Raw genomic sequence first — 144,179 nt, 5'->3', positions numbered from 1 at the left:
AAGAGGGGGATCCCTGGGTGGCGCAGCGGTTTGGCGCCTGCCTTTGGCCCAGGGCGCGATCCTGGAGACCCAGGATCGAATCCCACGTCGGGCTCCTGGTGCATGGAGCCTGTGTCTCTGCCTCTCTCTCTCTCTCTCTCTCTCTCTGTATGACTATCATAAATAAAAAAAAAAAAAAAATTAAATGCTCCAAAGAGTGGCTGAATGGATTAAAAAAAAAAAAAGAGTCAACTACATGCTGCCTATAGAAGACTGACCTCAGCTTCCAGGACCACATAGGCTAAAGTCAAGGGAGGGAAAAAGATATTTCACACAAATGGAAACCGAAAGAGACTAAAACAGACTATCAAAACAGACTTTCTCGAAAATATCACGAGACAAAGTCATTATATAATGAGGAGGTCCTTTCATCAAGAGGATGTAACAGTTGTAAATATATATGCACCCAACATTATAGCACCTAAATAATTCAAGCAAATACTAACAGATTTGAAGGGAGAAACAGACTGTCATAACAGGGGGCTTTGTGCCTCACTTTCAACAAAACATAGGTCATCCAGACTTAAAAATCAATAAGCAGGGCAGCCCGGTAGCTCAGTGGTTTAGCGCTGCCTTCAGCCCAGGGCCTGATCCTGGAGACCCGTGATTGAGTCCCACATCGGGCTCCTTGCATGGAGCCTGCTTCTCCCTCTGCCTATGTCTCTGCCTCTCTCTCTCTCTCTCTCTCTGTCTCTCATGAATGAATAAATAAAAATCTTTTTAAAAAATCAATAAGCAAATATTTAATTTGAACTGTACTTTAGGCCAAATGGACCTAACAGACATATAGAGAACATTCCATCCAACAGCAGCAGACCATACATTTTCCTCAAGAGCACATGGAACATTCTTCAGGATGGATCATGCATTAGGTCACAAAGCAAGTCTCTCAGCAACTTTTAAAAGGTTGAAATCACATCAGGGATGTGATTTCATCCTGACCACAATGGCATGAAACTAGAAATTAATAGCAGGAGAAAAACTGGAAGATTCACAAATGTGTGGAAATTAACAACACACTCCTGAACAACCAATGGGTCAAAGTAGAAATCAAAACACATGTGAAGCCAATGCAAATGGAAACACAACACACCAAAATGTATGGGATGTAGGCAAAACAGTTCTCAGAAGGAATTTTATAGTGATAAATGCCTACATTGGGAAAAAGGAAAGACCTCAGATAAACAACCTAACTTTACACCTTGAAGAACTAGAAGAACCAGAAGAAGAAGAAGAAGAAGAAGAAGGAGGAGGAGGAGGAGGAAGAGGAGGAGGAGGAGGAGGAGGAGGTGGAAAAACTGAGGCAAAGTTAGCAGATGGAAAGAGATAACGATCAGAGCAGAAATAAATGAAATAGAGAATAGAAAAAGAATAGAAAAGGTCAATGAAACTTTGAATTGGTTTTTTGAAAATATAAACAATGGACAAAACTTCAGTGAGATTTACCAAGAAGAAAGAAGAGAGAGTAGTCCATGAATGAAGTTATTTTTGTGCCCAAGATTGTGAATCCGAGAAACCACCAAGGAGCCAACACCGATGCAAGTACATGAGGGTTTATTAACAAGCTGGAGCTTGGGTCCAAGTATACCTGACACAGCGGAGCAGGGACTTGGACCCCGAGGCTAAGAGGCGTAGCAGCTTTATAGGGGCCAGTGGCCAATGGGATTGTAACATATACAGAAAGTTGCACAGTCATGTCGGTCCACACGCAGGTGGCCAGTTGAATTACATTTTACCCTGTAGTCTCCATTTGCACTGGCCTATACTCTGATCAGAATTGGCGCACAGTTTTGTGGGCACAAGGCAGGGTTACACTGTTATGAGCCGATTTCCGGTAAGGGTGTGCCCAGCGGTTTGGCTAGGGTGGGGCAGCGCCTTAAGCAATAAGCAGGTTGGGGATCCCTGGGTGGTGCAGCGGTTTGGCGCCTGCCTTTGGCCCAGGGCGCGATCCTGGAGATCAGGGATCGAATCCCACATCGGGCTCCCGGTGCATGGAGCCTGCTTCTCCCTCTGCCTGTGTCTCTGCCTCTCTCTCTGTGACTATCATAAATAAATTTTTAAAATATTAAAAAAGAAAAAAAGCAATAAGCAGGTCATGTGGGGGTGATACAGGAGGTGGCGGGTGTAGCCCAAAATGGAGTTAGTCCTACTCTGCTTGTCCAGGGGTAGGGGATTTTTGTTAAATTTTCTGAGTCCTACAGTTATAAATGCGAAAAGAGAGATTAAACAGATACCACAGAAATACAAAGGGTCATAAGATATTCTTCTGAACAATTACATGCCAACAAATTGGACAACCTAGAAGACACAGATATATTCTTAGAAGCAGGCAACCTACCAAGACTGAGTCATGAAGAAATAGAAAATCAAAACAGACCAATAATGACTAAGGAGATTGAACTAGTAATTAAAAACCTCCAAAGGAAGAAAATCCCAAGAGCAGATGGCTTTACTGGTGAATTCTACCAAATATCTAGAAAAGAATTAATGCCAGTACTTCTCACACTTCCAGTAATTTAAAAAGGAGGGAATACTTTCACATTCATTTTATGAGGCCAGCATAACCCTGATATCACAGCCAGATAAGGTCACTACAAGAAAAATAAACTACAAGTCCATAGCTCTGATGAACAAAGATGTAAAAATTCTCAACAAAATCCCAGCAAGCCAAGTTCAGCAGTAACATTGAAAGGGTAATACACCCTGATCAAATGGGATTTATCCCCAAAATGCAAAGTTAGCTCAACACTGGATCGTGCAGCAAGAATATTGTACTGTTGGTGGGAATGTAAACTGGTGTCGCCACTATGGAAACTGGTATGGCAGTTCCTCAAAAAGTTAAAAATAGAAGTACCATATGATCCAGCAATCTAACTTCTGGATATATATCCAGAAGAAATGAAAACAGGATCTTGTAGAGATACCTGCATTCTCATGTTCAGTACAGCATTATTCACAATAGCCAAGATACGTAAACACTCTAAGTGCCCATCAACAGATGAGTGGAAAGAAAAAAAAAAAAAACAACAGATGAGTGGAGAAAGAAAATGTGGTATATATGCACGATGGAATATAATTTGGCCTTAAAAAAGGAAATCCTGCCATTTGTGACAACATAGGTGGACTGTGAGGGCATTATGCTAAGTATTTGGAAATGGCTTTTATTTATTTTTAAAAAGATTTCATTTATCTATTTATTTGAGAGAGAGTTAAAGTGAAAGAGATCACAGAAGGAGAGAGAGAAGCAGACTCACTCCTGAGCAGAAAGCTTGATGTGGGACTTGATCCTAGGACCCTGGGATCATGACCTGAACTGAAGGCAGATACTCAACTGACTGAGTCACCGAGGTTCCCGGAAATGACCTTTAGATACAACACCAAAAGCAGAATCTGTGAAAGAAAAAATAGGTAAGTTGGACTATGTTAAAAAAAAAAGACAAGTCACGAAGTGGGAGAAAAACTTTGCAAAAACACATATCTGATGAAAAACTATTATCCAAAAGATACAGAGAACTCTTAAAAGTCAACAATAAGAAAACAAAGAACCCACTTTTAAAATGGGCAAAAGATTCAAATAGATATCTCACCAAAGAAGTTATATACATGACACGCATATGAACAAATGCTCAACACCATACATCACACAGGAATTGTACATTAAAACAACAGTAAAAAAAAAAAAAAGTAAAACAACAATTAAATACCACTACAAACCTGATAGAATGGCTAAAATCTAAAACACTGACAACACCAAATCCTGGTGGGGATGAGGAGCAACAGGAACTCTCCTCATTGCCAGTGGAATACAAAAACGCACAGTCACTTCAGAAGACAGTCTGGCTATTTCTAACAAAACTAAATGTAATCTTATTATACAATCCAGCCATCACACTTCCAGGTATTTCAAAAATAAGTTGAAAACTTATGTCTACACCAAAACCTGTGCATGAATGTCTATACCAGCTTTATTCATATTCACCAAAAAGTGGAAGCAATCAAGATGATCTTCAGTAGGTGACTGAATATACGTACTGTGGTACTTCCATACACTGGCATATTATTCAGTAATGCAAAGAAATGAGCTATCAAGCCACAAAGGGGGACCTGGGTGGCTCAGTCGGTTCAGTGTCTGTCTGCCTTTGGCTCAGGTGACCATCCTAGAATCCTGCAGTCGAGCCCCACATCAGGCTCCCTGCTCAGCAGGAGATTCTGCTCCTCCTTCTCCTTCTGCCTCTCCCTGCCCCCTGGCTCGTGCATGCTCTCTCAGTCACTCTCTCTCTCAAATAAGTAAATAAAAATCTTAAAAAAAAAAAAAAAAAAAGCCAAAAAGAGCCATGGAGGAACCTTAAATGCATATTGCTACACAAAAGAAACCAATCTGAAAAGGTTGCATATTGCATGATTCCACTTCTATGAAATATGGAAAAGATAAAACTATGGAGATAAGACCAGTGGTCACCAGAGGTTTGGGGGCTGAGGGGGGGATGAATAGTTAGAGCAAAGGAGATTTTAAGGGCTGCAAAAGTATTCTCTTTGAAACTATAATGGTGGACACATGACCATATGCCTTATCAGAAACTTATAGTCTGTACAACACAAAAAGTGAATCCTAATGTAAATTATGGACTTTCAGGGGATCCCTGGGTGGCTCAGCGGTTTAGCACCTGCCTTTGGCCCAGGGCGCAATCCTGGAGTCCCGGGATCGAGTCCCACGTCAGGCTCCCGGCATGGAGCCTGCTTCTCCCTCCTCCTGTGTCTCTGCCTCTCTCTCTCTCTCTCTCTATGTCTATCATAAATAAATCTAAAAAAAAATTATGGACTTTCAGTTAACAATAATGTAATAATAGTTCATCAATTACTACATATGAACCACACTAACTCAAGATGCTAAAACAAATATTGTATAAATAATAAAGAGTGTGTGAGCATGTGCAGTTATTTAACATATAGAGGTGTAAAATTAAAAAATAATATCATAAGGAAGGGAAGGGAATGGGTCTATACTGGGGAAAAATTGATATATTTTGCCAGAATTCAGTCAATATTACTTGAAGTGGGGTTTCAATTAAAATCTGTATTATGGGGCAGCCCGGGTGGCTCAGCAGTTTGGCGTAGCCTTCAGTCCAGGGTCTGATCCTGGAGACCCGGGATCGAGTCCCGCATCAGGCTCCCTGCATGGAGCCTGCTTCTCCCTCTGCCTGTGTCTCTGCCTCTCTCTCTGTGTCTCTCATGAATGAATGAATAAATAAATCTTTAAAATATAAAATAAAAAATAAAATCCGTATTATAATATCTAGGACAATACAAAACGAAGGTAGCAGAGAAAAGAGGAAATGGCAGTGTTCTTGAAAATACTTGGTAGGGTCTCATGTTGCTGTGGTGTTGCCCATGGGAGTGTGGCCCCTCTCACTAATTACATTGACGGGAAAACCGAGAAATTGCTAAAAGCCACAAGGAGGATCGGCGGCTGAACCCAGGAGCACATAGAAAGCAGGTTTCTCCGGACTGCCACATCTTTCTGGGGGCTTACTAGGGGAAAAAAAAAATCCTCTAAGTCCTTGTGAACCTTGATTTATGATTTTTTGGGGGGTGGGGAGAAGATGAAACAAAAACAATAACCAGAATTTAAGACGTCAACCTAACTATCAGAGCTTCCCGGTCCTGTGTCTTATGTATTTTTATTAATTATTTGGCGATTTTTCCAAACCCATCCAACATGCTAGATAACAGCCAGTCCTCCAAAGTGCTCCATAACCTGCTTATGTTTGAATCAATCAGATGGACTCTTCTTGAATGTTTTTGTCAGCTTGAAGCTTTCCTGTACTTGAATGTTAAATGCTTGGTCTGAGAACATGAGCAAGACTTTTGAGCACTGATGTAACATAATATGTGAGTGACATGGGGGAGTGAAAGCTGGTGATTTTATTTTATTATTTTTATTTTATTAAAGATTTTATTTATTTATTTATTTATTTATTTATTTATTTATTTATTTATTATTCATTAGAGACACACAGAGAAAGACGCAGAGAGATAGACAGAGGGAGAAGCAGGCTCTTTGCAGGAAGCCTGATGTGGGACTTGATCCCTGGATCCCCTCCAGGATCCCTGGATCCCTGAGCTGAAGGCAGACACTCAACTGCTGAGCCACCCAGGCTTCCTGAAAGCTGGTGATTTTAAAAGTCCTTTAATATAACATGTTGCTGTTGGCCTCCCAATGTGCATTTCCTCTCTAGACAGGGCCTGAGCTGAAAACCCTGAAGGCACCTAATGCTAGGGCCACTCTGGGGATAAAACGTAATACTCTGATACTGTATCACAACCCTGGGCTGTGGAGCTGGTTTAAGTAGTTGGAGAAGCTCCCCAGGTGTTTCTCCTGGACAGCCAGGGTTGAGAGCTCCTGGAATAGTGGCTTCATTAGCCACTTATTAATTAATTAATTAATTAAACACTTATTTGTGTTTCATTCATTGACTCTCTCAATTTTCTAGACTTTCTCTTGCAATAACAGTCCAGAGGACCCTGGTAATACTCTCTCGCCCCGATAAGAGAAAATCCCACATTGGGGCCCATTGGTTAATTCACTTGAGTCAGCATATGGAAAGTTAATAAAGGGAAGAAATGAAAGTTGTTATTTTTCTGGAAGTTCAACTCTTATCTCACATGAAAAAATGGAAAGGGATGTTTGCTTTTTCAGAACTCTGCATGGCCAGCCTGACTCAGTTAGTGAGCTTGGGTTCAGCCACTGCTGGGTTTACACATTGAGGTTGTGAACAGGGTAGGGGGCAGGGGACAATCCTTGTCATCTCCTACCAACGTCCCTGTTATATTCAGTGAGTGGAGCACGAGGTGAGTCCAACAGCACCCACTCATGTTCACGCTGGCCACCCTAGGGAGTGCTCACCAGCACCTCACCCTATAGGCCTGCTGGGCCCCAGCAAAAGCTTGATCAGTACACATTCATTTACCGACATGTTCAGCACATGTTTGCAGCCTTGTTTGTTTTTTTTTTTTTTTTTTTGTAGAGAGGGAGAGGATGCAGGCAAAGGGAAGGGAGAGAGGGGGATCTTAAGCAGGTTCCATGCCCAGTGCAGAGCCTAACACAGGGCTCAATTCCATGACCTGCACCCAACTCAAGAGTTGATACTTCAACTGAGCCACCTAGGTGCCCCATGTTTGCAGCTTTTGATTACATGGGGCCAAATGGATTACATTTTCTATATTATAAACACTTCCCAAGGCTCTGCACCCCACATTCCTTGTCCTAGGTGTGTGTGTGGGGCGGTCCTCACCATCTCTTATCGGACATTGCAGGAGCTCCCTAATCAGACTTGCTACCTTTGGTCTCATCCCCTCCGAACCCAGTCCATACCCTAGCCAGGGTCATCAATCAGCCGGCCAGCTCTCATCGCTGCTCAGCAGCCCCCAGTGCCTCCTGCTACTGTGATCCACACTGCTCAGTTAAAGGTCCCAGAACTCACAGTCGCCGCTCACTCCCCAAGTGGGCCACGCCATTGCTTCAGCCTCCCACAATACTGATTCAAGGCTCTTCACACACATCCCTTCTGGGCAGTGTTTTAATTACCTCCTGTTCATCCTGCTGGTGAGGAGGGATTTCTGTCTCACGGTTGTGAGGATGGCCAAGTACACACTCATGGTACTGGACAGACAGAGACGGAGGGCAGGTCATTATAGTCGCATACACCCACAGCCCAGGGAGGAGGACTCCACCCGCCGCAGCAGGGGGGTCTGGGAAAGGAGCAAACACCTGTTGCCTCTGGAGGTTGGCTTCCCAGTATCAAGAGGATGGGGTGACCTCTGGCTCAGTGGGAGGATGTGGTTGGCTTGCTTGAACAATTCCGTGGGCTCAGAGATAAGCAGGAGCTGTACCCACGCCCCTTGACAAGGAGGGCTGTTTGGTGAGGTGACCCTATCCTGGAGAGCAGGGTGGGGAGAGAACATGCAGTTGGGACATTTGGGGCTTTCCCTGTTTCACCAGATGTCAAGGCGGCACTAATATTGGCTCAGATTTTAGACCTTATGTCACAGGCACAAGAGTTTCCTCTCTGTGTGCTATCCCAGTGCCCGACTCCCATTTGCCCACTGGGCTAACTCCTGCTCGCCCCTTACCTGTCAGCTCAGGCATCCTCTCCCGCAAGACACTCTCCTGTCCTCTCTTCTCCAGCTGGCTCACTTACCTATCCTAAGTAAACTGCATTGCGCCCTCTTGCCCAGAAGTTTAAAAATTACAGTTAATTTTCTGTCTTTTCCTCTAAAACATAAGCTCTTTGGGGGCAGAAACCCTGCACAACCTCCTTGTTTTTGAATTCTCGGTGTCTGTCCAAAAAAAAAGATGGTACATTTAAAAAATATAACTTAAAAATTTACTTTTACAAAATAACTAATTTACTTTGACTAAATTTTGTAGTGCCAGAAAAAGCAAGTCAGTTGGAATCCCTCAGAGAAAACAGGCAGCAATGAAAATGCTACAAGGAAACTGTGAGGGGAAATTGTTTAAAAACTGTTTTCCAAAACAACTTCTTCTTCTTCTTCTTCTTCTTCTTCTTCTTCTTCTTCTTCTTCTTCTTCTTCTTCTTCTTCTTCTTCTTCTTCTTCTTCTTCTTTCTTCTTCTTCTTCTTTTCTTCTTCTTCTTCTTCTTCTTCTTCTTCTTTTCTTCTTCTTCTTTTTCTTCTTCTCCTTCTCCTCCTCCCCCTCCTCCTCCTCCTCCTCCTCCTCCTCCTCCTCCTCCTCCTCCTCCTCCTTCTTCTTCTTCTTCTTCTTCTTCTTCTTCTTCTTCTTCTTCTTCTTCTTCTTCTTCTTCATAATGTTTAATTTGACCCTCCCTGAACACCTGGCCTCTGCTTGCCTTCGTGATTTTTGCATCCCTTCTCTTAAAGGCACGGGTTATGGGTCAAAGAGAACCTGTAATCCTAAAGCACCCTTCCAAATCATCGCGTTGGTAAGCAGTTCACATGGCCAGGAGCTGAGCTCACTGTTGGTATCATACAGGGCGTACTGGAAACTTTCAGGTAGGAAACAAACACAGTGACAAAGGTTTTCTAATCGCCAAGCTGTCAATAGAAGTATCTAACATCTCGTGACCAATCAGAGGCATTCAAACCCAGGGGTGCCCAGTTCCTGAAGACTGGCTACCAGATCTGGGCTGGGCAGGAAAGCAGATACAGTGAGCAGGCTATCTGGAGGATCCCATAGAGCAGAGGGGACAAGCTAGCAGCCTCAGCCCCATAGGGACAAGAGACCAATTTTGTTTGGTCTGCACTGGTCTTAAACAATTTTTTTCCAAATTTTTTTGTGATGATAAAATGCACATAACATAAAACTTACCATCTTAACCATTTTTAAGTGTTTTACAGTTCAATGGCCTTAAAGCACATTCACATTGCTGTGCAACCATCCCCACCATACATCTTGGAAAACTGAAACTCGGTCCCCGTTCAATGAATAACGCCTCCCTCTTCCCTCCCCAGCTCCTGGGAAGCCATCCTACTCTCTGTAGAATCTCTATGAATTTAACAATTCTGAGTATCCCATGCGAGTGGAATCATGCGGTATTTGTCTTGCTGTGATTGGCTTCCTTGCTTGGCACAGAGTCCTCGGGCCGGTTACGTTGTAGCAGGTGCCAGAATAGCCTGCCTTTTTAAGGCTGAGTAATATTCCATGGCGCATTTATCACATTTTGCTTACCCATTTTTCCATCGATGGACACTTACAGCATTGCTGTTTTTACTGATGTGGAACATTCTGCCATGAGTGTGGCTATCCAAATATCCCTCGAGACTCCGCTTTCAATTCTTTTGAGTCTATACCCAGAAGTAGAATTGCTGGATCATATGGTTGTTCTATTTTTAATTTTTTGGTGAATAGCTATGCTGCTTCCCACATTGGCTGTAATTTGGTCTTCCCATCAACAGTGCTCAAGAGTTCTGATTGGTCTACATTTTTGCCAACACTTGTCATTTTCTGTTTTTCTCCTCTTTTTAATAATAGCCATCCTAGTTGGTATGAAGAGGTATCTCATTGTAGCTTGATTGCGTTTCCCTAATGATTAGTAAGGTGGAGCACCTTTTCATGTGCTTATATAATGTTTGGGGGGGGGGGTGTTGTTGTTGTTGTTTTGATAGTTGCCAACATGAAAAGTCTGGAAATTTCACAACTTCAAATTCCCAGCCTCTTTCGACAAATCAAAAGATCTGGCAAAGTGGCACACTCATTCCCATGAGGCAACAGTCAGCTAAAAGGCTGAGGCTGTTTTCTGGAAGGGGCAAACATTCTCCTGTTCACCATTATTTCTTCTGCTCCCTGTGGCCTCACTTGGGGGACACAGGAATTTGCTAGGATCTCTGTGGGGATGTTCAGCATTGCCCTCAACCTGTCTGTGTGCCTAGATCTTTCAGGTGAATGACTCATCCCAAACCAGCCTGACATGCCCCCTGCCTGGCTTCTCGGGCATTTGGAAAACTTACTTGAGCAGCTTTGGGGAGTACATGTCACTGAGCCTCCACTTCTCCATATACTTCTTGTAATCAGCTCCAAACAGGGGCCAAACTATTTGCTAAGCAAATAATACAGAGGAACCTTTCCCCATAAAATTTGTCAGCCAAGAATCTAGGTGTGACTGGGCAGTGACATCCTGAGCCCAAAAGATTTGGGAAGAGGCTGCCAGAGGACTTTTTAAGATAAAAAACAGTCTGAGTGCGGTGGAGCCAAGCACGCAGCCCACGTTCCTGGCATTATGCTTTTATGGGCACCATACTTTTGAGTAAATGGCAATGGCTTGATGAGGCTTTCTTGGGCTGACAGTCTGGAATACCAAAGAAGTTGCTGGCGTGGAACCTGTCTGTTGCTACATCAACTAAACCAATGTGTGAGAGCTTTGCTGGGTGACTAATGCCCTAACTATGCCCCATGGGAAGGAGCCCAGGGGTCCTCTACTCTCCCATGGCTGGCAGCCAGTACCCAGGAGCTTAGCTGAGGACATCAAGACCCTCAGCGTCTGCTCCCAGACCGAACCCGATGAATCACCCAGCATCTCGCAGTGAGGGAGGCAGGAGGAGGGTCTGAGGCAAACCCGGAAAGGAGAGGAATTACCTGAGACCACCTCCCTGGGACCTCCCAGTCTCACCATTATGCAAAGTCTTTTCTGCACGAATAAGAATGGCTCTCCTTCCTGCCACCTAGAGGAGGTGTGCCCATTTCACAGGGAAGGAAAACGGAAGTTTGTGTCACAGTGGCATGTGACCTTGGGCATGAACTATAAACACACTATTGAAGGTCTATTTGGCCATTTTGAAATTCCGAGTTCCTAGCTACGTTCATTAGGTGCAGCCTTTACCAATTATGGTTTTAGCAAAAAACATGCTCAAGCTACTTATGGCAGAAATCTCACCATTTTGCAAATGTAGGCTAGCCCCAGGGGTATCAGAATAAACCCCAAGCTGCATTATTATTGCAGTAACAATAAATAAGTTTATTGAGTGCCTGCTTTAAACACCTCCTACAGGCCAAGTGCTCTCCTAACTCTTCCATATAGCATTAACTCATGGCAGGCCCTGGAAGTCATACTGAATTTCAGAGTCTGTGTGCTTCTATAGAAGAATTGCCATTGGCTCACCCTGCCTGCTCAGAGCATCATTCCAGAAGAAAATCTGTCCCCCACACTGCTTGGGGTTCCTCCACTGTGTTCCAAGATAGTGTAGTGAGTGCTGCTCTAGTGTCTGGAGAGGGTTAGTAGTGTGGCCACAGGTGTGTGGCAGAGGTGAGGGGTGCAGGTGTCCCTCCCCAGGGCCTGGGCCCCTGACTGTCTACCCAGAGTGGGTTGTCAGCAAGTTGCAGATGGATGAATAAGCCCATTCAGTTCTTCTAGGTAGCCAACTTTAGATCCCTCACGACTTTACCCTCTACTCCTCCATGCAGCAAAAACATCTTCATATTTTGGATTAGCATCTTTGTAAAATATATTACTGTTTTCCTGCCTTTTTTTTTTTTGCTTCTTCAAGTGCCAATTTTTATTTTAGCAGTTTTGATGGAAATTTTTCTAAAATACACATTTCCTTATGTTTTCTTCCCCCCAGAGCAGCTTAGAAGAAACTTTATCATGAGTTTTGAAGACATACAACAGTTCCAAGTTGAATGAGTCTACAGCATCCATCACCTTGCCTCAGCCTCTACCAGTGGGGGCGTCTGCCCAATATACCCCACCCCATGACCTTCTGCCCACACCAATTCTGAAGCAAATCCTAGACATGATATCATTTTACGTCTAGATATTTCTTCATGAATCTCTAAAAAGGAAAGTTCTTTTTAAACATAATTGCCCTGTTATTACACATAATAATTAATCATGATTTCTTAATATCATCATCATATATCTGGTTGTGTTCACATTTTCAATTATATCACAGATTCAGACTTTTTTAAGCAGTTTTTTTCTTTTTTCTTTTTTCTTTTTTCTTTTTTGAGGTAGAAGTGTGCCCAAGATTGCGAATCTGAGAAACCACCAAGGAGCCAACACCAATGCAAGCGCACGAGTGTTTATTAGCAAGCTCGAGCTTGGGTCCAAGTGTACCCACACAGCGGAGCAGGGACTTGGACCCCGAAGTGGGTTACAGCTGGGTTTTTTATAGGCTGGTCTAGGGGATTTTCAGAAGGGGTGGGGGAATTTCTCAAGTTCTGTTTACATTCTGATATGAGGCTTTCAAGGGCATTGAGCTCTGTTCTCATTCTTTTTTTTTTCTTTTTTTTCTCTGTTCTCATTCTAATATGGGACTTTCTACCACGGGGGTGGGCTCTGTTGTCTTTCTGATATGGGATTCTCCGAAGAGGGCAATTCTGAGCTCTGTTGTCTTTCTGATATGGGATTACCTGCCGAGGACATTGAGGACATTCTGCATTTTTTCCCATAAAGTTCAGCTCTTATTCCCAGGGGCCTCAGATGGCTGTACTTGTGCTAATGCTAAACTTGAGGTGGAATGGCCTTAATTTTTCTCAGCCTCCACATTTCCCCCTCTCAGAGGAACCTAAGGAAGGACCCAATCATGGGTCCAGGTTGGTCTCAGACTGAGCCAGTGGGAATGATTAAAATCATGATTCAAACCAACCTTGTTGCTGTTCTCGGTCCCGTTTATGTCTAGCCAAACCTTTTCTGACTTTTACCATAGATTCCTGGACTATTCCTGAATGGTCAGTAAAGAAGCAACACTCCTCATTTGGGGCAGCACATAACCCCCACCCCACCCCCCTTGCTTGCAAAAGCTTCTCTACAGTTAAGATGCTCCCATCTTTTTAACCCTTAAAAGACTTTAAAAGCAAGGCTGAATTGGGTGCACATTTTTAAATGGCTAATGGGGATTGGTTCTGGCATGAAGAAGACAGAGCATAAGCAACATTAGTGGGGTAAGTGAGAATGGCGCAGTCTTAACAAAGTCCTTGAGAACAGTGTGTGGGTCAGCTGGCTGGATGTGGGTGTAGTGGACCCAGGGAATAATCCCATCGACCTTGAGAGTGGTGGGAGTGATCAGGATCACGATGTAGGGTCCCTTCCAGTGAGGTTGAAGTGTCGGGTGTTGGTATCTCCACACATACACCCAGTCACCTGGCCGGTATCGATGGAGGCCCAGGGATGGCCCAGTCTCGTAGAGGGCCCTCAGCTTAGGCCACACCTGCTCATGGGTTCGTTGTGACATTTGGAAGGAGAAAAGGAGTTGGTGATCATCAAACTCAGCAAGCACCTCAGGTTTTAAATTGGGGATAACAGGTGGAGGAAGACCGACCATGATCTCATAGGGAGTCAGTCCCATCTTATATGGGGAATTCCTCACCCTATATAGGGTGAAGAGGAGGCGAGTCACCCAGTCCCTGCCAGTCTCCAGGGCTAATTTAGTTAAGGTCTCCTTTAATGTTCTGTTCATCCTCTCTACCTGTCCTGAGCTTTGGGGCCTATATGCACCATGTCATTTCCAATCTGCCCCAAGCACTAGTGGACTCCCTGTGTTACCTTAGAGATGAATCCTGGGACGTTGTCTGATCCAGTCTTAACAGGAAAACCATACCTCGGTAAGATGTCTTCCAGCAGTTTCTTGGTCACGGTCTGTGCTGTTTCATGTTTGGTGGGAAATGCCTCTGTCCATCCTGGCAGACGGTTTGTGGCTGTGGGATCCTTAAGATGGTTTCCTTCTGTGCATCCGTCAACCATCTTTGTCCATCCTTTATTTTTTATTATTATTATTTTTTTGTCCATCCTTTAATTTGTCACCTCTGCTCTGCAGATCTGGGCCTTTTTTTAGTTGAGGCTCGGTATCCTAGAGGCGCTATGGTTTGTAGCAAGTCCCTGGTGCTTCGCAGGCATGTGTCCTGGTCCTCTGCCACCAACAGGATATCAAATGAGGGTGCTCGGAATGGAACTCACCCAAGTCTTTGTGTAAGGCCTCATTGAAGATGGTCGATGAATTTTTGAATCCTTGTGGTGGTCGAGTCCAGGTGAGCTGGCCATTAATGCCTTTCTCAGGATCCGTCCATTCAAAGGTGAAGAGGTCTTGGCTCTTGGGTGCAAAAGGCATCTTTTAAATAGAGGAGGGTGTATGGGTTTGGGACTGTAGGGTGCATATTCTCTACTCACTGGTTGACTTCCATTAAGTCCTGGATTGGCCTGTAATCGTTAGAGTGTGGTCTCTGAACCGGCAGCAAGGGAGTGTTCCATGCCGATTGGCAGGGCCTCAATATGCCCGAGTCCAGTAGTCGCCGTATGTGGGGTGTGATTCCCCTACATGCTACGAGAGGCACGGGGTATTGGCGGACCCTGACAGGGTCTGCCCCCAGCTTTAGTTCTATGTATATGGCCGGTCGGTGCCGGGCCAGCCCAATCCCCCCAGTTTCTGCCCACGCTTGGGGAAATTCCCGCAGCCAAGGATCAATGTCAGTCATTGGGGCTGAGGACGTTTGGTGGAGACGATATTCATCTTCTAAACTCAGGACAAGCACCTGAATTGGGTGCCCCTCCTTGTTTAGGACTTTTGCCCCTTCGGGGTGGAAGCAAATTTGTGCCCCCATCTTGGTGAGCAAATCTCGACCTAACAACGGGTAGGGACACTCAGGGATGACCATGAAGGAATAGGATACCCGGCCCGTGCCGAGATCCACAGTTCTTCGGGTAGTCCATGAGTACTGTCTGGTGCCCATGGCCCCTTGCACCCATGAAGTCTTGCTTGCCAATTTCCCTTGGGGTTGTAATAAAACAGAATGTTGTGCCCCAGTGTCCACTAGGAAATCAACAGGTTGCCCCTCCACTCTGAGAGTTACCCTGGGCTCGGGGAGGGGTGCCAAACCCCGACTTCCCTAGTCATCCAGGTCCTCCATCTTTAAGATCTTGGCAGGGGCCTTAGGTCTTTTGTTAGGACAGTCTTTCACCCAGTGGCTTTTTTCTTTGCAAAAAACACATTGGTTTTTGTTCAGCTTAGGGCGCTCCCGACAGGGACCAGGGCCATCCTCCTTACCTGTCCCTGAAGCCAGCTTCTTGAGGTGACTCCGTCTTTCCTGTGGGTCATCCATGGTTATGGCCAGGATTTTGGCCAGGTTTCAGGTCTGCCGGTCAGTTAGTTTGGTTTGTTGCTCTTCCGGACTTTCTTTATTATTATTGACTCTTTCTGCTACTATAAGTCCTGCAAGCTCTTCTCTCCTAGTATTCTCTCTAAGAAGGCTGCTGGACTCTTGTCCTTACCCTGTCTTACATAACCATATCTCGGCCAGATTGGTAGACTTGCACGGGGCAGCCTGGAGACCTGCCATTAGAGTCTGGTGGTGGACCCAGAGTCTCTCCTTAACTTCAGCCAAGTTGTGCGCTATGGGGAGTAAAAATGGTTTTAGCCAAGGAGGGGAATTCTCGCTCACATCCTGCCAGACCAGGATGTAGGGCACCTGGTCAGGGTGGCCGTCTGGTTTGTCCCTGAAGATCACGGTCTTAACCTGCAAGATTGTAGGTAGGTGGAAAGTTCCTTCTTGGGGCCATCCCACTCCAAAGGTTGGCCATTCTGACATGCAGTAAGTTTGAAATTTCCCTCTCCTTATGTAAACACTTATGACAGTTAACAAAGACATAGTAATACAGACAAATGCACAAACAGTTAACAAGGACATAGTAACACAGACAAATATTCCCTTGTGGCCGCAAAGAAAAAACAGAAAGTAATCCAAAGGCCTGGCAGCCGGCCCTCCTTACAGATGAGCACCTCCGTTCCCCTTACAGATGAGGACACTGTCCTCCAGGCGGGGGCAAGGGACATCTCCTCAAGACCCCCGGTCGACGGCCGGCCAGCACATCCGCCTAAGCCAATGTCGACCCAATACAGATTGGAATTCCTACAGGTAAAAGTACAGTTTAGAGCTCTCAGAGAATATGCGCTCAAAAGGTGGAAAAAGTTGAGTGCACTCACCAAGCGTGAAACCCTCTGGATAGGGTCCTGGAGGTCTCTTGGATCCCAGAGGAGCCCCCAAGTGTTGTGCCCAAGACTGCAAGTCCGAGAAACCACCAAGGAGCCAACACCAATGCAAGCGCACGAGTGTTTATTAGCAAGCTCGAGCTTGGGTCCAAGTGTACCCACACAGGGGAGCAGGGATTTGGACCTGGAAGTGGGTTACAGCTGGGTTTTTTATAGGCTGGTCTAGGGGATTTTCAGAAGGGGTGGAGGAATTTCTCAAGTTCTGTTTACATTCTGATATGGGGCTTTCAAGGGCATTGAGCTCTATTCTCATTCTAATATGGGACTTTCTACCACGGGGGTGGGCTCTGTTGTCTTTCTGATATGGGATTACTTGCCGAGGACTTTGAGGACATCCTGCATTTTTTCCCATAAAGTTCAGCTCTTATTCCCAGGGGCCTCAGATGGCTGTACTTGTGCTAATGCTAAACTTTAGGTGGGATGGCCTTAATTTTTCTCGGCCTCCACAGAGGGGGCAAGTTTATTGAGTAAATCCAAGACTGTTGACCTTGTTAAGAATATATATATATATTTTTTAAATCAGATTCAAATAAGGAGGGGCCCCTGGGTGGCTCAGTGGTTGAGCCTCTGCCTTCAGCCCAGGGCATGATCCTGGGCCCAGGGCATGATCCTGGGGTCCTGGGATCGAGTCCTACATTGAGCTTCCTGCAAGGAGCCTGTTTCTCCTCCTGCCTATGTCTCTGCCTCTGTGTGTTTCTCACGAATAAATAAATTAAATAAATTTAAAAAAAGATTCAAATAAGGCACTCACATTACAATAGTGATATGATTTTCAAGTGTCCCAATCTAAAGATTAGCCCTCCGTTTCTTTTTTCCTTAATGACTGATGTGTTGAAGAATCCTGAATTCTCTTTACCAGAAAAAAAAAAATTATTGCTTACTTTATAAACAGAGAGCAGATAAAGTTATTTGTCTTTTTCTTCATGCCTTGGGTTTATCCCATAAGCATTAGTTACTGTTTGTTCTCTGCTGTGATGTGAGCCCTTTCAAGGCCCAAGTGCATGGAAGTGCCTGGACGCTTGTAAACCTTTTTCTATCTGTTCTGCCTCTGCTCTTAGAGCCACACACCCATGGCTGGGGCCTGCCTGCAGCCACCCTCCTCCTCCTCCAACCAGCAGCAGGCTGCACTCATTGCTCACCAGACTTGCCCTCAACCCCTTACCCCCCAACCCCCTCACCCCCCCAACCCATGCCAGGGAGAGTGAGAGACTGGGCTACCAGTACTTGAGCCTTTGTACAAGACTCTGAAACAAACTTGGCCTCTTACAGCCTGCTGTGTTTACTCTCTTGGGAGGTATTTCTGACTAACCGGGCTCTGGCTGGGAGAGGTCTGTGTGGTAATAAGGAAAAGCAACTAACAGCATTGTTTGTTTTAATACATTTTGTCCAGAATCCTATGTTCAACAGTTACTACTCTTTTGAGGATGTCAAAACAATAGCCCGTGTTTAATTGAGCATGTATGATATGCCATTCCCTGCTTTAAGCATTCCACACAGAAGATCTCATTCAATCCCACAACCACCCTCTGACGTAGGTGCTACTGTACTCCCATTTTACAAACGAGGACACAGAGGCAAGGGGTCATTTCCCTTGTCCTGGGATGCCCTGCTAGCTGATGGGGCTGCCAGCACCTGAACTCAGGAAATTGGCTTTGGAGCCAAAGATTCTCACTAGCACTCTGTTAATTATTCATAGTTTAATATAGTGGGGAGTGATTCAAAAATGTTGGTTTCCAACTTGGCCCCTTCCCTCCAAAAGGAATGCTTGTTTCCATTGTTCTCTGGGCCCTTGGATTAATAAATTAATCTTTCTCTTTTACTTCCAGTAAATAGAAAGCAAATTATATTCCCTGAGCAGCATTTTACAATCATCTGCTGAAAATGAAGACAGTTGGGATCACACAAGCCATACCAAGCCTCATTCAAATTATTCAAATACAGGAATTATTTCACTATTTAAAAAATAAAGTTTTCAGTCCTTAAAATTAACTAACTCTGTGCAGGAGTGAGTTGGTATAACCACCTGGGAAACTTGCTTGACAGTTTCCTAGGCCGATCATACCCATACCCTCTGAGCTAGCAATCCCACTTGCAAGTTTGTACACTCAAGAGAAATGCATGCATGAAGCCACCCAAGGTCATGGGCAAGAATATTCTCAGTACTTCTGTTTTACCGTCCTCTACCTGGAAACAGCTCCAATTGTCCATCAACAGAAGGATGGACACATTGTGGTTTGTTTACATGACACAACCTTTTATAACAATGAAAATACTTGAAAGAAAAATTCACACAATGAGAATGAACATACTCCTGCTAAGCTCCCCAGCATGAATGGATCTCACACACATAACATGGAACCCAAAAAGCTGGAGCTGGCAGTGTGCACGCTGTGGGATTCCATTTATGGGCAGTGTAACAACAGGCAACCACGAAGTCAGGAGTCCACTCAATGGTGGTTCCCCTGTGGCTGGGGAGTGACCGGGAAGGCTGCTTGTGTTCTGTTTCTTGATCTGGTGCTACCTATGGAGTGTGTTCAGTTTCTGAAAATGCATTGCATACAACACACACACACTTCTATGTGATTATACACATCATAAAAATGTTTTTTATTTCACTGCTAAAGATATATAACATAAGAAAAGAATGACTGGAGAAGACCTGATAGCTAATAGAAGAAGCTGACAAAATGATAATTATCACATGGCCTGCTTCCCCACAGCACAGTGGACAGTCAAGGATGTCCTTGACTGTCTCATCCTCAAATAAAACTGACCTTCTTCCTTAAAACTCATAATATGTCCCGTACAAAATTCTCTCCTTGCATTAACTTACTTAAACACTTAGATAGCACTCATTCGTATATTAATGTTACTTCATTCAATCCTCATAACCACCCTTGGAGTGGAGGGAGGTATTTGGCATGCCCATTTTACAGATGAGGGGATGGAGGCCCAGAGAGGTTAAAAAACTTGAGCAAGGTCTCCCAGCTGGTGAATAGCAGAGTGGTCAGGTAGGCAGTGAAGAAAGTCAGTGTGGCAGAGGGACCAGCGCCCAGGGCATGTCACAGGGGAGATGGCTGATAGTGGAGAGGTTAGGCTCACACCAGTTGGGAGAATGATGACACCGGATCCTTGGGTTCACCATCCCCAGGGCTCCAGAAAGGATGTCCCAGGATTCAGCAGAAATCCCACTGCGAAGCAGGCCTTAAGTCTCGATGTATCTGGGAAATAAGACTCTTCCCAAATCTCTGACCTGGTCCTGTGGTGCCATCTGCTTGCTGGACTTCCACTTGACCTCTGCAGAGTGGAAATCCTCTCCAGTTCCAGTGTTGTGCCCAAGATTGCGAATCTGAGAAACCACCAAGGAGCCGACACCGATGCAAACACACGAGGGTTTATTTACAAGCTCGAGCTTGGGTCCAAGTGTACCCGACAGCGGAGCAGGGACTTGGACCCCGAGACTAAGAGGCGTAGCAGCTTTATAGGGGACAGTGGCCAATGGGATACGCAGAAAGTTGCACAGTCATGTCGGTCCACACGCAGGTGGCTGATTGAATTACACCTTACCCTATAGTATCCATTTGAGCTGGCCTGTTACTTTGGTCAGAATTGGCAGCAGTTTTGGCGGGCACAAGGCAGGGTTACATTGTTAGGAGCCGGTGTCGGGTAAGGGTGTGCCCAGCGGCTTGACTAGGGTGGGGCAGCGCCTTAAGCAATAAGCAGGCCATGTGGGGGTCATAGGGGAGGTGGCGGGTGTAGCACAAAATGGAGTTAGTCCTGCTCTGCTTGTCCAGGGGTAGGGGATTTTTGTTAAATTTCCTGGGCCCCGCACCAGATCTCCTCCTCTGTTCCTGCTGGCTCTCCGGCCACACAGCAGCCTCCCCAAACCTCACCTTTCCAGGACTCCTTCTCTGTCCTTCCAGCACCTCACGGGGATTCAGCAGCCAAGTCCCAACACCAGCACCACCACCTGCTGCCTGGGAGACTGGGGCACCTTACTCATTCATCTGTGAACGCAGCACAAAGAGGCCAGGACGACCGGGCCAATATCGGGCATTTAGTAAATGCTCATGAAGTGCTTAGTCGCACTCAGGGTGGGCCGCTGCATTGTAGCTGGGTGCTCTCACCACGAAGGCTGGGCGGTTCTGCTAACCCATCTCTTCCCCTTGGACAACAAGTTGTTCTCTCTGTGACCTGGCAAAGTGCATCCTTGATCTTAACTCCAGATACAATCCTGTCATTCCTCTGCTTAAAACAATTTTCTGTGAAGTTTTATGCTGGTGGGAAATCAGCCATTGGGACCCAGAATAGAGAGCAGAGCCCATTGGAGCTGGCATATCTCAGCTGCAGACACAGACTTCCAGGACAGACCCAGGAGCTCCTTGCATGGCCCTGCAACAAATCCTGGAAGAAAAGTGTGATTCGCTTATATGAGAAAGTAAAATGATCAACATTTGCAGGTGATATGTTTGCATATCTGGGAACCCAGGAGAATCAACTGAAAAGCAAATAGTAAGAAAACTCAGTAATGTGGCCACTTACAAATTTAACATACAAAAAAACAATTGCTTTTTGATGGGCAAAGACCTGGTTAGAAAATAATAGAAGAGAAATTCCACTTACAATACCCACAGAAGTCAAAATACTTGGGAAATAAAGTCAATTAAAATGAATCTAAATAAACTCAAATTTAAAACTTTGGCAAAGAATCTTTTCTTTTTTAATTTTAATTGAAAACACACTTTTCAAATAGAAAAAAAATCATATTATATTTTTTCTCTCTGAATTTATCTGGAAACTTAATGCAATGTCAATGCAAATATCTACTTTTAAATGAGACAAGCTGATTCTAAAGTTCATAAGAAAAGTAAAAAATGCAAGGATAGCCAAAAAAATTCTACAAATGAAGGTTAGCAGGGGAGACTATCCATCCCAAATAATAAAAGGCATTATAAAACTATACTTAATTAAAGAAACTTAAAATAGCATATGAATGTACAGATAGATCAATGGAACAAATTAGAGGATCCAAAATAGACCCAAATACATATGGAAAGGTGGCATTTCAAAGCAGTGAAAAAAAAAAAGATGGATTATTCAATAAATGGCTTTGGGACAGCTGAGTGCCAGCTGGAGCCATACCTTACTCCTTATACCAAAGTCAATTCCAGATGGATTAAGGTACTTTTAAAAACATAAAAGTACCAGAAGAAAAGTCGAGGGTTGTTTTTGATTGTCTCCAAATAGGGATGATCTTCCTAAGTAAGACATAAAATACAGAAGCAGTAAAGGAAAAGACTGCTACATTTATGTACATGTAAAGTCTATTTAGGGGAAATTCCTTTTTTAAAAAGTCTTTGAAAATGAAAAACTTGGAAAAAAAGTTTGCTATTCATAGGACAAAACCCAGTTGCCTTAATATATAAAGAACTGTTATAAAACAAAAGAGCTGGTAAATACCAATAACCTAACCACCTGAAAGAAAAATGAGCAAAAGTCAAGAACATGCAGTTTATAAATGAAAAAGTACTCAGCCAGGGCGCCTGGTGGCTCAGTCGATTAAGTGTCTGCTTTGGCTCAGGTCATGATCCCGGGGTCCTGGGATCCAGCCTCATTTTGGGGTTCCTGTTCAGTGGGGAGTCTGCTTCTTCCTCTCACTTAGCCCCTCCCCACTGCTCATGTTGTGTCTTTCACTTTCTCTCTCTCGAAGAAATAAAATCTTTAAAAAAGATAAAAGGAAAAGTGCTTAAGCTAACTTACGATGAAAGGAATTCAACAATGGGACAGCAAAATTTAGAAAGATTAGTAATTTACACTGGGGATGCCTGGGTGGCTCAATGGTTAAGCATCTGCCTTCAGCTCAGGACGTGATCCTGGAGACCCGGATTGAGTCCCACATCCGGCTCCCTGCATGGAGCCTGCTTCTCCCTCTTGCCTGTGTCTCTGCCTCTCTCTCTCTGTCTCTGTGTCTCTCGTGAATAAATAAAATCTTAAAAAAAAAAAAAAAGTATTTACACTGGAAGCATGTAGGGAAGAGGCACAGCTGATAAGAAATAAATGGCTGTGATTTCTTTCCAGGGCCATTTTCCATTATTTGTCAAAAAAAAAAAAAAAAAAAAAGGCATTGGGGTACCTGGGTGGTTCAGATGGTTAAGTGTCTGCCTGGCTCAAGTTATGATCTCCAGGTCCTGGGATTGAGCCCCACATTGGGCATATATATTCCATGTATAATAATACATACAAAAGGACCCCCCATGTGTATTATCGTGCATTAATGGTATGCCTCTTGCATATAAGCATGTCCATGTAATTATTAATTTTACATAGGGACCTGTAAGTCAAAATTAATTCTCAGCAATATTTCAGAGCCATAATGCACTTCACTTAGTCCAGAAGAGCTTAGTTAGCAAGCCTTGAGAAACCAGCAACCTTTGTGGGAAGTATTCCTCTTCTTGCTCCAGGTCCATATAAATGTGGGGGTTTCTATACTGAAACTATACCTGGCATCTGGTTCTTACCTCATGAATATAATAATTTTTTACTCCTATCCTGCTAATCTTCTCAAATAGGACATCTGGATGGACTAATGACTAATAAGCCCATGATTACACGTAACTGTGATGTCATACATTTGGTATTTTAAAATTTTGGTTGGTGGGGTGGGGGGGACTGGTATCACTCAGTTATAACTAAAGGTCTTGACACAGTCAAATAACTTGTAGTTTCCTTACTTCCCATAATCTTAAAAGGTATACAAATACTAATTGTTGTCCTGCCAAACCCCCAAAACAGGACTAAATATATTCAACATGTATAAGGTTAAGATGTCTACAAATTTTACATAATAGACTAAATAATCCCAGTCAAATAATCAATAGTAACACAGGCCTAATACTTTACGATCTATCTATAGATAATCTTTCAGTCTACCTCCCACCTATTGAATATATTCATCATGTAAACCCAAAACAACCAATACTTAAATTTCACAAGTTACGTAAATTAACACCGTAAAATATAAAGCCAAATTTTAACAAACAGTACCTGTTAATGTAGTTTAATTAATAAAGCAAGGCACTATGCCTAGATGAGTCATAAGACTCCATAAACATAAAAGTTTGGTCCTGGCCTTCATATTAGTTCTTAATAAGATTACACATGCAAGCCTCTGCACCCCGGTGAAAATGCCTTCCAAATCATAAATGATTGAAAAGAGCAGGTATCAAGCACCCTGAATAACGTAGCTCATGATGCCATGCTCAACCACACCCCACAGGATACCACAGTGATAAAAATTAAGCCATGAGTGAAAGTTCAACAAAGCTATATTAAAAAGCGTTGGTAAATTTTGCGCCAGCCCACCGTAGTCATACAATTAACCCACATTAATAGGCCTACGGGATAAAGCATATTAAAGATGATTATATACTAAAGTTAAAATTTAACTAAGCTGTAAAAAACTACAGTTATTATAAAACTATACTATGAAAGTGACTTTAACATTTCTGACTACAGCTAAGTCCCAGACTGGGATTAGATATCACACTATGCTTAGCCCTAAACATAAGTCATTTATAATTCACCAGAGAACTACTAGCAAAAGCTTAAAACTCAGAGGACTTGGCGGTGCTTTATCTCTCTCTAGAGGAGCCTGCTCTATAATCAATAGACCCTGATAAATCTCACCACCCCTTGTTAATCCAGTCTATATACTGCCATCTTCAGCAAACCCTTAAAAGGAAAAAAAAGTAAGCATAATCATTATACATAAAGAAGTTAGATAGAGGTGTAACCCATGGGGTGGGAAGAAATGGGCTACATTTTCTATATAAGAACACCGTACAGAAGTTTTTATGAAACTAAAAACCAAGGGTGGATTTAGTAGTAAATTAAGAATTGAGAGCTTAAGTGAATTGGGCCATGAAGCACGCACATACTGCCCAACACCCTCCTCAAGTAATAAAACCTAAACATATTAAAAGCACTAAAACACAAGAGGAGATAAGTTGTAACAAGGTAAGCATACTGGAAAGTGTGCTTGGGTAAATCAAAGTGTAGCTTAAATAGAGCATCTGGCTTACACCCAGAAGATTTCTTTTTTGTTTTGTTTTGTTTTTAAAGAGAGAGAACAAACAGGGGCAACAGGAGAGGAAGAAGCAAGCTCCCCACTGAGCAGGGAGCCCGATGCAGCGCTCGGTCCCAAGACCCCGGGATTATGACCTGAGCTGAAGGAAGATGCTTAACTGCGGGAGCCACCCAGGCACCTCACACCCAGAAGGTTTCATGTAGGAATGACCACTTTGAACTAAGGCTAGCCCAGACAAATAAAATTACAAATAAAATACAATTACAAATAAAATTCTCATAAGATAACCAAACAAAACATTCAGTTACATTATAAAAGTATAGGAGATAGAAAATTTAATTGGAGCTATAGAGAAAATACCATAAGGGAATGGTGAAAGAAATCTTAAAAGTCATAAACAGCACAGATTATCCCTTTTACCTTTTGCATAATGAATTACTATTATTACTAGAATAATTTAACAGAGAACTTAAGCTAAACCCTCTGAAACCAGATGAGCTACCTATGAACAATCCACTGGGATGAACTCATCTAGGTTGCAAAACAGTGAGAAGATTTATAGATAGAGGTGAAAAGCCTAACAAGCCTGGCAATAGCTGGTTACCCAGAACAGAATTTCAGTTCAACTTTAAACTTACCTAAAAAATCCTAAAATTCTAATGTAAGTTTAAAATATAATCTAAAAGGGTACAGATTTCCAGAAAAAAGGATACAACCTTGTTTAGAGAGTAAGAATAAATAATAACATAGTAGGCTTAAAAGCAGCCATCAATTAAGAAAGCTCAACAATGAACCTAATTTAATACCAAAAATATTTAGCCAGCTCCTAACATGATACTAGGTTAATTTATTTAATAATAGAAACAATAATACTAACATGAGTAACAATTATTTCTTCTTGCATAAGCTTACATCAGAACAGATAACCACTGACAGTTAATGACAAGATAAAACTAATCCAACAATAAAACACTTATCAAACTCATTGTTAATTCAACACTGGTATTTGACTAAGGAAAGATTAAAAGAAGTAAAAGGAATTTGGCAAACATAAACCTTCCCTCTTTACCAAAACATCACCTCCAGCATTTCCAGTATCAGAGGCACTGCCTGCCCAGTGACATTTGTTAAAGGGTCGCAGTATCCTGACCATGCAAAGGTAGCATAAGTATTTGTTCTCCAAATAAGGACTCGTATAAATGGCCACATGAGGGTTTAACGGTCTCTTACTTCCAATCAGTGAAATTGTCCTTCCCGTGAAGAGGCAAGGATAAAATAATAAGATGAGAAGACCCTGTGGAGCTTTAATTAACTAACCCAAATAGATTGACTTAATTCAACTGATCAGGGATAACAATTTTCTATTATGGGCTAGCAATTTAGGTTGGGGTGACCTGAGGGAACAAAATAAACTCTGAGTAATAAAAATCTAGACTTACAAGTCAAAATATCTTATCATTTATTGATCCAAAAATTTTGATCAATGGAACAACTTACCCTAGGAATAACAGTGTAATCCTACTTGAGAGTTCATTTCGACAATGGGGTTTACGACCTCAATGTTTGAATCAGGACATCCTAATGGTGCAGCAGCTGTTAAGTGTTCATTTGCTCAACGATTAAAGTCCTACGTGATCTGAATTCAGACCAGAGTAATCCAGGTCCATTTCTATCTACTAAATAATTTCTCCCAGAACAGAAGGACAAGAGAAATAAGGCCCACTTTATTAAAGTGCCTTAAAACTAACAGATAATATTATCTTAATCTAACTTGTTTATCTTAATTTACGCTCAAGAGAAGGGCTTGTTAGGGTGGCAGAGCCCGGTAATTGCTTAAAACTTAAACCTTTATTCTCAGAGGTTCAATTGCTCTCCCTAATATGATGTTTATACTTAACATCCTTTCACTCATCATACCAATCCTTCTCACCGGGGGCTCCTTAACACTAGGAGAACAAAAAGTATTAGGATATACACAACTTTGTAAAGCAACTAATGTGGTAGGCTCCCTATGGTCTTCTACAACCCAACGCAGACCCCATAAAACTTCTCACCAAACAGCCCTTACGACACTCAACATCCTCTATGTCTATATTCATTTTAGCACGCATTCTAGCCCTAACACTAGCTCTGACTATGTGAATTCCCTTACCCATACCATACCCTCTTATTGATAGAAATTTAGAGGATTGAAAACAGTTCCAAATGGCCTTTCAGTAGGCTACTGGCCGACTGTAGAATTTTAGAATGAGAATTAACAATTTTTTTCCTAAAAGGTCAGATGGTATTTTAGGCTTTGTGGGCCTAAAGTCAGAATAGAAGTTACTATGAAGGTACTACTTTAAAACTATTCTCAGCTCAGGTGTGAAAACTGGCAGGGTTTGGTCTCTGGCCTAGAATATCCACATAATGAAAAGCTATCCAAGGTATGAAGAGGTATGTCTAAATATTGGTTGTGTGAAAAAGTCTCAATACATATATTTTAAAAAGCAAGGGATGGAGGGAAGTGACTGGCTGTTTCTATTGTTGGCTTCTCCCTACAGGAGCTATATATTGAAGAAAATGTCTGGAAGCTTCTCCTTCATAATTTTTGGCCACCATGATAATCCAGTTTTTGAAATGGAATTTTGCCAGCTAGAAAAGCAGAATCCAAAGACAATCATGGTCATCTGAACCAACTCATAGCTCATGCTCTTCTCCACCTCATAGATGAGTACACATGGCTGTCAATGTGTACTTGAAGACTGTGAACAAGTTCAATGAGTGGTTTGTTTCAGCATTTGTTACTGCAGGTCAGATGAGATTTATTATGCTTTGTGACATAAGGCAAGAAGATGAAATAATGAACTTCTATACTGATGTCTATGATTTATACATAAAGTTTGCAGTAAATCCTTTTTTTTAAAAAAGATTTATTTGTTTATTCATGAGACACAGAGAGAGAGAGAGAGGCAGAGACATAGGCAGAGGGAGAAGCAGTTTCCCTGCAGAGAACCCGATGCGGGTCTCGATCCCGGGACTCCAGGATCATGCCCTGAGCTGAAGGCAGATGCTCAACCACTGAGCTACCCAGGCGTCCTAATAAATCTATTTTATGAACCTAATTCGCCTATCTAATCAAGCTCATTTGACAGAAAAATACAGTTTCTTGGGAAGAACACCTTTTAAGTTGAATGCAGAAAATTTCAGAAATAATGTCACTATAATGGGGTATTCTCAGAATGTGTACATTTTAAGTATCTTGATTAAATAGTCTGGAAAAGTTTTATTGTAGTCTGAATTTATCTAAACCTAGTGAAATTCCTTATATTTTTCAAAACAATATATTCAGTTTCTTATGATTATCAACAGGTCAGTATTATTTGCTTGTGAATAGTGTTATTTATAAACTCTTTATAACCCTGAAAATTCTAGAAATTAAGAATGAACTTTTGACTTTACTCGTTCAGATAGCTTGATCTTGATGTCAAAATCTGGAACCAATGTCATTGTCAAGATTTTGGTAAACAGATTTAAAAGTAAAAGTTTCTGCAGTAGGGAATGAAGTTGATGCATGTACATGGGCTTCTATACATCTAGAGATGTTGTAATGAAACCATTTAGGCAGTATACATAGCACTATCCAAGAAGCCAAAGCAAAAAGCTTTTGCTGTGCCAAATGCCACATCCCAGCTTCTGTCAAAGACTGGGAATAGTAATTCTGCTATAAATCTATAATCCTGGATCCATGTTTTTTAAAATGGGAGGCTGAGACCAAAGTGACAGGTTATGTTCTTATATTACCTTTCCCTCAGACAGTAAACCAAAGGTAAGTGAACTTGTTCATAGTTATACTATATGAAGTTGTAATTCTGGAATTGTAAACAAAAGTTTATATTACATTAACATTTGCATTCCTAGCTTTTCAGGCTGTATACCAAGGGGGTGGGGAGTGGTCTCCTGTAACAAGGGGGATCCTACTGTAAACTAGTAAATTTCTATTTAAAAACAAGTACTATAACCAGATATTTTCTGTGCTAATTGTGAACACTTAAAGAATTCTGTTCCATTCTGAATAGCTTGAGCAAGTAATTCTAAGTTTGGTCTCATACCCTTGTGTGAAGTTGCTACCATATTTTTTTTACCCCATCTATTTATTTGATTTCTTATCTAAAGATGTTTGTCCAAAAAAAAAAAAAAAAAAAAACCCTAAAAAACTAAAAAGCAAGAGATGGAGCAGGATACAAAATCAACATGCAAATATCAGTTGCATTTTTGTACATGAACAAAAAACAATTTGAAAAGGAAATGAGGAGAATAATTCCATTAACAGTAGCATCAAAAAAATTAAATACCTAGGAATTACCTTAACCAAGGAGATGAAGGACATCCACAATGAAAAGTACAAAATATTTCTTTTTTTTTAGTACAAAATATTTCTAAAAAAATTAAAGAAGACATGAATAAATGGAAAGACATTCTGTTTTCATAGATGGCAAGACTTAATTATTGTTAAAATGTTAATATTACCCAAAGTGATAGAGTCAATGTAATCCCTATCAAAATCCCAATGACATTTTCTGTGGAAATACAAAAATCTACCCTTACATCTCAAGGGACTCCAAATAGCTAAAACAATCTTGAAATTGTTTGAAACCAAAGTTGGAGGGCTTGAAAGCTTCATGATTTCAGAACTCTCTACAAAGCTATGCTAATCCAGACTGTATGATACAGCAGAAAGACATATAGACCAATGGAATAAAATACAAAACTCAGAAATAAACCCTCATGTGTAGGGTCAAATGATTTTCTTTTTTTTTCTTTTTTTTTTTTAATTTTTATTTATTTATGATAGTCACAGAGAAAGAGAGAGAGGCAGAGACATAGGCAGAGGGAGAAGCAGGCTCCATGCACCGGGAGCCCGACGTGGGATTCCATCCCGAGTCTCCAGGATCGCGCCCTGGGCCAAAGGCAGGCGCTAAACCGCTGCGCCACCCAGGGATCCCAGGGTCAAATGATTTTCAATCAAGGTGCCGAGACCTTATTATATAGAGAGGGCAGTCTTTTTTTTTTTTTTTTTTTTTAAGATTGTATTTAATTATCTATTTAGAGAACAAGAGCATGCAAGTAGGGGAGGGGTAAGGGGACAAGGAGAGAGAGAATTTCTAGCAGATTCTGTGCCAAGCCCAGAGCCAAACATGGGACTCGATCTCAAGACCCCAAAATCATGACCTGACCTGAAATCAAGAGTTGGGCACTTAACCCAGGCACCCTGGGAAAGGACAGTCTTTTCAACAGATAATGCAGGAAAAGCATTTCTCCGAAGAAGATATACAAATAGCCAATAAATGCATGAAACAATGTTCAATATCACTAATTATTATGGAAATGCAATCAAAACTACAATGAAATACTATCTCACAGCTATAAAGACAGCTACTATTTAAAAAAAGCAACAACAGAAATAACAGGTATTAGCAAGGTTGTGAAGAAATTAGAACCCTTGTGCACTGTTGGGAATCTAAAATGGTGCAACTTCTGGAAAGCACTATGGTCATTCCTCAAAAACTTACAAATAAAATTACCATATGATCCAGCAATTCTGTTTCTGGACACACCCAAAAGAATTGGAAGCAGGGTCTTGAGGAGATACTTGTATACCTGTGTTCACAGCAGCATAATTCACAATACCCAAAAATGTCGAAGCAAACCAAGTGTCCACTGACAGATGAATGGATAAATAGGGTGTGGTATATGCACACAGTGGAATATTATTCAACCTGACAATCAATGATATTCTGATACACACTACACCATAGATGAACCTTGAGGACATTATGCTAAGTGAAATAAGACAGACACCAAGGACAAATAGTTTACAATTTCACTTAGGGGAGTTATTGTTTAATGGGGACAGTTTCAGTTTGGGATGATGAAAGAGCTGTGAACATAGATGGTGGTTAGGGTTGGACAACAATATGAATGTGTTTAATGCCATTGAACTGTATACTTCAAAATGGTTAAAATGGTAGGTTTCATATTATGTATATTTTATCAGAATAATGAAAAGGTGGGATGCCTGACTGGCTCAGCGGTTTAGCACCTGCCTTTAGCCCAGGGCGTGTTTCTGGAGTCCCGGGATCGAGTCCTGCATTGGTCTCCCTGCATGAAGCCTGCTTCTCCCTCTACCTATGTCTCTGCCTCTCTCTCTGTGTCTATCATGAATAAATAAATAAAATCTTTAAAAAGAGAAAAAGAGAATAATAAAAAGGATATATTTAAATGTTTTCTGAAAAGCAAAGGATAAAAAAAAGCAAAGGATATAATAGTGAGCTGCCAATTGTGTTAATTAATATACATGTATGTGTACGTGTGTGTATACCCACATACATATATATATTTGTATGTATATAGGACAATTCTGAAGGATACACAGGTGGTGATAGTGGGATGGCAGAGCTTCATTTTCTCAACAGAACAAGAAATTTAGAAAGGAATATCTACCATAAAACAGTAAAGAATTTTCAATAGTTATAGGTCATCAAAACCCCTTTTGCCATGACAAACGTGTATTTCCCAATCTATTTCCCTCAATGGTCACAGATACTGTTAAGCTAACACTAGCCTAATCAGCACCTTTGTGTAATTAGGAAAAGGCATCATTTCCTTTAGGTGGATATAGGTGCATAGTAATGCAACTATGGATGGATTTCAGCCCCACTGGGTGCCTTTTTTGCCTTGCACAATATGCACAATGTTCATGGTGGTCCTGGCTGGAGCCATTTTTTTCCCTACTCGACCAGTGTTATTCTTCATAGATTAAGAAAGAACATATAGCCCCTGTTGTTAATAATACAATTTTCTTGAAAATACATGTTTCAGAGAATTGTAGGGAAAAGAGGAAAAAAATAAAACATTAAATCAGAGAGGGAGACAAACCATAAGAAACTCTTAATCATAGGAAACAAACTGCGGGTACTGGAGGGGAGGGGGTTAGGGGCTAGGGTAACTGGGTGATGTTCATTAAGGATGGCACATATGTAATGAGCACTGGGTGTTATATAAGACTGATGAATCAGTGACTTCTACTTCTGAAACTAATAATACATTATATGTTAATTAATTGAATTCAAATTAAAAAATGCATCTTTTTCTTTTTTTTAAAAAACAAACTATTGTATGTATGTATTTATTTATTTATTTATTTATTTTTGAGAGAGAGTGCATGAGAGTGGGGGTGAAGGGACAGAGGGAGAGGGAAAGAATCCCAACATGGGACTCAATCTCAAGACCCTGAGATCATGACCCAAATTGAAATCAGCACTTGGATGCTTAACCGACTGAGCCACACAAGTACCTCAATACATGTTTCTTTTTAAAACACACAAAAAATAGAAGTAGGGGTGCCTGGCTGGCCTGGTTGGTAAAGCATGCAACTCCTGATCTCAGGGTTATGAGTTCAAGCCCCATGTTATGTGTAGAGATTACCTAAAAAAAAAATAAAAACTTTTTTTTTTAAAGTATAAATAGAGAATAGTCTGCTCTTTTCAGCTGTTTCATTGATGCAATACAAAAGGCACCATCCAAACTTCCTAGCAATTATTGGTTGCTGTGATTTTTTTAAAATTATTTATTTATTTATGATAGTCACAGAGAGAGAAAGAGAGAGAGGCAGAGACATAGGCAGAGGGAGAAGCAGGCTCCATGCACCGGGAGCCCGACGTGGGATTCGATCCCAGGTCTCCAGGATCGCGCCCTGGGCCAAAGGCAGGCGCCAAACCGCTGCGCCACCCAGGGATCCCCTGGTTGCTGTGATTTTCATAACCAGGATGACCTACAAACCTTTCTGGTTACTTGAAATTTTATTTTTAGTCTCAGAAAGTCCTGAGAGTTTAGTCAGAATGGGAATATCCCTTGTTTCCTGTTTTCTTTCCCATCAGTTGGATCCCTATTACCAAAGCCTTGTATTAAGGGATATAGTCTTTCTAGATCTGCTCTGAGGACGTTGGTGCTCAACAGGAGGCCAGAGAAGTCATAGGGTAAACACAATATTTGATTTCAAGTCAACAACATTCACACCAACTAGTTTTTGTACTTGCTTTGTGTTTTAGAACAAAGTATCATATGAGCTACATTACCCCATGCAAAGAATTGTGATTATTCGTAATACGATCTAGGAGTTCATTTGTACAAACCTGGGAAACCACAACCTATTAATACCGAGTCATCAAGGAGCAAAGCAAGAAAGAAATCTCAGTTACCTTGACAGCTGATTTTTGATTCTTTCTCCATAGACACATAAGTCTACTTCTCTCTACATACCCTAAGTCCATAAGTGCCTATGAAACCAGATCATTCTGAACTTTAAAGGTAAACTCTTTGTGGAGCATAAAAGTGACCTGCTTTCAAATGTATTCTGTCCTTTTTTATAGAAAAATTTTTTTAAAGATTTATTTCTTTATTTTAGAGAGAGAAAGAGCATACTCATGTGAGTGAAGGGAAGGGGCAGAGAGAGAGAGGGAGAGAGAATCTCAAGCAGATCACTGCTGAGCATGGAGTCTGGCTGGGGCTTGATCTCACAACCCTGAGATCACGACCTGAGCCAAAACCAAGAGTCAAATGCTTAGCCAACTGAGCTGCCAGGTGCCCCTTATTCTGTCCTTTTATTAAAAAATATATATATATATATTCTAGATTTGGAGAAAAGTTGCAAAAATAACAGAGTTTCCATTTACATTCTCCCAGCTTCCCCTAACAGTAACACCTTACATAACTGTATCAAATTTAAGAAATTGATATTGGTACAATACTATTAACCAACTGCAGACATTATTTGAACTTGAGCATTTTCCCCACTTTTGCATCTGCATGTCCCATATCCTCAACTCCTCAAATCTGTGACAGTTCTTCAGTCTCTCCTTGTCTTCCCTGACTTTGACATTATTGAGAAATACAGATCAGTTATTTAGTAGCATATTCCTTAATTTGGGTTTGTCTCGGGATCAGCTGGAGGTGATACCTACCGCTGGTGTCATTGTGCCTTCCCTGGTGCCTTGACCTGGGGGACATCATGCCGACATACCCTCTTAAGGGTAATGTTCCTTTTGATCTCTTGATCAAAGTGGCATTTACTGGATTTGTTCACTGTAAAATCACTATTTCCTGTTTGGAATTAATGAACATCTTGGCAGGGATACTGAAGACTGCAAATACCCTGTTTTTCCTCAGAGTTTTGCTGACTGGTTTTAGCATTCATTGGTCCCTCAGACAGTTGTCACAGTAGCTATCTCATGGCAGTTTTCTGTTTTCCTCATGCCTTCTACATGTATTAATTAGAATTCTTCTGTAAGGAAGAGCTGTTCTTTCTCCCTTATTTACTTAATTATTTGGTGATTTTTATTATTTTTATTTTTTTAAGATTTTATTTATTTATTCATGAGAGACACACAGAGAGACACAGAGCATAGGCAGAGGGAGAAGCAGGTTCCCTGTGGGGAGCCCAATGTGGGACTCGATCCTAGGACCCTGGGATCATGACCTGAGCCAAAGGCAGACGCTCAACCACTGAGCTGTCCAGGCATCCTTATTTACTGATTTTTAAAACTCAGTTGCTTATATCAATATGTACCCATGGATGTTTATTTTATTCTACAGGTTATAATCCAACATTACTGTTATTTATCTTGTTATTTATTTTGTTATTATTTCAGCTTTGGTCATTAGGAACTTTTTCAAATTGGTTCCTATGCCTTTTGACATGTCCCCATCTTCTCCAAATTTTTCCTTATCTAATGGTCCCCATGATGCTTCAGGCTCATCTTGGATTTTCCCTGCCCCAGTCCTGGGATAGAAACATAAATAATACTACTGTCTAATTAAACAAAACATATTTATTTATATTTGCATGATAGAACTCAAATAATATCCCAGACCTCAATATCACCACCATTTAGAAACTGTAATTAGTTTAGATACTGTGGTTTTATTTTGTTGTTTGGCCATTTAAGTAACATCTAGAGCAGTGCATGAACACCATGGGTCATAACATAACAGCTCCAAGAATCCATGTTCCACACCAGCATTTTTCTTTCTTTGCCTCAGAAGAATTTTCCATGAATCTGAATTTATATTTCTCTTTCCTTAGGATATAGAGAAAATGGTTGGATCACATCTCTGCTTATCTTGGGACCTACACTCAGAACAGCCCTCAATTCTGGGCCTTTGTTGCGAAGCCAGACTGGGAAAGGTAAGGAAAAAGAAGGAACGACACACTGAGGATGCAAATAAGAGTCAGAAAGTCACCACCTCTGGAGGGCCTTCTAACCTGCAGGCCCAGCCAATGCACCTCACCAGCTGATTTTCCTGGTTGTTGTTGGATTTGCTTATTCTCAACCCTGACACTTCAAATCTTGATGAGAAAGAATTAGAAAGCAAAGCAAGCAAACATAGGGACTTTTCCCTGCAAGTGTTCTTTGGATGTTTTAGCTCTGGCATCCAGCTAAGAAAAATATATATGATCCAGGAAACATCACCCTCAGCCAGGACCTGTCATTGAGGAGGTTTCCTTATTTTACAGGCAGGGGTGAAGAAGATAATGAATGGTTGGTTTAATCTCAGTCCTTGGGATCCTCAGCCTGCAGCTCTGCCTCTATGCACAGTAAAATTGTCAGAAGCATGAGAGAGGGCACTGCCAAGCACATTTCCCATGGGAGCCAGCAGAACAGCCAGAGGGTGTTCAACAAAAAGCAAAGCAACAAAAAAACATGAAGACTGAGGTTTGAGAACTCTCTCCCAGGTGATGCAAAGATAACACTCACTTTCTGGGTCCTTGAAACTAATTTTTTGTTGTTATTGTTCTGTTAGCTGATAGGAAGCTGCATAGCAAGAATAGGATCCTAGGATCATGCTAAGTTTACTATGGACTTGAACTTGGAACTTTTGGGATAGATCTTATTTTCCCAATGAGAGAGTTTGTTATCAAGGAAGTATTGTTTTACTTTTTAAAAAAGAATATAAAAGAACCATAAGAGAACTCTTGTATTTCTTTATATATCTATAATCTTTTATGTTTTCATTTCTTTTTTAAAGATTGAATTTATTTATGTATTTATGTATTTATGTATTTATGTATTTATGTATTTATTTATGTATTTATGTATGTATGTATTTATTTATTTATTTATGAGAGAGAGAGAGAGAGCATGCCAGGATGAGCTGGGGGGAGAGGCAGAGGCAAAGGGAAAAGCAGACTCCTTGCTGAGCAGGAAGCCCAACATGGGGCTTAATCCAGGACCCTGGAATCAGGACCTGAGCTGGAGGCAGATGCTTAACTGACTGAGCCACCCAGGTGTCCCTGTCTTTATTTCTGGGAAACTGGAAGCTAAATGAGAAAAATGTACTGAAATCAGAGTGCCTGGGTGACTCAGTTGGTTAAACATTGACGTATTTGATTCATTTATATTTATTGTAATTATTTTTTTTTTAATTTTAATTTTTATTTTTTTTTATTGTAATTATTGATATTGCCAGATTTTAATCTACCATTTTGCCGCTTGTTCTTTATTTGTCTTATCTGGTGTTTGCTCCTTAGTTTCTCTTTTCTTGCATTTTTTTTTGATTTAACAATATATTTTATTAGAATTACAATTTAGAATCTTAGATTTTCTAGGCAATTCCTCAGGCCAGTGAGCCTCAAATTTAGGGTTGTGAACTCTAATTTTTGTGGTAACATGACTATCCATGACAATGTTTATGAAGTCAGCATCAGGATGGACTCAAGTCTCAAACAAGGAAAGTGAAGTCTTCAGAAGTTACTCATTTAGGAGTTGAATGAAACAGTAATTTGTAAGTTGTTACTGTATAGAAAAATACTTATGTATGATCCATATAAAGGAAAAGTTAATAGCTTGAGATTAAAAAATTGAACTTAGAGAGCCAGCTTGGGGAAGCCAGCTTGCAGGCAAGAAAAAGTCAGCAAGAACAGCAATTATCATCTAGCCTGTTGGCACTATTTTGGGGGGTTTATTAGTGCTCTTCAAAATCAAATGGCATGTCTGTGATATATCTAGTTTTGGAAATGACTAGCAAAAATGTTTGCTGGTATTTCTTAGACCTACTTGACTTATATAAAATAAATCAGGGAGGCCTGGGTGGCTCAGTGGTTGAGCATCTACCTTTAGCTCAAGGCGTGATCCTGGAGTCCTGGGATTGAGTCCTGCATCAGGCTCCCTGCAGGGAGCCTTCTTCTCCCTCTGCCTGTGTCTCTGCCTCTCTCTCTCTGTGTCTCTCATGAATAAATAAATAAAATCTTAAAAAATAAAAAATAAAATAAATAAAATTTTGTGGCTATGTCTCCCTGGATTTGCCTTCTTTATGGTAGCTGAGGCATTGCTAGAAAGCCTATAAGTGTCTAACAAACATTAATTGAGGAATTTACAGCTTTAGTTTCACTGAAAAAAAAAGTCGGAATATGCAAAGATTAAGTAATGTAGCTTGATGATTGGGTAAGCATGGGAAAGAAGACCAAAAAAAAAAAAAAAAAAAAAAAGTAGGTCAATTAACATTTACTGAGTCCTGACTATGTCCCTAGCAAGGTGCTATGAGTGTTTAAGATGAGGCTAAATCAATGGACCCTCACAGGGAGGCTGGGCATATCAGAGAAATGCAGATGTGAGCTCCTTGAAAACTATCAGTGGGGTAAATGCTATCTTCTATAAGGTTGCCTGAAGCAGAGCCTGACCCAGAGAATCAGGGGCACAGGATAGACTGAGGGGATGGGCTCAGGAAAAAATGAGGAAGAAAAGCTTTGGGTCTTCATTTCCTCATTTGCATTTTGAGGATAAATATCAGAAATTATTCACTGATTCAAAAATTCTTTTTGAGCTCATTATATATCAGGCACGGTTCTAGGCACTGTGGAAAACACAAACAAAAGAAACCAAGCGCCCCTCATGGGTGACATTCTGCAGATTCCTGGTCCCCTTCCATCCCTCCTGGGTGTGTACTGATTAAGGTGCCTTGTTCCAAGGTATTTGCTCTGGAGCCAGGGGGGCACAGAGTTTGGACTGGCCTCTCCTTCTGAGAGGCTCAGAGTCCTTGCTTGACCCATATCATCCTGACGTCTTCCCAGAGATTGAGGAATAGCATAAGGATTATTTCCACTTTACAAGCAGAGGAATGGCGGTCCCATGACCATCCCACCATCACCCCCTGAGATATAGTGGCAGAAACATGCCAAAAGTTATGTCTCCCGTGTTCTAGACTGCTTCCTTTAGTCTTCCAGTAATCAATATTTGGAGTGAAGGTGTATTAAATTTAATATGAAGATGAGCTCATCAAAATCCTTCTGTGACACCTCTGATTCCTGAGGATGAATTTCTGAGGACACTGCCTCCATTCTCCTGATCACTGCTGGTGGGGCCCGTCCAAGGCGAACTTATTAACTTGGGCAGAGGATAAAACCTCTGATCCTTCACGGTTCTTGACACCCATGTATAAGAAAACTATTTATCACTATAAATCACCGAGTTTGGGAGTAGTTTGTTATGCAGCGGAATTGCAGTGGTGGCTGACTAACAGAAAGGTCTTTTCATTAGTCTAATTGGGCAGATTTGGTCAAAGGCCATGACTATTTTAAAGTTCTTGATGCATTTTACCAATTTGCTTTCCAGAAAAATTGTTGCAACATATGCTCCTTCCCACGCATTGATATTTGACTGGATTTTGCCTATAGACACACTAAAGTCTTCTATCCTTTCCCCACTGCATGCCTCCCCTCAAGTACGGGTCACCTTCTTGCTGTTTTTTTGTTTGTTTGTTTTTTTGTTTGTTTTTTGTTTTATTTTGTTTTGTTTTGTTTTTCAGTTGGCAATAGGTCCTAGAAAATGGGGCAAATTTGTTAGTGAGTGTGCAAAGGCAGTGGTCTGTTAAGTGATTTTATGAACTGTGGGTGGGTGTGTTGCCAGGAATAACATCACAGCAACTCTGCAAGGCCCTGGGCAATGCCCACCGTAAACTCTGCCGCCTGCTAACATAGCCCCAGGTTTATATAATAAATTGCATCTCGTTATCTCCTCTCTGGCGCCTTCCTGAGTAATCTCTAATGCAAGCTTGGTGGAAAGCCTAGAAGAAATGTCAGGCTTGCCAGAGCTCAGCCCTAAGGCCAACACTTAATAACCTACTTCAAACGGAATTGTTTTGTGACTGTGGCCCTTCTGGTGGGGAGGGGCTGGCTGTCTCTCTGTGTGGGCCTTTCCTTCCCAGAGGGCGTGTCTGATCTCTTCTCACCTGTTCCACTCTGGGAGATTATGCATTCAAACCCACCCCACATCCCCAAACGAAAGGCTTCCAAAGGCTCAGTTCTTGAGGACCAGGATGAAGGCCAAGGAAACTCTCAGAAGTCAAAGGGCTTTCACACAGAGAGAATACTGGAGGTGCATAAAGGTGCCACCATATCCATAGAAACCATTTTTCCCTCAGGCCAAAGCAGTTTGCATTAAAGCTACAACCTGGCCTTGTTGGGGGAGGGTTTAGAAAACCCAGAGCAAGGGTAGGTTGGTAAACTTCTCCTGGAAAAGGCCAGATAGTAAATGTTTTAGATGTTGTGGGCTATATTGTCTCTGCTGCAACCTCTCGACTCTGTCATTGTAGGTGTAAAAGGAGCCATAAACAATACACAAAGCAATGGATGTGGCCATATGCCAATAAAACTTTATTTACAAAATCTTGTGGCACAAAGGCATAGTTTGCTGAACTGTGACTCAGGAGATGGTAGTTTAAAAAGAAGCCTTTAGCTGCTGAGTTGGGAAATATAGACATATCTTCATGTTTTCATTTAACAAACACTGAAATAGCCTCATTATGCTCCAGACATTTGGAAGAGCTTTATAAATATTGATGCACTTACTTATCACCATAACCTGAAAAGGCAAGGGCTATTGTTCTCCTCGGTTGGGTATAGAGGTGAGGTCAACTACCCAAGGTCACACAGTGGTAAGTGAATGTCAGGATTGGAATGCAAGCAGTGTGTGCTCTTACCCTTCAGCATGTGCTGTAGAGAAGCAGGCTGGCCTTCATGGAGGGCCCATCCTCTGTGAACCATGCTCTGCATTAGCGTTGGGGGAGGGAATGGCCAGAGGTGATTAAGACCTAGTTCCCCCCTCACGTTCCTCCAGCCCTGCAAATGAACAGATGTGAACACAGGAAAGCCTGGGATTCAATATGATTCCATTTCTAAGGCAGTCAGTGACCAATAAACTCACCTATGGGATAAAGGTGAGAAAGGTGGTGATCTTGGATCATACCGAGTAGGACAGGCACAAGAAACCTTTATCTAGACGTCTGCTGTACCTAGGTTAAAAAAAAAAAAAATCAAGCTGACTCAGTAAAATATACACATTTAAGGGATCCCTGGGTGGCGCAGCGGTTTGGCGCCTGCCTTTGGCCCAGGGCGCGATCCTGGAGACCCGGGATCGAATCCCACGTTGGGCTCCCGGTGCATGGAGCCTGCTTCTCCCTCTGCCTGTGTCTCTGCCTCTCTCTCTCTCTCTCTCTCTCTCTCTCTCTCTCTCTGTGTGTGACTATCATAAAATAAAAAAGGGAAATCCTGTCATTCTTGATTGGAGTTACATTCTAGTGATTCTCTTGAAAAAAAAAAACATTTAAAAGAAAAATTTAAAAGAGACATGGAGGCATGCCTGGGTGGTTCAGTTAGTTGAAGAGCTGGCTCTTGATTTTGGCTCAGGTCATGACCTCAGGGTCGTGGGAACAAGCCCCTAGATAGGCTCTGCGCTCAGTGGGGAGTCTGCTTAAGATTTTCTCTCTCTCTCTCTAACCCCTCCCACTGCTCACTCAGGATCTCTCTGACTCTCTCTCTCTCTCTCAAAAATAAATAAATCCTAAAAAAAAAAAAAAAAAAAAAAAAAGACATGGAAAATGATCAGCCCAAGCCTTGGGACTGAACAAATACCTTCAAAAATTGGCTAGGCACTTCCTCCTCCAAAGGAAGGCAGGCTCTGTACTCGCTGGCTCCAGCTCAGACGACCAGTTTCTCATGTGTCTTTGATTGTAAAGGCTATCTCACCCCAGTGTAGATCTCAGACCTCAGGCCCTCAGCTGGAACCCCCAGGAAAGGCCACCTGGAGGCTCTGATTTCTTTCTTTCCTGCCCCTCAACTTTAGTAGAACCCAAGTGGAGATGAGGTTGCATGGTCCTGAACCCACCACATGATGTACCTGCCGACCAGTTATCCACCCAGCCTCCAATCGCGCACACACTCTGGCCCCCGACCATCTACAGAGTCACCCATCCACAAGCCCACCAGCACATCACCTCCAACCTCTGTCCCTCCTGCAGAGAGCAAAGGGTCTTTTTGAGATGATTTTCATCTTGAGGTTAACCACGTGTGCTGGGTGTTTCCTGAGAGGATGACATCCTTGAGGCCTGTCTTCATAGTCAGGAAGTCTTCCCAGGTGCCGAGAGGGGCGGCAGGTTGAAAATGTGGTCACTGGTGTCTGACTGCCGAGGCTCACATCCACCACTTGCTGGCTTTGCGAGCTTGGCAATTTAAGAAACTTCTAGGTTCCTCACTCTTCTGACCTGCAAAAGCCACTGAAGTTAATTACCTAACTACCCACCAACCTCCACTCCACCTGTATCCAGACCCTTTGCCATGTGACTTTGCAGCTTTTCTCATGGAGCGGCGGAGCCTGTTTGCCACCCCTCCAAAACGGGCCAACTTTGTGACTTGCTTTGGACAACAGAATGTGGCGAAAGGGATATTGTATCAATTCGGAGCTGACCTAACAAGCCTTGGCACCTCTTCATCTTTCTCTTCTTCCTCATGTCCCCTCTTACTCCTGCCAAACTATGTAAACAAGCCCAGGCTGGCGGGTAGAGGATGGGGAGGCCACGTGGCTCCAAATCCCCCATCGCTGCAGATAACAGCAGCTAATCAAGTCCCAGAGGCTGACCCATAGCTGACATGTGACAAGGGCAGGCAAAACCAGGAGGACGGCCCAACCTAACCTATTCACTCACAGAAACCACAAGCAAATGATTAGTGGTTGTTTTAAAATGCCATGTTTTGGGGTGGGTTTAAGCAGAACTATTGCAGCAGGAGGAAAAGCCAGGTAACAGGATTCTAGGCCTCTTGAACCTCACAGAGCTTTGGAGGAAATGAAATGAGATGGTCTGTGTAAAAGCATTTTGTTCAGTGAATGGCACAAGGCAACATTCCATGAATTTTTTTAAATTTTTCATTTTAAAATAGTTTTTATTTAAATTCAATTTGCTAACATACATTCCATGCATGTTAACTGTTACTCTCAGTGTGGGGCCTCGTATCTCATGTGGAAACTACATTTCCCACCAAACTAATGGTGCTAGAGGTTGATGCCACTGAGCATCCAAAAGGCTCCTTATGGACCATATGTAGCCCCACCTACAGTAGCCTGGGCTCTGCCTAACATTTCTAGACAAAACTTTTTACAGTTACATAATTAACAGGCACCCATGGACCAGCTGAGAAATGATGTGTGAAGTGTGGTGAGCACGTGGTAATGTGAGACTCACCTGCCATGCAAATATGGGGCACCTGCCACCAGCCAGCAGGCAGGTTTCTACAGTCTCTCCGGGGCCCAGCTTCCTGGAGGACGTGCTGGCTCTCCTCTGGGAGAGGCTGGGACTGCACGCACCAGGACGAGAGAGCAGATGGCCCTTGGAGACCAGCCCTCCTCCCACTGCTGAACAGCTTTGAGCTTTAGTGGATCACGAAGAATTTGTGGTGCTGACTCTAATTCTAGTTTTAGAAGTGAGTCACAGCTTCGGCACCAGCACAATGGGTTCTGTGTACAAGGATGGTTTTCACTGCCTTGTGTGTAGCAGCAAAAAACTGGAAATAGCTGGAGTAGCCATCTTTAAGGAGGCAGTTGGAGAAATATTCCATACACCTATGGAATATTATGCAGCTGTGTTTAAACCTAGCTCTTTTGACCTGGAGGGACTCTCTATGATGTATTATTAAGGGAGAAAATCAAGCTGCATGATAATTAATACACAGAGAGTGATCCTATTTTTATAAAAAACAAAATTCCATCTAAGTGAATAAATATTAGTATAAGTTTGTGTAGCGCATGGAGAGGGTATGGAAGGATATACACCTAGAGGAGTGGAGTGGGAGAAGCTCGTTACTTTATCTTTTCTTTTCATTTTGTTTTTTATTTGCTGAATGATTCACGTATGTTCCCACCCCCATCCCTCACTTTGTCCCCCCCAGCCCTCTCTCTTGCTTGGGATCTCTATACACAAACACACACACACACACACACACACACACACACACACACCCCACACACAGTTTTTTCCTGAACCATTAGAGAGTAAGTTACATATGCCATGGAAATTTACCCCTAAGTAAATACCTAGATGTGTATTTGTGGTCCTAAGAATAGGACCACAGTGCAGTTATCAGCTTCAGATGTTTAACACTGATACTAAGCATGTTCTCTGATCACAAGAGAATCAACTAGAAATCAATAACAGAAAGGTATATGGAAATTTCCCACAAGATATGGAAATTAAATGACTTACTTCTAAATAATCCATTGGTCAAAGAAGAAGTCGGGGAAATGAGAATATATTTTGAATATAACAATGTTAAAGAATAATACTTCCATCTAAGCTACAGATTCATGTTTCCTTTGTACACTGTTAATAATTCATGTCCTTTTTTTGAGAGACCTTTTTTTGAGAGAGATTGCAAGTGCATGAAGAAGGGGAGAGGCAGAGGGAGAGAGAGAATCTTAAGCAGGCTCCACGCCCAGTGGAGAGCCCAATGCAGGGCTGGATCTCCTGACCCTGAGATCATGACCTGAGCTGAAATTGAGAATCGGATGCTTTTGTCTACACCTGTCTACACCTGCCCACTGGAATGGGTTAGGGTTAGTTCCTTTCGCTGCTGACATTGGGCTGGAACATGTAACCAGCTTTGGCCAAAGCAAAGGGGCCAGACTGAGAATGTGCTGGTTCCTGACCAAGGCCTTGTATTTTTCCAGTGTCTTGTGCCTCTGTCATTATCACAAGAAGCGCTTGCCCCCAGCACCTGATGCTGTTGCCATGGAGCCCAGAAGGAACACATGTGGGGCTGACCAGAGCATAACCCAGCTGCACACACAGATCTAGAGTGGCCCAGCCAATCCCTAGCAACCTGAAAACACATACAAAATAAACGCTTCTTGCTGCAGATCACTGAGGTTTTTGCATTTGTTATATAGCAATGACCGACAAATACAGTAGCTAATGGTTATTAAACAATTCAGGGATCGTGGTGAGACCTTTAGTTTTGCTAAGTCACAATACATGCCACAGTCCTTTTTCACAGATGAAGAAACTGAGTTTAAGGTACTTGCTCAGTGTCACCTAGTTAATAAGCTAATAAGTTATGTGATCATGGGATCTGTTGCCTCTGGATTTGTGCTAGAATGACAATAATTGGTGGTGGTGGTTGTTTGAGCCACTGTGAGCTGGGTCTTATCTTACCTGCAGCCTAAGCATCCTGCCCGATCCACCTGCACAGCCTTCCCCTCACCTCACCTCCTGACCTCATCTTCTCCGGCCCCAGGGAATCTCGGATAACCTTGGGGAGAAAGCTTTGCTTTCCTCAAACATTAGTTTACACCTGGGATCCTCCAAGGTGCTCCCAGGGTTTACACTTTTGGAGCACAGGAGCCAATGAGTTTGATTTCCTGTCTGCAGGTGGGCAGGGAGGATGAGAACAGGCTATGAGACTAAAGGGAAGGGGGTTGTGAGCATAAGATGAAACTGAACAGTCAGCTTCGCCCCAAAGAAGAGAAAGCAGGTCCTTCTCTGGCTTCTGTCAGAGCAGGTCAGTTACCAAATGCTCCGCCAGGCCTTCAGGGCTGGAGAAGTTCCGCATTTCAGAAAGAGCGATGACGAAGCTCATATCCGGAAGCTCTTCAAGGGCTGCGCTGAGAGCAAGAGCCAGGGTGCTGTATTGAGGGTGCAGAGGGTGTGAGATGAGGTACACAGATTGCCAACCTTGGTTAGTCCCTCTGGCCTGTGGTTCTCAACCTTGGCCATCCATTAGAATCACTAGAGCTGGGAAGCATTTAACAATCCCTGTGCCTTGGCCATACCCCCAATCCACTACATCAAGTCCTCTGTGGACGAACCCCGGCCCTGGGACTTACCAGCCCTGTTTTAACTAGGGATTCCTCCTCTGCCCTGAGGGCAGCCACCAGTATCACGTGCCCACTAGCTAGCAGGCGGCATGCCAGATACTCTAAATGGTATCACAGGTGTTCCCCAACAAATGACATGTTTTTAACAAATAGGGAAACTGAGGCATGGGTAGCAAGAAGTGGCAGGTGCAGGAGTCAAGCCCAAACAGTCCAGAGGCGAAGAACTTTATTTTTAAATTTTTATTTACTTTTAATTCTTTTAAGGTAGGCTCCACACCCAATGTGGGGCTTGAACTCAGGACTCTGAGATTGAGACTCACGCTGTACCAACAGAGTTGGCCAGGTGCCCCAGAGACCAAGCTTTTTACAGCCCTGCCACATGCCTCTGTGATTCAAATGACTTGAGAATTAGGACATCAGGCAGAAATTTCCACAAGGTTCAAAACAGGGCCTGGCCTGGTTGGGCAGAAAGAGCAGTCTGCTATGGCTGGCTGGAGGGGACCCAGAGAAAGAAGCTGGATTCCTAGGGGTGGCCTTCAAAGCCTAAAGGGAGCAGATGTAAAGGGAATCAGGCTAAGCAGCCCAGTCTGTCCTTGTTCCCTGGACTCAGAAATAAGTAGTGTGGTTGGTTGAGGACCAACTTAGGGCCTGGAAAAAATGCCCCAAGACCTCCCTCAGGGTTGTTTTGTTTTTGCTTTGGTCCCTCCCTGCCCTTGACCTCCCTCCTTTCACCACCTCCCTCTTTAATATGAAAGAAAATTTCCGGGGACCCTCCCCACCAATTCCTGAGATGGAATCAGCCTGGTCATACTCAGTAAGTCACTACTTCAGTTGTAGAAAGAGCAGATATATATATAAATAAGGAGAAGCACCAAGATTCCCCTATTTCCTTGAGATTAACAAAGACCACAAAGAGTTTCTAAAAGAAGTGCTACTAGGAAACACACAATGTGAAAATGTTCCATTTAAGTGACAAATTATGGCCTATTTAATATATGTGCTGCCTAAGCGAGCACATTATGGCCTATTTAAAAATTAGCCCCAAACACTTTGAGTGATTATATCCAATCCTGGAAGTTTGGGTGCTGAGACTGCCACCTTAGTACATCAAGAACCGCATTGATGAGGAGACAGTGGCAGTAAGATGCTCACATGCTTTGACCTGAAATTCCACGTCTGGGAATCTATCTGGAAGTTAAACTAATCCAATCCATGGAAAAACTCCTTAAGCACAAATACGTCCCTGCAGGGTTATTGACAAAAGCACACATCTTCATGAGGAACAAGAGGGCCTAGGAAAATAGGGCCTAGGAAAATTGGTCATGAAAACCATTTAGCAACTGGAAAAAATGGTGAGGCTATAAAACGTTAAATGATGCTCTCAGGACACGAAACTTCATGTGTATCATGATTACACTGTGCTTAAAAAAGAAATGGAGGGGCACCTAGGTGGCTCAGCGATTGAGTGTCTGTCACTGCCTTTCGCTCAGGTCGTGATCCCGGGCTCTTGGGATGGAGTCCCACATTGGGCTCCCTGCAGGGAGCCTGCTTCTCCCTCTGCCTATGTCTCCTTTCTCCGTGTCTCTCATGAATAAATAAATAAAATATTTTTTAAAAAAATCAAAGAAATGGACTCCCCCCAAATGAAGGCAATTTTAGAACACAAAATCGTTTTTTGCTTTCTTGAAAAAATATTCTCTATTGTGTTTTAATAATTTACATACAAAACATCCATTTTTTTTTTTTTTTTTAAGGAAGTCCAACCACTCCGTGGCAAGACGGAAGGCAGATGGGAGTAGTGGGACATGGAGAAGGCTCACACAGCAACTCGGGCAAGAGATGCTGAGAGAAGGTGATAGAAAGGTGGGGGGTTGGGGGGAAGGAGGGCGGGTCAGAGTGGAGAGACATTTAGAAAACAGAATGGCAGAACTCGGTCTGATTGGCCAGGAGGGAGTGGGACGGGATAAACTGAGGCTTGGGGTTTGAGTCTAGGCAATGCACTGAGTAGCAGAGCTGCTCTTGGTGGGAAACACAGCAAGGGGAACAGACAACAAGTAAAGAGAACTGACGTTTCTTCTTCCTTCTGCTCCTCCTCTTCTTTCTCTTCTTCTTTAAGAAAAAAAATGCAGGGGTGCCTGGGTGGCTCAGTCAGTTAAGTGTCTGACTTGGGCTCAGGTCCTGGGATGGAGCCCAGCATCGGGCTCCCTGCATAGCTTCTCCCTCTCCCTCAGCCTGCCACTCCCTCTGCTTGTGCTCTCTCTCTTAAATAGATAAAATCTTTTTAAAAATGACACCTTTATTGTGCTATAATTTCCATACCATAACATTGACCCATTATTAAGTATAGGAGTTGATTCTGTTTCTTGTTTTTTTTTTTTTTGTTTTTTTTTTTGGGGGGGGGGGTCGATTTTGTAGCCTATTTACAAAGTTGTGTGACACCACCACAATCCCATTCTAGAACATTTCAAAAAGAAATGTAGTCATTTACAACTACTTCCATTCCTACATCCACACCAAGTAACCCCTAATCTTTCTGTCTCCATAGACTCGCCTTTTCTGGATATTTCATATAAAAGGAGTCATGCAATAAGTATTCTTTTGTGTATGGCTTCTTTCAGTGAACATAATGTTTTGAAATGCTTTCATGCAGGCGGTTTCATCCATGTTGAAACATTTATCAGTGGTTTGCTTCTTTTTATTGTTGTGTAGTGTTCCATTGTATGCATACACCATATTTGTTTATCCATTTATCGGTTGATGGACACTGGAGTTGTTTCCATTTGGGGGCTATTCTGAATAATGCTGCAATTAACATTCATATACAAGTCTTTGTGTGAACATATGTTTTCATTTCTCTGGCGAAGACTGCTGAGTCATATGGCAATCCCATGTTTAACATTTTGAAAAACTGCCAAACTATTTTCCAACGTGACTGCATCATTTTACATTCTCACCAGCAACATATGAGGCTCCAATTTCTGCACAGCCTTGCCAACACGGATTATGTCTCTTTGATTAAAGTCATGCTAGTGAGTACCATTTGAATTTCCCTAATGACTAATGATGATGAACATCTTTTCATGAGCTTATTGGCCATTTGTTTATCTTCTTCAGAGAACTGTCTCTTCAAATCATTTGTCCATTTTTATTTTTATTTTAAAGAATGCATTTATTTAAGAGAGAGCATGTGAGAGCTCCAGCAGGGGCAGGGGATGGGGGGCAGAGGGAGAGGGATAAGCAGACTTCCTGCTGAGCAGAGAGCCCAACACCAATCCTAGGACCCGGGGATCATGATCTGAACTGAGGCAGATGCTTAGCCAACTGAGCCACCCAAGTGCCTCTGGATTTGAATTTTTCAGAGCAGTTCTAGGTTTATACAAAATTAACCAGAAGGTACAGAGATTTCCCATATACCCCTGTCCCCATATACACACAGCTTCCCCTCATTATCAACATCCCACATCACAGTGTTATGTATGTTACAGGATTACCTATACCAACACATCATTATCATCCAAAGTCTATAGTTTACATTAGGGTTCACTTTTGATGTTGTGCATTCCATGGGTTTGGACAAATGTATGACTTATGTCCATCATTATGCTACCATACAGAGTATTTTTTATTATAAATTTATTTTTTATTGGTGTTCAATTTGCCAACATATAGAATAACACCCAGTGCTCATCCCGTCAAATGCCCACCTTAGTGCCCGTCACCCAGTCACCCCCACACCCCGCCCAACTCCCCTCCACCACCCCTAGTTCGTTTCCCAGAGTTAGGAGTCTCTCATCTTCTGTCTCCCTCTATGATATTTCCCACTCATTTTTTCTCCTTTCCCCTTTATTCCCTTTCACTATTTTTTATATTCCCCAAATGAATGAGACCATATAATGTTTGTCCTTCTCCGATTGACTTATTTCACTCAGCATAATACCCTCCAGTTCCATCCACATCGAAGCAAATGGTGGGTATTTGTTGTTTCTAATGGCTGAGTAATATTCCATTGTATATATATGCCACATCTTCTTTATCCATTCATCTTTCGATGGACACCGAGGCTCCTTCCACAGTTTGGCTATTGTGGACGTTGCTGCTATAAACATCGGGGTGCAGGTGTCCCGGCATTTCATTGCATCTGTATCTTTGGGGTAAATCCCCAGCAGTGCAATTGCTGGGTCGTAGGGCAGGTATATTTTTAACTCTTTGAGGAACCTCCACACAGTTTTCCAGAGTGGCTGCACCAGTTCACATTCCCACCAACAGTGTAAGAGGGTTCCCTTTTCTCCACATCCTCTCCAACATTTGTGGTTTCCTGTCTTGTTAATGTTCCCCATTCTCACTGGTGTGAGGTGGTATCTCATTGCGGTTTTGATTTGTATTTCCCTGATGGCAAGTGATGCGGAGCGTTTTCTCATGTGCTTGTTGGCCATGTGTATGTCTTCCTCTGTGGGATTTCTGTTCATGTGTTTTGCCCATTTCATGATTGGATTGTTTGTTTCTTGGCTGTTGAGTTTAATAAGTTCTTTATAGATCTTGGATACTAGCCCTTTATCTGATAGGTCATTTGCAAATATCTTCGCCCATTCTGTAGTTTGTCTTTTAGTTTTGTGGACTGTATCCTTTGCTGTGCAAAAGCTTCTTATCTTGATGAAGTCCCAATAGTTCATTTTTGCTTTTGTTTCTCTTGCCTTCATGGATGTATCTTGCAAGAAGTTACTGTGGCCAAGTTCAAAAAGGGTGTTGCTGTGTTCTCCTCTAGGATTTTGATGGAATCTTGTCTCACATTTAGATCTTTCATCCATTTTGAGTTTATCTTTGTGTATGGTGCAAGAGAGTGGTCTAGTTTCATTCTTCTGCTTGTGGATGTCCAATTTTCCCAGCACCATTTATTGAAGAGACTGTCTTTTTTCCAGGGGATAGTCTTTCTTCCTTTGTCGAATATTAGTTGACCATACATTTCAGGGTCCACTTCTGGGTTCTCTACTCTGTTCCATTGATCTATGTGTCTGTTTTTGTGCCAGTACCACACTGTCTTGATGACCACAGCTTTGTAGTACAACCTGAAATCTGGCATTGTGATGCCCCCAGCTATGGTTTTCTTTTTTAATATTCCCCTGGCTATTCGGGGTCTTTTCTTATTCCACACAAATCTTAAAATAATTTGTTCCAACTCTCTGAAGAAAGTCCATGGTATTTTGATAGGGATTGCATTAAACGTGTAAATTGCCCTGGGTAATATTGACATTTTCACAATATTAATTCTTCCAATCCATGAGCATGGAATATTTTTCCATCTCTTTGTGTCTTCCTTGATTTCTTTCAGAAGCGTTCTGTAGTTTTTAGAGTATAGATCCTTTACCTCTTTGGTTAGGTTTATTCCTAGGTATCTTATGCTTTTGGGTGCAATTGTAAATGGGATTGACTCCTTAATTTCTCTTTCTTCAGTCTCATTGTTAGTGTATAGAAATGCCACTGACTTCTGGGCATTGATTTTGCATCCTGCCACACTGCCAAATTGCTGTATGAGTTCTAGCAATCTTGGGGTGGAGTCTTTTGGGTTTTCTATGTAGAGTATCATGTTATCTGCGAAGAGGGAGAGTTTGACTTCTTTGCCAATTTGAATGCCTTTAATGTCTTCTTGTTGTCTGATTGCTGAGGCGAGGACTTCCAGTGCTATGTTGAATAGCAGTGGTGAGAGTGGACATCCCTGTCTTGTTCCTGATCTTAGGGGAAAGGCTCCCAGTGCTTCCTCATTGAGAATTATATTTGCTGTGGGCTTTTCGTAGATGGCTTTTAAGATGTTGAGGAATGGGGATCCCTGGGTGGCGCAGCGGTTTGGCGCCTGCCTTTGGCCCAGGGCGCGATCCTGGAGATCCGGGATGGAATCCCACGTCAGGCTCCCGGTGCATGGAGCCTGCTTCTCCCTCTGCCTGTGTCACTGCCTCTCTCTCTCACTGTGTTCCTATCATAAATAAATAAAAAAAAAAAGTTGAGGAATGTTCCCTCTATCCCTACACTCTGGAGAGTTTTGATCAGAAATGGATGCTGTATTTTGTCAAATGCTTTCTCTGCATCTATTGAGAGGATCATATGGTTATTTTTTCTTGCTGATATGATGAATCACATTGATTGTTTTACGAGTATTGAACCAGCCTTGCATCCCAGGGATAAATCCTACTTGGTCATGGTAAATAATCTTCCTAACGTATTATTGTATCCTATTGGCTAGTATCTTAGTGAGAATTTTTGCATCCATGTTCATCAGGCATATTGGTCTATAATTCTCCTTTTTGGTGGGGTCTTTGTCTGGTTTTGGAATTAAGGTGATGCTGGCCTCATAGAATGAATTTGGAAGTACTCCATCTCTTTCTATCTTTCCAAACAGCTTTAGTAGAATAGGTATGGTTTCTTCTTTAAATGTTTGATAGAATTCCCCTGGTAAGCCATCTGGCCCTGGACTTTTGTGTCTTGGGAGGTTTTTGATGACTGCTTCAATTTCCTCCCTGGTTATTGGCCTGTTCAGGTTTTCTATTTCTTCCTGTTCCAGTTTTGGCAGTTTGTGGCTTTCCAGGAATGCATCCATTTCTTCTAGATTGCCTAATTTATTGGTGTATAGCTGCTCATAATATGTTTTTAAAATCATTTGTATTTCCTTGGTGTTGGTAGTGATCCCTCCTTCCTCATTCATGATTTTATTAATTTGAGTCTTCTCTCTCTTCTTTTTAATAAGGTTGGCTAATGGTTTATCTATCTTATTAATTCTTTCAAAGAACCAACTCCTGGTTTTGTTGATCTGTTCCACAGTTCTTCTGGTCTCTATTTCATTGAGTTCTGCTTGAATCTTTATTAACTCTCTTCTTCAGCTGGGTGTAGGATCTATTTGCTGTTTTTTCAGAGTATTTTTTCTATCCTGAAAATCCTCTGTGTTCTGCTTACTAATTCATCCCTAGCCTCCAGAAAACACTGATCCATTTACTGTTTCCACAGTTTTGTCTTTTCCAGAACATCATATTGTTGGAATCATATAGTATCTGGCTTTTCAGATTGACTTATTTCACTTATTAATATGTATTTATGTTTTCCTCCATGTCCTTTTCATGCTTGATGGCTCGTGTCTTTCTAGTGCTGAAAAATCCTCCATTGTCTGAATGTACCAGAGTATTTTCTCCATTTACCTACTGAAGGACATCTTGGTTGCTTCCAAATTTTGGCAATTGTGAATAATGTTGGTGTGGATATAAACTGTCACCTCACTTGGGTAAATATGAAGGAGTATGACTGCTGGATTATATGATTAAGACTATGTCTAGTTTTGTAAGAAACTGCCAGCGTCTTCCAAAGTGGCTGTACCATTTTGCATTCTCACCAGCAGTGAGAGTTCCTCTTGCTCCACATCCACACCAGCATCGGATGTTGTCAGTGTTCTGGATTTGAGCCTTTTTAATAGATGTGTGTTGGTATTTTGTTGTTTTAATTTGCATTTCCTGGATGTCATGATGTGGAGCATCTTTTCATATGTTTATTTGCTCTTTGCATATCTTCTTAGGTGTGGTGTCCTGATTTTTCTCCAGTTTTATTATTTTTTTAAGATTTAATTTATTTATTTGAGAGAGAAAGAGCACAAGTGGGGGGAGGAGCAGACAGAGAGGGAGAAGCAGACTCCCCACTGAGCAGAGGGCCTGAACTAGGGCTTGATCTCAGGACCCTGAGATTATGACCTTAGCCAAAGGCAGACGCTTAAACAACAGAGCCACCCAGGCACCTCAGCCATTCACTTATTAGTTCTAATTTTGGGGTTCAGTTCTTTCAGATTTTCTACACAATCATGTAACCTGCAGAGGTTTAAATCTTCCTTCCCAATCTGTATACTTTTTATTTCACTTTCTTGTCTTATTGCTTTAGCTGGGACTTTCTGTACAATGTTAAAAGGAATGGTAAGAAGACATACTTGCCTTATTCCTGATCTTAGCTGGACAGCTGCTAGTTTCTCCCCATTAAGTATGATGCTTAGGTGTAGTTTTTTTTGTAGAATTAATTTATCAAGTTGAAGATGTTCCCCTCTATTCCTATTTTGCTGAGAGTTTTTATAGTGATTGCCTGTTGGATTTTGTCAACAGTTTTTTCTGTATCATTGATATGGACATGTGATTTTTTAATTCTTTAGCCTATTCATATAATGGATTACATTGTTATTCTAATGTTGAACCAATCTAGCATACCTAGGAAAAATCCCACTTAGTCATGGTATATAATTCTTTTTACAAATTGTTTAATTTATAAGTTTTTTGTTGAGGATTTTGCATCTATGTTCAAGAAAGATCAAATTGGTCTATAGTTGTCTTGTAAATGTCTTTGTCTGGTTTTAGTGTTTGTTAGGGAAGTGCTGGCTTCATGGAAGAGATAGGGAGTATTCCTTTTGCTTCTATCTTCTGGAAAAGATGTTCCAATTGTAGATGTTCTACAATCTACCAATTGTAGAAAACTGGTATCATTTCTCTCTTAAATGTTTTGTAGAATTCACCAGTGACCCCATGTGGGCAGTTGTTTATCCTTTTATAGTTGAGTAGTAAGAGTTCTCTATATATTCTCTATAGAAGTACCTTATTGATATATTTTTTCCAAGTATTTTTTTCCCAGTCTGTGGGTTGTCTTGTCACTTTCTAGATAGTGTCTTTTGAAGTGTAAATGTTTTTAATTTTGATTAAGTCAAATTTATCAATTCTTTCTTTTATTATTTGTACTTTTTAATTTTTTTTAAAGATTTATTTATTTATTTATGATAGACAGAGAGAGAGAGAGAGAGAGAGAGGGGCAGAGACACAGGCAGAGGGAGAAGCAGGCTCCATGCCGGGAGCCCGATGTGGGACTCGATCCCGGGACTCCAGGATCGCGCCCTGAGCCAAAGGCAGGTGCTAAACCGCTGAGCCACCCAGGGATCCCCTATTTGTACTTTTTTAAAAGTAAGCTCCACACCCAGTATGGAGCCCAACATGGGGGTTGACACTCATGACCCTTGAGATCAAGCCCTGAGCTGAGATCAAGAGTCCGACACTTAACTGACTGAGCCACCCAGGCATCCCTGTACTTTTTGGTTTTACACTTTGGTGCCCCCCCCCCCTTGTGAACCACATAACCTGGTATTTGTCCTATGAAGCCCTCCCACATGGTCTAGGTACTTGGCCATGAGACTTGCTCCAGCCAATGGGACAGCAGTAAGCATGTTTGCAGGAAGAGGCATAGTAAGCATTTCCAGCTAGGTTTTGTCCTCCTGGACTGCTGGAAGAATGTTCCTTCTTGGAACCCTGCCACCATGGCATGACATAGTCCAAGCAAATATGTGGAGAGGCCCATGTGGACTCAAGAACTGAGACCCCTGGCCAGCAGCCCCAACTGAGCTCCCAGATGACAATAGCTACCCCAGTGTCCAGGTTAGCACCATGTGAAGAGAACCACCCAGAAAACCCACTGCTACATGGCTTGGGTTTTGAGCCACTTGATTTTGTGGTGGTTTCTTATGTAGCATTAAGTAACTAAGACATCCTTTGTCACCAGAAAAATTCTGATAAATGCTGAGATGTACAACTTCTAATGCACTGAGTAGGTAATCCCAGACTATGGTACCTCTGCCTCCTCATGACACTCTGCTGTTTGTTCCTGTAGTGGTGGCTGCCATTTTACTGAAGGGTGTCAAAGAGCTACTTGGTGCACTCGGGCTCTTATTCAGGACCAGTGCTTACTGAACAGCAACATGAAAGTGCCGGGCAGTGGTGACTCAGCTCTAAAAGCTGCTTCCAATCAGACAACAAAAAGACATTAAAGGCATTCAAAAAAAAAAAAATAAATAAAGGCATTCAAATTGGCAAAGAAGAAGTCAAACTCTCCCTCTTCGCCGATGACATGATACTCTACATAGAAAACCCAAAAGACTCCACCCCAAGATTGCTAGACCTCATACAGCAATTTGGTAGCGTGGCAGGATACAAAATCAATGCCCAGAAATCAATGGCATTTCTATACACTAACAATGAGACTGAAGAAAGAGAAATTAAGGAGTCAATCCCATTTACAATTGCACCCAAAAGCATAAGATACCTAGGAATAAACCTAACCAAAGAGGTAAAAGATCTATACCCTAAAAACTATAGAACACTTCTGAAAGAAATTGAGGAAGACACAAAGAGATGGAAAAATATTCCATGCTCATGGATTGGCAGAATTAATATTGTGAAAATGTCAATGTTACCCAGGGCAATTTACACGTTTAATGCAATCCCTATCAAAATACCATGGACTTTCTTCAGAGAGTTGGAACAAATTATTTTAAGATTTGTGTGGAATCAGAAAAGACCCCGAATAGCCAGGGGAATTTTAAAAAAGAAAACCATAGCTGGGGGCATCACAATGCCAGATTTCAGGTTGTACTACAAAGCTGTGGTCATCAAGACAGTGTGGTACTGGCACAAAAACAGACACATAGATCAATGGAACAGAATAGAGAACCCAGAAGTGGACCCTGAAATGTACGGTCATCTAATATTTGATAAAGGAGGAAAGACTATCCATTGGAAGAAAGACAGTCTCTTCAATAAATGGTGCTGGGAAAATTGGACATCCACAAGCAGAAGAATGAAACTGGACCACTCTCTTTCACCATACACAAAGATAAACTCAAAATGGATGAGAGATCTAAATGTGAGACAAGATTCCATCAAAATCCTAGAGGAGAACACAGGCAACACCCTTTTTGAACTCAGCCACAGTAACTTCTTGCAAGATACATCCACAAAGGCAAAAGAAACAAAAGCAAAAATGAACTATTGGGACTTCATCAAGATAAGAAGCTTTTGCACAGCAAAGGATACAGTCAACAAAACTAAAAGACAACCTACAGAATGGGAGAAGATATTTGCAAATGACATATCAGATAAAGGGCTAGTTTCCAAAATCTATAAAGAACTTATTAAACTCAACACCAAAGAAACAAACAATCCAATCATGAAATGGGCAAAAGACATGAAGAGAAATCTCACAGAGGAAGACATGGACATGGCCAACATGCACATGAGAAAATGCTCTGCATCACTTGCCATCAGGGAAATACAAATCAAAACCACAATGAGATACCACCTCACACCAGTGAGAATGGGGAAAATTAACAAGGCAGGAAACAACAAATGTTGGAGAGGATGCGGAGAAAAGGGAACCCTCTTACACTGTTGGTGGGAATGTGAACTGGTGCAGCCACTCTGGAAAACTGTGTGGAGGTTCCTCAAAGAGTTAAAAATAGACCTGCCCTACCACCCAGCAATTGCACTGTTGGGGATTTACCCCAAAGATTCAGATGCAATGAAACGTCGGGACACCTGCACCCCGATGTTTCTATCAGCAATGGCCACAATAGCCAAACTGTGGAAGGAGCCTCGGTGTCCATCGAAAGATGAATGGATAAAGAAGATGTGGTTTATGTATACAATGGAATATTACTCAGCAATTAGAAACGACAAATACCCACCATTTGCTTCAACGTGGATGGAACTGGAGGGTATTATGCTGAGTGAAATAAGTCAATCGGAGAAGGACAAACAGTGTATGTTCTCATTCATTTGGGGAATATGAATAATAGTGAAAGGGAATATAAAGGAAGGGAAAAGAAATGTTGGGAAATATCAGGAAGGGAGACAGAACATAAAGACTCCTAACTCTGGGAAATGAACTAGGGGTGGTGGAAGGGGAGGAGGGCGGGTGTTGGAGGGGAATGGGTGACGGGCACTGAGGTGGACACTTGACGGGATGAGCACTGGGTGTTTTTCTGTATGTTGGTAAATTGAACACCAATAAAAGTTAATTTTAAAAAAATAATAATAATGAAAAAAAAAAAAGCTGCTTCCTCATGGGGTTGTGAATCTAGAAGGCTGAAAGGACACTGGATTCTAAAATTAGTGGCACAAAGTTTGAGGATTAGCAAGATATTTATACCTTCTCAATCTCCTCATACAACACTTATTTGCAAAAAGAATAAAAGATCAGAATTAACTTTGCCAGAAATGGGATTAGCAAACAGCAAGGGTTTCCTCAGTAGTGCATTAAGAGGAACTCAGCATTGCATTCAGGATGTTCCTGCCAAAGTGCCATAGGATTCTTAATAGGAGGAAACAGCAGCTGCCCTCAGACTCAGGGACATTCTGCAAATCAACTAACCAGTACTCTGCAGAAGTGTCCACATTAACAAAGACTTGGGGGCAGTTCCTGACTGAAGGAGACCAAAGCAGCACAACAACTGAATGCGCTCTTGGCCTGGATTTTGTTCTGCTATAAAAGGGCAGTGTTAGGACAACTAGAGAAATCTGAGTTAGGTCTGTACAGCATGCTGTCAATGTTAGCTTCCCTGATTTTGGTTATTACACTGCAATTAGGTAAGAATATTCCTTGCTTGTAGAAACACATACTGTAATATTAAAAGGGGTGTGATATCTGCAACTTATTTTATTTTTTAGAGATTTTATTTTTAAGTAATCTCTACATCCAATGTGGGGCTCAGAGTCACAGTGACTGAGCCAGCCATGTATCCCTGCAACTTACCTTTAAATGGTTCAGAAAAAAAGTGTATGTGCACATGTGTATGCATGTGTATGGGGAGTGTGTAAAATATTAACACTTGTACTATGTTGCAGCTTTATGTCAAGCCTAGAATTATGTCAAATGTAAAAATAAAACATTAAAGGAATTTTGATGAGTCATTTCTTTTGAACTTTTGTCCCAACCACCTAAGCAGGCTCTAGAAAGTTCCTTCCTCCAGTCTGAACAGGGCTTGTGACTTTTTTTTTGGCCCACACCCCTCTGTGAACACCTGATGAAGCTTCAGGCCCCTCTCGAGAAAAACATTCATTCTCACACACTCACCTGCCTTTGCAAACCACCACCTGGTTATTCTCCCTGGTCTAGGAGACCGGAAAAGGAGTATTCACACACATGGAAGCCTAAGCAGGCACAAGCAGCAGAGTGAGGGTCGAAGTGAATGGTGTGGCTCTGAACCACAGGCTGCATTCCAGGTCCAAGGAGCCTTTGGTCCGAGCAAGAGCTCTTCTTCCATTTCTCTCCCCTCTGAGAGCAGGTGCAGACACAGTTCCAACTTGGACCTGGGTTGCTGTCCTCTGCTTCCTAGTGGCATGCCATTGGTACAGAGTTACTCAACCCTCAAGACTCAGTTTGCCATGGAACAGGGGAATCACAGCCCCACCATTATGGAGTCACTGGAAGAATTAAGAGCTCAGAAATGGGAGGTGTCATTGTTTTCCTACTTTAGCACCTATTGTGTGTCTGATCAATGCCATATGGACCTTGCTACTTGTACCTAGTTGCCCTGGCAATGCCATACGGCTGCTCAGTGACAAACTACTCAGACATGAGCCCCTAAGGCCCAGGCCCCAAAGGCTGTAGTTGCCTACAGCTCTTGCTTTTCATTCCACCTGGAGCCCAATGCCTTTTTTTGGACACCCTTTTGCATTTAATTTAGCCTTTATCCATATTTAATTTAACTAGAGCACTACACATTTTGGTCAAATGTAAACATATTAGCAGCATGGTTGCTTTATTCTTTTTTTTTAAGATTTTTTTATTTATTTGAGAGGGAGCGTGAGCACAAGCAAGGGGAGTGGCAGAGGGAGAAGAAGCAGGCTTCCCGCTGAGCAGGGAGCCTGCTGTGGGGCTTAATTCTAGGACTCTGAGATCATGACCTGAGCCAAGGCAGACACTTAACCGACTGTGCCACCCAGGTGCCCCTGGCATACTTGCTTTTCAACTGCTGCTCATCTTCACCTTGAAACTCTCTCTCAGAATGATATGAATACTAAGGTGTCATCAAAGTGAAGACACGTCTGTCTTGACCCCTGGAGTATTTGCCATGGAGAAAAGAACAAGATTGTAGACCTGTGGTGCACAGGCACACACCCTGGCAGGTTGTGCACACACCTCCAAACTGCCCATCTGCCTAGACTGCCAACTCGACCTGAAGCTTTGGGGGGAAAAAAACTTGTTACTTCAATGTTAAAACAGATATACTTATTTTTTTTTAATTTTTTAAATTATTTATATATGATAGTCACACAGAGAGAGAGAGAGAGAGAGAGAGAGGCAGAAACTCTGCCTATGCAGAGGGAGAAGCAGGCTCCATGTACCAGGAGCCCGACGTGGGATTTGATCCCAGGTCTCCAGGATCGCGCCCTGGGCCAAAGGCAGGCGCTAAACGCTGCGCCACCCAGGGATCCCCACCTTCTCTTTTTTTAATTCAAAAATTCCTAATAATTGAAACGATAGTCGAGCAGCCTGTTATGTTTTTTTTCCTAGTCACACATAATGTTGATAATCATGAAAATGTGAATGGAATTTGAATCCAAGAGAATTTTTTTCAAGTCTTTTTAAGTGCCGGAGAAGCTCCAGAGGGGTCTCCTTGCAGCAGCTCAGAGGTCAGAGCAGCTGCGCGCACAGATGTATCAACATGTAAGGCTGGCACCGAGGGCCCTGGGAGCCTTCAGACAGCTCCTTCCTCACCTGGGCTCATGCTGCCGTGTCTGCATGTCTCTTGAGTCTGCTGCTCAAGGGACCACAGGGTGAACTGCCAGCCCTGCTCTTCCAGGGCCCAGGGCAGCTGCGTGCAGGAGCTGATGGTTAGATTTCCAGGGATTGTGTGAGCCATTATTAAATGTGGAATTACATGAACTTAAAATTACATAAATCATGTTAAAAATAAAGCTAATAAATTCTCAAAACTCACCACAGGCTGATTTGCTGTTCCCTCTGCTGTCAAGGTGATTTTCATCCATTCTATCTATATGACAGCAATGCTGTACGATGCTGTGTGACGTGCATCTTTCCAACTCTGGGTTCAGTGACATCACACTGCTAGCTTTGGATCGGCCATACCACACTGGTAGTGGTTATGCCATGGAAGTCAGCAAATGCTGCAAATCAGTCCTTGACTTACTGCCCCTCTCTCCCTGAACCTCACCCCATCAGTGGTCAAACGTTTATCAGCACACCCTTGGCTGCATGCCACCGGAGACAAACACCTAGGGGCTCCAGCTACCCTAGGGCTGAGGGCATTCCACTGGAACCACTAGAACACTGGCACATGCTGTAATGTCACCCACAGTAAGAAATCATCTAGTGAAGCCAGACGAGAAGGCTGAGCTGCCCTCCTCATACGTGGGCTTGTCCAAAGCCATACCACCCATGGCAGTACAACCATGAGCCCCTGCCAGCTCTCACCTGAGCAACCTCAGTCTTCTCCTTTAGCTCATCAAATCCAAATCTGGTTATGGTCTCTCCTTACTCTAATAGGACTCCCCTACCCTGGTGGAAACTGTGTAGAGTATTGTGAGGTTCTAAGAGGTAGGAGCTGCCTTTACCCATCCAGGCAGAGAGAAGGGGCCTGTGGCTCACAGACTCTAAGAAGTCAGAAAATTTTATTTTGTGATAAACAGATTCTGTATATGTGAGACTTGGAAAGTGGAAAAAGAAAAAAAAAGAGGGATGCTTGGGTGGCTCAGTCAGTTAAATGTCTGCTTTCAGCTCAGGGTCAGGATCCCAGGGTCCTGGGATAGAGCCTTGTGTCAGGCTCCCTACTTGGTGGGGAGCATGCTTCTCCCTCTGCCTCTGCTGCTCCCCCTGCTTGTGCTTGCTCTCTGTCAAATAAATAAAATATTTTTTAAAAACACCCCATTATTGAAGTAAGCCCAGATGCACACAGAAGCACACCTCATTTTCTCCTCACTCACCCAAGCCTCAGGGGGTACCAGGCACTGGGGATGGCTGTGAACAGAGCACATGCTGACCCCTCCTGGAACTCAGCTATCACCCCTCATCCCTGGGCGGGGCCCAAGCAGGGAAGGCTGCAGGCTGACACAAGACCACCTGACTTTGAGTTCAGGGTCCTCCATTAGTGATTTTCTTGGCCTGTTGTTGCCTAGTGCTGCAAACCTGCCAGGTGGGTCTTACAATGGAGCAAGCTGAAGTCCGACATTGTATGAGTTAACTTAGCATGTTTCTCAGAGTCCAGTATATGCTATGAAGCTCAAGAATGTAAGTTAAGTGTGTACCAGTTTAGAGTCTTACAACCACTCCATGGCCAACTTCAGTACTGAGATATACTTTTTTATCCCAGTCTCCTGCTAGTAGATACCAGAAGCACATCCTTAGCCAAAAAGTGTTCTATGTAAATTGACGCTTGTGGAGTGGACCTGGGATGCTTCCTGCTAGGGCTTAGTGGAGACACCGAGCCCACTAGCAGGAGACAGTTCCAGGGAAGGTCCCAAGAAATATGGCTTTTAGGTGATGAGCATTTTGTATAAAGCATGTTAACTAAATTTTACAAAATTCAAAATTATGGCTTTTGTTCTCAAATATCCTGCTGCAAAGAGCTCAACCTCCCTAGAAAGACTCTGGGTAGATAAGGATATGGTTAATTCTGGTCTCACTCCTACCTGCATGGGGGCCCTGAAGGCCCACTCGGCTACCACAGGCCACCTCCCCAGGGGCAGGGAGGCCTGGCTACAGGTCAAGGACAATCCAGACTCCTCAGGAACACACAGCTGAAGTGGGGTTCCTAGGCTTTTTAGTTTTTAAAACTCACACCCGCTTTTGGAGAACAAAAAATAGGCCCTTCATCTTACTTGGGAATTTTGAAATTTCAAAATACATTATAACTGAAAGTCCACCAAAACACAGTAATTTGAGAACACTCTTCCATACCTTAACCCCTACCCCATGCATTGTTAAGTAGTTCATTTGGAGGGTGGTTAGAGGTTTCCCATAGCGTTAGCCTGGGGGAAGGCCAATGGCAGATCAAAAACCAGCAGCTGCTTGCTGGACTGGGGCCACTAGGCCCATCTCTGGAAGTAGCTCAGCCCTGATGCCAGAGCAGGACTACAGCGGGGCAGGACACATCTACATGAATACAGTGTGGAGACAGGGCCATCTCTCACTCGTCACCTGTGTGACCCCCACTTGGACGCTGATCTAAACCAACCAACTATAAAGGCATTTTTGAGACAATCCATAAGTATGACTACATACTGACTACTAGCTAATTCTGAAAATGGGCTCACATTCTTGTGAGGGGTAATAAGCATTAAGGTTATCCGAGAAGGGGATCCCTGGGTGGCTCAGTGGTTTGGCGCCTGCCTTTGGCCCAGGGCGCGATCCTGGAGTCCCGGGATTGAGTCCCACGTCGGGCTCCTGGCGTGGAGCCTGCTTCTCCCTCCTCCTGTGTCTCTGCCTCTCTCTCTCTCTCTCTCTATCATAAATAAATAAATAAATCTTTAAAAAAAAAAAAGTTTATCTGAGAAAATATCCCTAATTTTTTAGAAATAGCTCCAAAGTAGGTGTGAAATTATATGATATCTGAGATTTACCTTAAATACTTAGCAAAGGACAGAGGAAGCAATTGGCAAAAATCTTGATAGTCACTGAGTATGAGTAGTGGGCGAGTGTTGCACCGTAATTTAAAAATGTGAGGCACATGGCTGGCTCTGTTGGTAGAGCAAGTGACTCTTGATCTCGGGGTTGAAGTTCGACTCCCACATTGGGTCTATGTAGAAATCATTTAAAAATCAAATCCTTAAATAAATAAAAGCAAAAACCTAAGACAAAAAGTCAATTAAGGCAATCACAGAACTCCTCAGCTCCTTGAAGTTATGGAGACAGTTGCTTCAGCCAGGTTTTGCAGCAAATGCTTGATGTACATGTACAAGAATCACAAGCTAGTTTCCAAGTTTGGAAAATATCACTTCCTCAGTTTTACTTCTTGGGGTCATAATCCCCAAATCTCTAAAAGGTACAAAAGCTCTCAGGAAGAAGGGAAGGAGGGAAGGAAGAAAAGGAAGGAAGTAACGCTGCTCCTGGCTGTCACCTTCACGGGTGGCAGAGCCTGGGCTGCTTTCCAAGGGCAGAACTCCCAGGCAGCCCTCAGGCAGAAGAGTAGTGCCTACCTCCTGAACAGAGGGATTTGAGCTGGCTCTGAGTGCAGCCCCTAGAACAAAGGATCTGACTGTGGTCCACAGATCTCTGATGCAGATTCTAACTGTGCACGCACAGTCTTCTAGAGAGTATTCAGCTTCCTTTGGATTCTCACAGGGATCCGCATCCCCACAAGTTAAGAATCATTGCTCTTAATTAGATTGAAGCTCTGGCCATAGATAGTCACAAGGAAAGATTTTTGAGAACATCTGATACTTTTGGAAAAGCTCCTGCTCGATCCAAAAAACCCCACCTGACAGTCCATCTCTAACACTCTCCACAAACCAAAGAGCCTGGTCCTGCAGACCACACAGGCTCTGTCCCAACTGGCTCTACTTCCACCACCCACACCTCCAGCCAGGAGCACAGTCTCACTGGCAGGCAGCTCAGACACTTCAAGCCCAAACCAACTTCCCAGACATGGGAAGGAGGGGTCTCCACCCTCCGGCCAAAGCTCCTGACAGGAGATGTAACAGAACAGGTGACACACATGTGGACACACATACTCTGTTTATTTGGACTGTGGCCAAAGTCAGTGAAAGACAGCAGAATCTCAGTGCCCTAGAGAAGTCCTCCTCGGTTCAACAACAGCTCACTCATGGCTGGGAGAGTGCTGGCCTCCCCTCGTGCGCTAACTCTTCCATTGGCCCTGACCAGCTAGAGCATCAATCGTTCATGGCTACCACACTTCCTCATCCTTTCAATGAAGAGATTCTCTCGAGCATGGTATCAGCTTAGATACTCCTTTGTTCTTGCAAGCTGTCGGATAGACAGCATTGTTCAGTTCCAGTGAACTGTGGAGCCCTGAGACAGGGGCCAATGTGCAGAAGGGACAGGTTTGCTGAAGGGCTGCTCGCTTCTTGATTCCACTGCCCCACCACCCATCTAGCCTTGGGTGAGAGATCTGAATGGCCGTCTGATGGCAGAGATTAGGGCCCTGGGAGACAGGAGCACCTGCCCGTGGGCCGGAATGAGGAGCCACCTGGAACAGCACCTGCATCTCTGTGGAGCGCTGCATTCACCTCAGCGCCGGAGCCTCAGGAAGAATGCGTGTTTACACTCTGTACTCTCCAACGGGTAATATTTATCATAGAAATCTAAGACGTATTCTTCAGTCTTGAATCCAAACTTCTGGTAGAGCAGCATAGCGGGGTTGCTTGCTGAGACGTGAAGGGTCACATCCTTGCCCATGCAGGTCTGCCAAAAGAGTGGAAAAGTACCCGGTGAGAAGGAAAGAGCCTGAGGGAGATGAGTATGTGAGGGAGTCTGTGAAGTGTAGATAGGTAGTTATGACAACCGGGGACAGCCAGGACGGCAGCTGGGAGCCCCAGTCTGTGGCCCAGCCACACACTCACTGAAGCATTCGAGACTAAGGAAAGGATAGTGTGCTGGGTGTTTTTGCTCTCTGGGACAAAGGACCCAGAGGGATAGTTTATTGTCAACAGATTATTTTATTTATAATTCAATTACACTTCCAAATACCAATACCTAGCACTGACAATCCTGAAGGAGAGAACAAGACGAGAAGTTCTGCTTTCTAAAACCGATGTTAGCTTGTACTCAAACTTGTAAAAATGCCCTTCCTAGACCCACCAGAAAAGATGCTAAGTATGAGGCTGGATATAAGGTATTAGGACTTTTAATTAGTTATGAAACCTGAAGACTTGGTATGGACCTTTGGAATCCCACAGGCCCCCTCCCATCCATCCCAAACTAACATTACTGGAGTAATCTTCATTCTATTAATATGAGGCAAGTTCTTAAGATTCTTTAATTAGCTACACAGAAGAAAGAACTCAAAGTCATATAAATATAAACTAAGACCTAGCTTTCTAATGAGGAAGGCACTGAAGTACTGAGGTTGACAGGGTCCTTGAGATTTGGTAACCCACAGTTCCCCCAGGCATAGATTTAAGTAAGGGCCTCTCAGGTAGACAACTGCACTCTTTTCTCTGCTTCTCTCACGTTGTGCGCCCAGTGGGACTGCTATGAGTGCATTAAATGAATTTCATGGAGTGACGCTCATGTTCCGATGCATGGTCTAACCATGGCACCGTCAAGGACTACTGCCTGACTGAGCAGTACCGTCGGGGCCTGGGGCTTATGGTCTGCCTGAGGGCTGGGTCCCACACACAGGATGAACACTTCTGCACCCACCTGCTGAGCCATCAGTAAGCACTGACCCTGCACCAGACCTTCTATGAGACACAACCTGGGAGTATCGCCCCTGCTGATGAAGGGAAAGGTGGCAGTGCTGCTGGTGAGGACGGTAGGCTGAACAGGGGGTGGTCGAGCCTGTGAGTGGGGTGGGGAATGGGGTGAGGTACAGATAACTGAGACTCTCAACACAACACAAGGGAGTACATGCTAACTGCTGTGTGGAGAGAGAAGAAAGCAATTTCTAGAAAACGGTTCTAGGTTCTTGACGGCACTGGGAAGTGTTGAGCAAGTTTCGTTAATAATTGGAAAAATGGTATTTTATCTTCTCCTTCCTCTATTTAAAAAGAATCTTGCCCACATAATACACAATCCTCCATGCCAAATGGTTTCTAAATTAGTTAATTAAAGAAATAAATTCCTTACATGTTTTTTGATATTAGTATACAAATTTTCTTCAACAGTCATACAGATATATCAAAGGATGAATTATAATTCAATATTAAAATCAAGTCTCAAAGGCTTACACAGCTTATACAATGACAGTAAAGTTAATAATAATCAGCAGTAATAGAATATGTAGTCCTGGTTGATACAGTTTTGCTAAGATGTTTAAAAATACCAAAACTTTTGCAACAGCATAGGTGGTATCATGCTCAGTGAAAGAAGTCAGACAAGATACTGTATGATCTCACTTATATGTGGAATCTAAAAAACAAACAATGAAAGGCTGAACAGACAGATACAGAGAACAGACTGGTGCGGTTGCCAGAGGCAGGGCTGGGGGGTGGGTGAACTGGCTGAACGGGGGTCAAAAGGTACAGATTTCTAGTTTATAAAAGCAGTCAATCCTGGGGATGTCACGTACAGCATGCAGACTGCAGCTCACAATACTGTACTGTATATTTGAAAGTTGCTGAGAGTAGATCTTAAGAGTTCTCATCCCAAGAAAAAAAATGTTTGTAACTAAGTTTGTAACTGTGTCTGTAACCATGTGTGGTGATGGATGGTAACTAGACTCACCTTGGTGATCACTTTGCAAAATAGTCAAATATCAAATCATTACACTGTACAGCTGAAATGAGCATGTTTTGTAGGTCAGTTATACCTCAGTAAGAAAAGACCTCTAGAGATCACAGTTCCACTTCTACTTCTCATAGCCATGGCAGTAGTGTTTCTAAAAGCAGAAACAGTTACCAATATGGGTCATACAAGTGCTTTGGGGTCTCACTTTTGATACTTTCTCATTTTTACTATACATGTTTACAAACTGGTTTCTTTGAAACCTGGGCCTGAACAGTGATCTTATTTTAAAGGGGCAAAGATTTTTTTGGTGTGTGTGTTAACAGCCTCAGGAGGGAAGGTGACTGGTGTTTTCTCACTGGGTTTCCGAGCCCGCCCATTCAGTCGGGCTGTGCTGGGAAGGCTCAGCTGGCGTCATCCCTTCATCCTTCCTCCAAGTCTTCCAGGGGAGCCCAGAGGTAAGCTAGTAGCACAGATGCCGTACCTGAATCAGATGATAAATCATGAAAGTTGCAATCCCTGCTCTTCTCCATTCAGGATGGACAAACAGAAATGAAATGTAAGCTTCATTGTACTTCACATCAGGTACCATGAAGCCAAAGGCAATGATGACTTTTTTATAAAGGACAACAACACTGAAGTCTGGATACTGTAGGCACTCAGACAGGTCAATGCCTAAGGAAAAGAGATATTTGGAGAGTCAAACTGTGTGCCTTCTGGAATTAAGGAACATCAAGCTGTTCAGTCTGTACTTACAACTACACCTGCATGCTAAAAACTAAACCAAAACAAAAAACCAAAAACAAAACTGAAAACGAAGATATATGCATAGACATACCTTCAGATCATAAAAATAAAAATGAATTTTAGAAAATATCAAAACTAACACCATTTTTTCTAAGTCCACATTTTAAAAGAAGAGAGGCAGGGTACGGTGAGTAGCACAGAGCACACAGGTCTAGAACTGGACATACCTGGCTGTGAACCTAGCCTCCTCTACAACATGTGTCAGCCGGCACTTTTCTAAACGTGGGCCTCAGTGTCTGCACATCTAGACTTCCCAGGGTGGGAGCAAAGACCCCGAGAGCCCATACTGTCCTGTTCTTCACCTTATACATATACAGCTGACAAGCTCTTTTGTACAAATGCTACATTTTACAATAAAGGGGATAAACACAAAATAATTGTATGCATAATGTTGGAGGCACCCAGAGTAAGGTCAGAAGTAGCAGATGCTTCTGGAATGTTCCTTTTGGCCCCCATACCACTCCTAAAAGAATGAGCACAACTCTACCACCACGTGCACTATTACCTGACTATCAGACAAGAAAGATGACACAGCACTAATCCCGATGATATCTTATCTAACATCTAGAAGACATGTAATATTTCTCTTGTGTTTCAAAGCAGCGCAGTAAGGCAGATCCACAAAGAACATGTTTATATTTAGTGACGAAAATGCATTCATTCCTTTACTTGGTGGCTTCAGTCTTCAGAGAGACAACATATTGAGGCTGATAAAATGACAAATCACACTGGGTTTACTCTTATTTTCAAAGTCTGCAATTGGGGTATTTGGCTATTTAAAAACGCCTTTTGGCTGTACTAACACTCTCCCCAAGGAATAGCTAAATAAACAAAATCACAGAATTATTAAGCAAAAAATCAAGTGTCCAGACATGCCCAAGCTACCAGTCAGTGTATCACTGGTAGACATTATTTGGTATCTAAACTTATGTAGAAGCAAAACAGGTTGAAACTTTTATTCTGGAAACAGAGACAGGGAGGAGAAACATACAAAAACACTATTTATTACTTTAATTGCTGGCTTCTTTTTGATCTCAGAAAAAAAAACGTGTTTATATTTTATTATTTCTATCTTAGTAGAGACAAACTAAATGAAATCATGAGTAAAGGTTTTAGAATCACACGACATACATTAATTAAAAAAAAATAAAGTGAACTACACAAAACACTGATTTGCTTAGTTTCGAAGGGGAACATACCAGGCCAAAAAAACTCCTGACACATAGAGTTTATCGTTGGGATGTGATTTGGCCGGACATAACAGTAATCAAGAGGTGCCTCGGCTTCTGGCATCCAGTGAGGGTCACTCCTGTGCAGGTGGGAACGAATCTGTGATAGGAGCTGCAGTTTGGGTGGCTTTGTTTCATAGTCACGCCTCCAGGATCACAGAAAACAACAAATTCAAGTTAAGAAAAATATCCATTATTATTCCTAGCCAAGTCATTCACATAAACTATTCTGCCTGAAAATTTTAAGCTAACTTGTGCTACTTCCTATGGCAGACAGCTTGGTAACTTGATAGCCTGACAGTTTTCTGGAATGAAATTTAAAATTCGCTCTGTTAGGGGTGCCTGGCTTGTTCAGTCAAGATGTGTACATCTGCCTTCGGCCCAAGTCATAATTCCAGAGTCCTGAGATAGAGCTCTGCATCCAGCTTCCTGCTCAGTAGGGACTCTGCTTCTCCTTCCCCCTGCTCCCTGCTTATGTTCTCACTCTTTTCTATCTCAAATAAATAAAACCTTAAAAATAAAATTATCTCTATTAACATGCATCAGACCAAAGCACTCTGTACCTGTACTCTGGAACCCTACTTGTGCTGGTGAGCCTTAATGGACAGAATGAGGGAACACACAGCAGCCTGATTCCAGCCTGTGTGCTCTGGCCCAGGAAAGAGCCTGAGGAGGGAGGGTGCAGGTCCAACGGGGCTGCTGGGGCAGGCTTGCATGCGGCCTCTCACAGGCTCTGCCAGGGATGGCGGTGCTGGGCAAAGAGGATCAGGTGATCTGGAGAAAGCATGGTCAACAAGACAACACAACTTTCTCAAGACAGCACTAGGGGCCTCTCTAGTTAGCTTAGCTTCCACAGCACTGCCTAGACAATGAGACTCATCATCACCCTCAAATATGAGCCCAACTGAGATGTCTCTCCCATTTTTTTTCATTTCACAGACTACTAAATATATATAACTTTAAAATTTAAAGAAACTCAATAATGAGTATAATACTCATAATGAAGTCTAATGGAATTAACTTATCCTTGATTTTTAATTTCTTCTATTTTTATTTTTATTTTTAAAGATTTTATTTGAGGGACACCTTGGTGGCTCAGTGGTTGAGCATCTGCCTTCAGCTCAGGGCATGATCCTGGGGTCCTGGGATCGAGTCCCACATCAGGCTCCCAGCAGAGAGCCTGCTTCTCCCTCCACCTATGTCTCTGCCTCTCTCCATGTCTCACTCATAAATAAATAAATAAGATATTTAAAAAAAAAAAAAAAAAAAGATTTTATTTGAGAGAGAGTGAGTGAGGGAGAGAGCACAGCCAGGGGGAGGGGCAGAGGGAGAGAATCCCAAACAGACTCCCTGCTGAGTGTGGTGCCTGATATGGGGCTTGATCCCAGGACTCTGGGATCTTGACCTGAACCAAAGGCAGATGCTTAACCGACTAAGCCACCCAGGCACCCTGCTTTTTATATTTCTTTCAAAGGACCATCATTTCTGCAAAAAACGTATAGTTGAAGCAAACAAAAGAAAAGACTGAACACAGAGCACAGACTCAGTCTGTGTCAATGCCTGCTCACAGGGGTTGGTCTAGACTTGCTCCAATGGGAAACCAGGGCGCAGAAGCCACAAATACCATTCCTCACAACACACTCAACATCACAGCTCTTTTCCACATACCTGATATAAGGTTTCAAGATCCGAGAGGTGTAAGGGCTGACAATACTCTGGTCCACAGCCATATCTTCCGATCCCACCAAACGATATAGAAACCTAGTGGTCTGGTGCCGAAATCCTTTCCTGGATGGCAAGGCAGTCTAGGAAAAAGAAACGCTGGTTACGTCAAGATAAAGTCACTGAAAGGATTGGTTTGATTTCAGATAATTAGTATGTATATATTCTAATGTGTCAGGAAGTAGGCCTTTTTGTGTTACTTATTCGGAACGCTCAGATTTCAATACAAACCTCACAGGTACCACATAAAATTAGATATGAAAAACCAATCTTGGTTCTAACAGTTTAAAACTGAAATAATTTAAAAAATTTTTAAGTTAAAGATTTTAAGTCATTTAAGTGAGTGAAATTCAAGACCGAGCACTGGATTTACGGTTTCCATAAGTTTCATTCTGCCTAATAACATCTCCAATCCACAGTCATCAGATATTAACACACTAAAAACGTGGGTTCTCCTGCAGGAGTATTCTGTTATCCACAGAGCAGCAGGGACCAATTACAGCTGCCCCTGTATACAGATTTATTAAAAAATGCCTCTATTCCGATGAGTAAATTTAACAGGCGTAGGACTATCATTCCTATGACAAATCATGAGAGCAGAGAGGCCCTACCAGGGGTTGAATGAGGAGGTGGCTCTGTGTTCTTTAGGTGGGTGTCCTGATAGAACAGGTGGGCTTCACCCTGGAAGCCTGACTAGAGATGCCTGCTTCTGGGAGTGCTGCTCCAGGGCCCTCACCATGTAGTAACAGAACATGTGCAATTAAGGTTTTATAGCAAAGAGCCCAGATGGAAGATTAAAAGGCACATTTATAAAGTGGTTTGCCAACGCCTGGATGAAGTTTAGAAACTTGAGTTGTTGTGGGAGAGTCAGTTTGCTCTTTACCCTAGAAAATAACTTTGTTGTCAGGAGAGCAAAAATTCCTTCTTTTATAATTTGCTCTCATTACTTTCCCCAACTGGACACCAAAACTTTCAAAGGATGATTCTGAAATTCTTCTAAGACTTTCCAGTAAGTTTCAGAGGAAATTCAGAGCCAGGCATATAATTTCCAAACACAGCCTCGACACTTCTTCCTGTGCCTGTGGGTTCGTATGGCTCGTCATGTCAAGTGGCAGAATCTGTTTCCACCCCTTGAATCTGGGTGGGCCTGACCAATCATAAGGCGTCAGAAGTGACACTCTGGGACCTTGAGCCGAGGCCCTAAGAGGACCAGCAGCTTCCACCTTCTGTCTCTTTGAGTCCAGCTGCCATGGTGTCCAGGCTGGAGCAATGAATGTCTATAGGCTACAGAGATGGGCTCTGGAGGAAGGGAAGCCATCCTGGTCATTCCAATCCTGACTCAGCTACCTGCTCAAGGCAGCCATGTGAATGACCTCAGCCTTCAGCATATGGGATAGAACCATCCCCCAGTTGAGCCTTAGTCAACCCACAGAATCAGAAGAAAGTTTAAATATTAAGCCTCTCAGTTGTAGAGTGGCTTATAATGCAGCAAAAGATAACTGAAACACCAGCCAACAAACCACTTTCCCATAATAGACAATTTGGTTCATGTCTCAAGGGGAGTTGTGTGGAACTCCATAGACGTTATCTAGTACCCTAACTTCTTTCCATCTAGCCCCTCCTCGACTTCAGCTTAGATCACTACCACTGCTTCCCATCAGTCTCCCTGCTCCCACTTTCACCCCTTATTGACCATTCTCCACACAGAGCTAGATGTTTCTTTTAAAAATAAATAAATTCTCTTCCCTTCGTCAAAATTCCTACATGGCTTCCTTACAATTCATAGTCCTTACCCACGACTGCAGGATCTGCCTGTTAACCTCTGTGGCTTCATCTCCCACCCACTTCCTCTGCAGTCACCATGCTCCAGCTCCAGACACCAAACTATCTGGTGCTTTCCAGTGTGCACCTGGGCCTTCTGCCTTGAACCTTCCTCAATCTGGGTCTCCTTGTGGACCAGGATGGGGTCGAGTGAGACCTCCACTGAAAGGCTGTCCTCAAGCACCCTGTCCCAAGTGGTACTACTGCCTTATGCTCTCCCACCCGTTGCCGCATCCACCTTGCAGGAAATGATCCCATTTAGTTAGTCCTGTCATCTCCTGTTCATGGGAGTATCTCCCTGCTCCATCTAGCAGGCACCTTCTGCCCTTATTCACTGCAGTGTCCCCAACTAGAGGAGTGTGTGGCACACATCAAGTACTCAACTTATGTTTGCTGAATGATGAAATGGTGTGGGGCGAGGAGGAGGGAAGCATCCCAAAGCTAAACAGTTTTGAAAATGTTACATGGGTTTCTTCAAACTTCTAAACAAAATGGAGCAGTAGGTGGGCTGCTGGGTCCCTTTCCCAAACCCATCCTGAAAGATGCCACAAGAGTGAGGGAAGATGGAACAAAAAGGCTGTGAGAAACCCCAGGAGCAACCGAAGATGGCCGGGTAGGTGAGGCAGCAAAGGGCAGCCTGGTGCAGAGAAAGGCTCTCCATCACAGGTAGGGATGGGGGCACTTCCTAGTTAGGCCATTTCCTCTTGCAAGCTCTGCTCTGAATGAATCTCTGCCAATCAACTTTGCCAGCAAGTGTCAGCTGGAGGGTCACAACAGGATAGTGCTAGAGCCTTAAAACTGCCAAGAGGGTAACAAGCTAAGAACCAGACTTTTGCCCTTTCCTCAGGTGTATATACCAGCAAAGGTACCTGGTTATACTAAGGGAATATTCATTCACAAGGGAAAAAAAATCAAGATATGTCAACAAGCAGTGCAAAAGAAAGTAAACAAACTATACTGGAAAAGGGCAGAATTAATTTACAAGTCAACTAAGCATTTTTAAAAAGCAAATAAACAGTGATCAGGGAAGTGCAAACTAAGACAACAATGAGATACACTTGACACCTGCTAAGATGGCTATATCAAAAAGATGTATCAAGTCCTGGTAATGACATGTGGAGAAGTCAAGGTCTTCATAAAGTGCTGGAGCAAATATAAGATGGTGCAGCTAATTTGGAAAAGTCTGGCAGTTCTTCAAAATGTTAAATATGTTACCATTTAACTGAGGAATCCCACTCCTAGGTATATACCCAAGAGAAATAAAAACTTATGTCCACAAGAAGACGTTTACACCAATGTTCAAGCAGCACTATTCACAAGGGTCAAAAACTGGAAACAACTCAAGTGCCCATCAATTGATGTGTGGATAGACAAAATGTAGTGCATCCATACAATGGGGTATTATGCAGCCATAAAAAGGAATGGAGTGCTAATATATACCACAACATGGATGAATCTTGAAAACATGCTAAGTGAAAGAATACAGTCAGAAAAGATAATTTATTATGTGATTTTACTTATGCAAAATGTCCACAATAGGTAAATCCATAGAGGTAGAAAATAGATTAATGGGGGCTGGGTATGGGGGGTTGGCCAGTAATAGCTACACCATTCAGGGTGATGAAAATGTTCTAAAATTGATTATGATGATAGTTATACAATTCTGTGAATATAGCAGAAACCACCAAATTGTACACTTTGAATGGGGGGAATTGTATGGTATGGGAGTTGTATCTCAAAAAGGCTGTTAAAAAAAAAAAAAAGCATAAGTAGACTCCAAGATAATAAAGGAACCTGGGAACAGGAATGAGTATAGTTATGAAGAATCTCTTATTCATTACTGGATATTAAATACATGATCACTGAAATAAAGCACTGAGTGAATGAGTTAGGGATAGATTGAGGAACTCTTCAAAGAGGCAAAGGAAGAGATAAATGAAAGAATTAATGGTGTCAACATCCATATATGAAGTCCAGAAAAAGAGGGAAAAAGTAAAAGAGGAATATATTTAAAGAAGCAATGATGAAGAATTTCCCAGATTAAAGAACATGTAAAAGGCCTTCTGGTTTCCCATCCAGCATATAAGGAGAATGGAAGTCGTCACTGTATCCTAACAAGTAAAAAGTTGAACAAACTGAAAATCACTCTTCGTAGACCCATCAGAGAATTGGGATCTCAGAGAAAGACAAACAGGTGAATACAGGGAATCATAACTTAGCAGAGTAGAAACCTCCAGGAACCAGTGCTGGGGTAGAAAAACCTACCCAGCAATGGACAAATTGCTGGAGGCACAGTGTGGATAATGCAGAAAGAAAAAACTTGGGGAAGGGGGCACATCTTTGTGACTTTTACCTCCAGGAGCTCTACCAGGTTCTCATTGTAAGGATCAAAGAAAAATCCCCTCGGGCTTCTGGCAGAGAAAAGGTAGCTGTTTTGAAAATATGTTAGAGTCCCTTATTCTTAACAAGGTCTGCCCACAAGAGAAACTATTTTACCAGAGCCTAACCCACTTGTGGAAAGGGAATTAGCCACCTCCAGCTCCCGCCAGACCTTCCATGTCACCTAACTGAGGAGGCAAATCTGAGAATCACTGTGATAGTCACAGCCCAGGGGCACGTGTTCACTAAAAGACTGAGAACTAATCATAGGATCACAGAACCCTTCTCACCCTATACCTCACCACTGTACCACTCAAGGCTTACTTTTCAGTTCCTTTTACCCAAGATATCATATTTGGGAGTTCAATAAAAAATTACAAGGTACACTAAAAGGCAAAAAACACCACCTGAAGAGACAGAACCAGACTCAGACATGGCAGAGATGTTGGAATTATCAGACTGGGAATATAAAACAATTATGATTAAAATGTTAAGGGCTCTAACGGATAAAGCAGACAATACCCAAGAATAGATGGGCAATTTATGGAAATTCTAAGAAAGAATCAAGAAGAAATGCTAGGGAGCAAAAACATTGTAACAGAAATGAAGAACCGTCTTTGGTGGGCTCATCGGTAGACTAGAGAGGGCTGAAGAAAGAACCTCTGAGCTTGAGAATATGTCAAAAGGAACTTACAAAATTGAAAAGCAAAGAGAAAAAAAAGACTAAAAAAAACAGAACAGGGGGATCCCTGGGTGGCACAGTGGTTTAGCGCCTGCCTTTGGCCCAGGGCGCGATCCTGGAGACCCGGGATCGAGTCCCACGTTGGGCTCCTGGTGCATGGAGCCTGCTTCTCCCTCTGCCTGTGTCTCTGCCTCTCTCTCTCTCTCTGTGACTATCATAAATAAATAAAAATTAAAAAAAAAAAAAAAAACAGAACAGAATATCGAAAACTGTGTTACAACCACAAAAGGTGTAAAATACACTTAAGAGGAATACCAGAAAAAGAAGAGAAAGGAACAGAAGAAATAACTGAAGTAGTAACGATGAAGAATTTCACCAAATTAATCAGACACCACACCAAAATCACAAATCCGGAAAGTTCAAAAAACAAAAGTAGGATAAATGTCAAGATGAGTACGTGGAATATAAGAAATAGTGAAAGGAAGGAAACTGAGTGGGAAAAATTAGAGAGGGAGACAAACCCTGAGAGACTCCTAACTCTGGGAAATGAACAAAGGGTTGTGGAAGGGGAGGTGGGAAGGGGGTTGGGGTAACTGGGTGATGGGCAGTTGATGAGAGGAGCACTGGGTGTTACACTGTATGTTGGCAAATCGAACTTAAATAAAAGCAATGTAAAAAAAATGTCAAGATGAAACTGCTTAAAAGCATAAAGTTGAACAAAAATCAAAATGGTTGCACTAACGCTTCAGTGAAGCTCGATTTTAAAGTAACCTTCTCCCTCTCTTCCACACACCTCTCCGCCTCCCTTCTCAGCCTTTTGTTTTAGGGACCCAGTACGATCCTGAAGACATGTCCAACAAGGCTGGCAGGACATACACAAATCCTGTCAAAATCAGCTAGATCTTTTCTCTGGACGGGCTCGCAGTTTTAAAGGCCTTGGCCTGCTGCAACCTCCTTTGCCTAGTAAAGCAACAAAACTATTGTTCCTTTTTTATCCCAAACTCCGTCTTCATGCTGTACTTGGCTCTGAAGCATAGAGGTTAGTGGTTTTCGTCAACAAATCAGCATATAAGACACTTGTGACTGAAGGCGAAGTGGTGTCAAACAAAATAAAGGAGACCGAAAATACTACTTTAAATGCACAAAAAGAATTAAAGATTAGAAACGAAGACAAAATTCTGAAAGCTTCCAGGGTATGGGAGAATAAAATAGGAGACCACCTACAAAGAAACAAGAATAAGACCAACAGAGGGGCCCGCTCTCAGCAACACTATATATATAATAGAGTAATAATTTCAAAATGTTGAAGGAAAAACCAAAATGATAATTTTATATCCAGCTACACTATCATTTAAATACAAGAGTGAAATAAAGGTATTTTTAGGCATATAGATATTCAAAATTAACCTCAAAACAACCATATTTTTAAAATTTGTTAAAGGAAGTATAGCAAGAAATTAATCTAGGCTTATATTCATTTATACTGTGTGTACATATACACATATTTGGGTTATTTTTATTTCATTGATGTATATTGTACTTTCTATGCCAATAACACATTATTTTAATATATTTTATAATGTATTTTGACATATTAGAAGGCAAGTTCCTACTCATGATCGTTGTACTCACATAAGAGTAATAAACAAGTAAGTGAGGTTTACTGTTATTTAAATAAATACAAAAGAAAAAAAACAGATAAAAGCATGCAAAAATATCCTATTTGGAGGGAAGACTACATGATACTATTAAAAAATCAATAGAAAAAAAAAATCAATAGAGAAAAATATGTCCTGAGTTAGGGCCTATAAGAAGAATAAAAATAGAGCACGTAACTTTCTTTATAGCAAAGAATCAACATCATATATACTATTTTCTCTGACCACAACATAATTTAATTAGAAATTAAATCAATTACTAAAAGATAGTTTAAAAATTCTGTATACCTAAAGTCATAAGTCACAGCTAAATCAGTATTATAGGTACATTTATAGCTATGATTGTATTTATCTGAAAACAAGAAAGGGTATGGGTTGAGCAAATGCATTTATAGCTGTTCTCATGTGTCACCACATTAAAATGATATGAAAATCACAGGTCAGGATGGGGGATTAATCACACAATTTTATTCCCTCCCAAAAACCCACTAAAACTACAGAATCAGACTTAAAAAAAAAAAAAAAAAAAAAAGAGTAGCATACAAAAATAGAAAGATCATGGGAAGAAACATCTGGGAAGCAGATGGACAAATACTACTTTAAAGCCAAAATTCCAAGTTGGCTTTGGGTAAGGTGAGAACCAGACCAATCTGTACTGCAGCATCCTCCTAAAACTCTGTAGCAGCGCCAGACTCCTCTGGAGCTAGGGATAAATGGGGCGGTAGAATATGGAGCAGGTAAAAGCTGTGTGCACAGCAGTTCCATCCTCAAATCCTCAACCCCCTACTGCCAGGTGGCTGCCTCCCCAGAGACGTCTGGAGGTCCCTTCTCTAGAGAAGGTGTAACCAGCACTACTGAGTGACAAGTGTCACTTGAGGGGCATGCACAATGAGGCCATCATCTTAAGTCCCTGCTGCAGCGCACCACCTTTTATTTAGTTTTGTCATTTTATTTTTTTTCACTGTAAATGCCTTCCTCACTCCCCATCCTCTATTTCCCCCTCCCCTCTGGCAAGCAGTAGTTTGTTCTCTGTAATTAAGAATCTGTTTCTTGGGCACCTGGGTGGCTCAGTCATTGAGCATCTGTCTTCAGCTCAGGTCATGATCCTAAGCTCCTGGGATCAAGTCTGGCATCAGGCTCCCCATAGGGAGCCTACTTCTTCCTCTACCTATGTCTCTGCCTCTCTCTGTGTCTCTCATGAATAAATAAAATCATTAAAAAAAAAAGTCTGTTTCTTGATTTACCATTTTTGCTCCTTCATTTTTCTTAAATTCCACATGAGTGAAATCATATGGTATTTGTCTTTCTCTGACCTATTTTGCTTAGCATTATAACTCTATATTGTTGCAAATGGCAAGATGGCATTCTTATGGCTGAGTAATATTCTACTCTGTGTGTGTGTGTATCTATATACACCTATGTGTATACCTGTAAAACCCATCTTCTTTACCCACTAATCTATCAATGAACACTTGGGCTGCTTCCATAGTTTGGGTATTGTAAGTAATATTGCAATAAACATCAGGATACACGCAGCCCTTTGAGTCTGTGTATCTGTACTTTCTGGGTAAATACCCAGTAGTATGACTGCTGGATCGTAAGGTATACTGGATCCTCTATTAAACCCAGGGACTTGTAGCTCAGAATATCATCAGTGCTCAGCTGGGTTTCACCATGTACTCTAATATTCCTCTATTCCCCCCATGCCCACTCCCTGGATCAGGAGAGGGCCCCACAAATAACCACGTTGGCTTCCTACAAGCTGGAAGGAAGCACATCAGTCCAGAGGCAAGAAAGAGAGGGCCCTGCTGCCCCTGCCCAGATTTTTGCCACATTGTGTGGTACACAGAGCAGCCCTGCCTGATGGTCAGACTGTGAGAAGCCTCATGTTTCCTGGGACTGCCTAATGACCTGGGATACTGACTTCTCTGGAAAGGGGTCATGGAAGCTGGAGCCAGAGCATGACTATGAGTTTCCCCAGGCTGCTAGGTCAATGGCCCACAAACCAGTAGCTTAAACAACAAACTTCTTCCATAGTTCCAGAGGCCAGAAGTCAGAAATCAAGGTGTCAGCAGGGCGGTGCTCTCTCTGAATTTCTAAGGGAGATCTGTTCCAAGCTTTCTCTTACCTCCTGGTGATGCCACCAATCCTCGATGTCCCTTAGCTTGTAGCTTCATTGCTCTGCCTCAACCATCACATGGTGGCCTCCCTGGGTCTGTCTCTGTGTCTCTCCTCTTCTTATAAGGACACCAGTCAGATTAGATGAAGGGTCCACCCTGTTCCGATGTGACCTCAATTTAGCTAATTGTGCCTCTCTCTCTGTGTCTCTCACGAATAAAGAAAATCTTTTAAACGAAAAAAAAAAAGCTAATTGTATCTGCAAAGGCCCATTTTCCTTTTTTTGTTTGTTTGTTTTTTTAAAGGTACTATTTATTCATGAGAGACAGAGAGAGGCAGAGACACAGGCAGAAGAAGAAGCAGACTCCATGCAGGGAGCCTGATGTGGGACTGGATCCCGGGTCTCCAGGATCATGCTCTGAGCTGAAGGCAGACACTCTGCCACTGAGCCACCCAGGTGTCCCAGGCCTGATTTCCAAACAAGGTCACACTCACAGGTACCAGAGGCTGAAATGTCAATATGTCCTTTGGGAGGGCACAATTCCCTCTACAACAATGACCTGGAGGCACTGCTCAGCTTACCCCCTCCTGAAAGCCTTCCTCTAATAGTGGCAAAGTCCTTACACAGCTAGATCAGTGCCTCCTACTTAGTGACATAAAAAACTCAGAGTGGCTCCTCTGAGGAAGGAGTAGGCAGTACACAGAACCTCCAACGTGCTTGTAATGTTCTGTTTAACCCAAGAGATAGACATAGAAGTACTTATTTTATTAATCTATAAATCATACAGATATGTTCTATGTATTCTTCTATTGTCATTGGACACATTTCACAATTTATAAAATTAACTATAGGCATTAAAAAGACAAACCCACAGGAACAAAGAAAAAATGAACAGATGACTGCAACAAAAGACTATGAGTAAGTGGCAAACAGCTGAAACCAGAGAACCAGAGCCTAAGGCAGCAATGAAGACAGACCAGGACCAGCATGATTTACATGAAGGGCCTCAGGAAAGGCAGCAAGGCAGTGGGTCCTGCTAACACTGAGAGTGGGTGAAGGGATTGTGGGTGAGAGTCTCTTTACTTAAGAGGTTAAAGCCTCCGATTACACGCTCACTGCCCACATCCAAAAATGACCTTTTCCTCCATGGGCAGAAGACTAGACTGCCCGATGCCCCAGTGTCCAGAATCTCTTCTGGACACAGCCAAGGGTGGGAGTGAAAACCGGGAGGCTCAGGGAAGTCTGCCAGCTGAATGGTAGGCTCCTGGCCCTCTATACCCACCCGTAGCATGCAGGCAGGCAGGTAGGTAAGTACTTCCCAGGAAAGGAAAGATGAAAAACAGGAGATAAAAAGAAAATTAAGGGATCCATCTAGAGTAGGGGTTGTCAGCAAACTATACCTCATAGGCCAGATCCAGCCTGTTGTAGTAAATAATGTGTCACTGAGATGCAGCCACGCCCATCCATTTTATCTGGCTTTCACACAACAGCAGAGCTGAGTAGTTACAACTCAGAGTATAATGGCCTGCAAAGCCAGAACCATTTACTGTCTGCCCCCTTACAGAAAGCCTGCTGACCCCTGGCCTAGAGGGTCAAATATCCAAATAATAGGTGTGCTCTAAAAAGACAGGAGAGAGAAAATAGAAGACAGGAAATGAAAACTCCAGAAGAGTTTCAAATTGAAAAGGCCCACACACCACATGCCCAACACAATAGAAGAAAAAGCTCCACACATGGTACATCACAGAATAAGATCAGAACACTGGCAATAACAACCCACTAGTTTCCAAAGGAGACAGAAAAATGCGCAAATAATCCAAATAGGCAATTCACTGACACAGAAACAACCTGGAAACATGAAAAATGTTTAAACTCATTTGTAAATAAAGACATGTAAATAAAAAATAAGATTTCACTTCACAGCCATGAGATTAACCGAAGTAGTTAAAGGCTGCTTATGAACAAGTGCTAGCAAAGATTCAGGAAAATAAGGCCTCTTGTTCGTGCTGTGGAAAGGTATATTCTTGAAGTTCTGAGTGGAATTAATCATTCCCAGGAGCACTCACAGACTTGGATTCCTCTGGATATTCTCAAGCAGCGCTGACATGCACTTATCTACCTCTATGTGTTGTCTCCTACCTACGTAGATGTTTATGTGTCCTCCAATCTTGCTCAGTATATGGAATAGTGTATCATATGTCCTCAAAAAAAAGGTCACTCAGAGCTATGACACAAACCATGTGTAAACTCAGTCCCCGCCAGGGACTAGAGGAGGCAAAGAAAATGTCAAGGATCTGTCTTGAACACCCAAAAGGAAACAATTGTACCCAGATGTATTAAGGGGTTCTCATAATGAATAATTTAGTTTCAAAAAATAAAGCCCAGTAATTTTTGTATCTTTCTCCCTTGCTGTTTTCCCTCCCTCTCAGAATCACTCAGGATTTTAAGTCCCAGCACAGCTGTGCATACTTCATGGTGCTGCCTGTCCCACCTCCACTGCGCCCCCAAGAGTCTTACCTGGTATCGGTCAAGGATTCTGAAGTCCTGACAGGTCGTTCTGTATGTGGCTTGTCCAGCTGGAAGCCTAGAAACTCCTCCTTCTTTGGCTCCATAAATCCCATCAACTAACAGAAGAGCAGCATTAACAACCTGATCCAAGTCAAAAAGTGGTAATCCTCTATCTCTTTTTGCTTGTCTGACAATCAATTTCCGCTTTAGTCTGCGAGCTTCTGGTGTCATGGCCACAGCACTGGGACAAGCTTCCAGCCGCTTCAGGAGCAATTTCTCCTCATAGATGCTCACCGGGGTGAACTTGGGCCCTTTAGCTTTCCTCTCCTTTTCCAGCTGAGGCTTCCTCTTCTCTCGAGCCCTGGTTTGCAAAGATGTGTTGGAATCTGTGTCTTCACTGTCAATGTCCATCCTGTCTGGCTTTTCCTCCTCACTCTCAACCTCCTGCTTTATCTGTTCTGGTGCTCTGACCTTCTTCCTGCCCCCGACTACTGCCCCAGAAGCTGCTGCCCCGGCAGGGGGTGGAACGTACTCCATCCCTGGGTCTATGACCCCATCGCCTTCCATCTCATCATCATCTGTACAGAGGGCAAGACAGTATGATCAAGATTAAGGAAGGAAGGAATGCAGGGCATACTGCCCACAAGATGAAAACGCATGCATGATATCATGGCCCACATGTAAAGCAAAGGACGCAAGAACAAGTCTTACCATGAAACAAGGCTTGTGGTGGCATCACGTCTGGAATCAGATCCGCTTCTGAAAGCAAGCTGGGTGTGGCCGAGTGAGAGGCAGGGGTCCCAGGGGCAGAGAAATCCAGAGATGGAGACGGAGATGGGCTGGTCAGTGGGGTGCGGTCTGAGGAGCTCAAGGATGAGAAGTCAATCACTTCTCCTTTTTCTAGAATCACATCTGGCCTGCGGCCACGGCTTATAAACTTTACAGGAGTTGAAGAAGTACTCCTGTCAAGAAAGCCAGCTGCCTCCTTCTGGGCTCTCCTAATGTCCTTTGCTTCCTGAGTACGAGACCTTTTCTCTTTTAATTCCATGGCAGATTCCACCGGATTTCGACTTGCCCGTTTTCGCAGGCCCTCAACAGTAATGATGGGATCTAAAGTTGGCTTTGAGGCTGCCAGGAAAAAATAAATATCTAAATTTTAAAGAATAAATATTTCAACTTCAGTTTCTTTTGCTAATTTATTATTATGAACTTACTACTATGTTCAAAATAGAGAAATGTCAATGAATGAACTTAAACTAAGTCTTAGAGCTTTCATAAGAAAAAAGTGATAATGCAAATTTAAATGATAAATATTATCTTGTGCCTATCAAAACTGGTTAATATTAAAAGATTGGTGGGATGCCTGGGTGGCTCAGCAGTTGAGCATCTGCCTTTGGCTCAGGGCGTGATCCTAGAGTTCCGGGATTAAGTCCCACATCGGGCTCCCTGCATGGAGTCTGCTTCCCCTCCCTCTGCCTATGTCTCTGCCTCTCTCTCTGTGTCTCTTGTGAATAAATAAATAAAATCTTAAAAAAAAAAAAAAAAAAAAGATTGGTAATGTTTGGCAAGAATATGGGTAAATGGGTACTTTCATGCATTTCTAGTAAGGCAGAAGTCTTATCACAACTTTTTTTTTATTTATGATAGTCACATAGAGAGAGAAAGAGAGAGAGAGAGAGAGGCAGAGACATAGGCAGAGGGAGAGGGAGAAGCAGGCTCCATGCACCGGGAGCCTGACGTGGGACTCGATCCCGGGTCTCCAGGATCGCGCCCTGGGCCAAAGGCAGGCGCCAAACCGCTGTGCCACCCAGGGATCCCTTATCACAACTTTTTGCAGGATAATTTGGCAATACCAATTAAAATTCTGAATAAATACACCCTTTGATACAGCAACCATTTCCAGGAATTTATCACAAATAATTTACAGACAAATGTGTACAATTGTAGTATTATTTAAAATAACAACAGCAAAGAGGAAGAAGTAACCAAAACATCCATCAACAGGGGAATGGCCTATTATATATTACCATATTAAGACCACCCAAAGGGACACAATGAGAAAAAAAAAAAAAGGAGGTAGATTTACATGTACTGCTTTGGAAAGATGTCCAGGGTATCCAAGTGAGGGGAAGAGGCAATAGAGAACAGATATTACAGTATGAGTTTATTTTTTCAAAATAAATAAATAAATAAAAAGCTTAAATATGCAGAGATAATTTTTAACAGCATTCACAAGCGACAGCAGTGGTTACTCTGGGGGAGGGGGACATTGTCAGGCTTTCTACTTTTCAATTCTATTTGATTTTTTTCTCAATTATATTTTAAAAAATTTAAAGCTCACTAAAACCTTTTTTTTTTTTTTAAGATTTTATTTTTCATTTATTTGAGAGAGAAGGAGAAATGGAGCATGTGCACACACAAGCAGGGGGAGGGGCAGAGCAAGAGGGAGCCAGACCCACAGCTCCAGGCTCCATCCCTGGATCCTGGGATCATGACTTGAGCCCAAAGCAGATGATCAACAGACTGAGCCACCTAGGCATCCTGCTCTTTAGATTTAAAAAAAAAAAAAAAATCAGATCAATGTGTGATTGTAAGGAGTTAATTTTTTTTTTTTAAGTGTGAGAGTGGCATCATGGTTAGGCTACAAGACTCCTTATCTTCTAAAGATAACAGATTGAGATGTTTAAGAATTAAATGTTGATGCCTAGGATCTGCTTCTAAATAATCCAATGGGTGGGATGGGTGGAGGGTTGAGGGAAGGTACCCAAGAGTCTAAATGAAATGAGACTGGTAGCAGTTAACTGCCAAAGTGAGGTAAAAGGTACATAGGGATTCATTACATTATTCTATTCATATTGGTATATGTTTAACATTTCCATAGAGTACCTGTGTGGCTCAGTGGTTAAGCATCTGCCTCAGGCTCAGGTCGTGATCCCAGGGTCCTGGGATCAAGTTCTGCATCAAGTTCCCTGCAGGGAGCCTGCTTCTCCCTCTGCCTATGTCTCTGCCCCTCTCTCTGCATCTCTCATGAATAAAAAAATAAAATCTTAAAAAAAAATTAAAAACCAAACATTTCCATATTAAAAATTGTAAAACAAAATAAGGTTGGAAATAGAGAACCTTTTTGATACCAAACGAAATTTACAGAACTTGTAACTTGAATGCTCACCTCAGGAGCACATATACAACTAGCCACTTGATTAGGAAATGATAAAATTTTTTTTAGAATATTTATTTATAGCATACACAAAACACGCCATAATGAAATGGCCAAATAGAGTAGCTCCAGAGAGGCAGATGGGCTTGCCTAGTACAAGCAGGATGTCTCAGAAGCTCACACTTGCTTGACTTCAGCCTAGCCAGCACATCCTGTACCACTCTCACAAGAGTACCTTTTACTTTCAGAGTCGAGGCAGACAGCTTCTCTCCTTCAGGCTTCATTGTTGGAGGCTTGTTGTGAACAAGCTTCCACCACCCTGGTTCTCCAAATTCCTGAGCACCTGAACGGAAGAACATCGGACTTCCCACACTGAGGCAACCTGCTACTGTGCTCCACCAGGTCGAAGTCTTTTTCCTGGAAAAGTCCAAGAATTTAAAAATTATTGGCCTTTCCATTCTATCGTTATGTATAACATATATGGAGAATATAACATTCTCCCTATACTCTAAGAATCAAAGCCTATGATATGCTACAGAACCTCAAATTTTTTGAAGAAACAAGGCCTAAGAGTCAAGAGAGAGGTTCTGGGGGTGCCTGCGTGGCTCAGTCCATTCAGCCTCTGATTCTTGGTTTCAGTTTGGGTCATGATCTTGGAGTCATGAGATCAGCCCTGCGTGGGACTCTGCACTGAGCAGGAAGTCTGACTGAGATTCTCTCCCTCTCCGTCTGTCCCCCACTCGGTCCCTTCACTCATGCATGCACTCATACACTTTCAAAATACATAAATAAAATCTTTTAAAAAAAGAGAGAGAGGGTCTGGAGCTTGTCCAGCTTCAAGTCCTTGCTCTACCACCTCCTGGATGCCTCAGTTTCTTCTTTCAAATCAGGATAACAGAACTTACTTCATAAGGTTGCCATGGGGATTAAAATGAAATAATTCAAACAAAGCTCATAAAACACTTATCACAATCATCATGATTACGGAGTTCCACAGGCTAACTGAAATGAACTTGAGTTGCTTTTAAGCTCTCAAGAAAGCAAGCAAGAGAATCCTTAGCCCTGGTAAACAGTTCATTTACCTCAGAAGTTGGATGTACCTCTGTCTGCTCCTATATGCCCGTACGTAGGAGAGTGGAATAAAACTATGTTATATTCCACAAATAGAGTTGAACTTTGGGGGAATAACCAGCTTTGGGGGGGAGGGCAAAAAAGAATATATAACAAAAAAAAAAAAAGAAGAAATATATAACAAAAATTTTAAATGATACATAAAATGTCAACTATCCAGATTCCTGTTGAAAATTCTTTTAAAGGCAACTTTTCTATTTCCATCTTGAAAACATAATTACCAGAAATCCTGAACCAGTCTTTCCTAAGATGACCAGACTTAACTGTTGGAAAATATTGCTAGGGAGGCAAAAAGAAAAAAGCATTCTTAGAGACAAAGAAGTGCTAGAAAACAAAGAAAAACCACAAATATAAACATTAATAGGCAGGACCACTCTTTGACACCTTAGCTTCTGCCCCAGTGTTTTGGTCCCAGAGCACCTGTCTCACATTCGTACCTTTATTATTTTTTTTATTATTATTATTTTTTTTAGGATTGAATTTATTTATTCATCTGAGACACACAGAGAGAGGCAGAGACATAGGCAGAGGGAGAAGTGGGCTCCCTGTGGGGAGCCCGATGTGGAACTCGATCTCAGGATCACACCCTGAGCCAAAGGCAATGTTCAACGACTGAATCACCCAGGAGTCCTTGTACCTTTTTCTAACCTTTCCAAGTCCCCTCTTCCCCAAAGGGTTTGGGGGGGGGGGCAGGGCCAGGAGGGGAGGCATGTTCCACTTGCTTCCTCAAACAGTGGGTATGGTAGTCCAGCTGCTTGTGCCCCCTCCTCCTGTCCCTGTCCTGGTCCCTCAGGCTCTGCTAGCTTTTCTTCCAACTTTCTTTCTGTGGCTCAGACCACTAGTAACTCCCGGTGTCCTTCCCTCAGAGTCTCTTACTCTTTCTTCTGCCCATTCAAACCTGCTTCTGAATCCCTCCCGGGAGATTTTCATTTCAGCTACTGTACTTTTCAGCTTCAGAATTTCTTTCTGGTTTCTTTTTAGGTTTTCAATCTCTCTGTTGTTATTTCCATTTTGTTTATACATCATTTTCTTGACTTTTTCCACACAACTTCTCTGGGTATCTTTATTTTTTTTTTATTTTTTATTTTTTTAAATTTTTTTTTTAAATTTTTTATTTATTTATGATAGTCACAGAGAGAGAGAGAGAGGCAGAGACACAGGCGGAGGGAGAAGCAGGCTCCATGCACCGGGAGCCTGATATGGGATTCGATCCCGGGTCTCCAGGATCGCGCCCTGGGCCAAAGGCAGGCGCCAAACCACTGCGCCACCCAGGGATCTCTCTGGGTATCTTTAACAGTTGTTTAAAAGTCTTTGTCTGACAGATCCACCAGCAGGTGGCTTTCAGGGATGGTTTCTGTTTACTATTTTTTCCTTTGATTGGGCCATACTTTCCTGTTTTTGTATTCCTTATAATTTTTTGTTGAAAACTGGATATTTGAATTTAATAGTGTAGTAACTCTGGGAGATCAGATTCTTTTCCTTCTCTGTGGTTTAAAGGTTTTTGTTTTTGATTGTTGTAGGGTGTCTCTGTACCAAAGATCAGCCTGAGGTAAAAATTTAAGTTCTTCTCAGGTCATCTCTAAGCCGTGGGCGTGCATGGTGACTTTCTAATTCCCTCTGTGTGTGTGGTTACTTTTGATCGTCTCAGTTTTCAATGTCTGACTCCAAAAACGGGACAAAGAGAAAAATGAAGGCTGGGAGGAGAGTGTCAGCCCTTCATGTCCCCTCAAGGTCATTTCAGCCAGAGGGAAAAAGGTTTGCAACAATTCAGGGGAGGTGCAACCCACCTCTTTATCTACATTTTGTGATCAGAAGCAGCAGTGATCAGAGCAGATTCCTAATATTTGAAGGACAGGGTCCCTCTGTCTACCCTGATCCCACAAGCTATGTATGAGTTATCTGGGGAACAAGTGCACCGCTGCTGGCTGAGAGGTGTGGAATGGGGAAATGTCACTGTGCTAAGAGATGAAATCCACCAAAATCAACTGCAATTTACCTTCCAAGCATCACCCCGGCAGTTGCAAACCTCCAATATAGCTCTGGAGATCCAAGATAGTTACATGAGACAGATTCTACCATGTGCTTAATTAGGTGGGGAAAGACTTCTGGTGCTTCTGACTCTGCCATCCTCCTGAAATCCTTGTCGTATCATTTAAAATTTTCTAAATACTATGAATGTGTTTTATCATATTTCATCAACTATAAGACCCACTGACTTTAAGATACATCATTTTAGGTCCAACAAAAAACTAGCCATCAATTATGACACACTACCTCTTGTAAAATTGTATCCAGCTGCCAAAGATGCAAAAATTTAAAATGTGTGCATCTTAAGAATCAATGAAATATGGTAATAGAGAAAAATATTCAAAGTATTCGTCACTAATCAAAGATATACCTCCTATACGCTATATACCAGAAATTAATAGAACAATGTATGTTAACTACACTGGAATTAAAAAAAAAAAAAAGTTATCCCTGCTGGAAAAATTCAAGGCCAGGATTATAAAAGCAGCTTAAATGATCACACATACAAAGGCAATTAAACTGCACCAATTAATTAAAGCTCTTGTATATGTTTAAATTTGTTTCCACAATAGGAACATAGTAAAATAAATCTTTACATATTTAAACTTCTTAAAGGCATAAAAGAAAAGCCTGAAAGAGCCTAAACATCTGAAAGAAAATGTATTCAAATCTTGTACTTCTTTACTCAATATATCCTATACTGTTAGATCCTATGGCAAATGAGAAATGCTTATCCTTAAGAATTTAAAGAATGTTCTGTGGATAGCAGAATTAAAATCTTCAGTAGCTATGAAAAAAGTCTAACTGTGCATGTCCTCTGTGGGCTGCTTCCCTGGAGCACAGTGATTCTGTGTATGCTCACAGAGAACCATGAGCACATGGTGACTGCCTCTGGTGAGGGGTTGCAGGTGACTTTTCCAGTCACTGATGTTCACAGCAGTTCCCAAAGTGAAGGACAGTACTGAGGCAGGAAACTGGCAAGGAATTACAGGGAATTTTTTTGAGAAAGTGTGCACGTGTGAGCGTGCAGGCACAAGCACACGGGCGCAAGCAGGCAGGGGAGGAGCAAAGAGAGAATCCACTCCCAGGATGGAGCAGGCAGGGCCGGTTCTTACAACCCTGAGATCATGATCTGAGCTGAAACCAAGAGTTAGAAGCATAACCAACTGAGCCATCTAGGTGCCCCTCATAGAGTAATTTTTAATGATCTTTTTTTCCTCCGTTAGATCAAGGAGTAAGTTTGTTGCTTTAAATTCTCCCTAACACACACTGCTGCCCTTTTAGGTCAAGACAGAGGGCCTTGATTGCCTTTACAGGCCTTGGGATCCAGCTATAATTTAATAGCACTGTTTTATTTTTAGCACATCTATTTTTATAGTGTCATTCTATGTATGGCAAATGATATGAGTTTTCCACTTATGGTAGTATAAAGTTCCTTTTTAAAATGAATGTATTTATTAGAAAAAAAAGTGACTTGATTTAAATAAGTAAATGGTAATTCAAGTGATACACTAACACAGCCAAAATCTACTAGTTTAATGGTTAAACTACATAGGAACTGGAAAGTAATTAATGCCTTTCAGTAAAGTATTAAAAAAAAAAAGAAAAAAGCCTTGGCTGATTCTTCTTAGACATGCTCTACAAATGAACAAATGAAACAACTGAACTTATATTAAAATATGACAAAATCCTTAAAAACAGGCAATTTAAATCCAATTTCTTCCAGAAGACAATCTACTAAGCAGAATGGCACTGAGAGATCATGAAAACATTCCAAGATCTAATTTTATCGTTTTTTTTCCCTTTCTTGTGCCTTATAAATGGGGTATATTAAGTTCCATAAATAGTGCTAAATCATTAAACTAAGACAACAGATTTCCTTTCTTTAAGAAAAGAACCAGTTATACTGTCAATTCTTTTCTTAGTAGCACTAAATAACTCAAGAACAAAAATAACCCCTTTTGTAAAAATGTACTGAATCTCTTCTATTTTCTCCTCACAGCGAGCCTTCAGAGAGCTGCCTCTCTTCTCGTCTGCCCTCCCTGAGCTCCAAACGATGCTGGCAGAGCTGTGACCTCTCAGGGCCCAAGGAAACAGGCTACAATGCCTTCAGAGTAGGGCAGGTACAAACTCCCTCTTCTGATTGTGATCAGAGTCTGTAGCACATCTACACTGACCCAATTAGGCAAGGTTTATGAACCTCACATGGGACTTCAGACGGCAAACTAATAATCAGCATCTCATACAATTCGCCAATGCACTTGCAAACTCACTGATCCCTAATAGCAATAAAAATCTTGCTGAGCTGCATGGACCTTTAGTTAAAACATGTGGTCTCAATATCTGTGCACTGGAATACATAGGTCTGATGAGCCAAAGCCACCACCAAGGAGATGTGCTCAGCAGTAAGTCAATGCACTATCATGTAGTGGAATGAATGAACAAGGTGTATATGTATTAATGCGCCTAGACTTAGCTAAGTGCTGTGATACTGAAACGTATCTACAGGTTCTACCTTCTGGTTAATAAACACAAATACTGATAAGAGTCTATTAATAAAGAGCAATTTAAATAGATACAACCTGTCACTGCCATTGCGTTTCTTCCTCTGACCTTCTGTAAGACACTGATTTCAAAAGGACATAATGATCTTATATCCTTACATTACATGGTTACTCATCCAACTATTAAACAGCCTCGGGCAATCCAACTTTCTGTTTTTTAACTTTCTAAGAAACTCTTCAAATCTCTTCATGCTCAGTAGAAACCAAGAGTTTCCTCTAAAGTAGGATGAGAAGGGCAGCCTGGGTGGCTCAGCGGTTTAGCGCAGCCTTTGGCCCAGGGTGTGATCCTGGAGACCTGGGATCAAGTCCCATGTCAGACTCCCTGCATGGAGCCTGCTTCTCCCTCTGCCTGTGTCTCTGCCCCACCCCCCCGCCCTGTGTGTCTCTCATGAATAAATAATAAAAAAAATAATAAAGTAGGATGAGAAAAGTCTAGAAAGCTATCTTTTTTTTTTTTAAAGATCTTATTTATTTGAGAATGAGAGAGCACAAGCAGAAGAGAGGGAGAGGGAGAGGCAGACTCCCAGCTGAGCAGGAAGCCCAATTCGGGGCTCACTCCCAGGACCTCAAGATCATGACCTGAGCGAAGGCAGGTGCTTAACCGACTGAGCCACCCAGGTCCCCCTGGAAACCTATACTTTTATAGTATATACTTCCACTTCGGTTTTCCATAGTAAACAAGTTATTTAATTTAAAAAATAACAACATTTTCTGGAATTAAAACATTCTTTGTAATTGCCACAAGTACTCATTCCTAAAGGGCTTCATCAGGCTGTCTCAAATCTCATGTACCTTGTTCTTTACCTGTTCACGCAAGTCTAATATTTTAAAAAATCACATTACCTATTCCCTAGTAAAAAGGTCCAATGTTTCTCAATAAAAGCGCAGATATCTTCTTTCCATCGGAAGTAACCTTGCCGTCCACTTCCTTCCAGGGACAAGTTGTACATTGCCAACATGACAACCTGGAACACAAACACAACGGGCTGAGAGAAAAGCGTGATTGGGGATGCTCACCTGCAGGGGAATCAGTTCCTTGTTTTTTATTCTGAGTAGAAATGGCAGGGAACACAGGGGGAAAAGGAATATTTTGGAATGGACTCAGTAAAGAATTTTATTTCCTGTTTTGCTTTCATTAGATGAATAGCACTAATCCACTTAAGTACGTGCAGTTGTTGCTGGCATGCTGCACACGCAGAGCTGAGGTGTGGCTGAACCGATGATGATAAACAACCACTATCATAAGCAACCTGGCCAACACCCCCCACCCCCCAGCTCTGTCCCTGAATCTCTCCATCTTACACGATGCGGCTCTAGATAACCTCCAGCCTGCAGGCCTCTAGACCCACATTTTCTGACTGATGGTGCTGACCTTTATTAAATATTCTGAAAGTCACCCCAGCCTATGTATTTTTCTAAGCTCTTTAGAGAGCAAAAACAAAAGACTCTCAGAATTTCAAAGCTGAAAATAATGTAGTCACCATCTATGCAGTGGTTAGCCATTTTCATATGTGGAAACTTTTCTTTAGACGGTAATAGCATTAGAGAGGGGCCCAGAGGCAAGAGGCCTAGCTGCTCAGCCCACTTAGAAAGGCTCCAAGAGCTCCATGTGAAAACTTCTCATCTGGTTTAGCCTTGCTTGTTTACAGGTAATGAATTCATGGCCCCGAATTGGGAAGCGTTTTCTAAAAACGTAAGTTAACACATGTTCACTGTAAAAGACTTCAATAATGAGAGAAGAACCAAGAAGAAGGTAAAAATCACTTTAGATATACCTTCAAGAAACAATCACTTCGGGTAGCCTGGGTGGCTCAGCGGTTTAGTGCCGCCTTCAGTCCAGGGCCTGATCCTGGAGACCCGGGATCGAGTACCCCATCAGGCTCCCCACATGGAGCCTGCTTCTCCCTCTGCCTGTGTCTGCCTCTGTATCTCTCATGAATAAATAAATAAAATCTTAAAAAAAAAAAAAAAAGAAAGAATGAATCACTTCTGACATATTTAATTACTATCTTTTTAGGAATTTCTTCTTACATCTATATGCAATTCTTTTTTTAAGATTTTATTTATTTATTCATGAGAGACAGAGAGAGAGAGAGAGAGAGAGAGAGGCAGAGACACAGGCAGAGGGAATAGCAGGCCCCACATAGGGAGCCCGATGCGGGACTCTATCCCGGGCCCCCAGGATTACAACCCAGGCTGAAGGCAGCGCTAAACCACTGAGCCACCGGGGCTGCCCACAATTTTGAATTACATTATGTCATGTAGATGGACAAAACTATATCACCTATTCAAAACTACGTTTCAACCTAATAAAAACAATGATTGATTTGGGGCCCCTGAAATCACAAAGGGGACAGAGAATCCATGAAAAAGAATCTAACTTGATTCCTTTTTCCAGAAGGAGGATTCTGAAAGTGTAAGGGGGCTAGTAAGCTGCAACTCAGGCTCCCCAGTACCTATACCCACAGCTTAAGAACCCTGATGGACCTCTGACTCCGAGGGCCTGGTAATGCTAACACTTCCAGTAATTTCACTCCTTAGACTCAGGAATCCTGCAGATGGCCCACCAAACAATCCCATCAACGGAGTTTTCAAGTTCTTCCATGCACTTTAGCAACAGGTTCGTATCAGCCAACAAACATCTTCCTTAAAACAGGTATTGTCCATAGGGACTTACTACTTAACAGATACTGAATTTCAGCTTGGGAAGATAAAAATGTTCTGGAAATGGATAGCGGTGATGGTTGCAAAACAACATGAATGTACATAATGCCACTGAATTAAATGCTTAAAAATAGATAAAATGGGAGTGCCTGGGTGGCTCAATCAGCTAAGCGTCTGCCTTCGGCTCAGGTCATGATTGCAGGGTCCTGGAATAGAGTCCCATGTTGGGTTCCTTGCTCCATGGGGAGCCTACTTCTCCCTCTGCCTCTGCCTACTGCTCCCCCTACTTGTGCTGGGTCATATAAATTTAAAAAATCTTAAAAAAAAAAAAAATAGATAAAATGGTAAACTCATGTTATTTATATTTTACCACAACTTGAAACAGTTACTATTCAAGAAATACTTTAAGGACAGACTGAAATGAGCTGCTTCTGCCTACTCCCAGACCCCTAGAGTACGGGAAGACACATGTATTTACAGCTAATCTCAGGGGTAGAAACATTGTCTGCTACTTTATTTTGTATGTTTGAAATATCTCATGACTTTAAAAAGTGGAAATTCACATATTTGCTTGAAAATAACTTTTTCTGTAATGACTTAATATTTATGAGCAAACTGCAAACTCAATATATGAAAGACCTGGTTTTCCTCTTCTCCTGGAATCTATAATCTTAAATCTCAATCTTAATGAATTCTACTTCAGTCTTCTGCTCTCATACTTTGTTTTTTACCAGCCCAATCCCATCAGTAACAGTGTATCCCCAGGGCTGCTGAGCCCAGGGCTGACACAGCCTCAGTAGCTACTTCACAAGTCCCTACTGGAAAACACCTAGAAAAAGGAGTACAGATCATGGTACATTCTTCACCTGCCATGTAAGAATAAGTGTCCAAGATGAGAATGTAACAAGTACCCTATCTTTCCCAAACACAGGATAAAGTTCCTCCTGAATTTCCAACTGTTGTTCACAAGTCACTAAGGTGGAAAGGACACAAAGAAAGGGCATGGAAGAAAGTTCAGGAGACCAGACCTATTTACAAATGGTATTTTGTGATCAAATATGCATTTCCATTTATTACTTTGATAAATCAACAAATACAAAATTTAAGATTTAAAAAGACAGAAAACCCACATCCCAGTACACCGTTTGCTGACATCAATAGACTAACCAAAAGCATCTGATTTTTCTTTCAGCTCTTTCTTGAGGCTGGCTTTTTTAGGTGCAACTAGAAATATGGTCAGTAGTTTACCAAGAACCAGATGTGTCTGATCTACCACTTCATCATACCAGGGTATTATCTCCCATCAATCTGTCTTCTGGTAATGAAAACATAATTTTCAAGCGATGTTGGCCTAATTAAATATACAAACTAAACCAACATTACATCTTCTGAGCAATATAACCAAAAGCCAGTTGTCCTTTTCAAAAGAACTTCCACAGACAGAAAACTCATATTCTTGCAAGTGAACGATACATATTTGCTATTTTTCCATTTTACAGCTTTTTGAGAAGCTCCTTGCAGATCAAAAGCAAATGTGCCATGGGTATATGCCTCAGAATAATCTGTTAATATCAATCTGACCTTGCCTAGAAATAATATCCCACGTACATGATGGTAAAAACATCACATTTATAAAATTTGAGACTATATCCTCAGTACAAACTTCCCTTCATTTTCTACTTGCATATTTTCAACTAAGTCAAAAAATCCTCCCTAAATTCACCCCTGACAGATTTCATTAGCACATCTCCCAGTGAAGCACTGATAATTGAGATAACAGTCAAAGCTGCTACAGCAACTGCAGTTTATAAGGAATATCTTAAGTGGCTAAGATCATTTCATCTAATCTCTCTTCCTCATTACCCTGTTTATTTCCTTCATGGCAAAAAAAAGTGCTATGGGTAATTAACGTGTTTGTCTGCTTATTGTCTAAAATAAATGCTTAGAAGGCCAGCTACCTAGCTGCTTCGCTCAGCACAGCAGTTTCCAGGCCTAAGCAGCACCGGGTTTGTTGTAGGCACTATTTGTTAAAGTGAATAAACATAAATACTGAGAAAGTAACGTATAATTCGTTCATTTTTAGAACTTACTGTTGACATTGGTACCCTGTTATAGACATAGTAATTAAGGAAAAAAAAAATTAAGGCAATCTGGGGATCACAAAAAAGCTATCGTTCAGGCTATAGTTGGGTTGGATTAGGGTGCTGGTACTAGAGATGGTTAAAAGGTGGACAAAGGTATACCTCAAACAAAAAATATTCAAGGATATCAGAAAGGGAGACAGAACATGAGAGACTCCTAACTCTGGGAAACGAACTAGGGGTGGTGGAAGGGGAGGTGGGCAGGGGGTGGGGGTGACTGGGTGACGGGCACTGAGGGGGGCACTTAATGGGATGAGCACTGGGTATTATTCTATATGTAGGCAAATTGAACACCAATAAAAAATAAATTAAAAAAATATATATATACATATATTCAAGGGCAGCCTGGGTGGCTCAGCAGTTTAGCACCGCTTTCGGTCGAGGGCTGATCCTGGAAACCCGGAATCGAGTCCCACGTTGGGCTCCCTGCATGAAGCCTGCTTCTCCCTCTGCCTGGGTCTCTGCCTCTCTGTCTCTCATGAATAAGTAAAATCTTAAAAAAAAAAAAAAAATCACACATGTCTGGGTTTAAATACAGAAAATCTGGATTTATGTCAGTTTCTGCAATTGAGCCACATTATACCTCCCAAAACTATTTCTAATGTGGCAATTTTATATTTTTTAAATGGTTTTATTGTTCTAAACATGGCTGCCAGAAACATGTGGACCTCCTTTTCAATTCCAATAAAATCATTTGGTATTATATATAAATGAAATTCTGTGTCTGAGGTTTTCAAGAATCTCAAACCTAATTCACTAAGTTAGCATTGAGTATTTTTACAAAGAAGTCCTTTCTCCATGTACCTGAAGTGTCTAACTTCATTACACTGTCATTGTGAAATAAACAGCTCAACGACCCCAAAACAGCTCAAGAGCCTAGAAGTAAGCTCCTCATTCTCTGAATATTCATTGCACTAAATTCTTTGGGGGATCGAATGCATGAATTTGAGGGGAAAAGCTTTTTACTCACTTGCTGCCACGTGAGCTTCAGCCTTTCATACTGCTCCTTGCCATCTTCCGAGCAATCAGAACAAGTGAACCTAAAAAAATTATCACCCTTAAGGTAACTGAGCTGTTCCCTCAGCTGACCTACGAGAAAAACAAAAAGGCACATCATAGGTTTATCTACAGCAGTATTTATCAGTTTATCAACCAGATTTTCCACACTTTCCATGTTTTTCTTCTTTTTCAGCCAACCCATGATAGCAGGATAAGAACAGGGAAGGCAGAAGAAAAGGTTTCTATTTTTCTAACATAGTGTATGCCTGTTGAGATCGTGGTTCCCTAATTTTAAGGAGAAAGATACTGGAAAAGCAAGTTTTTATTCCTGTCATTGGATTTTCCAACTGTTAACATTCCTGACTCCTATGGATGTCTTTATACATTCTTTCAAGCAGTATCTGAGTTCCCACTGCATGGCAGGCACTGGTGCAGGAACTGGAATACGAAAGCCTGCTCTTGGCATTTTATAAATTCTAAGGGCCACAGATGAGAAAATAGGTCATCAGAATAGCACAATGGTTCTCCATCCTCACTGTGCATCAGAATCACCCAGGGAGTGTTTTTTTGTTTTGTTTTGTTTTTAAATGCCTGGGCCTATCCCACACAGAATGAATCAATCTCTGAAAGCGGAGTCTGAGTCTCTGCATTTTTTGTTCCCCAGGTGATGTTGATGCTCTGGGAGACAGGACAACCTCTGGAACAGAATGTGGTGTGGGCTTAGGGAAACGAGAGGGCACACAGAAGGAAGACCCAAACCATGCTGGGAAGATGGGAGAGCTAGAAAAAGTGGGGTCTACAGGAAACCTAAAGGATGACTAGAATTGGCCAGGTGAAGAGGGGTGCCTGTGTGTATGGCAGGGAGGCCACAGGGGCTGGAGAGACACATATTCCAGAGAAGACATTAAGAGATGCTAAGATCTTAGGATAAGAAAAGAGTTGTTTGTGGAGAATTAAAAGCTTACTCTAATACAAAGTTCTGGTTGTGTGGGGATAGGACACCACAGAGAGAAGCTAAAGAAGTTAGCAGGGAGACAACTGTGAAGGACAGTTTAAAATACATCCTTAGAGGACAAGGGGAATGTCACTGAGATCTTCAGGCAGGTGGATGAATCAATAATCAGAAACTGCTCAGAAACAAACACTAGCTAATGCATAGCAAGTTCTAGAAGGTTTCCTATGACAATGTTAATTTATTATTAGTAACTTAATCTGAATAGTTAAATTCATGTTAGACACATTTCCACGTACCAGAAAATTACCCCCTTCACATCAGCATGTGCATACATATGTGTATACGTATACGTGTGTATGTATATGTACATACATATACATACATACACAGAAATTTCTCTGCCCAGTTACAAACTCTATTACACAAAGAATTCTTCTGGTACATATGTCTTTACTAGTCTCTGCCTAATGGGAAAATCCTGTTTTGGTAAGACTCATGATGGCTGGCAAAGCATGCTCCTTGAGAGCCAAGAAGCTGGCAGATGCAAAGATTAAGCTGAAAGAGTGTGTTATCAGGGGAATGTGTGTGTATGTATCTCTTGCCAGCAGATCGAGGAGGCCAGCAAGTGGAAAACAAGAATGGTCCCAGAAAAAAGAGCACAAAATACTTTTAATCTGCTAACTCTGACTTCAGCATATAACAATAGTTTTCCATGGGAGTTAAATATTACCAGAGTAACTTGAACTTTAATTCTATACTGGGCCTATTATTTGGTCCCAAATCCATAACATGATCTTGTTAGAACAATGTGGCTAATTCTTTAAATAACGCAGAATTTTCAATTTTCTGATTTTTATTGGATTGCCATCAAAAATGTTAATTTAACATGAGAGGTTGATAGTAATTTTTATTAATACAAATGTTATCTACGTTTTATATAAATCTGTCATTAGCCAACTAAACTGATGATAAATATAATAATTATCTTTTTATTTAGGTCCATTTTACATTCATGTTTTGTTCACAGGTTAAAAAAACAAACCTTCACGTAGTAATTGACAAATCAAAGGAATTAAGAAGCTCCTTACTGGCCGGTATCCATTTCTGGCACTTGTCACAGAAGTAGGACAGCTGCTCCTCCATCCACGACACATCTCCTTCATCACTGTTGAGGGAATCCCCACTCTGATCATGAGACAAGTCCACTGAAGCCTGGTCCTCCGATTCCACGATCAGGAGAGTCTCCCCCTCCACCTCCCCCTCCTCCAGCCCTTCTGAGGTAGATGTTCTGGTGGCTTCATCATCATGCCGGCTTATCAAACTACTCAGGTGGATGTTACTATCCATCCCTTCCTCTCACAGGTTCCAAGGTGCTTTTCACTAATAATCCTAAACTCTAGACACCAAGCTTACAAAGGGGCTTCTATCAGGATCACACAAACTGACAGAAATTCTTCAGAAGAGTGTCTGCCTGATTTACTGAGAAGGGACTTTTAAAGCAATAATTTAGAATATATGATCCACTGTCCTTTTCTTTGGCCAAGCTTGAAAGGACTGTGACCAAAGCAAACTTGGAAGACCTCACTAAGCTATTCTCCATCTGCAGCGGCACAACCACACTCAACACTGTCCCATTAATATGTGACATTCATTTCAAGTCATGTTTTTTGAGATCCTTTTGCCAATAACATCTTCTCTCTTTCTGCTTCAAGTTGCTCAGTCAAAATAATCTGTTCTCCCAAAAGACGAATGTTTTCTTTTTTCCGATTTTGTCTCTCAATGTCTCTGATCACTCCATCGTGAAGCCTCTAAAAACATAAGAAACAGATTTTAGTAACACCCTAAACAGGTGGTTCCCATCCTTGTGCCATTCAATCGGAATAACAGTGCTACCAAAAACCACGAAAACTTTCAGACTCCAAATGCCCAATTACTATTTCAACTTTCTGTATAAACATAAAATGTAATAAACCACCAGATTAATTTGGTAGTGTGTTCCACCAGTAGAAATGATTTCTTACATTTTAAGAAATTCCTGAACTGGACATTCAGTATAGAATTTAATGGGAAATAACATTAATTTAAAAAGAAAAAAACTGCTCCTGTGTTGAACTTTAAAAGTTTAATTGGTATTCTAGGTTTTAAAAGACCTGGTGAGATTTACTATAGTAACTCTATGAACTACTTTCCTGTCATCAATTATTGTAGCTGAATAATAAAACATCAAAGAAAGAAAAAGAAAAGATTACAGAAACTTAGGATACAAGAAAGGAAAGATCTTGGCTTCTTCTAGTGTGTAAAGAGAAGTAGTAAAAAATTATACAGAATTACTAACCAATTATATAACGGAGAGAGATGGAAAAAAATACAATGTGACTGGCAGGGGAAAAAATAAAGACCCATCAGTGATACTTTGATAAGCACTAAAGACTGGTAAAAAAAATTCCAGAACATGGACCTCGCGCCTAAGGTGAGACTTTTCAAAGCAAAAACCCAGTCATTACTAATAACTACCATTTTATAGTCTTTTAGGTCACAAACTAATGTCTTTAACAGTGGCCTTGTGAGGTAGAATTAATGAGAGTGGGGTCCAGGGCCTGGGTTTTCGTTTTTTTGTTTTAAATTATTAGGCCTATTTAAAAAAACTCACAGAATACCTACTTGCCAGACCTCCTTCAGACCTAGAGTTTCATTCATTATTATGGAGGAGTTGGGGAATTTAAGTGTGCTGGAACAGACAACATAACCAAAAATCAACTTTTTGGAACACCGCTCCTTGGCTAGATGTGCAAAGACATTTGCCTCCTCCCTCTCCAGTTCTTGGGTCCTGCCCCCCAAAAGCGCAGGCCATCCGCTGGAATCATTCTTTCCATACCTGCCTCTGAGATCCTACCCTTCCTTTCTCAGACTCCAGCATATAGCTTAGGAACCTGCTTTCCTGCCACCATTTGCTATCTTCCTCCAAGTTTTAATATACGCTGATTGCCTGTGACTTCCCCTTAACCGCCTTACTAACCACCAAGAAGACCTCTTCACCATTACTCAAGTACTACTCGTTTCACAGGGTTCCTGTAAGGATCAATGTCGGTGCCTGGTACGTAGTAGGCAGTCAAAAAAAATGAGAGAAAACTATGGTCATTATTTTATTTCTTGTTTCCTTGAACCTTCCAACACACCCACCATGTCAATCATTTGTTTTACTCCTTCCCAGGCTAGAGAGAAAGTCCACAGTGAATGAATGACCAGACGTAAAATAAACACAGGTTATTCTGGTCAATCGTTTCTTCATCTAACTTCCAAATATCTTAATCTTTCTGTTCTTCCACTCTCTAGCATAGTGATACTCAGCTCTGGCTGCATGTCAGAATTCTCTAGGTAGCTTTTAAAACATACCTAAGCCTCCCCCCATTCCATCTCCAAGAGATTCTGATTTAAAAGATCTGGAGAAGGTTATGTTGTAAAAACTTCCCAGGAACATGAGAGGCACAGCTAGTTCAGAACCACGCTCTTACCCACGCTACCCATACTCTGAAAATTCCTGCCTTCTCTGACCTCAGCGCTACATTGGACACACCATTCTCTGCTCCATCTCAAATTTCTTTTGATAACCCTCATTTCCTTTCACTTCTTAGAAGAGGACTCTCCTGCCTCTACTCCAAAAGCTACCCCCCAGAAGTCATACTTTATTCCCAAATCTGTAACCTCTTTCATGCTGTCATCATTCACCTCAATATCCCCTCCCCAAAATTCTTACACCATCACACCTTTCTCGGATTTCCAGACTTCGAAGGAGGACAAAGACCTCATCTGCTTCCTCTCTGTACACTAAGCACACTGCCCAGCTCGGTGCAAGAAAAGACCGTTTACTAGTGATTCACCCGGTTCATTACTTTCACCCTTGGCAAACTAGGCTCAACCCTAACAGACTAGGCGCCGGCCTAGGTGCCTGTGCTCAGTCAGCGCTCAGCTCTGCTGTGAATCACTTACGGACTCAGGAAGGCCGGTCCTTATCTTTGTTTCCCAACGTGCCTAGTGTGGTGCCCGACACACAGAGATCGGTCATTAAACACCTGCCAGTCAGAGTAAAGAAAATATGAACTGAGACACACAGGATGGACGGTCAGTCTACCCATCAGGAAGCCACGGCTATTTCCAGAAGGAAGGGTACGGAAAAAAGAAAATACGGAGGCTGGCACCTCTAGTTCCCAGAACAGGATTTCCATAGCAAACTGCTCCTTAAAACACCGAGGGCGGGGGGGGGGGAGGGGGGCGGGAATCCACCAAATTACCTTGGGCAAAGGCACGGAAAGTGCATGCGGGAGGCCTCGTTAATCCTGGGATAAAATCTCACTGGCACGGAAACACATTAGGATGGCGCCTCAGCCTCGGGGCTGCGGCTGCGGCTGCGGCTGGGGCGAAGCCGACCGCCGGCTGAGGGAACCCACGCAAACCCCTTCCCCGCCCCGACTCCGCAGCGGCCCGGGGGAGACGCCGGAGATCCGCGCCGCTGCAGGCTGGCGGGGACGCGGCCTCCGACCACCTCGCGCGCGCGCCTCAGCGGGAGCCAGGAGGCGGCGGGGGGGGCGCCGGGGCTCCGGGCGCGGGCCAGGACGCGGCGGCCCGGCCGCAGTCGCGGGCGCGGGAGGGAGAGACGAAGAGCGGCGGAGAAGCACGCGGAGACAGACCCGAGGGCCCGAGACCGCCGTCGCCGCCGCACCGCGCGGGCCCCGGAAGAGGCGGTCACGTGACACCGACCTGCCGGTCCAGCCGCTGCTTCAGATGCACGCCGGCCACGGTGGCCGCCGTCAGCACCACCGAGAGGCCCAGCACCGCCTTCGAGCTCCTCGACATCCCCGCGCCCGCCGCTGCGGCCTCCTCCTCCCCGCCGGGGGCCCGCGGCCGTGGCCGAGCTAGTCTCCGCGGGTGCGGGTCAGGCTCGACCGCTCGAGCGCAGAGCCCCGGCCGCCCGGGGCGCCGCCGACGTGCCAGGCGCGAGCAATCGAGAGCCGAGCGGCGTCTGCTCCGCGGACAGCCTGCCTGCGGGTGCGGCCCTGGGACGGGACGGGGAGCCGCTTCCCCTCCCCCCTGCCTCCGCCCCCGGCGCGCGCGGACCCGCCTCCTCTGGGCGCGACGCTGACCCGCCCGGGCCTTCGCTCCACCGCAGCCTCGTCGCCGCTTTGGCGGGGCTGGTGCCACCGGAGGGTGTAGTTTTTGCTCGAGGATTCATAATAAAAGGCTGTAGGAACGGCCACCTGATTTCCTCGTGGTGCTGTGGGCTGGCCGATCAGTCTCTGATTTTCCTTGAAACCTTCCTTAAAAGCCTTCCGGCTAGAGAGCATACGAACCGGCCACAACCGGCCACGACGCCTCTGCCTCTCGCCGGGAGCGCGTGTCGTCTTCGGGGTCCCCGGAGCAGCTCCGGTGCCTCGGCCCCTGCGCCAGCCCGACGGGGTTCCGGGTTCCCACGTTTCTCCGGAAAATGAATGAATGAATGAATGAATGAATGAATGAATGATAGGATGCGTCATTTTCACTTTTCCTTGTGGTAGAAAGAAGTGTGGCCTTCCAGAAACTGTGAAGTGTCCGGCAGAGCAGCCAATGAAGTGTTGGGATGAGCGGGATCTTCCCTCTGGAATCCGCGCGCAGCAGGCTGCTCCCCTGGGCGCGACCGCCGCGGTGTGAGGGCCGTGAGGGCCGCGGCTGGCTTGGCTCCCCCGAGGGCTTCTCCGTCCTTCATTTCTGTGGGGCTTTGCTATTCCAGGTTCTGTTACTTCGACGTAAATGGCACGAGGGGATGATCACTTTTAAGAGCGGTAATGAAACAAAGAAATGTGAATACTCTTTTCAAATCACATTTTGTCCATGTCATTTTTCTCAGCCAGAGAAAGGTGTGCCATTGAGTGGGAAACCTGGGCTCCTGCCTTAATAGACCATGGACTTGAAGGCACTTTAATCCAAGTATATTTGTGTACTTTCCAAATAGAAGAAAAACAAAACAAACTACGTTAGACTGCTTTTTACTTGTGATGGACTCCAGGTATTTTTCTCTGTAAGCCAGTGAGCCCTCAGCAGACCTGCATGGCCTTAGAATTTGTCAGAGTTAGTCGGCCTTCCCTTCTGTGTGACTAATTTTTCGATTTGTCTTCTTGAAGTGTGGCTTTATTCTACTTTTAAAAATCATCTATAATGTTAACAGTGTCAACACGTGGGTTATCTGTTTAATTATTTATGAACCTCAGCAGGATATTTTGTGTGATCATTGTCACACAAATGACTGGGATGTGAGAAAATGACTGCAGAGTCCTATATCCAAAAATCACAACAACAAAAAAAGACAGGAAAAGTAGGCAAGTAGCAGTAGTTATGGACTACATGTTTGTGCCCCCTGCTGAAACTCTTAGGTTGAAATCCTAACCCCCTAGTGGGGTGGTATAGGAGATGGGGCTTTTGGGAGGTAGTTAGGTTTAGATAAGGTCATAAAGGTAGAGCCTGCAGAATGGATTAACGTCCTTATAAGAAGAGCAAGAGACTAGAGCTTGCTCTCCACCGTATGAAGACATAGTGAGAAGATGGTCATCTGTGAACCAGGACGGGCCCTCCCTGGAGCCCACCCAGGCTGGCACCCTGATCTCAGACTTCCCAGCCTCCATAATGACAATTTTCTGTTGTTTAAGCTATGCAGTCTTCGGTATTTTTGTTACAGCAACCCAAGCTAAAGCAGCAATGAACTGTTCCCCAAAGTCAAGTATCGGTGTGGAATCCTGCTCCAGAGTCGGTATCATCTAACACACAAGATTCAAGACCCAGTTTTCTGTCAGAACCTTCTAGCAACTCTCCTCCAGGAGCCAGGTACTTAGTGGTCTTGAATTCCTCGCTTTCTTTTTCTCGGTGGTAAACTAGATGGAAGAGTCCTGCTTAATCATCGGAGAATCTCAGCAAGAGGTGCTCCTGAAATAATCACAGAGGTAAGGAGGGGCAGAGCTCCTACGACAAGTGAGAGGGCGTAAAATTGAGACCCACGGACCCACCGGCAGGGTTAAAGAAAATCACTTGGTAATGTTGAAGGACACTTAGGACATCAATGTGCTGTGTGCATTTCAAAGCTGTTTATCCCTTTCTCAGCATCTCCATTCCCCCCATTCTACTCTCTCTTCTGTGACTTTAACTTTTGTAGGTTCCACATAGAAGTGAGATCATATGGTATTTGTCTTTCTGTGTCTGGCTTATTTCACTTAGCATAAGACCCTCCAGGTTCATCCATGTTGTTGAAAATGGATTCCGCCCCCCAAAAAAAGAAAAGAAAAAAAGAAAATGGATTTCCCTCTTTTTCATGGCAGAATAATATTCCTGTGTGTGTGTGTGAGAGAGAGAATGGCATACTCCTTATCCATTCATCTGTCAGTGGTCACAGTGTTAACATATCTTGGCTATTTTGAGGAATGTTGCAACTAACATGGGAGTACAGATAGCTCCTCAAAATTCTGATTTTATTTCCTATGGATGTATACCCCAGAAGTGCAACTGCTGAATCAAATGGTAGTTCTATTTTTAATTTCTCGAGGAATCTGCATACTGTTTTTCATAATGGCTGTACCACTTTATATTCCTACCAACAGTGTGCAAGGTTCCCTTTACTCCACATCCTCACCATTGCCAATACTTGTTACTTCTTGTCTTTCTGATGACAGCCACTCTAACAGGTGTGAGGCGATACCCCTTTGTGGTTATAATTTGTGTTTTCCTGACAATTAGTGATGTCGAGAACCTTTTCGTCTACCTATTGGCCATTTCAGTTATAAGACAAATGAGTTCTAGGGACCTTAAAGTACAGCATGTTGACCATAGTGAATAACACTGTGTTGTATACTTGAAATTTCCTTAGAGAGTAGTTCTTAAGTGTTCTCACCACACACCAAAAAGATAACCATGTGAAGTCATGGGTGTATTAAAGAGCTTGATTGCAGTAATTGTTTCATAATGTATAGGTATATCAAATCACCACATTGTACACTGTAAATATAAACTATTTTTATTTGTGAATTATGCCTCAATAAAGTTAGGAAGAAAATAAATTGTAGGAAAATTTTAGAATTAAAAATTTTTAAGCACCAAGGTGAAAAAATATATTATGTATACATGAAAAGAAAAGAAGTATTGGTACATGCTGCAACATAGATGAACTTTGAAGCGTTGAAAACAGTATGCTAAGTAAAAGAAACATAAAAGACCAGGTATTGTATGATTCCATTTATAGGAAAGTATCCAAATCTGTAGACATAAAGCAGATTACTGTTTGCCAAAGGCTGGGGGATTTGGGAGATAGAGAGTGACTGCAAATAAGTTTCCTATTGGGGATAATAATTATGTTCTAGAATTAGATCATGATGATGGGTGCACAACTCTGACTCTACTAAAACCCCTGAATTGGGCACCTTAAAAGAGTAAATTTTATGGCACATTAATTATTTCACTGAAGCTGTTCAAGTAAGTGAAAAAAGCTGTTTATAAGTATCAACTCATTTCATCTTCACAACATCTCTACAAAATAGGTGCTGTTTGCGTTCCTCTTTTACAGATGAGGAAACTGAGGCACAGAGCGGTACATAAAGCACCCAGAATCCACAGCCAGAAAGTTACAGAGCAACCTAATTGGTTTTTAATTTTAATTTCGAAGACAAAAAGATTAAATGTGCCTGGTTTAAAGTTTAAAACAGAGAACATATATCTTCTGTCAATAGGTACAAGGAGAACATGTGTGTCTAGAATCTTCCAATCCTGTATTTTAGCTACTTAAAAAATAGGAGGAGAGAGCTAGGCTGGAGAGGGGGGAGAGGAAAGAGAGAGGAAGACAGGACTAGGCACCTGATGGGAGAGGAGGCAGAGAGAGAGAACGGAAGAGAACAGGGAAACTGACAGGAACTCTCCGTGGTTCTGGGACAATAGCATTCGCCTCCCTGGGATGTTCACTGGAAAATGGACTTCTGAGAAATGTACCCCATTCATGTAGCCCCTTGGAGTTCTGTTTTTGGGTCTTCTACTCCTCCCTTTGATAAGAGAGCCTTGCAGCATCCAACAGAATATTGTTCTCAGAAGATGGACACTGTGAGCACGGCTCTGCAGGAATAAACGGTGGGGGCGGGGGTGGGGGGGAGCAGGGATTCTGGCTTCACTCCGGGGACAATCCTTTACCTTTGGGGCCTCAGTTTTCTCCTCTGTACTGTGGTGACAATGATATGTCTGCTACTTCCATGGCTTTCTGACTGAGACAGTGAATTAGTATCATGGCTGCACCAAAGCCAGGCATGTGGCCATAATGCAAGTTGGGGCATTCCTGCCAGGGAGCCTGAAGATGGGAACCCCTCGGCCTTGGGGGGAGGGGACGGGCTCCTGTCACTACTACTGCCGAGAGTGGCCCGAATCCTTGCCTCATATATTTGGGCAATATCTCTTTGTTTGTAGCTGAGTGGGCCTTTCAGTGACATCTTAGCTGGGGTGGCAGGGAGGGCTCCCACCCAGCTTGCCCAAACTATGCATTAGTTTCATCATTTCCAAATACTTGGTGTGACTGAGTTCCTTTGGATTCAAAATCCAGTCCCATTATCAGAAAAAAAAATGTCAGCATTACCGTTGTTAATGGAAGAAAAGAGCTATTAGAGCCTTTATTTATTTATTTATTTTTAGAGCCTTTAAATATAATTTCGACTGCTGTAAATTTGTAAATCGTTGTTAAAAAAAATGACTTTAACTGACATTACCACATGTTGGCAAAGACCTGGAACGGCTGGAACGCTCTGTACTCCTGTGGGTTGGAAGCACTTCAACTATCTCTGCTGGAGCTGAACAGATGTGAATGCCATGACCCAGCATCTTCATCCCCAGATATAGGCTCAACGGAACCGCATACACATGTGCACCAAAAGACAGAGGCAAGCATATCTGTATAAATTACACTTCCAGAAGTCTGCATGGTGGTTACCCTCCTGGGAGGGCAGAGGGAGTATCTGCTGTGAGAAGCATGTGTGGGGCTTCTGGGATGCTGATATCATTCTTTAAAAAAAAAAAAAAAAAGATTTTGTTTATTTATTCATGAGAGACACAGAGGGAAAGAGGCATAGACACAGGCAGAGGGAGAAGCAGGCTCCCTGCGGGGAGCCCAATGCAGGACTCAATCCCATAATCCCAGGATCATGACCTGAGCCGAAGGCAGACGCTAAACCACTGAGCCACTCAGGTGCCCCAGTATCATTCTGTTTCTTCATCTGCTTGTGGTACTGGGAGTTCATGAAAATTAATCAAGTGGCACATAGATTTTACTATATGACCTACTTCTATACAAGTCTTACATAAAAGTACGAAATGATAGAAAAAAATGGCTTTATGTCTTATCATCGTTGCTTCTTGTGCCAAGAAAATTTTTTTTCTTGTAACTATCAAGAACAGAAAAGATTATCATTTAAAATGTCTTGATCAGGATTTATGTGCAGACGTTTTTTCATTTCCTTATTTTTATTTTTTTAAGGCTTATTTATTTTTTAGTAATCTCTACACCCAACATGGGGCTTGAGTTCATGACCCTGAGATCAAGAGTCACACACCCTCTTCTGACTGAGCCAGCCAGCCACCCCTCTGTGCAGGTTTAAACATAAAAATTGGTATGAAAACGACACAGAGAAACAAGCTATAGTTTTTCATTTAAAAACAAAAACAACAAATAAAAATAAAAACAACAACAACAACACAGAGTTGTTATCAGGAAATTTTACGTGGATTCAATATTTAAATCTGCCCCAAAATTTTGTTTTCATTTTTCTTCTCATAGAATACCATAGATTTTTTTTGTTTTTATTTTTATAAGAATATATATAAAGACTATGTAAATAATTATTATCTGTGACGTTGCATTTAAGAGTCCCATGCTCAAAAAAAAAAAAAAAAAAAAAGAGTCCCATGCTCTACAAACTGAGCTAGCCAGGCTCCCTTCCATGAAGCTCTGTTTAGAATTATCCAAGCTCCCTCAAGTTGATCCCAGTGCGCTATGCAAATATCCCTTTTTTATGTATATCAGGATGGGACAAAGATTTGGAAACATGGCTAGTTTAGTACAGTTTGTTTCGTGGACCAGAATGTCTGAACCTCATGTCTCTGCCTTTCTTCTAGTGTCCTGGTATCCTGAGCTCACATGAGCTCCCACCTCTCACAACTTTGGACTGACCCAGATATGACCGGAGTGACCACTGCTCTCTATTCCTCTCACCATAGAAGGACAACGGTGCTCCATTCACAATTCCTGTCCCTTCAATGTTAGTTTTGATTGAAAAAAGGGGGCTAGTGATGATATTAAAACAGGAAGCCTCAGAAGTATATCTGCTCAAACTCAGGTGTACTGGAGCCTGTGGGTTTCAGGATACTCTACCCTCGCTGAGTTTTCAACCCTTGACGTCCCTTTGAGATTGATTGCTTGCATGATAATTCTTCCTATGTAAAATCACTGGGAGACACAACAACTGCCATCAGAGTGAGCTTGATTTCTAACACAAAAATATAAATCTGACCTCCTTAAAGACCTCTCACTGGCTCTGCATTCCTAGGGGATGAAGCCCCACACTGCCTTCTACCCTCCCCTCTGGCCTCTTCTAAGAAAGGGGAGGGCATCAAAAAGAAGTATAGTTGCAAATCAGGAGGTTGGAGAAGAACCAAGAAATGCAAACAAAGTTGGGGAGGGGAGTACAATCATCTCCCTACATTTGAACAATGTGGTCACATAATGCTTGTTCCACCTTAATTCATACAAGGGCGAGATTTGAAAAAAAAAAAATGCCTTCACCACTCAGTGTGTAATTTGGCTCGTGTTTTGTGGGCTTGAATAGGGGCCAGGTCTTTGCAGCTATTATGGGAAAGCCAGGTTTCCAAGTCACTTCTGTTTTAGGGACTATTAATCATCAGTCCTCTAGTGGGAAGTGTTCACAGGAAGACATAGGTATAAAGTGGGATAGATGGGTGGGCACAAATGTAACAGGCGAGGCTGGACACCTACGGCAATGAATGAGAAGGTTGTATGGGGCAGGGCTCTGATAGAGAGAGGAGGCAGCCAGGGGCTGATTTGTTTAGGAAGAAGGTGGAGGCTGTCAGCTGAACTGGTACCAGCATCTGATCTTGGGATCAATGTTCCAGTCTCAGCACCAAATGACTATGGAAACATCACATCACATGATACCCCATAAAGCACCCTTAGGACTATTTAAAAAGCAAACGTGGAGTCCTGCCTCGAGTATGGCCCTGTAGTGGGCTTTAACAGGCAGTGTTTATAATAGGGCCCGATCTTCTTCAGATTTAACTTCTAAAGTCAGCCCTCAACATGGAAAGCATGGAAAGCAAAAATCACCATTGAAATTGCCCTTGAAAATCCCTTAGGAGGGAGTATGTTGGAGACAATAGACTTCATTTCAATAAGCCCAACCCAGTGTTTCCTCTAGCACTGAAACTGATTGCTGTGAATTCAGTAAAGGAGCTGTTTAATTTATTTGGAATTCTGTGTAGGAGATTTGTCTCTTCTCTCCCATTTAGTAACATATTCAATCATTTATTTACATCAGTATGGATTCACACACATATTTATTTTATACTTTGAGCCATAACGCAGCATCACCTTATCTTGTGGCTCAAATTGTTCCAGTTTTGACCACTGAGAGCTCCTTCAGCTGGCTCCTGTACTCGTGACACGTCCCTACCAGTGTGGGGTTTCCTTTTTTTTACACTTGCTTACTTTCTGGCACAAGATGCTCCAGCATTGGGCAGCCCGGGTGGCTCAGGGGTTTAGCGCTGCCTTCAGCCCAGGGCGGGATCCTGGAGACCCGGGATGGAGTCCCACGTCGGGCTCCCTGCATGGAGCCTGCTTCTCCCTCTGCCTGTGTCTCTGTCTCTCTCTCTCTCTCTCTCTGTGTCTCTCATGAATAAATAAATAAAATATTTTAAAAAAAAGATGCTCCAGAATCATTTGTTGAAAAGACTCTCCTTTCCCCCAATTTCACCCAGCATCATTTGTTGTGAATTATTATTAAAATTCACACCCTTATTAAAAATTGACCATACATGTGAGGGGTTACTCCTGGGGTCTCTATTCCATCCCATTGATCTGTATGTCTGTCTTAATGCCAGACGGAACAATACTGTTTTGATTACTGTAGGTTTATAAGTTTTGAAATCAAATCTGAATCCTCCAACTTTGATATTTTTCAAGATTGCTTTGGCAATTTGTGGTCCCTTGAGATTGCATAGGGATATTAGAATTGGCTTTTCTATTTCTGCAAGGAGTACCAGTTGGATTTTGGTAGGGATTGCATAGGATCTGTAAATCACGTAGGGGAATATTTTCACCTTATCAGTGCTAAGTCTTTCAGTTCATCAGGAAATGTTTTTCCATTGGTTTATCTCTTTAATTTGAGGGGGGGGGTAATATTTTGCATTTCCAATGTACAAGTCTTTCTTCTCCTTTGTTAAATTCATTCCTAAGTATTTTATTACTTTTGATGCTGTTTTAAACAGAATTGTTTTCTTAATTCCTTTCTTGGATTGTTCATTTTTTATGTATAGAATTGCAGCGAGCAGTGCCCGGGTGACCCATTCAGTTAAGCGTTCGACTCCTGCTTTTGGCTCAGGTCATGAGCTTGGGATCTTTTTTTTTTTTTTTTTTTAGGTGAGCTTGGGATCTTGAGATCAAGCCCTGCATGGGGCTCTGTGCTCAGTGGGGAGTCTGCTTGAGATTCTCTCCCTTCCTCTCCCTCTGCCCCTCCCCCACACTCATACTTTCTCTCTCTCTCAAATAAATAAATCTTTATTAAAAATGCACATGATTTTTTACATTGATCTTGTATCTGTGACTTTGCAGAATTTATTAGCTCTGTTTTATTGTGTATAACTTCTGTAGGGGTCTGCATATAAAAGTATGTTATATGTGAATAGAAATCATTTCACTTCTTCCTTTCCAATGTAGGTGACTTTTCTTGTTCTTGCCTCATTGCCCTGGCTAGGACTTCAGTATTATGTTGAGTAGAAGTGGCAAAAAGGCATCCTTGTCTTGTCCTGGATCTTAGGGGAAAACTTTCAGTCTTTTACCATTGGGGGTGATGTTAGCTTTTGGTTTTTCATACATGGCCTTTATCTTGTTGAGGAAGCTTCCTTCCGTTCCTAGTTTATTAAGTGTGGTTTTCTTTTTTTATTAAAAAGTGTGTTAAATTTTGTCAAATTTTTTCTGTATCAACTGACATAATCATGTGGGTTCCTCCTCCATTCTATTAATGTGATGTGTTATACTGATTGATTTTTGTGTATTGAACCAGGCTTGCATTCCAGAAATAAATCCTACTTGGTCAAGATGGATAATCTTTTTTTAATATGTTGCTGAATTTGGTTTGCTAGTATGTTTTCTTTAACATATCCAACTTTTTATTTGCATGGCTAAGTATTATTTGTACTCAGTTTGCTAGTATTTTATTGGGGATTTTTACATCAATTTTCATCAGGGATATTGGTCTGTAAATTTCTTTTCTTTCCTTTTTTTTCTTTTAATGCCTGTAAATTTCTTTTCTTATAGTGTCTTTGCTTTTGGTATCAGGGTAACACTGGTCTCATAGAATGAGTGAGATAGTATTCCCTCTTCTTCAATTTTTAAAAGAGTCGGGGAAGGATTGGTGTTCATTCTTTAAATATCTGGTAAAATTCACCAGTGAAGTCATCTGACCCAGGACATTACTTTGTTGGGAGTTTTTGATTAGTGGTTCAATCTCAATAATATAGATATATTCAGATTTTCTATTTCTTCATGATTTAGTTTTGTTAGATTGTTTCCAGAAATTTGTCCATTTCCTCTAGGTTATCCTGTCTACTGGCATATAAACATTCATAATATTCTCTTACAATCATTTTTATATCCACAAAATTTGTAATAATGTCCACACTTCCATTTATGATTCTGATGATTTGAGTCTTTTATATCCTTTCTTCCCAATTGAACTAAAAGTTTGTTTAGGGGCTCCTGTCCAGCTCAGGTGGTGGAGCATGCAACTCTCAACTCAGGGTTGTAAGTTTAAGCCCCACATTGAGGGTAGAGATTACTTAAAATAAAATAGATATTTTTTTGGGATCCCTGGGTGGCACAGCGGTTTGGCGCCTGCCTTTGGCCCAGGGCGCGATCCTGGAGACCCAGGATCGAATCCCACGTCGGGCTCCCAGTGCATGGAGCCTGCTTCTCCCTCTGCCTATGTCTCTGCCTCTCTCTCTCTCTCTCTCTCACTGTGTGCCTATCATATATAAATAAAATAAAAATAAAAATGAAAAAAAAAATGAAAAAAATAGATATTATTTATTTATTTTTTAAAAAGATTTATTTATTTATGATAGACATAGAGAGAGAGGCAGAGACACAGGAGGAGGGCGAAGCAGGCTCCATGCCGGGAGCCCAACGTGGGACTCAATCCCGGGGCTCCAGGATCATGCCCTGGGCCAAAGGCAGGCGCCAAACCACTGAGCCACCCAGGGATCCCCTAGATATTTTTTAAAGTTTGTTTACTTCATTGATTTTTTTGAAGAAATTTTAGTTTTAGTGTTTTTTTTTCCTGTTTCTTTCTATTGTTTTTCTATTCTCTATTTCATTTCTATCTCTGCTTTAATCTTTATTATTTTCTTCTTTCTGCTAGATTTGAGTTTAGTTTGCTCTCCTTTTTAGTGTAGGTTAGGTTATTGATCTGAGATATGTGTTCTTTTTCAATGTATGCGTTTACCACTATAAATTTCCCTCTTAGCACTGCTTTCACTGAATCCCATACATTTTGGTATGTTGTGTCTTTGTTTTCATTTGTCTCAAGGTATTTTGTAATTTTCCTTGTGATTATTCCTTTGATCCATTGTTTATATAAAATCACGCTGTTTATTTTTTCTTTTTTCAAGTTTTTCTTTAAATTCCAGTTAATTAACATACAGTGTAATGTTAGTTTCAGGTGTGGAATTTAATGTAAAAGCATGATGATTAATTTGCAATTATTTCTGACTTTTCCAGTTTTCCTTCTGTCATTGATTTCTTGGGTCATTACATCATGATCAGAAAAGATACTTCAATTTTAATCCTTTAAGATTCATTAAGACTTGTTTTTCAGCCTAACATATGGTCTTTCTGGAAAGTGTTCAGGAAGTCAGTTGAGAAAAATGTATATGCTATTGTTGGGAAGAGTGTTCTATATATGTTTGTTTAATGGCGTTGTTAAAGTCCTCTATTTCCTTATTGAGTGTCTATTACTATTGAAAGTAGTATGTGGAAGTCTTCTACTATTATTATAGAAATGTCTATTTCTCCCTGCAATTCTGCCAATGTTTCCTTCTATTTTGATGTTCCAATGTTTGATGTACATATGTCTATAATTGTTATATCCTTTTGGTGAATTGGCCCTTTTATCAATATATTATGTCCTTCTTTGTCTCTTATAACAGTTTTTTTTTTAAAGATTTTATTTATTTATTCATGAGAGACACAGAGCACGAGAGAGAGAGGCAGGGACACAGGCAGAGGTAAAAGCAGGCTCCATTCAGGGAGCCTGACACGGGACTCGATCCTGGGTCTCCAGGATCACAACCTGGGCTGAAGGCAGTGCTAAACCGCTGAGCCACCCCAGCTGCCCTATTCTGCATCTTTAAATCAAAAGTGAGTCTGTTGTAGATAGCATATAGTTTGATCATGTTTTAAATTCATTCTGCTAATCTATGCCTTTTGATTGGAGAGTTTAATCTGTTTCATTTAAAGTAATTATTGATAAGGTCTACCTGGCTGGTTCAGTTGGTAAAATATGTGACTCTTGATCTCAGGGTTGCAAGTTTGAGCCTCATGTTGGGTGTGGAGAGTACTTAAAAATAAGATTTTTTTTTTTTAAGATTTTATTTATTTATTCATGTGAAACATAGAGAGACAAAGACATAGGCAGAGGGAGAAGCCGGCTCCCTGGAAGGAGCCTGATGCAGGACTCAATTCCAGGACCCTAGGATAACATCCTGAGCCAAAGGCAGATGCTCAACCACTGAGCCACCCAGGTGCCCCCCAAAATAAAGTCTTTAAAAAATGAATTACTGATAAAGAATGACTTCTGCCATTTTGCTATTCATTTTCTGTAGGTCTTATAATCTTTTTGTCCTTCATTTCTTCCATTACTACTTTCTTTTGTGTTTATTTTTTTTTTTTTAATTTTTTTTTTAATTTTTTTATTTATTTATGATAGTCACAGAGAGAGAGAGGCAGAGACACAGGCGGAGGGAGAAGCAGGCTCCATGCACCGGGAGCCTGATGTGGGATTCGATCCCGGGTCTCCAGGATCGCGCCCTGGGCCAAAGGCAGGCGCCAAACCGCTGCGCCACCCAGGGATCCCTTCTTTTGTGTTTAGTTAATTTTTTAGCAATGGCATATTTTTATGTCCTTCTCATTTACTTTGATGTATATTCTATAGATATTTTTTGTGGTACCCTTGGGATTACATACAACATCTTATAGTTATTATTATTTAATTGGAATTGATACCACTTACCCCAATTACACACAAAAATTCTATTCCTATAAAGCTTTATTCTTCTTTATGTTCTTATGCCTTAATGTCACAAATTACATCTTTATGTAATTTTGTGCACTCTAACATAATTATTTTTATGCGTTTGTCTTTTAAGTCCTGCAGGAAATAAAAAGTGGAGTTACATGGGATTATGGGTGGCTCAGCGGTTGAGCATATGTCGTCAGCTCAGGGCACGATTCTGGGGTCTGGGATCAAGTCCCACATTGGGCTCCCCCCAGGGAGCCTGCTTCTCCCTCTTCCTATGTCTCTGCCTCTCTCTCTCTGTGTCTCTCATGAATAAATAAATAAAACCTTAAAAAAAAGTGGAGTTACAGTGTTGCAATTATAAAATGTAAAATGTTAAAGTTTAATATATTATAAAATATGAAATACTATCATGATATGGATTGATATGGATTTTATTTTTATTTATGTATTTACCTTTACCACAAAACTTTCTCACCATTGAGAAGGTGTTTTTGCTTGATTGAATATTTGGTTCGTTGCTGAAAACCTTCTGTTGGTTTCTAGAGCTCCTATAATGTTTATTCAGACAGCATTTGGTTGTTTTCTCAATGTTTCTGTAGGTAAATGAGATTCCTTGAAGTAGGGCCTTCTAGTCCATCATTTTACCCATGTCACTCCCTTCATTTCCTTTTGTTGTCTCATTATAGCTTACTTAATCTTGTGGAGCTCTAATTTATGCTCTTGAGCTTACATATGGTCAAATTTTGATCTACTCCTAGAAGAGCAAAAGCTCTTCATCTACCATTTTTTCCTGGTTTTTTCTCCTTTAAAAAAATTTATTTATTTATTTTGAGAGAGAGGCAGAGAGACAGAGCATGAGCACAAGCAGGGGGAAGGGCAGAGGGAAAAAACCTTTCAAGCAGACTCCCTGCTGAGCAAGGAGCCCCCTATATGGCTCCTAGGGCTAGATACCACAACCCATGAGATCATGACCTGAGCTGAAACCAAGAGTCAGATGCTCAACCAACTGAGCCGCCCCTCTCCTTTTTTATTTCCTTGTGTGTATCTGTATACATCCTTTACCATTTCTTCTTCTTCTCCTGCAATTATTATCATCATCATTTAATCTTTGAAGGAAGTGAGTTCTCTGTGGTGCTATTTGCAGGAGAAATGTATGGAAGAAAGGTCAGGACATAATATAAGACATGGAGAATTCTACTCATAACATAGGGTTCATGGTTAGTGAATTATTTTAGCCTTTACCTCTCCTCAGCCAACCAAGACTGACTACTCACAGTCAGAAATCTCTCTCTATCCCCTCATCCTCCCCAGCCTTACTGATAGATTGAATCTGCAAATAAGAATTCTCTGGTGATTTCTTATTCATCTCTGTTCTTATTCTTCATTCATTCACTCCTTCACTCAACAAGTATTTTTTTATTGAAGGAATATTGATATATAACATCCTATTTCAGATGTATATTGATATTTTTATACACTATGAAATGATCCCCACAATAAGTCTAGCTAGTATCTATCACCCTACAAAATTATTACAATACTATTGGCTATATTCCCATGCTGTACATTACATGTCCCTAACGTTTCTTTTGTAACTGAAAATTTGTTCCTCTTAATCCCTTTCACCTATTTTGCTGCCCACACCCCCACCCTGTGTTCATTGGTTTATTTCCTGTATCTACGAGTCTAAATTCATCCAACAAATATTTATTTGGTGCCTACCAAGTGTCAGGTACTGCTTTAGGTACTTGGGATATATGTATATAAACAAAACTGATAAATATCTAAACTTAAGAGATTCTTGTGGAGAAAACAGATAATGTAACATAGCGTATCTGTTGAAATGTAGTAAGAGAAACCATGCAGTGTAGGAAGACTAGGAGTGCCAGTGGGGAGAAGTCTGATTACAATTACAAATATGATGATCTGTGTTGACCTCACTGACAGTATGATATTAAGCAAAGATGGGAAGAAGCTGACAGAAGAACCAGGTGGCCCTTTGAGAGAAGAGTGTTCCAGACAGAGGGAAGAGTAGGTGTGAAGGCTCTGAGGAGGGGCCATGCCTGACATGTTTGCAGCACAACAAAGAGAGTAGTGTGGTGAGGGTGAAATGATCAAGGTAGAGAATGATAAGAGAGGGAATTAGAAAGGTAATGGTGGAGCCAAATCATTTAGTGCCCTGTAGAACATGGGAAAGATTTTGGTTTACTCTGAATGAAATGAGTGCCATTGCAGTATTCTCAGAAGAGAATTGACACAGTCAGATTTACCACTGGAAAGCATCACTCTGGCAGCTGAGTAGATAATAGACTATAAGAGTAGAAGCAAAAGGCCAGTCGTAAGTCATCTTGTTAATCCTAACAAGAAGTGGTGGTATCTTACTCCTGGATGGCAGCTGCAAGGATGATGAGAAATAGGTTAATTCTAGATGTGCTTTGAAGATGGAATCTACCAGATTTCCTGATGGATTGAGTGTGGGGTTTAAGAGAAGGAGACCATCAAGAATGATTCCAAAGTTTTCATCTTAATTGGAATGATGAGTTCACCATGGGAAAGGCTGTGGATACAGGACCTTATGGGCAGAGATCAGTGGTTCAGTTTGTGCATGGTTATTGTGAGGTGTGTACCAGACATTCAAATAGAGATGTTGGGTAAGCATTTGAGTACATAGTCTGGAAATTGAGACTGAAGTCTATTTAGATATATAAATTTGGGGGGTTCTATATACCTGGAATTTGAGGTCATATGATTGGATGACATCACTGCAAAAATAAGCATAAATAGAGGAGACCAAGGAAAGAATCTTCGGACACCCAGCATGAGTGGTTGAAGATGAAGAACCAGCAAAGGTGACTGAGAATGACCAATGAGTAGAAAGAAAACCAAGAGACCAGATGTCCTAAGGTCCAGTGAAGTAGAAGAGTGATCAACTGTGTCAACTGCTAATAGTTTAAGGAAGAAGAGGACTAAGACTGTATTTCTCTATGTGAAAGTTACTGGTGATCATAAAAAGAACCACTTCAAGGATTTTTTCTGTGAGTGTGAAAGCCAGAGTAGAGAGGATTTCAGAGAGAATGTAGAAAAAAAAAACAACCAAAGACAGTTACACAGACGACACTTCAGAAGAGTTTGGCTACAAAGTAAAGAGATAGAGTGGTAGATGATCATTAAAGTAAAATTAAGATAACTTTTTGTTTTGTATTGTTTTTTTAAGGTATGAGCAACAACAACTTACTTATGTCCAGATGAGAATGATCTAGTAGTAGAGAGGGAAACACTGATGGTGTGGGAAAGGAAGGAGAGAATCACCGGAATAATTTCTTTGAATGAACAAGAGAGGATGGGATCTAATGTTCAAGAGGAGGGATTTATTTTAGATAAGGGCATGAATAGTGATTGCAGCATCCATGGCAACAGTATATGAGTGCCAATGGTAAGGGTGGGTAGATGGGGTAGTGGGAGATGTAGAAGCTACATGCTAAGATTTTAAGATCCCTGCAGTAGGAAGCAAGGCCATCAGTTAAGAGTGAAGACAGAGAGGGAGGTGTCAGATATTTGAGGACCAAGGAGATTGTGTGCAATGGCCATCTAGGAGAATAGGGGAGTGAATGGACAAGGGAAATATAGTTTGAATCCTGGGCAGCATCAGGGATCCAACTAAAGCTCTTGACATACATTTAAAGTGTTTTTCTCCAGCTTGTTCAGCTCCACGGGCACATGGCCAGAACAAGTGGAGAGGTGGATTTAATCAGTTTTGAGGCTTTGCCAAGTGAGTATGTTGAAATTAAAGAGGGATAAGCAAGGGGAGGGTGTGATGATAATTACTGGTCATGGAAAGTAAGCTGGGTGGGGATGGAACAAAAGGCAAGAGGGAAGGTGAACAAGTGGCCAGATTAATGGATTGGGGGTTCTAGTGGGTCAAACGATTGTTGGAGATACAATAAGGGATGGTGGTAAGAAGTGGAATGCATGAAAAGGGATATTATGTCACACTTAAAGAAAAAAAATGCAGGTGCCTGGGTGGCTCAATCAGTTAAGCATCTGACTTCAGCTCAGGTCATGACCTCAGGGTCTTGGGATTGAGCCCCACAACTGGCTCCCTGCTCAGCAGGATGTCTGCTTGGGATTCTCTCTTCCTCTCCCTCTGCCCCTCCTCCTCCTGTTCTTTCTCTCTCTCTCTCTCAAATAAATAAATAAAATCTTAAAAAGAAAAGAAAAAGAGTGAGATCATGTCACAGAAGCGGTTATTGGTAGTGACAAGGTCTAGGCAGGGTATCTCAAGCCAGTTAGCCAGCTGCAGTGATACGGCGAATGTTTTTCTTTCTTCTCCTTCATGCAACCCATCACAACCCGCCCCCCCCACCCACCCGATACACACAACTGGAACAGATGTAGTTTTTTAAAAAGATATTTTATAAAATACACTGACTAAAAAAGCACTGGTCACATGGTTGTATGTCACAGCAATGTCAAATTGCTCTGTAAGTATCTAAATGCTTCTTCTAGAATTTCTGTGCTTACCTCTTGAGAACTACTGATAAGAATTCCTTCACTAGCACTTGCCCATGGCCCACACTAAGTAGCACTGGTCTAGTGTGTAGTCATAGAAATGAGTGGCTGAGGTTAGATAAAGACCAAAGTTGTTGGAGAAGTTCAGAAAAGTGAAAGGCCAGAGGTTGGAAAGATCACCTCCATGTATATTGAAGTCACTCAGAGTTAAAAGTTTCAGAGAGAGTGATTTTGAGCCAAGGTCTAAGATTGTCAAGAGATAAGGGATGGGGGGTACCACCAGGGGAATAGGTGATAGCCATAGTGGATAGTGGGTAATACAAGGTGATAGAGGATATTTAAAGCTGAGATTTGAGGAAGAAAGAGGAAGAATGATCTGGAAGCAGCAATGAGGAGCAAGGAGGACACCTACCTTACCTCCTCCCCAGTGTGGGAGAAAAAACAGCCACCCTTGAAAGGGATGAAGGGGATACAGTGACAAAGGGATTACAATGTCCTCAGGGGAAAGTCAGACTTCCACTAGAGCAGGAATGAAGGAACTATTGAGAGAAATTAAGGATACAGGGGGTTTTGTTTTTGTGCAGTAGAAGAGAGGTTTGAGTAGGCAGTAGAGGGGAAAAGGACTGAACAAAGAATGCGCAGAGCTTTTCAGGGACAGAAGTGTGGGTGATGAGGGGTGAGCTAGGCCTCCAGGGCTTCTGAGACATGAGTGAAGATAATGATGTAAGTCCTGGATTCAAGACATGTTGTAAAAGCATGTTGTAAAAGTTGGGCATAGATAGAAATGGGGGTTTGGGGATCTTTCCTGATCCTCAGCCCTGATCTTTCCTGAGCCCTGGAGGAAAGGAGAACTAAGGATGGTAGGTTCTCTCTTGATGCCAACAATGGGGATAAAAAGCCTGAGGAGGAGTGTGTCTCAAGACTTCTAGCTGAAGGGTCCAGGGAAGGTGCTACCAACAGCCTATAGAACTTTTTCCTGCTGTTACAACAGGAGGTTGTTGGTTTTAGAGTCTCAAGATGCAACACTTATTTTAGAGAAGTGTTCAAGGCTGATTATTTTCTAATCTCTGCAGTTGTAAATATTCTTTCTCCATATCTTTTCTGCACTTTGGCTGTTATAACCTCAAATTTTGGTTTAAGGCTTCAGAGTAGTCTAATCTTTCCTGACAATGAGTTTGCATTTCTGTTTCTTAGCCTCATAGTTGACTTGGGATATTTCACATCAGAAAGAAGAAATGTTGACTTTACTTCATTTTTGGACGGGAAGATCCCTTTTTTTCATTTACAAGCAATCCTTTTTTTTTTTTTTTTAAGATTTTATTTATTCATGAGAGACACACACACAGAGAGAGAGAGAGAGACAGGCTCCATGCAGGAAGCCTGACGTGGAACTCGATCCCGGGTCTCCAGGGTCATACCCTGGGCTGAAGGCGGCGCTAAACTGCTGAGCCATCTGGGCTGTCCCCCCCCCCTTTTTAACAAGATTTCATTCTTCACTTCATTGGGGAACCCTGAATGTTTATATCTATAGGTCTTTTCTCTTATGTTGAGAAATTCTTCAGAAAAAAATCTTCTAATGTCCTGATTGGGAGGTAATAGGTCTGGAAGTCAACATCCTAGGAGCCCAGTAGGAGAAGGATGCCAGGAATCCCCCATTCATAGGTAGACTTTTGTTCAAGTCTGCTATTTTCAGTAAGGCCTCATCTGTGCCTGGTGTCCCTGAGTGATTCAAGTTCTTCATTCTCAGGGCAGGGCAAAACAAGATGGTGGACAGCATGGGACAGGGGAGAGGCCTTATGGTTCTAACAGCACCTTCCTTATATAGATATCCATGTGATATGTCTCATCTCTTATCCCTATGGCAGATTCAATTGCCCCAAATGGCCACATAAATATATATCCCACTCCACACTTGTTACAAACTGATGTTGACTCACCTCCATTGAGAGGTGGGGGGGTCTATATTCCCTCCTCTTGAGTCTGGATGGATCTTTATAACTACCTTGCCTGACAACAGAATGCATGCAAAAGTAATGCTCTGTGGCTTCCAAGCTAGGTCACAGAAAGTAATATGACTTTATCCTGGAGTTTCTTCTTTCTTGGGATATTTACCATGGAACCCAGATTGAAGGAGCCTGGGCCATGTGGAAAGGCCACTTGTGGGTGTTCTGTCTAACTAGCTAAGGTCCCAACCAACAGCCAGCATTAATTGCCAGTGCATAAATGCTCAGATGACTCCAGCCCCCACCTTTTAGTCTTTTGGCTGAGTCCCAGACACTATAGAGCACAGACCAGTTGTCCTCACAGTTTGCTGTGTGAATTCCTGACCCACTGGAACCATGACAAATAATATTCTATTTGTTTTAAGCCACTAAGCTTTAGGGATAAATTTGTTACTCAGCAGTAGATAACTAATATACCCCTATCCAGCAATCTCTTGTAGTTCTAATTTGTGGGTTTTTCCAGTGTTCTGATGTTTCTTGCTTGTCCATCTACTTTCCATCTTTCAAAACTGTGTTGACATCTCTTGTCTGCATGTTGTTACTTCTGTTCTCTGTGTCCTCGTAGGGTTTGCTTAATTTGGTTTTGTTTTGATTTGGTTTGGTTTCATTTAAATCCTTATGTCATTACTTCAGTGTACTCAGGGATGAATGGGGATAAATATATATGTTCATATATTTAACTTATGTGTTCACATGTTTAATTTACGATCACCCCTCTTTGATTGGGTTAATCCTTTTCATATCATTTAATTTTGTGGCAAGAAATAGAAATGAACTCCAGCTAGTCTATACACATAGATATATGAAGCATGTGAGCTTTTCACATAATTGAAGAGTTGAATGACCAAAATAGGGTAAGGGAAGATGAAAGAAATTTTTCACTGGATAATAAAAAGAAAAAAAAAATCCACTGAATGTTCACAGATCTCCCTTTGTCTAAAGCAATGATGTCCAGGAGTCAGAACATGAGTCATAGATATCATTTTACATTTTCTAGTCCTACATATATATATATTTAAAACAGGTGAAATTAATTTTTATATATTTTATTAACTCAATATATCCTAAAATATTATCCTTTGAACATATAATAATATAAAATTTATTAATAAGATATTTTGCATTCTGCTTTTGTACTAGGTCTTCAAAATCTGATGCACTTACAGTATATCTCAATTCAGACTAGCCACATTTTAAGTACTTAATAGGCACATGTGGCTAGTGGCTACCATATTGGGCAGTTAGGTATGGAAAATAGTTGTTATTGTCCTTGAAAAAACTCAGCTCCAGAATTTTTTTTGCCTGCCTCTCTGTTTCAAGCATCAGATTCCAGAAGAGAGACTCTCATTGGTCCATCATGAGCTTCCTCTGGACCAATCAGCCATGGCCAGGCACCATCATGTAATATTGAAGACACTACCACTAGGGGCCATCTTGGGTATCAGAGAAGGTGGAGCTGTATGCCAGACAGCTATCACAAGAAGGAGCAAATACATTCACATTAATGATTATCTAATCATTTCACACATTGTGGGAAACGTGTTTTTTTATTTTTTATATTTCTTCATGATTTGACATCTTGCTGAACCCAGAGATACTTCTCCTCCCAGAGCTAGCCATTCCTAGAGCTAGTGAAGGACTTATCAGCAAGTGTGCCTTTCACATGTAAACCACCAATCCAGAGTCCATACCCCAACCACCTCTTTGTCAGGTTTTTACACTCTAGCCAGGTAATAGGAAAGTAGGGACAGCCCCTAGGCCCCAGAGCCCACTGAGATAATCAAACTAGCCAATATCAAGCCTGCTGATCCTACCTCACTCGTTCCTTAGAAACCACAGTAAAGATGCTTGCCCACATTTTCCTCTTGTTTCCCTCTGCGTTTTGACCAACTCTGGTGCTTCCCCGAGTGCTTCCCCTACATGCTGTACTTCCTGTTTCTAGATTTCAAATTTCTTCCTCTGTGGAAGTCATTTCCATGTCTGTGTGTACAAATTTCTTCCTCTGTGGAAGTCATTTCCATGTCTGTGTGTCCTACAATAACTGATTCAAACAAATTTCATGTACAAAAATATTTGTTTAAGAAAAATTAAGAAAGGGATCCCTGGGTGGCTCAGTGGTTTGGCGCCTGCCTTTGGCCCAGGGCGCGATCCTGGAGACCCGGGATCGAATCCCACGTCGGGCTCCCTGCATGGAGCCTGCTTCTCCCTCTCCCTCTACCTATGTCTCTGCCTCTCTCTCTGTGTGTGACTATCATGAATAAATAAATAAAATCTTTAAAAAATAAAAAAAAATAAAAAATAAATAAATAAATAAATAAATTCCTGGAGGCGAAAGCTGTGTTTTATTTATTTTTGGCAATGTATCATTTATTACAGAGTTTACCACATGGTCAGTAAAAGCAAATGAAATTTAAAACGATGATGAAAAAAAATAAAAAGATGATGAACCAATCTTTGTGGAATAAATGAATTAATATTAGGAAAATGCATGCAATAATCTATCCTTTTCTAATAGTAACCAATTTCATAAATGTGCTTTTTAAATCATTGAAAAATATAATTGTCGGGGGAGCCCGGGTGGCTCAGTGGTTTAGCGCCACCTTCGGTCCAGGGTGTGATCCTGGGGACCCTGGATCGAGTCTGCATCAGGCTCCCTGCATGGAGCCTGCTCCTCCCTCTGCCTGTGTCTCTGCCTCTCTCTGTCTCTGTCTCTCATGGATAAATAAATAAAATATTTTTAAATATATATATAATTGTCGAAAACATATAATTGTCTTTGGTTCTTTCTGTTTGGAATGACTTTTTGCATTTTAAGGATAGGCTATATTTGGAAGTATTTGGGAGCTTGAAAAAATAAGTGTAAAAATTATATCATCATACAAACCTAACATATGTAAATAACCTCCTCAAATAAAGAATTTGAGGTTTAGTATTTTTCTTACATTTTTATTTGGAAACTTTTTGTGAGGAACATGAATGCATAAGACAAAGAAAGCATAAGTCAGACAAACATGGGGACAAAGAGAAAGAGCAGTATGTTTTCAGGAAGCTCCACTAGAAGCTAAATGGCACACAAAAACCCCTGCTCCTCTCATCATTCTGGTATGAATTCTGATCAGTACTTTATTACACTCTGCAGAAAATTTTTCCTTTAGAAGTGGTCTGTAGTAAGTATGGTCTAATCCCCTCCAACCCCCAGGGAAGTATTATAGGTACTTTTAAAAACCTTTTCCTCTTGAGGAAAATGGTCATTTGTTCTTCTCATGCAGCTGTGTTTTCACCAAGAGGGACAAAAATGTCATCCTGAATTTGGGGGATTCCAAATATCAGCATTTTCCCCTTTGTTATCAACAGCAAACATTTATCGAGGGCAGGGATGGCATTTTCACTCTGCTGTGTCCCTGGAGCCTAGCAAAGTGCCTGTCCATGCTTGTTAAGTTACCGTAAGAAGTCTCAGGAGTGTCCGGCTGGCTCAGTTGGTGGATCATGTAACTCTTAGATCTTGGGGTCATGAGTTCAAGCCTCATATTGGGTGTAGAGTTTACTTTAAAAAAAAAAAAAAAAGAGGGATGCCTGGGTGGCTCAGTAGTTGGGTGCCTGCCTTTGGCTCAGAGCGTGATCCCGGAGTCCCAGGATCGAGTCCCACATCAGGCTCCCTGCATGGAGCCTGCTTCTCCCTCTGCCTATGTCTCTGCCTCTCTTTCGCTTTGTGTCTCTCATGAATAAATAAATCAAATCTTTTAAAAAATAAAAAGAGACATGCCCACAAAGAACCAACAGCCAACAGTGAAATTTAGCACTTTGTACAATACCACCTAGACATGGACAAATCAGATTAAAATAGTCTAAATCTTTTAAGCAATTAAAAACATATATACTGGGACACCTGGGTGACTCAGGGGTTGGGCGTCTGCCTTCTGCTCGGGGCATGAGCTTGAGGTTAGGAGTCCCTCATCGGGCTCCCTGCGAGGGGCCTGCTTCTCTCTCTGCCTGTGTCTCTGCCTCTCTCTGTGTGTCTCTCATGAATAAATAAAAATATTTTTTAAAAAACCACATATACCAGTAAAAGTACAAATCTTGATTATACAGCTTAATGACCTTTTACAAGTGAATAAGTTCTTCAAGCCGCCATCCAGGTCAAGATGGTACACAGCATTAGCACCCTAGACTACTCCCATATAATCCCTTCCAATGACGTTCCTGACTTAGCTCATCTTAGATGGATTTTGCTTATTTGTGATCATTATACAAATGGGATTATACAATGTGTTCTGTTTTGTATCTATTAATATTATATGAGATTCACCCACACTGTTGTGCATGCCAGTAGTTTCTTCTTTTTCAGCTCTTGGTAGTATTTTGTTATACAAACATACTATGATTTACATTTCCGTTCTCCTGAATGGACACTTGGGAGGCTCCCAGTTTAGGCTGTCATAAATAAAGTGCTATGACACTCTTATACACATTTTTAAAAAATTCAATTTGTTGATTGATTTTGCGCGGAAGGTGTCATTTTATGAACTTTAACATGTGTGTAGATTTATGCAATTGCCAAATAATCAAGGTACAGTCCCATCACCCCAGGGAACTCCTTGCTCTCCCTCATCCCTAGTTCCTGGCAATGACCACCCTACTCTCTCCATCACTGTAGTTTTATCTTTTTGAGGATATCCTATAGATGAAGTTATATAGTATGTAACTGTTGGAGGCTGGCTTCTTTCACTCAAATAATTCCTTTGATATCCATCATCATTCCTTTCTATTGTTGACATGATTACATGCCTTTTGTTTTTTTGTGTTTATTATTATTATTATTATTATTATTATTGTTATTATTTTGATTACATGCCTTTTGATGGGCATAAGCACTCACTTCTCTTGGGTACATGTAGGAGAAGAATTCTTGATCTTTGTTTAAGTACAGTCAAGTATTTTCCCAAAGTGATTGAACCAACAATGTAAGAGAGTTCCAATTGTTCCCTGTCTTCACCAGCGTTTGGGAAACATTCTGGTCAGCGTGTATGTGACCTATTAGCCATTCTTATAGGTATGTATGGTATGTATTAGATTTTAAGGTTTGTCATAAATCATGGAAAGAATTAGTCACCTTCTGTAGCAGTTGCTGTTGGTGCCTTGCTGGGATACCTTGGGATCCCTTTTACTCTCCCATAGCTGCTGCAGGTGCTATTGCTAACAGCTCACACCTGCAACTTTATCCAACATTGCCCTTGGGCCATTAGAGCTGCTGCATGGATGATGGTCTGAAACACAGGGTGGTCCCAGCCTATGGCTGGCTATAATGGGGTGCTAAAACCCAGTTCCCTTGCCTCAAGGCAGACAGATTCAAAATGTTGCAATTTATACTTCAGAGCTCCCTATGGGATCAAGCGAGGCCAGCTTCACCTGAAACTACATCTGTGTTTGGCTTTTCCTCCTGCTAGGTCCCATTCTCCTTATTTCCTTACAAGATTTTCCTGTGAGCACCCAGACAAGAACCCCCGTTTTCAGCTCTCCTTTGAGGGAACCTGGCCCAAGACAGCTTACAGCTTTGCAGCATCCATGTCTCTATCTTCCCTGCCCAAACGCTCCACTTTCTGTGTACATGCTGAGTTAATAAAAAAAAAAAAAAAAACTTGACATTTGACCAAGACTGACAAAAAACCTGATAAGCGGTAGCTTAGACAAACAAATGTTTGTTTCCTCAAACAATGTTAACCTCAAAGTGACAAGTGCCAGTTAAATTGTGGGGCTTGCAGGCAGAACTATGAGCTAAATGAAATTCCCCTTGACCATCCCACTGGGTCTTCAGGCCCCTTGTGCCTGTATTGATCCTTCCTTCTGCTTGTTTCCCCTACAATGTGTCCTCATGATCTTGGGATGCTCAAGCCAGTCTTTTCCAAACAGTACCCCCTGAGAATTTTCAGGTTCCTGGGGTGCTTCAGCAATTCAGGACACATAAATTAATATTTTATGTTGAATGATAGAAACATTTAAATCCTGAGATTTTATCACTTGGCAAATTAATAACTGGACAGTTAATGTCCTTAAGCTTTCCAAGGTGTCCCTCTAGTTATTTCTCTTCATAGGAAGTAATCAAATAAACTTGTTACCCAGGTGTTGATGACATTCATTAATTATTTTGTTCAATTAGTGTTTACAGAGGTTCTGATCCAGACTCCTTAATTAGATGGGTTATAAATATAAATAATATATTGGCCTCTCTTTTGAAGACCATGTATGGGGATACCTGGCTGGCTCAGTCAAAAGACCATCTGGCTCTTGATTTCAGGGTTGTGAGTTCAAAGCACATGTTAGGTGTAGAGATTACTTAAATAAATAAAATAAAATAAAATAAAATAAAATAAAATAAAGACCATATATGTACACATATTATATTTTTCACTCTATTGTAGTTATCAGTTTGTGGTTTGCCTTGTTCATTAGATTATAAGCTTCTTGAGGTCAAGGACCATGTGTTATCCCTGTACTTCTACAACTAGCATGATGGCTAGGAAAGTTCCACACACCCGTGTGGAAAGCAGAGTGGCAGGGAGGGCTCGTGGAGGATAGAGAAAGAGAGCAGGTAAGGGAGATGGGGTAGATTAAAGATGGCCACCAATTCTTGGTGATTTTCCAACTGGGGAGCAGAGTCTCTTTCTGCTCCTCTTGAATCTGGACTGATTTTGTGACTTGCTTTGATCAATAGAACGTGGCAGACATAATGCAATTTCAGGCCTAAGCTTTAAAAAGGTCTGGCAGCTTTTGCTTTTGCCCCCAAGGGAAGCGAGCCCCTGTAGGCAATCCAACTATCCTGAGACAACCAAGTCAGTTGCTTAACTGACTGAGCCACCCAGCACCCCTAGAACATTAATACAAAGTTAAAGCTGTAAAAGTGAGATTTGGGGGGCAGAGAAGATATATTTGACACATTCCTCATATCCTAGGAAAGGTACAGCATGCCTCAGTTGGTCGTGTTAGATGCCGTGATCAGAGCTAGGAAGGAAGCTCAGGAGTTCACTGCATGTGTTGAAACTCAATTATCGGGGTGCCTGGGTGGCTCAGTCGGTTAGGCATCTGCCTTCAGCTCAGGTCATGATCCCAAGTTCCCAGAATCGAGCTATGTGTTGGGCTCCTTGCTCAGAGGGGAGCCTGCTTCTCCCTCTCCTCTTGCTATCTCTGTCACTATCTCTGTCTCTCTCAAATAAATAATATATATTTTTTTAAAAAAAGAAACTCAATGATTTACTGTGGTCAGGAGGCTAAGGTAATTGAATGAAATGGATCAGTCACAGTAGGTGTAGGGAAAGGTGGGAATGTTGGGTTGGGAGCCACCAGCATTCAACTGCAGCCAGTTACAGTTATGAGGGAGCATGGAACCTTGTATTGCTGGATCTTCCACTTTTTTCTAGAAGCAAAGTAGCCATATTTTTATGTGAAATCTCCAGATTTCATACCCAGGCTACAAAATGTGTCAGATTGCCAATTTGAGCTCCCTAATGCTGTGAATGAGAACACTGGATGAAATGTCATATTTGTCATTCATTGCACGTGTGTCTCTCCAAGCATCCTGAGGCTTTTGAAAGTGAATGATGGTCTGTCTATGATTTGTTTCCAGCAAAGTCCAAATGGATCAGAGTCCATGCTTGAAGTTGTAAGTGTTGATGGGGATATGGAGCAACCCCAATTCCCACACACTTCTAATGGGTGTGTGAACTGGTATAAGCATTCGGAGAACTCTCTGGCAATAAGCACCAAGACTGAGCATATACCTACCCTGTCCCTATGACCCAGAAATGCCATTCAAGGTAAATGTCCAAAAGAAATGCAATATATATTCACCAAGAGACATGCATTAGAATGTGCATAGAAGCACTACTAGTAATGGTCAAATACTGGAATACAATGTCCATCAATGGTAGAATGGACAAACAAGGCATTCATCAATGGAGTATTTCCCAGCAGTACAACAACAAAACAAAACAAAACCCCAAGCAATAAACATTTATTGCTTGTTTGCTACATGCAATAACTAGATAAATCTCACAAATAAAATATTACGAAGGAATATTTTCCAAATGAAAATATTCCAAATGAAGGAATTGAACATGGAAGAGTCCATACAGTATGATATACAGCGTATGAGGGTCCTGGCTGTTGCACATCTCCAGCAACACTTGGTATATAAAGTTCAATCATAGGCAAAACTAATCTATGTTTAGGCATGACAGTGGTTAGTCTTGACAGGGTGGTGGTAAAGACTGAAGCATAAGGGGGTTTCCAGTGCACTTTTAAAAAATATTTATTTATTTTATTTTTAATTTTTTAAAAGATGTTATTTATTTATTTATTCATGAGAGACACAGAGAGAGAGGCAGAGACACAGGCAGAGGGGGAAGCAGGCTTCCTGCGAGGAGCCCAACACGGGACTCGATCCCAGGACCCCGGGATCACGACCTGAACCAAAGGTAGACTCAACCACTGAGCCACCCAGGTGCTCCTTATTATAGATAGATAGATAGATAGATAGATAGATAGATAGATAGATAGATAGAGGCAGGGGTAGAGGAAGAGAGAGAATCCCAAGCAGACTCCCCTTGGGTGCCTGGAACCCTACACCTGGCTTAATCCCACGGCCCTGAGCCAAAACCAAGAGTTAGATGCTCTACCATCTGAGCCGCCCAGGCACCCACAGTGCCCTTTTTTTGATTTGTGCATTTTTCTTTATGCATGCTATGTTTTAAAAATATTATTTTGGGGGGCGCCTGGCTGGCTCAGTGGTCAGAGCACGCGACTCTTAATCTCAGGGTTGTGAATTTGAGACCCATGTTGGGTAGTGAGATCACTTAAAAAGAAAATCTTAACAGAATGTATTTTTTAAAAAGCAAAATTTGAAAAATGTAGCACTTCTTCAACCTGGATCCGAAAGGACAGCATTAACCTGGAACATGTCTCTAGGTGCTGACCACAAAGCCTTCGTTTTCTTAAATCATAGAGAATAGGGCAGTGCTGTGGGCAGCCTGCTGGTCCTTCTCTGGGATCTTTCCTCCATCTCCCCAGGTAGGGCTGTCAGACAAAGAGCTGCAGTCCTTCAGAACGGCCATGTGGTCTGGGCCTCTGCAGCCGTTACTGTAGAATGGAGCACTGAAAGAAATGACATCATATTCAGTGTGGATGTGGTGAGGTCAAAGCAGTGGTTCTCAGAGTAGGGCCCAAAACAGCAGCAGTAGCAACAGCACAGGGAGCTTGTTAGAAATGCAAATTCTTGGCCCCCCCCCCCCCCCCCCGGAGATGGAATGACTAGAGACTCTGGCACAAGGCTCTGGCAGTGAGTTTGCTAGCAAACCCTCTGGGGAATTCTGACACATGCTCAAATTTGAGAGCCATTGGCTTAGAAGGGTCGGCAAACTTTATCTGTAGAATGCCGGATAGTAAATATTTTAGGTTCTACAGGTCATATGGTCCCTGTGGCAATGATTCAGCATGCCGCTGTAGAGCCCAAGCAGGCATAGGTGATCTGTAAACGAGGGGGCATGACTTGACGATTTGACTTAAGTTGGGTATTAGAGAATCAGGTGAATGCTGGGAGCATAAGGTAAATGCAGGGCAAAGGCTTTTTTTTTTTTAATTTTGGAGAAAGAGAATGTTCCCTGAGTCTCCATCTTCCTTGTGGTCAGTCTGAAGTCTACACTAGGCACCCTCTGGCTCTTAGTTATGAGTTCTTTATCGTCTTTGGCCGAGCCCTTCCTTCCAAGTTCCTCATCTTACCTCCTGCATGCTATCTTGACAATCTGTGAAATTGTGTAATAAATTTCCTTTACATATTAAAGTCTGATAATAGGTAATAGAGCTACCTATCCTAGGTTGCCTCTGCATTTTGACTTGGGATAGTATTTGTTGGAGCCAGGGGGAAAGTATTGCATCCCAATATCAGCCTGGGCCGATCGGTGGGTGGATGTTTTTGGAGTAGGGGAAGGCTTCCAGTTTCCCTGAAGTCACCTTCAGGGGACAGACTGCTTTCGTTTAAATCCTGATCTGCCTGTTTGGGCTCAGATATTCCTGGAAGGAAAGTAGAAATCTGTTGCCTTTAATTTTACCTGGGTTTAATTGCAGTATTCAGTGGGAGCTGCTGGTAGCTTGTTTTATTTTGGGTTCAGAGAGTCTGGAGGGAGGAGCTTCAGCTGAACAAACTGGCCATCCCTCTTTCCCCTAGGCTGCCGCCCTGGGCTGGGGGTGCCTGGCCCCTTAGGGACCAGAGCAGCCTATACGGCTTTCCCTGCTATGTAAGCAGAGAATAATCCCCACTATGTCTCTGCGCATTCAGGTACTAGTGCCATAGAGCCAAGGTCAGCAAGCACCTCCTCTCTCTGTTCTATTCAGCACCCCTCCCCCAACCCCTGCCTCCACCAACCATGGATTGGACAATGCTGCTGCGATGCTGCGATGCTGCCCGCAGTGGTGAGGGCAGACCTCTCAGTCTACTGAATCAAATCCCAATCTCTTCCAGAAACCCCCTCACAGACATACCTAGACATAATGTTTTACCACCCCTCTGGGCACCCTGAGCCCAGTCAAATTGACACATTACATTGAACTTCAGAATTCTCCCAGGCTCAGTCAGTGAAATGAAAATCTCATCACATCTCATTGGCTCTGAATGGGTAACATGCTACCCTGTGTGACTAGTGAAAGATTAATGCTAATTGGCTAGGTCTGATCCATCCATTGTGTTGGAGCTGGAGTGGGACCATTATGGAAACTGAGGGAGAGAGAGAGGGAATGAGGGAGGTGTTTTAAGGAAATCCAAACCCGGGTGCTGTTCCTGAGAGAGTGACCTGGATGTATCTTAGTTTGTGTTCCCCCAGGACCTGACCCTGAGCTGAGTATTCAAACACAAGCAGTTTATTTGGGAGATGATCCCAGGGGAGTGGGGAAGTAAGGTAAGAAAGAAGAGAGCCAATAAAGAAAGGACGTGCTATCAAACAAGTTCCTCTGGGGGCAGCTGAAGCCCAATCCCACTGGGGAACTCTGGATACCGTGTAGAGCCTGCCTCAAACCTATCCCAACAGAGGGGCAAGGAAACTGGAGTAGTTATCCAGCTCGTCTATCATGGATATAGAGCTTCTTCTAGGGTATTAATTCTCCACAACTTCAGGTTGTCCCACACACCAGCTAACCTTGCTCTTATAAAGCCCACCTCCCACACAAAAAAGTTCTCAGGCAAGAGAATTTGGAGGTGTTTGCAGCAAGCAGCCACAATGTGTAGAGGTGAATGCCAAGGGGATGTGTGTGATGTGGCAGCAGCGTCTGCCACAGGATGCCAGGACAACCGATCCGCCAACCTTCCCCCATCCCATGTTAGGGATCCTTTCCCATAGCAGGTGTTTGGTCCTTCTCGGGATCCCCTAGGCAGGACACATTCCTCCTTCTGACAAATGAAAGAGAACATCAAGCCCATACCATAGAAATAAGAGAGTACCCAGGCTCCCCTGAACATTCATTCAGCACACCTGATTTCAGAGGTACTGCTCTGTACAAGGGAAAAAGTTTGCAGGAAGGCACAGTGTTCTGGGCCACAAGCTAAAGATCTCAGAGTGGCATGGTGGACTCAGTTGACAGGAACAGATGAGCTGAGTTTGAGACATCTCCAACCTAAAGCACATGGACCAGGATTGGGAAATGTGGACATCCAAACAGAACTCCGCACTGCTCCTGGAACGGGGCTTGAGCTCACACCCTGAAGCTTAAATGAAGAGTCAGATGCTTAACTGAGCCATCCAGGTGCCCCCAAAATAATCTTTATTTTTAGAGCAACTTTAGGTCTACATCAAAATTACAGAGATAGTACAGACACTTCCCATACACCCTACACCCATTTTCCTTATTATTACCATCTTAAATGTGTAGTACATTTGTTATAATTAATCAATATTGACACATTATTATTAACTAAAATCTATGCTTTATTCACATCTCCTAGGTTTTTACTTTTTTTAAAATAAATTTTTATTTATTTATGATAGTCACAGAGAGAGAGAGAGAGGCAGAGACACAGGCAGAGGGAGAAGCAGGCTCCATGCACTGGGAGCCCGATGTGGGATTCGATCCCGGGTCTCCAGGATCGCGCCCTGGGCCAAAGGCAGGCACCAAACCACTGCGCCACCCAGGGATCCCCCTAGGTTTTTACTTAATGCCCTTTTTTTAATTCCAAGATCTATCCAGGACACTGCATTACATCTAGTGATCATGTCTCCTTAAGCTCTTTTTTTTTTAAGATTTTATTTTTTTATTTGAAAGATAGTGTGAGAGAGTGCACATATGCGGGAGTAGGGGCAGAAAGTAGGCTTCTCGCTGGGCAGGGAGCCTGATGTGGGACTCGATCCAGAACCCTAAGATCATGACCTGAGTTGAAGGCAAATGCTTAACTAAGCCACACAGGTGCCCCTCTTAAGATCCTCTAGACTGTGACAGTTTCTCAGACTTTACTTGTTTTTGATGGCTTTGTCAGTCTTGAGGGGTAAAAACAGGTATTTCGTAGAATGCTCCTTGTTGGACTTTACCTGAGATTTTTCTTATGATTAGACTGGGGCTATATGGGTTTTGGGGGGAAAGATAATGGAGGTAAAGTGCCATTCTCATCGCGTCTTACTATTATCAGCACGTATTATCCGCATGACTTATCACTGTTGATGCTGATTTTGACCACCTGGTTGAGGCAGTGTTTGTCAGATTTCTCCACTATAAAGTTAATCTTTTCTATACCATCCCCTTTGGAAGGAAATCACACTTGAGGAGTGGAGAGTGATGCTTCATTTTCTAGAAAATGGTGCAGAAGGCAGAATAAACACCCTTCCCAGAACAAGAGGTCTGTGTCCTCCTCCCCAGAACTTGTCAGTGGGTTACACAGTGCAGAGCAAATAAAGATGTGCAGGGGTGGTCAGGGAAAGGAGGAATCAAGGATAACTTTGAGGTTCCTGGCTGAGGATGCCGAATGAATGCCATTTATCGAGACGGGGCAGCCTGGGGTAGGGACACCAGGAAGGAGAGGTAGAAGAGGAACAGAAAGATTTTTTCCAACTAACTAGGATATTTTGGGGACATTCAGATGGAATTAGCAAATAAACAACTGGATCTGGGGAAATGGGGAGCTCTAAGGAAGGTGGAGGTTGCACTTATGACTTTGAAGGTTATGAGATTTAACATTAAGGATTAGGTGAGATTTCCTTGGGGAAGAGTAGGGAAGATGAAAACAGCCAGGATCAAGCTCTCAGGAAGAGCTGAGAATACAGGCCAGGCTGGAGGGGGTTCCAAGGGAGGAGGAATGAGCACAAAGTGAAAAAGTGTAGGCACTTATTGTAGAACATGGATTGTGGTTCTTGAAATTAAGCAAACATCTGCAAGGGTTTATAAAACTGATATGCTGGGGCCCAGAGTTTCTGACTCAGTAGGTCTACAATGGTGCCTGGGAACCTGCATTCTAACAAATTCCCGGGGTGATGCTGATGCCACTAGCCTGAGAATCACCGTCAGCATGAACTATGCTTGGGTATGAATGGGTGTGAAAGAACCAGCAGGGAGTGGGAATAAAGGAGAACTTTTTTAAAAAAGATTTTATTTATTTATTTGAGAGAGAGCATGCACGAGGGCACAAGCAGGGGGATAGCAGAAGGAGAGGGAGAAGCAGGCTCCCCACTGAGCAGGGAGCCTGATGGGAGACTTGATCCCAGGACCCTGGGATCACGACCTGGGCTGAAGGCAGACTTTCAACCAGCTGAGCCACCCAGGCATCCCTAAAGAACTTCTAAGGATTAGAGGTAACAGCATATTTGCTTGCTAGTGGGAGCAGCCAATAGGGTGGGGGAGATGGATGGTGCAGACCAGAAGGGGACAAATGAAGGGACAGTCCTTGGCAACGATTTGGATCATTGTAGAGACTTTGGCCTCTGGTAGGCCTTGCTTCCTTTACCCCAAGGCAGCAAGTGTGCTGATTTTGAAGATTAGCAGTGGGAGATTGAGCAAGTTTGCTTGTAGTCTTGATAAAGAATAGAGATTTTATCTGCAAGCTTCTGTACTCTATATTCTCAAGGAAGAATGAAAGGAGAGTACAGTAAACGTTAGAGAGTTGAGGCAAAGGGAGAAGGTATGAACAAGTCATTTTAGGGGACAGGATTTCAACTTTCCTAGACTGGCCTAATAGAACTTTCTGTAATCAGGTATTGTTCTATAATCTGTGCTGTTCAATATAATAGCTGCCAGCCACATGACACAATTTGTACTTAATTAAAATTAAATAAAAATATAAATATAGTTCCTCGGCTCGCTAGTTACATCTTAAGGATCAATGATGTGTTCTTAGAGAGACATAGTTGAGCTGTGGAGCTGTGTGGAGGGGTGCTTGAAGTTTGAGAAATCAGCAGCCCTGGTTTGTGATTTTTCTCCATCAACATTCACCAGTTCAGCAACAGGCCCAGAGAATGTAGGTGATACGGGCATTTGGGATGAGCTTTTTTCAGATAGGTAGGACGAAAGGAGAGAGGGCCGAAGCATCAAAGGTATTAGGGATGGAGTGATTATAACACAGAATTGTTGAATGTCTGCTTTTGGACTCCAGACAAGAGGAGCCATGAAGCCAGAAGGACTCTCAGATGTGTCCTTAAATGTAGAAATGACCCTAACAGAATAAAACACTTATCTTAGATTTTCTATAAATTCCATCCCAGAGATAAATTGTTGACAAGGGGAAGTTTCTCTTTATATAGCACTCCAGCTAGAGAATGATAGAATTAGAACATCAACAATCTTTAAGTCACTGATGAAATAATGCTCAGATAAGCCATGCTCATTAACAGCTGCTAAAACCACAAAAAAGGACAGGATATTTTGTGTCTCTTGCTGGAAGAACCCAATACCACCTGATGTGTCCTTGGGGAAAAAAAAAATCAATGCTGAGTCTGATCAAGCTTCTAGATCCAACAACCAACCTACAGAACATGTTAGCACGAAGAAGATAGAATCAGTAAAATCTAGACTGGAAAATTCTACCAAGTAAACAACTTGCTTTCTTCAACAAATTAATTGCATAGAGAGAAAAAGAGATGGAAAGGCACATGTACAATAATGATACAGTGGTTATGTATGTTAGGTATTGTTATATTTTAGGAACACATACTGAAATATTATCAGCTGAAACTATATATCTGGGATGTATTTTAAAATAATCTCAGTAGTGGGAGCATAATGAAGGAAGAGGGTGGGGTGCCGGTTGGCTCAGTCAATGGAGCATGTAACTCTTGATCTCAGAGTTGTGAGTTCAAGCTCCATGTTTGAACATCGCTTAAAAAAATGCTCCATTCTAGACATTACTTAAAAAAAGAAAATAAAAGAAAAGAAGAGAAAAGAAAAGAAAAGAAAAGAAAAGGGGTGCCTGAGTAGTGAAGTTAGTTAAGCATCTGACTCTTGGTTTCAGTTTCAGTTCTGATCTCAGAGTTGTGAAACTGAGCCCCACACTGGACTCCTCATTCAGCAGGGAGTCTGCTTGAGATTCTCTCTGCCTCTCCCCCACCATTCTCTCTCTCTCTCTCTATCTCAAACAAATAAATAAATCTTTAAATAAGAAAGAAAGAAAGAAAGAAAGAAAGAAAGAAAGAAAGAAAGAGAAAGGAAGAAAGAAAGAAAGAAAGAAAGAAAGAAAGAAAGAAAGAAAGAAAGAAAGAAAAAGAAAGAAAGAAAGAAAAAGAAAGAAAGAAAGAAAGAAAGAAAGAAAAGAAAGAAAGAAAGAAAGAAAGAAAGAAAGAAAGAAAAGAAAGAAAGAAAGAAAGAAAGAAAAAGAAAGAAAGGGGCCATCTGATGATTAGTATAGCTGGTGATGGGTACCTGTGGCTTCATTATACTATTCTTTTCACTTTATGAATATTTGAAATTTTCCATAATAAAAATATTAAATAAAAATAACCCCTTCTATACTGGATACTCTTTCTAGATCTAAATATGCATCCCTCCTTCATTTAGTAGCCAAGAATCTTGAATTCTCTCTGCTGGTTTTCTTGCATCCTTATTTTCAGCTCATGCCTCTAGCCATGCAGTCCTCTGTCTGCCTGTGTACCTTCCCCAGACTTGCTCAGGCCAAGATCCCTGGGACCTGCACTCCCTTGACACTGTCGGCCACATCCACCTTTCTAAACTCTCTGCCAACCAGGATGACTGGAGTCAGACAATGGCTCACACCCAGGCTGTCCACATCCTGGCTTGATTTTACCAGAGAATCCCTTTTATTCTCCATCTTCCCACCTCTAAGATGATGATAATAGTAGTATACACCTTCTTCAGTATTTATTCCTATGGAACAATCCACCCCCAAATTGAGGAATTTGAAACACTGTTTATTATCTCCTATGGTTCTGAGGATTGATGGTCTCAGGTGGGTAGCTATTGTTGGGGTCCCTCAAGTGGCCACAGTTAGATGGTGCCCAGGGCTTGGGTTGCCTTCACTTACCTGTCTGGCCCTAAACTGGGGTGGTTGGAGTAGCTAGAACTGGTCAGGTATTTCTCTCTCTTTCTTCATGTGGCCTCCTCTGTAGCTAGCCTGAGTTTCTTCTCAGGATAATCGGACTTTTTATCTGACAGCTTGCTTCCCCCAGAGTGAGCATTCAAGAAGACAGGAAGTTGAAAGCTTAAACTGTAGCAGATATTTTTCTCTCATTATAAAAAATATGAAAAGGAAAAGTTGTAGGCATTGCTTTGGCTGCTCAAGTTTGTCTTCAAAGGCCATGCTCTTTCTTTTTGCTCTGCTAACATTGGCATCTGGGCTTTCAACGTCATGTTGGCATCCTCATGGTCACAAAATAGCTGCCACACCTCCAGACATCAAATCTGAGCAGAGTTCTATTTAGCACTCATTGGATGAAACTATATGTCACATGGCCAGAATTACCTGAAAAGGAGCCTAAGAAAGAGATAATGGAGCTTGGTACATTACTGTGCCACACAATATTGGAGGTCCATTATCAAGGAAAAGTAGGGAATGGATATTTAGTTGACAAAAATGGTGCCAGATTATATCACCCACATTTATGTGTGTAGGTCATTGTTGGGTACATGGTGGGTGGTAGATATGAGATGGTGGCCATCAACGATTGGAAGTCAGGACTCCAGGTCACCTCTACTAAGGGACGTTTCTTACTCTTCATCTTGTAACAGAATTAACAACCACATCCTCTGCCCAACAATACCCAGTACAGACTTTTATCAAAGCACTGAGGGTACCTGGCTGACTCAGTGAGAAGACCATGTAATTCTTGATCTCAGGGTCATGAGTTCAAGCCCCATGTTGGTCATAGAGATTACTTAAAAAATAATAATAATAATTTGGAAGGCACTAGGACTCAGTTTTTCTGTCTCCTTTTTCCAGATTGTGACCCTTTGAAGTCAGGAACCAGGGTTTGTTCACTTTGGGTCCTCATCACCTAACACAGGTTGGGGAAATGGATGTGATACTGAGTTACAGGTTTGAGGAAAGTTTTGAGGGCAGAAGGCCTACTTAGGAAGAGTGAGGGAAGTCAGAGAAAGAGAAAACAAACCAGAAGAAACAATCAGGATGAGTCAAAGTTTTCTTGAAAAACAGGAACATAAGGGATATTAGCACATAAAATTACTTTTGCTGATTCTGTAAAAAGAATAAAAAAAGATACAGAAAGTGGTTAAAGAAAATCAAAATGAGGAGAAGCACAAAAGGAAGGGAGAAAAGAGAGGGAAGAAGGAAAAGAGGGGAGGTATTTGTTTCATGGGGCGGCTATAACAAATTACCACAAATTTGGTGGCTTAAAACAATAGAAATTTATTCTTTCATAGTTCTGGAGTCCAGAAGTCTGAAATCAGTATCCATTGGCTAAAATCAGAGTGTTGGCCGGGCTATGTTCCCTCAGGAGACTCTAGCCCTCTTGGAGGGTCTGGTGGCCATTGGCATTACTCAGCTGTGACCACATCATTCCAGACCCTGCCTCTCTGGGCACATGGCTTCTGCCTCTCTTTCTGTGTGGCATCCCTCTGTCACTCTCCTATAGGGACACTTGTGATGGCATTTAGGCCCCCACTCCAGATAACCTAGGATAATCTCCTCATCTTAATATCCTTAATGTAATTACATCTGCAAAGTCTCTTTTTCCAATAGTATCTCATTCTGGCTTCCCAGGATCAGGGCATGAATTTCTTTAGGGTCGGGAACATTTTTCAGCCTGCTGCAATTGAAGAGACAAAGGAAGAGGAGAGAACATGACTGTGTCATCCTCCCTCCCCCACTTGAAAGGCCACCTTCTTTCAGAACTGTATTGCCCCCAAATCCTTCTTTCTGCCATTATCTGTAGGATTTTAGCTCTACGTATGCCACATCTATGTCATCATATGGTGGCCACTCGAATGGGCTACTCACATTTCGGCTACAGGGAGGTGGTCAGCCCTGGGTTCCCACTGCTGCTCTCTGAAATCCATCACTGCATTGGGGGCTTGGCCATGCTTCCCATAGCTTGTTCCAGCTGGTGTCACATGCAACTGCATGAAGGGAGAAGAGGAGTCACTCAGGTTAGAGAGGAGGGCAGAGGTCCAGGATCCAGAGAGCAGTGAGGACCCTCTGCTAGAGGTAAGGGAGGGAAAATAAGATGGCTTTGTGGCAAACCCCCCACATTGGGATGGACCTTTGAGTCAAAATAAAGACAATAAAATCATGTCACATCGTCTTCCACCTTGGTTTGTGGATCTGGATTTATATATACCTATAAGCATCTTAAGAATATTACATTGGTAATTTTTAAAAAGAATGTTATTTATTTGAGAGAGAATGAGAGTAGAAGCAGAGGAAGAAGGAGAAGCAGGCTCCCCAGTGAGCAGGGAGCCCAGATATGAGGCTCAATCCCAGGACCCTGAGATCGTGACCTGAGCTGAAGGCAGTCGCTTAACCAACTGAGCCACCCAGGCATCCCTACATCAGTAACTTTTATAGTGATAGTTAATTCACTCCCAAGTCATCCATTTACATTTATATTTTTGTGGTACCCAAAATAATAGAGATTGGTTGTTTCACATGTATGCAATTAATGTACTTGCCCTCTGTCTCACAGAAGTAAGCTGAAAAGTGACTGTGGTCTGGTGACTTGGAAAACCAGCTTGCAGTTTATTGGGAAAGGACACATTGCCTTTTCCATGAATCACGGGAGTTTAGAGAAGGAAGGCAGTGTCATTTTAAAAAGTGTTTAGTTGAAATTCATGGCAGCAAGTGAGAATGTGTAATTCTAACCGGCTTAAGCAAAAGAAAGAGACCAAGATAGAAGAATTTACTTGACCATTAGACTTGCTCCAGGCAGGCATAGGGCCAGGACTATCATGAGAAACTCAGTCTCTCTCCCATCTCATTGCTTTGCTCTCTCTGTGTTGGCTTCAACGTCAGGCAGCTGCTGGTGGCAAAGGTGGCTGGCTGTCCTGGGCTCCTATCCCATCTTCTCTCAACCTCAGGGAAAGGGTCTCAGTTTGGATCTCTTAGGTCTGCCCTTGAAGCAATCACTGTGGCCAAGGTGAAGGTTCTAATTAGCCAGGTTAGATTCCCGCCTCCCACAGAAAGGGTGGAGTCAGCCTGCCCAGAACTGCATGTTCAGTTACTTGAAGAAGGCAGGTGAAAACACCAGGTGTCCTCCTTAGGTTGACTCTTCCCTTCCCCGCACTCACAGATGTGCCTGGGACCAGGGAGAAAAAACTCAATAGTGTGAAAGATACACTGAGACCTTGTTCTCAGAAAGCTCAGTGTGTTTACAAATTGCGTAACCCACAGGCAAGGGGGTGCCTGCCCCAACAGCACATCCCAAACCGACTGGGAGCCCTGATGGGTGGACTCACTGCTGGTTTCTGCTGAGCTCAGGATACACATTCTTGGCACCATAGTGCATCCCTAATGAGGGGCTTAAGACCAGGGGTTCCTGACTTTTTTAAACCTTTGTTTTCTCTCTTGTGAAATGGGTACAAAATGAGCATTTCTCTCTCACAAAAGATTGTCTAGTGAAACAATATGTCTAGGGCATATTACCCAGTGTGTTGATCAGAGAAGGCATTTGATTAACGTTGGCCATTGTTATTTGAACAATAGGCAAACACTTCCTACAAACACATTCGCAAATCTTATTCCATTAGATTCTCATAGTAACCCTGTGCAGTAGGTGAGAGACACATTATTGTCCCATTTTAGGGATGCTCAAAGAATTTTAGGGAGGCTCAAAGAATTTAAATGATTTTGCCATATCCTTAGGGCTTCTCAGTGGCAGAGCCAGTTAAAGCCAAGTTGTTGGCTTCTCCATGCTACCCCCGTTACCCTCAAATCACAATGCTGACCAAGAGAATGTAGGTATGCCTAAGGAGAGCCTTCCAGAACAACACAGGCTATTCATGCCAGTCATCGTAGTCTAGACCAACCCTGACCAACAGAAATACAAAAAGAACCACAGATGTAATGTTAAATTTTCAAGTTGCCGCACAAAAAAGTCAAAGCAAAACAAAACAAAAACCCCAAATAACAAACAAACAAACAAACAAAATAAGTGGAAGTTGATCTAACACTATTTTTTATTTAACCCAATATATCCATGATATATCATTTCAATGTGTAAATCAGCATACAAAACTTTTTTTTTTTTAATCTGGGACTTCTCTATTACATGCATTACATGCATGTCTTTTTTTTTTTTTTTAAAGATTTTATTCACCCATTCATGAGGGACACAGAGAGAGAGAGATGCAGAGACACAGGCAGAGGGAGAAGCAGGCCCCATGCGGGGGACTCCCGGGACTCCAGGATCACGCCCTGGACTGAAGGCAGTGCTAAACCGCTGAGCCACCGGGCTGCCCAGTATACAAAACTATTAACGAAATATTTTAGATTTTTTTTCACAGTAAGTTTTCAAGATCTGGTGTGCATTTAACACTTACAGCACGTCTTTGTTCAAACCAGCTACCTACATGTGACCAAAGGGTGGTTTTGTTTTGGACAGAGGCAGACAAGGCATACACGTAGAGCTCCAGAAAAGCAGGAGTATGAAAGACAGGGAACTAGGGGGAGAGAGATGTGGATTTTGCCTTAATGGGTTTAACCAGTACCTTGCAAATTAGACATTTAAAATAAGCACACGTATTTTGTGGGTTAGTGTTACTTTTATTCTGAATTACAGTGAAGCGGGGATGATGAGACACCATAATCCTGTCCTGGATTAGAGGACGACCAACCAAAGGTCTTTTTTTTTTTTTTTTTTAAGATTATTTATTTATTTATTTATTCATGAGAGACACAGAGACAGAGAGAGAGAGAGGCAGAGACAGAAGCAGGCTCCACGCAGGGAGCCCGACTGGGACTTGATCCTGGATCTCCAGGACCACACCCTGAGCCGAGGCGGGGCTAAACCGCTGAGCCACCCGGGCTGCCCCAACCAAAGGTCTTAATGCTGTCCGGGGGACAATGCCAATTACAGAATAGATGAGCCAATATGTGGCAACAGAACCCACTGTAGCTAGTTGAATCAGAAAAACAGTTCATTAAAGGATGTTAGGTGGCTCTTGGAACCTCCAGGACACCAGAGAATCCATCAGTCTCGTAAAGGAGAAGCCTGAAACAGTTCCTGGCTTCTCCAGTAGGGGCTCTGTCGTTGCCATTTGTGGCCCAGAGCACCTGAGCTCCTACCATCCTCCCTGAGCACCCCAGCACAGAGCACTGGACATGGCCACACAGACCTTCCTTCCTAAATGGAGTCTGTGGGTATATCCCTGTTGTAGAAACTAAGTCACATTCTTGTAGCCCATAGCAAGGGGGTCTGGAAAAGCTATTTTCTGGCAAGTGAGACTCCTAACAGAGAACTACCCAGAAGTCAAGGTGAACAAAAAATATTGGGTTTCCTCAAGCACGGTGCCTGTCCACCACGCCAGTTACTCTGGTTTTCTCTTTTATTTTTATTTATTTATTTATTTTAAGTAGGCTCCATGGCCAACATGGGGCTTGAACCCTGAGATTGAGAGTTGCATGCTCTACCTACTGAGCCAGCCAGGAGCCCCTGGTTTTCTCTTTTAAAAATTATTGTGAAATACATCACACAGACAAGAGTGATTATAATATATTTACATGGTTAAATAATAATAATGATTATTCTTATCCTCCCGGTTGAGAAAAACAGCATTATTAGTGCTATGGAACCGCTGTCCCTATTTGTCCCTCCCTAATTTTATCTCTCTTTTCAAGTGACCACCACTATCCTGATTTTGTATCATTTTCTTGCTTTGCCTATTGTTTTTTTAAGATTGAGATATAATTGACATATGACAGTTTATTAGTTTAGGTGTTTAATGTCATGATTTGATACACGTATATTTTGCAAAATGATCACCATAATAAGCTCAGTTAATAGCACCATACATAAATATATATCTTTTTCCTTGTGATAACTTTTAAGATTTACTCTCCCAGCAACTTTTGACTTTTTTTTAAATAAGCTTTTTATTTTGAGATCATGTAAATTTACATGCAATTGTGTGCCTTTCATTCAATGTCCCTCAGTAGTAAATTTTATAGCACTAGAGTAGAGTATCACCAACCAGCAGGATATTGACATTGAGACAATCCACAGGTCTTTCTCAGATTGATAGTTTGACTTATACTCATTTGTGTGTGTGTATGTGTAGTTCTATACACTTTATCACGTGTGCAAGCTTAGGTATCAACTGCCACAGATCCTGAACACTTCCAGCACAAGAGTCCCTTATGTTGCCCTTTTATAAATCCTTAATTTCTGACAACTAACCAGTAATCTTTTCTCCATTTTTATTATATAAATGGAATCAGATAATACATAACCTTGGGATTGCTTTTTTTAACTCAGCATGCCTCCTAGAGACTCTTCCAGGTGGCTGGTTGGTGCTTAATGGTTTTACTGGGTGCGTTTGAATTCCTATATCAAGATATTGTTTACTTTCACTTTTAAAAAGATTTTATTTATTTATTCATGAGAGACACAGAGAGAGGCAGAGACATAGGCAGACGGAGAAGGAGGCTCCCTGTGGGGAGCCCAATGTGGGACTCGGATCCCTGGACTCCAGGATCACGCCCTGAGCCGAAGGCAGAAGTTCAACCACTGAGCCACCCAGGCGTCCCTACTTTGATTCATTTTTAATAATAATTCGAATCTTATAGCACAATTCTTCTGTAACTTGCTTTTTAAAAAAAAATATTTAATTTATTTATTAATGAGAGACACAGAGAGAGAGGCAGAGACATTGGCAGAGAGAGAAGCAGGCTCCACTCAGGGATCCCCATGCGGGACTTGATCCCAGGACTCCAGGATCACGCCCTGGGCCAACTGCAGACGCTCAACAGCTCAACGGCTGAGCCACCCAGGCGTCCTTGTAATTTGCCTTTTTTCATTCAACAATATGTTTTTGAGATTTACCTTTGTTAATGTGTGGGCCACTCATTTCCACTGGATGCATTTATCACAATATATTAATCCAA

At 42.1% G+C, this 144,179-nt stretch overlaps 2 protein-coding genes and 2 pseudogenes across 3 annotated transcripts; 1 reads left to right on the top strand and 3 right to left on the bottom strand.

Moving 5' to 3' along the window:
* Positions 1-8,944: 8,944 nt before the first annotated feature.
* On the bottom strand, positions 8,945-16,893 carry LOC140595262 (uncharacterized; annotated as a pseudogene).
* Positions 16,894-27,199: 10,306 nt separating this feature from the next.
* LOC112922677 (trafficking protein particle complex subunit 2-like) lies at positions 27,200-27,805 on the top strand (annotated as a pseudogene).
* Positions 27,806-63,322: 35,517 nt separating this feature from the next.
* KAT14 (lysine acetyltransferase 14) lies at positions 63,323-97,920 on the bottom strand. 2 transcript variants are annotated; one of them, XM_072736470.1, is made up of 11 exons: positions 97,662-97,799; positions 95,590-95,708; positions 94,948-95,112; positions 90,658-90,779; positions 84,327-84,508; positions 81,646-82,062; positions 80,944-81,512; positions 69,714-69,850; positions 68,016-68,191; positions 66,494-66,684; positions 63,323-64,026 (listed from the first exon to the last, which is right to left on the bottom strand). In XM_072736470.1, exons 4-11 carry the CDS (start codon positions 90,771-90,773, stop codon positions 63,853-63,855), a joined length of 1,962 nt encoding a protein of 653 aa, XP_072592571.1. In that variant the 5' UTR covers positions 90,774-90,779; positions 94,948-95,112; positions 95,590-95,708; positions 97,662-97,799; the 3' UTR covers positions 63,323-63,852. The 2 variants fall into 2 exon arrangements, with proteins under 2 accessions (XP_072592571.1, XP_025858152.1); XM_026002367.2 differs by lacking the exon at positions 94,948-95,112 and having other exon boundaries at positions 97,662-97,920.
* On the bottom strand, positions 97,409-101,908 carry PET117 (PET117 cytochrome c oxidase chaperone). Its single transcript, XM_026002368.2, has 2 exons — positions 101,329-101,908; positions 97,409-98,381 (listed from the first exon to the last, which is right to left on the bottom strand). The coding sequence occupies exons 1-2, from the start codon at positions 101,422-101,424 to the stop codon at positions 98,232-98,234; spliced, it is 246 nt and encodes an 81-aa protein (XP_025858153.1). The 5' UTR covers positions 101,425-101,908; the 3' UTR covers positions 97,409-98,231.
* Between the last annotated feature and the right edge of the window lie 42,271 nt (positions 101,909-144,179).

The sequence above is a fragment of the Vulpes vulpes genome, chromosome 14 (assembly GCF_048418805.1).
Source record: "Vulpes vulpes isolate BD-2025 chromosome 14, VulVul3, whole genome shotgun sequence".
NCBI classification, from domain to species: Eukaryota; Metazoa; Chordata; class Mammalia; order Carnivora; family Canidae; genus Vulpes; species Vulpes vulpes.
The sequence above is the reverse complement of the archived record's forward strand: the minus strand, read 5'-3'. Positions and strand labels throughout refer to the sequence as shown.

Excerpts from the sequence above, each read along its gene's own strand:
- KAT14 (XM_026002367.2), bottom strand. The coding sequence starts at position 97,920 with ATGGATAGTAACATCCACCTGAGTAGTTTGATAAGCCGGCATGATGAT. Across the intron at positions 95,709-97,661 it reads CCAGAAATGGATACCGGCCA|GTCAGCTGAGGGAACAGCTC; the intron begins GTAAGGAGCTTC and ends TTTTTCTCGTAG. Across the intron at positions 64,027-66,493 it reads TGATTTATCATCTGATTCAG|ACCTGCATGGGCAAGGATGT; the intron begins GTACGGCATCTG and ends CTCTTTTGGCAG.
- PET117 (XM_026002368.2), bottom strand. The coding sequence starts at position 101,424 with ATGTCGAGGAGCTCGAAGGCGGTGCTGGGCCTCTCGGTGGTGCTGACG. Across the intron at positions 98,382-101,328 it reads AGCAGCGGCTGGACCGGCAG|AGGCTTCACGATGGAGTGAT; the intron begins GTCGGTGTCACG and ends TTATGTTTTTAG.